The sequence below is a fragment of the Coregonus lavaretus genome (genome assembly GCF_964263955.1).
Source record: "Coregonus lavaretus genome assembly, chromosome: 10".
Lineage (NCBI taxonomy): Eukaryota > Metazoa > Chordata > Actinopteri > Salmoniformes > Salmonidae > Coregonus > Coregonus lavaretus.
The window spans coordinates 27331047-27465188 of record NC_139997.1 but is presented as its reverse complement, the minus strand read 5'-3'; the positions used below and the strand labels follow the sequence as shown (position 1 = coordinate 27465188).

Sequence of the window (134142 nt, the reverse complement as noted above, 5' to 3'; positions counted from 1 at the left end):
TTTATTAGGCTACAGATGAAATAAATTATGATGGCTTTCACAGGGTAGTGAAAGTGCACGGCGTTGGTGATGAGCTTGATGATCCTTTCCAATAAATATCGAGGGTCTATCTGGTGACATGATCGATACTTGACTGCTGTTTGACAAAGAAAAATATTTTCGCTATTATAATAATCACATGTAGACAAGCCTAACTGCACATCCTAACCGCACTGTATCTGCGAGCTGTGGTTGGTTTGAGCTCACTTGCCAAAACCGGAGTAGGCACATTTAGCTATTTAACAGTTTTTGTAGTTGAAAATACGATGGAAACACTTAACTTTTGGTGTTTTATTCGGCACATTTTAAATTTGAGCGAAAAATAAATGTTCGTGTGCACTACCTCATCACGCACTGATTTTTATCTGCAACAAGTCCATTAGGTGGAAACGCCATATGCGCATTTTCCCAATAGCTATTTGCATTTTAAATCTGTCACCAATTGGATGGAAACCTAGCTAGTAATGACCTTATGTTGGCTGCCGGTGAATGCTCTATCTAGTTGTTTTGGATCGCAGTGCTGCATTTGACCCTTGATCATAACAACCTTGTTGACCGGCTGGAAAGGTGGGTGGGAATCTGGCGTTGTCCTCAACTGGTTCAGGTCCTATCTTTGTGGCAGATGTTTCTCCGTGAGCATGGGTGGTTCAGTATCATTCCCAGCACCAATAGCACCTACAGTGGACGCATCATAAAACCCGCTAATGGTTCCAATTAATTTTTTCGTCTGGAATTTTAGAACTACTTCATATGCAGTGCATTCGGAAAGTATTCAGACCCCTTCCCTTTTACAGCCTTATTCTAAAATGGATTAAATAAATAAAAATTCTCATCAATCTACACACAATACCCCATAATGACAAAGCAAAAGCAGGTTTTAGAAATACCTTAGTTAGCAAAGGATCTGAAAACGTATGAGACTCGAAATTGAGCTCCGGTGCATCCTGTTTCCATTGATCATCCTTGAGCTGTTTCTACAACTTGATTGGAGTCCACCTGTGGTAAATTCAATTGATTGGACATCATTTGGAAAGGCACACACCTGTCTATATAAGGTCTCACAGTTGACAGTGCATGTCAGAGCAAAAAACAAGCCATGAGGTTGAAGGAATTGTCCGTAGAGCTCCGAGACAGGATTGAGGCACAGATCTGGGGAAGGGTACCAAAACATTTCTGCAGCATTGAAGGTCCCCAAGAGCACAGTGGCCTCCATCATTCTTAAATGGAACAAGTTTTGAACCACCAAGACTCTTCCTAGAGCTGGCTGCCCGGCCAAACTGAGCAATCAGGGGAGAAGGGCCTTGATCAGGGAGGTGACCAAAAACCCGATGGTCACTATTCCTCTGAGGAGATGGGAGAACCTTGCAGAAGGACAACCATCTCTGCAGCACTCCACCAATCAGGCCTTTATGGTGGAGTGGCCAGACGGAAGCCACTCCTCACTAAAAGACACCTAAAGGACTCTCAGACCATGAGAAACCAGATTCTCTGGTCTGATGAAACCAAGATTGAACTCTTTGGCCTGAATGCCAAGCGTCACGTCTGGAGGAAACCTGGCACCATCCCTACGGTGAAGCATGGTGGTGGCAGCATCATGCTGTGGAGATGTTTTTCAGCAGCAGGGAGAATAGTCAGGATCGAGGGAAAGATGAACAAAGCAAAGTACAGAGAGATCCTTGATGAAAACCTGCTCAGGACCTCAGACTGGGGCGAAGGTTCACCTTCCAACAGGACAACGACCCTAAGCACACAGCCAAGACAACGCAGGAGTGGCTTCGGGACAAGTCTCTGAATGTCCTTGGGTGGCCCACCCAGAGCCCGGACTTGAACCCGATCAAACATCTCTGGAGAGACCTGAAAATAGCTGTGCTGTGACACTCCCCATCCAACCTGACAGAGCTTGAGAGGATCTGCAGAGAAGAATGGGAGAAACTTCCCAAATACAGGTGTGCCAAGCTTGTAGCATCATACCCAAGAAGACTCGAGGCTGTAATCGCTACCAAAGGTGTTTCAACAAAGTACTGAGTAAAGGGTGTGAACACTTATGTAAATGTTATATTTCAGTTTCTTATTTTTAATACATTTGCAAAAAATTCTAAAAACCTGTTTTTGCTTTGTCGTTATGGGGTATTGTGTGTAGATTGATGGGGAAAAAAAACTATTTAATCTATTTTAGAATAAGGCTGTAACTTAACAAAATGTGGGAAAAGTGAAGGTCTGAATACTTTCCGAATGTACTGTAGGTTAATGAGGCAATACAAATGTCATGTGACTAAAATGGCCCACTGTTTTCGTCATTTTGACAATAACTAGACTAAAATGTGACTACGCGTTAATTATATTTTAGTCAAAATTACTAAGACTACACTAAACAAATAAAAATAGTGCCAAAATTAACACTGCACTATCGGTAGCCACCGTCAGTTATACCCTACATACATTTACAACTGTCACTTTAGTGTTAGTTTCCTTACATTTTGCATCATTCCATTCCATTGTTAGTTGACCTTTCTTTCCTCCATGTTCCTGAGGATCGCTAGCAATAGTGGATCATTAGGCTAACGTATTACAAGTGCAATAATATGGGACATGTAACCTATATGAAACGCAGACCATACATAGCAGTTTAAGTCTTGAGCCTGGCGCACGGTTACCTGACGACTGGACAGTTGTCATCACAGTTCATGATTAGTGAGGATTATTAGTGTAGATTTATAGGACTAGTGTTCAAGCCATATTGTACGCTTTTCTCTCCTCCAATATTGAACCAATGAATATGGCAACTTTCAGGATGAATCAAACCACTGTATTTTTGATTCACCAATATATTTCATGCGTAAAGGCTCTCCAAACCTGTTTTTTTAAATTATTCATATATACTTTCCTAACCCTAAATAATGTACTACAACAGAGTATTTTTAAATCTACCAATTGGTGCTGAAAGGGAGACTAACATGGGTGTATTTACAATACATGGCTTTCTTTAATTGATCCCTTATATTCTGAACCCTTTTCTCAAAATATTGTAGTGAGTCTGTCGAGAAAATATAAATGAAAGGTACACCAAATTTAAAGGGATGGCTTTAGATAAATATACTGAAAACCCTATTGAATGAAAACTCCACTAGAAAATCTCTTGGCCAGCAAGTGGGAGGCTTTTCAGTGTTTGAATTAAATGTATTAAGTGTGCGCAAGGGAACCACACCTGCATAAGGTAAGTCTGAATACCAACTACTGAGAATTGCATAGGAAAGACATGCATACAAAAGGCGTGAAGTCTGAATCGGGCCCTACGGTGTACCTCGGGTCAATTCTGGGCCCCATCCTTTTTTCCCTGTATATTCTTCCCCTTGGTGACATCTGCAATCATAACATTCAGTTTCACTGCTATGCGGATGACATGAAGCTCTATTTACCAATCAGACAGTGACCAAGCTAGTATAGCTACCCTTCACAAGTGTCTTGCTGACATAAAATGTTGGATGTCTGACAATTTTCTCCACCTCAATGATAAAACATCTGAGGTTGTATTTGACCCCCACCTGGCTAGAACTCAGATGATAGATAACCTTGGTCATTTGTCCACAAATGTAAAGCCTACAGGCAGAAACCTTGCTGTCTTCTTTGACCCTGACCTAAACCTTGAGCTGCATGTAAAAAAAAGGTTGTCCAGTCCTGTTTTTATAATCTAAGAAATATAGCTAAAGTCAAGTCTTATCTCAGTCACTGATCTGGAGAAACATATACATGCTTTTATTTCCTCATGCCTGGATTACTGTAACTCTTTCTATACCTACCTGTCTCAGTCAGAAATTACTTGATTCACAGTTCAAAACGCTGCAGCTCTTTCCAGTTAGCTACCTTTTTTGAGTTTGGATCCCGCGATGCGGTTGGCATCAGTTTCTGGGACTGCTGCTATTGGTCCAGGGATCCTGCCGACCAAGGGCTCTGATGAGCTGCTTGGCATAGCAGCTAGCCTAGCTGCCTATCAAGCTAGCGGGGTTTCCTTGAGGGCTTGAACGCAGCCCGCGACGCAGTTAGTCCTTGTGGCTGGGACCACGGGTTGTCCCGGGCTTGTGACTGTCTAGGTCACTGCTGTTTGTTGCTGTTTCCATCTTCCCTGTGACCTGCCCTGTCTGGAACTGTGAGGAGTAACAGCGTAACCTACATTGCTAGCTACCATGACAAAGACCAAAGAACGGTGGGAGTACAGTTGAGGACAGTGGTGTCTCTCTATCACAGGTGAAGGATCTTTTAAACGAACAAAAATAGTTCTACAACCAACATGAAAATAGCTTCAAGTGTTGTGTCCAAATACTGGTAGAGTCAACTAATAAAATAATGGACGGCCTGACCAGAAAGGTCCAGGACCTGAAGAACAGCTTGCAGTTCTCCCAGGGTCAGCTCGATGAGTTTAAATAGGAAAACGGCAAGATGACAACATTCTGTATGTCATTGAGGACATTTAGTCCTGTATGTGAATCCATGATAACAATGATGGATAAATCAGATTATCTCGAGGGACAACATTGTTGTGGATGGAAATGCAGAATCTCCACGAGACCTGGACGGAGTCTGAGGAAAAAGTGAGGGAAATGTTTTCTGAGAAACTGAAGATGGACCACAGGAAGATTGAGGTGGAGCGCGCCCACAGGACTGTAAAACCCACCACTGGCCCAGGTGACAGGCCCAGGCTGATAGTAGTCAAGTTCCTGAGGTTCAAGGACAAGGTAGCTGTTCTGGAAAGAGCCAAGAACTTGAGAGGAACGTATATCTTCCTCAACGTGGACTATCCTGAAGCTGTGCACCAGAAGAGGAAAGAACTTATCCCAGCCATGAAAGCTGCCATTGCTTACATCCCCTATAACAGACTCATTGTCCACCCTCCCTCCCAAAAGCATGGAAGGGATCAGAGCGACAAGCCTATGGGTTTGTAGTTTCAACCCTGCAGCACACACACACTTACACACACCAACTGATTTAATGGACTGCTGAATGTTTTTAGTTTTTTTCTCTTGCTTTGTTTGTTCTTTTCCATATGTCTATCTCTGAGAAGCTACCCAGGAAAAGGCTGAAAATAGCCCATATACAGTGGGGAGAACAAGTATTTGATACACTGCCGATTTTGCAGGTTTTCCTACTTACAAAGCATGTAGAGGTCTGTAATTTTTATCATAGGTACACTTAAACTGTGAGAGACTGTCCCAGAAAATCACATTGTATGATTTTTAAGTAATTCATTTGCATTTTATTGCATGACATAAGTATTTGATACATCAGAAAAGCAGAACTTAATATTTGGTACAGAAACCTTTGTTTGCAATTACAGAGATCATACGTTTCCTGTAGGTCTTGACCAGGTTTGCACACACTGCAGCAGGGATTTTGGCCCACTCCTCCATACAGACCTTCTCCAGATCCTTCAGGTTTCGGGGCTGTCGCTGGGCAATACGGACTTTCAGCTCCCTCCAAAGATTTTCTATTGGGTTCAGGTCTGGAGACTGGCTAGGCCACTCCAGGACCTTGAGATGCTTCTTACGGAGCCACTCCTTAGTTGCCCTGGCTGTGTGTTTCGGGTCGTTGTCATGCTGGAAGACCCAGCCACGACCCATCTTCAATGCTCTTACTGAGGGAAGGAGGTTGTTGGCCAAGATCTCGCGATACATGGCCCCATCCATCCTCCCCTCAATACGGTGCAGTCGTCCTGTCCCCTTTGCAGAAAAGCATCCCCAAAGAATGATGTTTCCACCTCCATGCTTCACGGTTGGGATGGTGTTCTTGGGGTTGTACTCATCCTTCTTCTTCCTCCAAACACGGCGAGTGGAGTTTAGACCAAAAAGCTCATCAGACCACATGACCTTCTCCCATTCCTCCTCTGGATCATCCAGATGGTCATTGGCAAACTTCAGACGGGCCTGGACATGCGCTGGCTTGAGCAGGGGGACCTTGCGTGCGCTGCAGGATTTTAATCCATGATGGCGTAGTGTGTTACTAATGGTTTTCTTTGAGACTGTGGTCCCAGCTCTCTTCAGGTCATTGACCAGGTCCTGCTGTGTAGTTCTGGGCTGATCCCTCACCTTCCTCATGATCATTGATGCCCCACGAGGTGAGATCTTGCATGGAGCCCCAGACCGAGGGTGATTGACCGTCATCTTGAACTTCTTCCATTTTCTAATAATTGCATCAACAGTTGTTGCCTTCTCACCAAGCTGCTTGCCTATTGTCCTGTAGCCCATCCCAGCCTTGTGCAGGTCTACAATTTTATCCCTGATGTCCTTACACAGCTCTCTGGTCTTGGCCATTGTGGAGAGGTTGGAGTCTGTTTGATTGAGTGTGTGGACAGGTGTCTTTTATACAGGTAACAAGTTCAAACAGGTGCAGTTAATACAGGTAATGAGTGGAGAACAGGAGGGCTTCTTAAAGAAAAACTAACAGGTCTGTGAGAGCTGGAATTCTTACTGGTTGGTAGGTGATCAAATACTTATGTCATGCAATAAAATGCAAATTTTTACTTAAAAATCATACAATGTGAAATTCTGGATTTTTGTTTTAGATTCCGTCTCTCACAGTTGAAGTGCCCCTATGATAAAATTACAGACCTCTACATGCTTTGTAAGTAGGAAAACCTGCAAAATCGGCAGTGTATCAAATACTTGTTCTCCCCACTGTATGTAGCCTTGGAAATAAGGTTCATGAAATCAATAACTTGCTAATATCATAACGAACATTCATATGTTAGCCATTTCTGAGACTAGCTTAGATCATTCCTTTGATGATACAGCAGTAGCAATACAAGGATATAACCAGGGGTGCACATAACTTTTTCAGTGAGTTACTCAGGTGAGTACCAGCAGATGGTGTTTGGTACTCACCATATATGTAGCGTGGTCTTAATAAGTGCAGTCTTCTTCACTGTCCTCCTCAGTGCCGCCACCACTGTCCTCCTCAGTGCTGCCATCACTGTCCTCCTCAGTGCTGCCACCACTGTCCTCCTCAGTGCCACCACCACTGTCCTCCTCAGTGCTGCCATCACTGTCCTCCTCAGTGCTGCCACCACTGTCCTCCTCAGTGCCACCACCACTGTCCTCTGCTTCAGCTTCCTGCATGGTAGATGATGAAGATGCTGCAGATGCACCTCCCTGTCCTTGGTTGAGCCTCCGATTAGCTGTCTCCATCCACAGGTCAACAGCAGGCTTTGGGTCAAATGTCTCTGTGGTCTGCCTTGACAGGTGAATGTGCATCAGTGCTGAGAGACGAGCATGTGACAGACAAGATCTGTACTTGGTTTTTATAATGTTGATATGTGAGAATCCCCTCTCACAAGCTGCACTGCTTAAAGGCAGTGTAAGAGACAGCTTAACCACCTTGTTGATGTTGGAATAAGCATCTGGGTTACTTGTACTTACTATTTGGACCAAGTCATACACAGAAGAGGCTCCCAGGCGTTTTCCTGCCTGCTTTAAGCGCATCCATTCTGTCACAGTGTCACAGTCATCCAAGCCTGTGTCCTGGAAAAGTCTCACAAGTCCGTCTGTTATGGCCTGTGCGGTTCGGTCAGCACCCAATTCAATCAGTCCAATAAAGTCCGAAGTAAACTCTCCGTTGCTGGACACAGACAGACTGTAAACGATTTCCTGCTCAGTTTTTGTGATGTCCTCAGATCCATCAAAAAGCAGCCCCCAAAATTCAGCAGACTGCAACTTGGCTCGTAACTCCCTGCTGATGGTGTGAGCGATGCTCTGCATGATCCGTGTGCCCTCTTCACGTGAATGATATGCACCTCCGACATTTACTTCTAGCCGCTTCAGTAAAGGAACATCCTCAGAATAGGAAGACATGGGACGTGCGTGTTTAGCTTTATGGAAGGCGAGGAGAAAAATATTAAACAGAGCTTGCCGCTGTTCTTCATTCAGCTTGTCTCGCCATCTGGCAAGTGGGCGACTGGACATTTATTATCGGCTAGCTTGTTTAGCAATGGCTTGCGCTACATTCGTGTGCTCCTTGCTCTTTTCATGTTTGTCAAATAAAGGATGGTTGAAATTCTTTGAGCCTTTATAAAATGCACCTGTTTTGTCTGCTAGATGTGGATTTGAGTGGCAAATCTTGCACCACATTTCAGTGCGCTCATCGTTAGCTTCAAGCCACTGCACATCTTGGAGCCACTTTTCCGAAAAAAGTATTTTCTTCGGCTCTGGCTCCAGTTGGCGTTTCTTTGTAGGTGGCGAAACGCCAAAGAAGCTGCTTAATGTCTGTTGCTTTTTGGACATCCCTGACAGTAGTTGACAAGCAACATGTCATGTGTAAGGTTAGATGAGAAGATCGGTCAAGTACGCAAAGGCGCGTAGTAACACAAGTGGCATTACGCATTCCTGATTTTTGTCGCGCTTGCGTACCTGCGTACCAGTTATGTGCACCCCTGGATATAACATCTATAGAAGAGACAGAAATGCTTATGGGGGAGGTGTTGCTATGTATATTCAGAGCCGTATCTCTGTGATGCTTAGAGAAGATCTCATGTAAAGTGTTATTGAAGTGCTGTGGTTGCAGGTTCAACTGCCTCATCTAAAGCCTATTCTTTGGGGTGTTGCTATAGGCCACCAAGTGCTAACAGTCAGTCTCTAAATAATATGTGTGAAATACTTGATAGTCTACAGTGCCTTGCAAAAGTATTCATCCCCCTTGGCGTTTTTCCTATTTTGTTGCATTACAACCTGTAATTTTAAATGGATTGTTATGTGGATTTCATGTAATGGACATACACAAAATAGTCCAAATTGGTGAAGTGAAATTAAAAAAATAACTTGTTTCAAAAAATTCTAAAAAATGAATAACGGAAAAGTGGTGCGTGCATATGTATTCACCCCTTTTGCTACGAAGCCCCTAAATAAGATCTGGTGCAACCAATTACCTTCAGAAGTCACATAATTAGTTAAATAAAGTCCACCTGTGTGCAATCTAAATGTCACATGATCTGTCACATGATCTCAGTATATATACACCTGTTCTGAAAGGCCCCAGAGTCTGCAACACCACTAAGCAAGGGGCACCATGAAGACCAAGGAGGTCAGGGACAAAGTTGTGGAGAAGTACAGATCACGGTTGGGTTATAAAAAAATATCAGTAACTTTGAACATCCCACGGAGCACCATTAAATCCATTATTAAAAAATGGAAAGAATATGCCAAGAGAGGCCCGCCCACCAAAACTCACGGACCAGGCAAGGAGGGCATTAATCAGAGAGGCAACAAAGAGACCAAAGATAACCCTGAAGGAGCTGCAAAGCTCCACAGCGAAGATTGGAGTTTCTGTCCATAGGACCGCTTTAAGCCATACACTCCACAGAGTTGGGCTTTACGGAAGAGTGGCCAGAAAAAAGCCATTGCTTAAAGAAAAAAATAAGCAAACATGTTTGGTGTTTGCCAAAAGGCATGTGGGAGACTTCCCAAACATATGGAAGAAGGTACAATGGTCAGATGAGACTAAAATTTAGCTTTTTGGCCATCAAGGAAAACGCTATGTCTGGCGCAAACCCAACACCTCTCATCACCCCGAGAACACCATCATGCTGTGGGGATGTTTTCATCGGCAGGGACTGGGAAACTGGTCAGAATTGATGGAATGATGGATGGCGCTGAATACAGGGAAATTCTTGAGGGAAACTTGTTTTTCTTCCAGAGATTTGAGACTGGGACGGAGGTTCACCTTCCAGCAGGACAATGACCATAAGCATACTGCTAAAGCAATACTTGAGTGGTTTAAGGGGAAACATTTAAATGTCTTGGAATGGCCTAGTCAAAGCCTAGACCTCAATCCAATTGAGAATCTGTGGTATGACTTAAAGATTGCTGTACACCAGTGGAATCCATCCAACTTGAAGGAGCTGGAGCAGTTTCGCCTTGAAGAATGGGCAAAAATCCCAGTGGCTAGATGTGCCAAGCTTATAGAGACATAACCCAAGAGACTTTCAGCTGTAATTTTGCTGCAAAATGTGGCTCTACAAAGTATTGACTTTGGGCGGGTGAATAGGTATGCACGCTGAAGTTTTCTGTTTTTTTGTCTTATTTCTTGTTTGTTTCACAATAACAAATATTTTGCATCTTCAAAGTGGTAGGCATGTTGTGTAAATCAAATGATACAAACCCCCCAAAAATCCATTTTAATTCCAGGTTGTAAGGCAACAAAATAGGAAAAATGCCAAGGGTGTGAATACTTTCGCAAGCCACTGTATATATTTTGTGTGTATGTATTGATATGTAGGCTATGTGTGCCGTTTTTAAATGTATGTAGTTCTGTCCTTGAGCTGTTCTTGTATATTAATGTACTGTATTTTGTCATGTTTTGTGTGGACCCCAGGAAGAGTAGCTGCTGCTTTCGCAACAGCTAATGGGCATCCTAATAAAATACCAATACCAAATACCATACCTTTTAATGTGTATTTCAATGTATGATTTTAATTAGCCATCTTGTCTTTGTTTCTTTGTTAGTACTTTTATTTTATTATTCTATGATGTGAAGCACTTTGTTACTTGTATTGAAAAGAGCTATACAAATAAACGTGTCTGGTCTGGTCTGGAAGGGGGTGGGGGCTCAGTCTGCCAGGTTGGCGCGGCAAGAGCTCAGCAGAGATTACTTGGGTAAGTGAACGTTGGCACTGGCCATGTCCTGCTTGCATCCGGTCCCCACCAACACTCCCCTCTTTCAGAGGGCCACCATGCCAGGAAGCAGGGCTTCATTTAGGAGGGTTGGAGAGGAGGACATGTTGCATATTAGTCTGCAGCCCAGAAAGCCCCATAGGAATTGGCATGATTCAAGTATATCTATTCACATTACCAACTGAGATGTAACATGTGAAGACACTACTTTAAGCTTTATGATTCATTTAATATGTAATGCCATTAAGTTCCATCACTAATGCTCCACCTCCACACACTTTTTCTTGGTTAAAAGCTCACATTAGTTTTAATTTGATCTCCAGTCCTCATTAATAAGTTGTTTCGAACTGCTGATGGATTTTAACAGCTTTCTAGGCAGATTAAACCAGTGTATAGTTTGGTTAGTGTGAAGTCTTTTCTTCAATCTTTGTCACAGTTAAGGCCACATCATTTACAGGTCATAATGTACACTGTAAGGTCTCTTACCATCATGTTACAACAGTTTTTATCTGCTAAGGTTATGTTCAGGAAGCGCCTCTCAGCTCTTCCTCTCAAAATTTATTTATTGTAATCCCTCTCTCCCTTCCCCCTGAATTTCATCACCCATTGCTTTCACCCAACTAGAACGACGGATTGAATAAATCCAGATTAAGTGTTGAAGCTGATTAGTCTTTTTATAGCGACAGGAGTCTGTCGAGGACTGCCAAACCGAGCAGCTCTGACTGTCAGTGTTTTGTGTCACGCCAGACTCCATTGAAGTGGTCCCTATTACAGCCTTCGATTAATGACCCTCTCGCAACACTGTACATCTTCCACCCTTATTTGAAAGCACTCTCCTAAATGAGAAAATGGGGCTATTCGGTCTTTGATGCCCTAAATGTCCTTTAATTGATCACTAATGTGACTCATCGATTAAAGCCCTGCCTTTTCCTGTGGGGTTGCCTCTTGATTACATTTGGAACACAATTCTCTGTGAACCCTAGTAGATATTAACGCACACTCATCTGTTATGTCAGACGCTAAACCGCATAGTAATTAAGTAGTGTGTGAGTGTCCTCAAGCTGATGAACAACATTACTCATTACTTGAGTGTGCCTTAAACCTTTACATACATACCTGCACAATGGTCTAAATTTGAATCTTTCAGAATTCCGTTTTTGCATGACATGACGTGGCCTGCAGCAAAAAAAATACTGCCTTCATACAATCATGAGCAAAAGCTCAGCTGTGGTGTTGCTACATCATGTAAAAATATAGACTAACATGCTGACTAGACCGGAGACGTTGGGTGCGCGAGCATTGCAAAATAAATGTACACATACATGTTATTCAATAATTTCATCCAAACTGCTTGCGCGTGTCAACGGGCGTCTGCGTAGCCAGGGTCTAAAACTTGTTTCTATTTCAGACGCTTGACACGCTGCAAGTCCTGCCTCGCCCATCTACTCACCAGTTTTCACAAGCATACTAACACACATGGGTGATTGAAAGATGAACGAGGAGAGGTTATTCAAAGAAAACTAAAAACTAACTAGGTTTAGCCTTTTATCTGTGGATTGATTGTCATTGTAGAGAACACACGATTTTGTATGACTCAAAATGGGTCAAAATTCTACAAAGATCCAGCCAAAAAAGGACCATATGCATTTCAGGCAAAATAACAACCTAATGTTTATCCCCAGGACATATTAGCTTGCAACAGCAAGCTAGTTAAATGTCCATGAATGTTTCATGTGTGTTTCGACCTGTCCTCAAATTCATATAGTTGGTTCACAGTTGGTTTTGGTATTTTAACCTGCGTGTCATGAACGCGTCTGGTGGGGATAGACAAAATCAACAGCGGCACCGCTTTGGTCAAGGTGTAAGCAGGTACTGCACAGCATTTCCGTCTGTAAATAGTGTACCATACCATATGTGCTATGTGGAGCACAAACTTTTTACTTACTAAGTCTGAAAAGATGTTTCCGAAATTCAGTTGGGATTTGTGAAGTGTTCTTGACGTAGAATGCTTTAAAAAAGAAAAAGATATACATTAATAAGTAATGATGATTAATGTTTTATGATACCAGAGAACAGAGAAATGGACATCTGACTGCACACCATTAATTCCACCTGGAGGGTGAAATAAAAACATAGCAATGTTTCCGTTTCTCTGCTTGAATGTTAACAAGGGAATGCCCTCTTCCTTTTCTAGTATATTAGATCAAAACGCTGTAGCTTGCCATCTGTATTCTCTATCTTAAGAATGCTTGATGCACTTTACAGGGTGTTGGCATTGCCTTAAAGGAAAACTCCACCCAAAAACTGTATTTTGGTATTTGTTGCATGTCAGCAATCACAAGCATTTCGCTACACCCGCAATAACATCTGCTAAATGTGTGTATGTGACCAATTAAATTGGATTTCATCAAGTTTTCAAGATATGCAACTTTCCATCATATGGGCCATATTTCTGTATTTTGAAAGTTACATATCTTGAAAACTTGATTGCTGACATGCAAAACATTGTGGGACTATATCAGTAATAGACTAATGAAACAAATACCAAAATATAGTTTTTGGGTGGAGTTTTCCTTTAACTGTGAATACTGGCCATCATGTACATACAGTTGAAGTCGGAAGTTTACATACACTTAGGTTGGAGTCATTAAAACTCGTTTTTCAACCACTCCACACATTTCTTGTTAACAAACTATAGTTTTGGCAAGTCGGTTAGGACATCTACTTTGTGCATGACACAAGTAATTTTTACAACAATTGTTTACAGACAGATTATTTCACTTATAATTCGCTGTATCACAATTCCAGTGGGTCAGAAGTTTACTAAGTTGACTGTGCCTTTAAACAGCTTGGAAAATTCCAGAAAATGATGTCATGGCTTTAGAAGCTTCTGATAGGCTAATTTACATCATTTGAGTCAATTGGAGGTGTACCTGTGGATGTATTTCAAGGCCTACCTTCAAACTCAGTGCCTCTTTGCTTGACATCATGGGAAAATCAAAAGAAATCAGCCAAGACCTCAGAAAAAAAATTGTAGACCTCCACAAGTCTGGTTCATCATTGGGAGCAATTTCCAAACACCTGAAGGTACCACGTTCATCTGTACAAACAATAGTACGCAAGTATAAACACCATGGGACCATGCAGCCGTCATACCGCTCAGGAAGGAGATGCGTTCTGTCTCCTAGAGATGAACGTACTTTGGTGCGAAAAGTGCAAATCAATCCCAGAACAACAGCAAAGGACCTTGTGAAGATGCTGGAGGAAACCGGTACAAAAGTATCTATATCCACAGTAAAACGAGTCCTATATCGACATAACCTGAAAGGCCGCTCAGCAAGGAAGAAGCCACTACTCCAAAACCGCCATAAAAAATCCAGACTACGGTTTGCAACTGCACATGGGGACAAAGATCGTACTTTTTGGAGAAATGTCCTCTGGTCTGATGATACAAAAATAGAACTGTTTGGCCATAATGGCCATCATTATGTTTGGAGGAAAAAGGGGTATGCTTGCAAGCCGAAGAACACCATCCCAACCGTGAAGCACGGGGGTGGCAGCATCATGCTGTGGGGGTGCTTTGCTGCAGGAGGGACTGGTACACTTCACAAAATAGATGGCATCACGAGGAAGGAAAATTATATGGATATATTGAAGCAACATCTCAAGACATCAGTCAGGAAGTTAAAGCTTGGTCGCAAATGAATCTTCCAAATGGACCCTGACCTCAATCCTATAGAACATTTGTGGACAGAACTGAAAAAGTGTGTGCGAGCAAGGAGGCCTACAAACCTGACTCAGTTTCACCAGCTCTGTCAGGAGGAATGGGCCAAAATTCACCCAACTTATTGTGGGAAGCTTGTGGAAGGCTACCCGAAACGTTTGACCCAAGTTAAACAATTTAAAGGCAATGCTACCAAATACAAATTGAGTGTATGTAAACTTCTGACCCACTGGGAATGTGATGAAATAAATCAAAGCTGAAATAAATAATTCTCTCTACTATTATTCTGACATTTCACATTCTTAAAATAAAGTGGTGATCCTAACTGACCTAAGACAGGGAATTGTTACTAGGATTAAATGTCAGGAATTGTGAAAAACTGAGTTTAAATGTATTTGGCTAAGGTGTATGTAAACTTACGACTTCAACTTTACATGCGCATATGTGCATATCACCACAGGACAGTTGGAGGGCTTGATTAAAAAGCATCTTGGGTAGTTAATTAAATATGGCTGTTCTATTGCCAGGGCTTGACAGGTGGAGGCTGAAGCCACACTAATTCAGTCCTCTGGATCTCTAGGTGGAGCCGGTGGAGCCACAGCACACACCTGAGGGCAGCTGCCACATGGGCCTACACACACGCCAATAGTGAGAGTAACACCCCCAAAACTGTTTGGGAACATTCAGTACGCCTAATTAAAATCCATCCGGTTGTAGAAGAGGTCAAATAAAACCCTTTAGGCAAAATACTTGGTCTAATCTTTATACATGATAATAGTCACCGTTAAGATACACATTTGTATACTACGAGAACAACACAGAAGATAGAGATACTGAAACTTTTTACTGGTTTACCTGACCTGCATGTTGGGGAAGAGCTGGTCATGGGTTTGTCTTCAGGGAAGTCTGGAGGACAGAGTTTGAACCACCCTGTCACAGGAGGCTGGCCAAGCATAGAGACACTTTGTAGTTTTTCTCTTTGAGACTAATTCAATATGGCCGTCAAACGTGGTAGTGTTTTATATACACTGACAACTGTCCAAGGGGTACATCATAGATTGTGTCCCATACTACCATCGAGCAGAAGTAAAGTTGTGTGTGCCCATCAATGTGAATGTGAGCACTGGTAAGAGTTTAGGAGGGTGGCTGTTGTTAGTTTGATCTGGCTCTAGCTCACTCTGCCTTGCTCTGTGAAGACAAACCCTCTGAACAAAAGCCTTTCCACGCGCGACTCATAAAGATTCATTATTGCTTACAGGAACAAAGCATTTTGTGTACATGGACACACAGTGCAGAGTCATGGAGAGCAATGGAGTGGCATAGGAAAAAGAAGGGGAGAGAGGGGAACAGACCTGAACTACCTGGTCTGTTTCTATCGGCTGGGGAAGGGTCATAATGGCATGGGGAGGTAAAAGGGAGGGGTCATACTGGCATGGGGAGGTAAAAGGGAAGGGTCATACTGGCATGGGGGGGGGGGGGTAAAAGAGAAGGGTCATACTGGCATGGGGGTTAAAAGGGAAGGGTCATACTGGCATGGGGGTTAAAAGGGAAGGGTCATATAGGCATGGGGGTTAAAAGGGAAGGGTCATATAGGCATGGGGGTTAAAAGGGAAGGGTCATATAGGCATGGGGGTTAAAAGGGAAGGGTCATATAGGCATGGGGGGGTAAAAGGGAAGGGTCATACTGGCATGATGGGGTAAAAAGGAAGGGTCATACTGGCATGATGGGGTAAAAAGGAAGGGTCATACCGCAGAAGTGGGTGAGAGAGAGAGGAACTATGGGATATGTGAGCAAGCAAGTTTAGCTGGGGAATTATAGCATACACTTTTCTGTTTATGGCTTGAAAGTTCAGCGTCTTATAAACAACTGCAGCTATAGAGGACTGCGAGGTGGGGGACCATTTTGACATTTCAGTGGATGGTCCTTGTTGAGCTTTTGAAATGTGGCCCACCATTTGAATTCCCATGTTCCCTTGTCACTCAAGCACTGCTAAAGTACACCTCTACTTCCAAAGGTGTCACATGAAAAGTACATTACAATCCTGGGGGCTGTGAGGCTTGATATCAACACATAATATTGTGCTGCCATCCTGCTGACCTTACAGTGGTGATTTTAAATAGTAGACTTATAAGACAGACCACATGAATACCCTCAACACGTATACACACACCCACACACGTACGCCTGCACACATTCATATGTGAATTTACGATAAATTCCAATAAGCAATTGGTGCCCCGTGCGAGGAACATTTAGGATTGGAAAGATGTGCGCTTTTTTTGCTCTCAAAAAGAAGCAGAAAGCTTTAAAAAAGCAGGTGATGTGGGTGGGGGTGGGGCTGGGGATGACGTTGGGGAGACTCTGGGCATTTGATAACTACCCTTATATATTCGACTTTATGGTTGTCTTTCATAATTGGTCAGAAAATGGCAATTGGTGTGGTCCGCTGTTCCAAGAGTCAAAATGCAGGTGTTGCTTACGCAAAGGGAAAGATACAGAAGCATGGACATATTTTTGCCCAAGAGTCGGTGTGCTGATCCACATCCTGCTCTCTCAGAGTGGAACACCAGGATAGAATGCTCAGATTCGCGAGGATACGGTGGATAGCTGCTAAAGTATACATGTACATTATTTCCTATCCCACGATCAACAAACACCTCCAGAATAGTGTGTCCTCCAGGTGTACTGCATCCAGAAATGGTTGTCTTACATCCACAGTCCAAAACCCCACTACTGTCTCAGTCCTACTGGCCCGTCTATGAAGGTCCCGGGAGGGCTCCATGTACATTCTACAACTGGAATACATCTACTCTCTGGGGCTGCTTCATGATGACTGTCCAAATGGCCTTCTGTAAATGACCACCATGTTCTTCAGTGGGGAGGCCACCAGGCGACCAACTGCTAGATGTTTCAGGGTAGCAGTAAGCAATGACAGTGACTGGGAACTGACTGACTGACTGGCTGGGGGTATTTCTCTGTGTGACTGTGGGCTAGTGAGGGGATTTGGCCACTCATACCATGTGTCCTTGTCTCCTGCTCCTGGGAACTCAGTGGGATTGGGGAGGGCAGGAGGGGGTGTGTTTAAATTTTTGTATTTATGGAAATGGCACAATGTGTTAGTAAGAGTTAAAAATGTCAGGAATGGCACAAACAATTCCTGTTTTCTTAAAGGTGAAAAGATGGTGAGTTTTTCCAACTGAACTGTCGTTCATATATATTAAACAATGGTTGTCTGGGCCAGAAGAACGGAGGCACATTTTACAGAATCTAGTCATTGCTATATAGCATCTTCTATGGAGTTTCAATAGAAAAAACATTCACATTTGAAAGGATGGTGAGATTAAGATTAATTTATTATATTTGTCAAACAAGAGATGAAGTATTTGACATTCATCATTCTTATGCTCTATTGTTGTTAGTGAAATTACAAAGCAGCATAGTTGTTGGTTAAGTAGCCCCTGTAAGCGATATGAAGCACATGGGTCCATATTGTAATGGGAAGCCTAGAAGGGTCTCTGTTGACTGAGGCTTGAAATTCCCATAACATGTTCTGCTGAGTTGTCTGAACTATCTTGGCCCAGTAAGTCTGACAACGCCTGCTAGGGCACTTATTCACACCCAGCCTGTTGGGAAGGACTTCTTGTCAATGAGAACACATCTCGTGTTTAGTTGTATGTAAACGTTAACTCAATTTGACAGGCATGGCAAGGACTGACTAATGTCTGCTCTTAGATGATGTCATCCCCAAAATTATAAATAGAATATCATTTCTTATTAATATCCCTCCTAGATGCCATTATCCTCTATTGTACCCCCATTTGGAACACATATCAGTCCATATATGTTGGATTTATTCAGGTAAGTGACCACTAATCTTATAATCCTGTATTAAGTACTCCCATCTATGTAGATGGAGTGGGCGGATAATGTGTTTTCCATTATGAATCGGAAAGTACAGTACAGTGTGTGTTTGCAATACGGGCCAGGAGCAGGAAATGTTATTGCCTCCTGAATGGGGCTGTGTGGCTATGGGGTGGGGTAGGTAGATTGCCTCCTGAATGGGGCTGTGAGGGTATAGGGAGGGGTAGGTGCAGATGGAGAGGGGGTGTGGGCGGGGGCGGTAAGGGTGTGGTGCCAGTGTCCTGGATGAGGAATTTATGATGGCTGGATGAATGAATTAATGACTGTAGTCAGATAGAGGAAGGGTCAGGAGAGCGAGGAGCTAGTGGAGATTAGGTCACATCATCAGACTCTGCTGTCGTGGGGCAGGTGGGGCAGGGCTACCCCGGGCCTCCTCTCGGGGCAGCGCTGGGGGTAGGGCACACTACGGGTGGAGTGCAGCAGGCCGGGGAGCTCCCTGGGGGCTCGGCCCCAACGCCAGGACACCCTCCCCCACCTGGGGCTCACGCACTCCATCCTCCGGGTGCGCCTCCCCGCGTGCCCAAACAGGGCGGCCGCCAGGGGCCATTGTCCGTCTGAGCTGGGCTCCTGGCAGGCGGGGACACAGGGTTTAGGCTGGGGCTTGTGCCTGGAGCCCTGGAGCCCCTCTTCTAGGTAGGGCAACCAGGCCGCCCCATGGCCCTCGGCAGGCATGAGGTTCTGGGTGAGGGCTAAGGAGGCGGGAGGGTGTGAGCAGGCAGGGGGGAGCCTGATCCGACCATCCTCTCCCAGCATGGGCCCCAGCAGGCCTAGGCTGGTTCTGTCTGTCAACGAGTCCGTGCGGTCTTCATAGCCCAGGTCAGCTGGAGCTGAGCACTGCTGCAGGAAACAGTGACCCTTCCCCCCAACATCTGTGGTGCCCCCGTCCTGGCAGCCCATCTCTCCTTGACCTTCCTCCTCCACCTCCGCCACTTCTTTGTCCTTTCCCTCCTCCCCCTCTTTGTCCTCCTCTCCCGGCGGGGGCGCGCGGAGGTCTCTGAGGAAGACCACAATGACTGAGATGTTGTCGCTGGAGCCGGCGTCACGGGCCGAGGCCACCAGCTTGTGGGCCACCATGGTGCTGTCGCCGCTGTTCTCTGTCAGGTGGTCGCTGACCACACGCACTGCCTCGTCGGGACTGACTGTGTCATAGAAGCCGTCGCAGGCCAGGATCAGGTAGTCCTCCGTGCCGTCCAATGGGACGATGTGTTGGTCGGCATCGCCAGAGATGTAGGGCTTGTGCTCATTGTCGCCTGTCAATCACCAAGACAAAGAGAGATAAGAAACGAGGGAAACAAATCATATATTCTATATATTGTAAAATGTTTCTCATTGAAGCACTTTTTATAAAAACATTTAAACCCCCAAAGAGCTGACAACAATATCATGTGATATTCAGTGCTGCTTTATCTGTCAAGTCCACCAGGCTATGCATCTCTGTTTTGAAATCATGGTGGAGAAAAACAAAGAATAAATGTTAATTTAACAAATAATAGTAAATAATATACAGTGGGGAAAAAAAGTATTTAGTCAGCCACCAATTGTGCAAGTTCTCCCACTTAAAAAGATGAGAGAGGCCTGTAATTTTCATCATAGGTACACGTCAACTATGACAGACAAAATGAGAAAAAAAATCCAGAAAATCACATTGTAGGATTTTTAATGAATTTATTTGCAAATTATGGTGGAAAATAAGTATTTGGTCAATAACAAAAGTTTCTCAATACTTTGTTATATACCCTTTGTTGGCAATGACACAGGTCAAACGTTTTCTGTAAGTCTTCACAAGGTTTTCACACACTGTTGCTGGTATTTTGGCCCATTCCTCCATGCAGATCTCCTCTAGAGCAGTGATGTTTTGGGGCTGTCGCTGGGCAACACAGACTTTCAACTCCCTCCAAAGATTTTCTATGGGGTTGAGATCTGGAGACTGGCTAGGCCACTCCAGGACCTTGAAATGCTTCTTACGAAGCCACTCCTTCATTGCCCGGGCGGTGTGTTTGGGATCATTGTCATGCTGAAAGACCCAGCCACATTTCATATTCAATGCCCTTGCTGATGGAAGGAGGTTTTCACTCAAAATCTCACGATACATGGCCCCATTCATTCTTTCCTTTACACGGATCAGTCGTCCTGGTCCCTTTGCAAAAAAACAGCCCCAAAGCATGATGTTTCCACCCCCATGCTTCACAGTAGGTATGGTGATCTTTGGATGCAACTCAGCATTCTTTGTCCTCCAAACACGACGAGTTGAGTTTTTACCATCTGACCATATGACATTCTCCCAATCCTCTTCTGGATCATCCAAATGCACTCTAGCAAACTTCAGACGGGCCTGGACATGTACTGGCTTAAGCAGGGGGACACGTCTGGCACTGCAGGATTTGAGTCCCTGGCGGCGTAATGTGTTACTGATGGTAGGCTTTGTTACTTTGGTCCCAGCTCTCTGCAGGTCATTCACTAGGTCCCCCCGTGTGGTTCTGGGATTTTTGCTCACCGTTCTTGTGATCATTTTGACCACATGGGGTGAGATCTTGCGTGGAGCCCCAGATCGAGGGAGATTATCAGTGGTCTTGTATGTCTTCCATTTCCTAATAATTGCTCCCACAGTTGATTTCTTCAAACCAAGCTGCTTACCTATTGCAGATTCAGTCTTCCCAGCCTGGTGCAGGTCTACAATTTTGTTTCTGGTGTCCTTTGACAGCTCTTTGGTCTTGGCCATAGTGGAGTTTGGAGTGTGACTGTTTGAGGTTGTGGACATGTGTCTTTTATACTGATAACAAGTTCAAACAGGTGCCATTAATACAGGTAACGAGTGGAGGACAGAGGAGCCTCTTAAAGAAGAAGTTACAGGTCTGTGAGAGCCAGAAATCTTGCTTGTTTGTAGTTGACCAAATACTTATTTTCCACCATAATTTGCAAATAAATTCATTAAAAATCCTACAATGTGATTATCTGGAGAAAAAAAATCTCAATTTGTCTGTCATAGTTGACGTGTACCTATGATGAAAATTACAGTCCTCTCTCATCTTTTTAAGTGGGAGAACTTGCACAATTGGTGGCTGACTAAATACTTTTTTTCCCCACTGTATCTGCTGCTTGCCGCCTTGTCACCTAGACTTGTTGTTCAGCACTTTGGCCCCGATTCCGACCAGAGTTAAGAGCGCGTAAATGTTATTCCCTTTTTATGCACTTTTCTCTCTTTGCATATTCATGCTATTCACCTGCTATTCGTTCGGGATGGAGATCTAAGAAATGAAGGTGTGGCGGAGGTGTGTCTACAGATAGTGTGTCTGACCTTGACTTAATTCCTTCATAATTCCACTTTCTTTTTTCTGATAGAAATAACAGCATTCTCCATGCACTGTAATTTCTAACTTGATAAGAGCTATTGATAAGAGCTAGGTAAACAAGTAATCCTTTTGGATAAGGGGATTGTATTACCTTATAATCGCTGGAAACAAGTGTGAAACCAGTCATATGGCAGCAAACTGAAGCATATCAACATTCCCACAGTAAAGTTTATGAAATACTGTGCCATTATGTAGAATTGTAATTGTACAGCCTTTTAACTTGCAGGGATGGGTACTCTCGACAGTCTTAATTATAGGCTACACGAACTTTCTCTGTTTCCTATTTCTATCATAAATATTAGCCACTATCAGTATCGACCGTCAGTAGGCCTAATAACAACACATATTCAACTGGCAATTTACTGTTAGTTCCCCTCAGTTGGTATAGCCTACATTATCATTCCATTTCATTACATTGTTTAGTTTACCTTCATTTGCTTCCTCTGTAAACGCCGTCACGGCCGTGTGGTTGTTGCTGAGTATCATTAGTAACAGTTGATTGAGTAATTTTAAACACCAGTTGGTGTTGAAACTGAGACGAATATGCATATATTTAGATGGCTTTCTTTCATTGATCCTTATTTTCTGAACCCGTTCTCTTGATGTATTCTAGTCTGTCGACAAAATAAAAGGTACACCGTATTTAAAGGGATGGCTTAAGATAAATGTACTGTAAACCCTATTGAATGGAAACTCCACAAGAAAATCTGTTGGCCAGCATGTGGGAGGGTTTTCAGCTGATTAATTACATTTATTCAGCGCGCGCAAGGGAACCACACCTGCAAAGCCTGTTACGCACCTTCATAAGGTAAGTTTGAATACCAACTACTGAGAAGTGCATAGGAAAGGCGTGTGTAAGAATGGCGTAATTTCGGGAACCTGTGACTAATGTATTTATTTTTATGTATGAATATCAGTATTGCAATATCTGTCATTTCTCCTCTCCTTCATGCAGCAGGAATTAAACCGTTCTAATGTAGCAGCCATTTGCTGTCGAGGAAGCGGTTGTTTTGATATCAGATTATTGGAGTTTTTGGATTTGGGAACAGCAGGTCACAGTAGGGCTTCCTCACTAGCCACCACTAAAATAACCATCAGGAAATAAGACTAGAAGCTAGTCTCAAGTTGCCTTGTGTATCAGGGTAAGGTGTCAATTAGAATTGAGGTCAGTTATTTTCATTTGGAATAAAATAAAATAAAATAAAATAACTTCCTAAATAGACTTCAATTCGAATTGACCCCAACCCTATTGTGTATGTAAATAGGTACAGTTGGATTCTAAGGCAGTCTTTACAGTGGATTCCAATGTAGAGGCCATTTGTTTTCAAGAGAACAACAGTATTATTGTGATGTATTATTGGAGCTGTGAGATTATTCCATCTAATCCCATTAGGATTTTAAATACCTGCTGGGAAATCAGACTGGTCACCTAACCTAAAGTTACGTACACCTGTGTATGCATAAAGGTACAGGCAACCCCCACTTCTGGGTTCTATTTGTCTCCCGCTCAGCACTGTGTCAGCTGACCCTTGGCTGTGGCCTTTAAGACTATGTCATGACCTCTGTGCTCTGGCACTCAATCGCCAAGATAGTTTAGATTGATTATGGGCCTCCTGCTGAGTGGTGAGTTGCACACATACGCACTCTCTGCTTGACACACACACACACTCTCTGCACGACACACACACTCTCTGCATGACACACTCCGACCTCTTGCTGACCTCTCAATAGTGTCAACACTCCTCTCATTCAGTCGGTGACCAAGGCAACACACACACACACACACACACACAGCCAGGTCACAACAGCCATATCAACTCCAACCAGAGGAGGTCCAGGGAGGATTCAGCAGCAGGCATGGTACAGCAGCTACTGTACAGTCTGTAAATTGTACTCTATATGCTAATTGTATAAATACAAGGCATAGAGTGATTGTTTGTGTACCTATGGCTCTGGATACGGACAGGCTGCCATTAACCCTCCACGTGCCGAACCAGATGACACAGCCTCCCAGAGCCTCAATACGCAGCTTCTCATCCTGCAGAGAGAGAGATAAATATGGTATTATGTATAATGGCATGTGGTTGTACAGTGAGGGAAAAAAGTATTTGATCCCCTGCTGATTTTGTACGTTTGCCCACTGACAAAGAAATGATCAGTCTATAATTTTAATGGTAGGTTTATTTGAACAGTGAGAGACAGAATAACAAACAAAAAATCCAGAAAAACGCATGTCAAAAATGTTATAAATTGATTTTTTTGTTGTTATTCCGTCTCTCACTGTTCAAATAAACATACCATTAAAATTATAGACTGATCATGTCTTTGTCAGTGGGCAAACTTATAAAATCAGCAGGGGATCAAATACTTTTTTCCCTCACTGTATATGAGACAGATTTCTCTGCTCAAGTGATGTTAACCCCTGTGTGTGAAGTGAACAGTGATTAAAGGAGTGTGTTTTGTATGTGTGTGTGTGCGTGTGTGCGTGTGACCTCTCTGTCAGGCTTGTGAGGCTTCATCAGTTCCACAGCCTGGCCCTTCTTGACCAGCATGACCTGAGAGTCCCCCAGCCAGGCCACATACAGGGTCCGCCCCCTCAGGAAGGTCACCACCCCCGTGGTGCCACAGCGCAGGTTCTGTAACACACAGACACAGACAGACAGACAGACAGACAGACAGACAGACGGACAGACGGACGGACGGACGGACGGAAGCACACACACACATTTAGACATAGAAACGTATATGAATGTCCGGTAACATGTCTATTGGGTCATTCCATTTGATTTCAATCAGTTTTTGACCGCACCCCATTTGATTTGAACGAAAATGTCCATACTATACCAATTTGAGCCCTTACCTCCATCTTAGCTTTACGGATGAAGCGTTCGTCGGTGACTCTGAAGGCGCGACACAGGGCCTCCCCCGGATCTTGGCTAAAGCACTCCTGGTGCACCATGTTGACATGAAGGTGGTTGGCGGCGTAGATGGCGGCGTCCACGCCCCCGTGGCCATCGAACACAGCGAAGAAGGCCTGCTCCTCCTGGTCCTGAAAACACACACACAGGTCAAAGGTCAAAACAGTATGACAAGAGGGTGAGCCTGCAATGTCTTAGAGCTTCAATACTTTCAGGAAGCACTCTTATTTCTTCACTTCATTGGAGTCATCACCTGTTCTAACATGATAGTAATTAATGTATAGACTCTCATCAAGAGTATGAAGCAATGCAAAGCATTCATCTGTCCAATGTCAATAATCTTATTTTTTAAAATTTTTTAATTTACCTTTATTTAACCAGGTAAGATAGTTGAGAACAAGTTCCATAAACATCTTTACAACAAGCTTCCATAAACAAACTTAACTCATCATAGTAATGTTTTCTAAATTACAATATCTTCTACAGCATAGTTAGTTGCATGTCACTCTTGTGACGTTGTGTGTTTTCCATGAATGGAATGCGTAGTAGTGCCTCGTCACAAATATGCAAATCCAAATATAACCTGTTTGCGTCTCCATCTATTTGCTTTAATTAACTGGGGTTTAATGCCAATTAGCAGGCTTACCCGCCACTAGCATGCTTAGCTAATAAAATTGGATAAACATTTGATTCAACTGAATAATTATCTCAGGATCCTTGAGCTTGTGGCTCTGCCTGTCTGTCCCTGGGACGTCTCATTGGCCAGTTGTCTCAGAGGGGACGTAAGGGGAGGGGCCATAATCGTTGGGGATGACTGGCAAAATAATAAGGATATTGACTCTGTGTGGCTCAGATAACATGCCATTATCAGGCTGGTGTGTGTGTGTGTGTGTGTGTCTGTCAAATAAAATCAAATTTGATTGGTCGCGTACACATATTTTGCAGTTATCGCAGGTGCAGCGAATTGCTTATATTTCTTGCTCCAGTTCTATCTGTCTGTCTGTGTGTGTGAGTTGTTCAGCTTCATTTAAATAATTTCCCTCGTGCCCGAGGGAGCCCGTTAGAGTGCTGTAGCCAATAATGCTATTAGAAGCATTTCATTCAACATCAGCTACCTACTGTGCTATCATTTACTGTTCTCATTGGGGTTGTAATGGGAATAACTCGGCTAGGGGAGTTTTATTGATCTCCCCCCAATAGTGAAGTGAGTCGGTAGCTTCCCAGCCGGGTTAGCCCACTCAGTGGGGGATCTCTTAATTAGTTGATATACATAGAAGAATTAAGTCTCTTTTTAGCCAGAGGGCAGCGATTTTGAAGAGTGCCTCTACAGGGTTGGGGTCAATTCCATTTCAATTCAGGCAATTCAGGATGTAAACTGAAATTCCAACTCCAATTTCCCTCAATGCTTCTCACTCTAAAAGAGCTCTCTGGAAACCCCAAGACACAAGACAGATGGCATCCTAATGACCACAAAATCAGTACCTTGTTCTTGGCCACACTCAAAAGATACCCTCCTATCAAAGACTCCAGGATGTCTGTCATTGTTTGAATTCTTCTCAGAATTTGGAATTGGAATTTCAGTTTACTTCCTAAATTGACTGAATTGAAATGTGCTATATCACGTGGTGATACTGTGTATTATTGTTCTTGCATCAAGTGGTAGGCCAAATGTTGCTAAGAAACATTCAAACAATGACAGACATCCTGGAGTCTTTGATAGGAGGGTATCTTTTGAGTGTGGCCAAGAACAAGGTACTGATTTTGTGGTCATTAGGATGCCATCTGTCTTGTGTCTTGGGGTTTCCAGAGAGCTCTTTTAGAGTAAGCACTTTTAAGGCCACTATAGGGTTGGGCGGTATCCAGATTTCATTACTTCATACCGTTTCTGTACCATACCGGGGTATACGGTATTACCGGAAGTGAACACCCCCCCGCAGCCCACGAGAGGCGGGGGGCTTCCCAACCCACATTTTTTATATCTATATATATTTTTTGTAACGGTATTGAAAATCATACTGTCGGTATGTCTAAATACCCCGGTATCCGGTATATCACCCAAGCCTAGGCTACTAGGGAGAAGCCATAGGGCAGGGCTACAGTAGTACTCAAGCCCTCCTTTCCCACCCTCTCCTCTTATGCTTTTACCAGAAACGCCAATCAATGGTAATTGAATTTAAAGAGTCAAGTCCATATCCCCTTAATGGTTATGGTTAGAACTGGAGGGTAATCTGATACTAGATCTGTGGTTGAAGGCTGCTCTCTTCATCAACCTAGCGACATGCTGGAGTCATCCGTACCTGTATGTTGAACTGATCCTAGACCTGCGGTTAAGGATTACTCTGTTCATGCTTACCTGTATGTTGAAGAGAGTGTTGAAGTCGGGGATGACGATATGTTTGTCCTCCATCTTGCGCCTCATATTTTTGATGGCGTGGATGGAGGTCTCGTAGTAGGGCTGAGGCCGGCGGCGGTAAGGGAAGTCTTTCAGCCACAGGCAGCATGTTTCACACAGCTTGTTGAAGATGAGCCGGGCAAAGGCCACCGACTCAATCTCTAAAAGAGGACACACGCACAAACACACGCACAAACACACGTACATACACACATACACACACAAATGGCATGTGATCAGACCACAGGCTCACACATATACATTATACACGCATGTATGCGTGCATAAGTGCATCATTTATAGCCTCCAGATGTACAGTGGGGAGAACAAGTATTTGAAACACTGCCGATTTTGCAGGTTTTCCTACTTACAAAGCATGTAGAGGTCTGTAATTTTTATCAAAGGTACACTTCAACTGTGAGAGACGGAATCTAAAACGAAAATCCAGAAAATCACATTGTATGATTTTTAAGTAATTAATTTGCATTTTATTGCATGACATAAGTATTTGATCGCCTACCAACCAGTAAGAATTCCGGCTCTCACAGACCTGTTAGTTTTTCTTTAAGAAGCCCTCCTGTTCTCCACTCATTACCTGTATTAACTGCACCTGTTTGAACTCGTTACCTGTATAAAAGACACCTGTCCACACACTCCATCAAACAGACTCCAACCTCTCCACAATGGCCAAGACCAGAGAGCTGTGTAAGGACATCAGGGATAAAATTGTAGACCTGCACAAGGCTGGGATGGGCTACAGGACAATAGGCAAGCAGCTTGGTGAGAAGGCAACAACTGTTGGCGCAATTATTAGAAAATGGAAGAAGTTCAAGATGACGGTCAATCACCCTCGGTCTGGGGCTCCATGCAAGATCTCACCTCTTGGGGCATCAATGATCATGAGGAAGGTGAGGGATCAGCCCAGAACTACACAGCAGGACCTGGTCAATGACCTGAAGAGAGCTGGGACCACAGTCTCAAAGAAAACCATTAGTAACACACTACGCCGTCATGGATTAAAATCCTGCAGCGCACGCAAGGCCCCCCTGCTCAAGCCAACGCATGTCTAGGCCCGTCTGAAGTTTGCCAATGACCATCTGGATGATCCAGAGGAGGAATGGGAGAAGGTCATGTGGTCTGATGAGAAAAAATAGACCTTTTTGGTCTAAACTCCACTCGCCGTGTTTGGAGGAAGAAGAAGGATGAGTACAACCCCAAGAACACCATCCCAACCGTGAAGCATGGAGGTGGAAACATCATTCTTTGGGGATGCTTTTCTGCAAAGGGGACATGACGACTGCACCGTATTGAGGGGAGGATGGATGGGGCCATGTATCGCGAGATCTTGGCCAACAACCTCCTTCCCTCAATAAGAGCATTGAAGATGGGTCGTGGCTGGGTCTTCCAGCATGACAACGACCCGAAACACACAGCCAGGGCAACTAAGGAGTGGCTTCGTAAGAAGCATCTCAAGGTCCTGGAGTGGCCTAGCCAGTCTCCAGACCTGAACCCAATAAAACATATTTGGAGGGAGCTGAAAGTCCGTATTGCCCAGCGACAGCCCCGAAACCTGAAGGATCTGGAGAAGGTCTGTATGGAGGAGTGGGCCAAAATCCCTGCTGCAGTGTGTGCAAACCTGGTCAAGACCTACAGGAAACGTATGATCTCTGTAATTGCAAACAAAGGTTTCTGTACCAAATATTAAGTTCTGCTTTTCTGATGTATCAAATACTTATGTCATGCAATAAAATGCAAATTAATTGCTTAATAATCATACAATGTGATTTTCTGGGATTTTTGTTTTAGATTCCGTCTCTCACAGTTGAAGTGTACCTATGATAAAAATTACAGACCTCTACATGCTTTGTAAGTAGGAAAACCTGCAAAATCGGCAGTGTATCAAATACTTGTTCTCCCCACTGTATATTCACATTTGCTCACATTAAAATAATGTGCAAAATAATATACATGCATGTAGACTCACATGAAACCATACACACGTAATCAGAGAAAGGCACACCAATGTGCTCCTGTGCCCAAATGCGCGCGCTGCCTTTAAACTTCTATCGTGCTGTAGCGCAGCTCTTCAGGACTACGGATTGAATCAAGCCCTTAGCCTTTTACTTCTCTGTCACAGTGAGTCGAGCAACAGAGAGGGACTCAGGAGACAATGTTAAAGTGTTTGTTTTTATTTTGTTGAACCTGAAATATAGATAAACATCTCTAAGTACTCTGTTTCCTAGTTACCTTGGTTGTTGTGAGGGAGGATTAACTGGGTGACTGACATTCGTAAGAAAACTTGTGGTTTTACTGTTTGTTGCAAAGGGCTCACTTATTGTTAATTTGTAACTTACAGAATAGTAGCGGTTATAATTTGCCTTAAGAAGCTCTGATGCTTCCTATAGAGTCCTATATTTTACTATAGATACCTATAATCCTATAAATACTGTGAGATTTCAAGATGTAGGTCGTTTTTCTACTTACCTAGAGTCAGATGAAATCATGGATACTATTTCTATGTATCTACATGCAGTTTGGAGATAATTTAAATTAGTATATCGTTAGCCTAGCACAATTGCTGGTAGTCTCCAAGTACAGTTGCCAGCTCCTCCCAAAAGCAGGGAAATAGACCTTCTAACTACTCCAAAGCTTGGTGGTTAGCACTTGGTATTATGTATTGTTTACAAGTCCATATGAAACTATAATATTTAAAATAAAATAATGTTTTAAATGCATTTTTACTTTACTATTTTCTCTGAAGTACGCATTTCATTCATCCGCCGTGGGCACACGGACCCGCCGTGGGCACCGCTGTGCGTGACCTCTCAAGTCAACACAGTGGCCAGATGCGACAGCGGGACAGAATGAGGAAGTTGATAGAATCTTGTTTCTTATTATGTATAGCTTTGTAAGACATATTATAAATGACCAACCACCCAGCTTTGGAGTAGTCTATTTCCCTGCTTTTGAGAGGAGCTGCAGACTTCCAGCAATTAAGCTAACTATATGCTAACTTCAATTATCTCCAAACTGCACGCAGAGACATAAAAATGGTATCCATGAGTTCATTTGACTCTGGGTAAGTAGAAAAACAACCAAAATCTAAAAATCTTGCAGTATCCCTTTAAGACTCCATAGCCCTTGTAATGAATATCTGGACAAGGTCATTTTGAATTAATTCTCTGCTCCACCTAGTGGAACTAAGGACTTGGTCTTTCCACTCCCCACTCCTCCTCACTCTCCTTTCTTCCCCTCCTCTCCTCTCCGTTCCTCTCCTCTCCTCTCCGTTCCTCTCCTCCTCCTCCTCCTCCTCCTCCTCTCCCTAGCTCCCCAGGCTCTGTAGTTAAATTTAACCTCCCATTCCATCTCAGAGCCCTGTCAATGAGCTGTGTGTGTGGGTGTGTGGGTGTGTTTGTGTGTCTCCTCTGCCTTGGGCCTCGACGGCCAGGCTGTCTGCTATCCTCTGTTCTTACCCACCCTTACCGCCCACCTGACATTCACCAACCCACCCTCCGTCCCAAGACAGCAACCCCGTCACACAAATCACCAGAGCCAAAATTATCTTTCCCCTGCGTTCTCTTTATGCCTCTCTCTCTCTCTCTCTCTGATAAGAACACAGAGATCTTAAAGATGGAGTGTCGCAGGGTTATTCACTGCTGTTCCCTTCTCTTCTAAAAGACCTCTGCTCTCACTCGCTCGCTCCACAGAGTGCTTTGTTTTACATTTACATTACATTTACGTCATTTAGCAGACGCTCTTATCCAGAGCGACTTACAAATAGGTGCATTCACCTTATAGCCAGTGGGATAACCACTTTACAATGTTTGTTTTGTGTGTTTTTTTTGGGGGGGTGGGGTAAGGGGGGGTAGAAGGATTACTAACAAAGTAAAGGGAATTCTAAGTGACAGCGGTTGACATCAATCTGTGGTATAAAAAAAGTGAACCAGGAAGTGCAACTGTTTTAATGCTAAGAAATTGTAGCAGCTGTGCCACAAACACAATGTGTTTGTGTTAAAGTTGGTGATTTTCTAATTTGTCCACGGTGTTGAATGAAACAACACCTGAAATGATAAAGGCTTTAAGCCAATATATTGAATAAAAAGTAACTCTGTCCTTACAGTAGCCTAGCTAGGTCAGTACATGACCTGATTTGCATGTCATGCGCAGGCTGACAGGGGACTCACGGGGGAAAGGTTCTACTCCATCCTCAACGGTCTTCTGGATGTGGTAGATGGAGAGGTCACTCTGCAGAACACTGTCTGCTGTAGCCCGCGCCAGGGCAGCCGCCAGGGAGAAGGGGCAGTTACTGTAGGAGAGAGAGAAAAAAGAGAATGAGAGGGGTTATAACATCCATTCAACACCAGGGAGGAAGTGAGATGAAAGCCTAGGAGGAATAGAGGGAAGGAGGTATAGGATGATTATAGCAACCAGATATAACAGTCATATAGTATAGAGATTGAGAGAGACTGATGGAGAGAGAGAGTGTGCTAGGTTGTGGCTGTAACATCCCCATCAACCTTACTTGAGTTATCATACTCCAATGAGACCAGCCTATAGACCTACAGTCCTCAATGACCAGCTCTCACTTCAACCATTAGGCCTACCATCAATTAATTTCACTGAAGTAATTCCCTCCATTGAGCAGCTTTAACCAATCCCAGAGCAGAAGTCTGTCTGTCTGTCCTTTGGCATGAGACAGGCCTGTTAATTCTCCACGTTCCAATCGCTCCTGGTTTGGCCACCAAGGCTTTTCTATCAGTCATGACTCAGTCCAGCGGAGGAGAAAAGCTGTTGTGATGAAACAAATGTTTGTTATTTTAGAAATGTTTCTCCCCAATTTCGTGATTCCGATCTTGTCTCATCGTTGCAACTCCCCAACGGTCTCGGGAGAGGCGAAGGTCGAGTCATGCGTCCTCCAAAACATGACCCGCCAAACCGCGCCTCAGCACCGGCTCGCTTAACCCGGAAGCCAGCTGCACCAATGTGTCGGAGGAAACACTGTTCAACTGACAAGAAAAGTCAGCCTGCAGGCGATTGGAACGTGGAGAATTAACAGGCCTGTCTCATGCCAAAGGACAGACAGACAGCCTGCAGGCGCCCGGCCCGCCACAAGGAGTCGCTAGAGCGCGATGAGCCAAGTAAAGCCCCCCCGGCCAAACCCTCCCCTAACCCGGACGATGCTGGGCCAATTGTGCGCCGCCCTATGGGACTCCCGGTCACGTCCGGTAATGACACAGCCTGGGATCGAACCACAGGCTGTAGTGATGCCGCAACACTGCAATGCAGTGCCTTAGACTGCTGCGCCACTCGGGAGGCCCCGAAATGCTTGTTTTTTAACAGATTGTTTTCTCCACTGTGGGATGAGTGACACAACCAACCTTTGGGATCCAATGTGGGAGTTTCCTAACACTGGTGGGGGATCCTGAGCATTGTTCTGCCACCACTCCATTTCGGGTCTTTTAGTTGTGTATTCACGTATGATGCCCCGCCCACTTGACCTACTTCCTGATCGAACGCAGTTGATTTCCATTTTAGGTTAACAGCGCCGGATAGCTAGCTAGCTAGTTAGCATCTAGTAAAAGATGGCGCCGCTAGATGGCAGTGCGCTATTCAATTGGCATGCAAGTTCTGAGGAACGCTGCCGGAAGTAAGAAAACAATCACAAGAAAATGTCCACGCTCTTGTTGTCAGGCGTAAGGCGCAGGTAAGGTGAATAATAATGGCAATAGTAATGGCATCTTTTTGTAGGCACTAACTCTGCCATGGTTTGTTGGAAAAAGTATATGGGGAAATTTTGTTTTTGTACGGTTTTTGGATAAACGCCAAAAATAATGTCTGTGGTAAACACAGGCTTAGGAGATCTTTTCGTTTGGTTCTATGAGATAATCTTCATCAGCTAACGTAACTTTTTGTGAATTTTTTAGCATTTATATATTCAGAAAAAGCACATAAAGGCTTCATAATTTATAAGGGTCCAAATCAAATCAAATTGTATTTGCCACATGCTTTGTAAACAACAGTGAAATGTTTACTTACGGGCCCTTCCCAACAATGCAAAAATAATAAATACACAATGAGTAACGATAACTTGGCTATATACACGTGGTACCAGTACTGAGTCGATGTGCAGGGGTACGAGGTAATTGAGGTAGATATGTACATTTAGGTAGGGATAAAGTGATTAGGCAACAGGATATATAATAAACGGTAGCAGCAGTGTATGTGATGAATCAAAAGAGTGCAAAAAGGGTCAATGCAGATAGTCCGGGTAGCTATTGGTTAACTATTCAACTAACTATTTAGCAGTCTTGGTGCATCGGTACCGCTTGCTGTGCGGTAGCAGAGAGAACAGTCTATGACTTGGGAGGCTGAAGTCTTTGACCACTTTTAGGGCCTTCCTCTGACACCGCCTGGTATAGAGGTCCTGGATGGCAGGGAGCTCGGCCCCAGTGATGTACTGGGCCATACGCACTAACCTCTGTTGCGCCTTGCGGTCGGATGCCAAGCAGTAATGCCATACCAAGCGGTGATGCAGCCAGTCAAGATGCTCTCAATGGTGCAGCTGTAGAACTTTTAGAGGATCTGAGGGCAATGCCAAATCTTTTCAGCCTCCTGAGGGGGAAGAGGCGTTGTCGTGCCTTCTTCATTACTTTGTTGGTGTGTGTGGACCATGATAATTGTTTAGTGATGTGGACACAGAGGAACTTGAAGCTCTCAATCCGCTCCACTACTGCCCTGTCGATGTGGATGGGGCGTGCTCGGCCCTTTGTTTCCTTTAGTCCACGGTCAACTCGTTTGTCTTGCTGTCGTTGAGGGAGAGGTTGTTGCCCTGGCACCACAATGCCAGGTCACTGACCTCCTCCCTATAGGCAGTCTCATCGTCATCAGTGATCAGGCCAACTACCGTCGTGTTGTCAGCAAACTAAATGATGGTGTTGGAGTCGTGTGCAGCCACGAAGTCGTGGGTGAACAGGGATTACAGGAGGGGACTAAGCATGCACCCCTGAGGGGCCCCTGTGTTGAGGGTCAGCGTGGCGGACGTGTTGTTGCCTACCCTCACCACCTGGGGGCGGCCCGTCAGGAAGTCCAGGATCTAGTTGCAGCAGGAGGTGTTCAGTTCCAGGGTCTTAAGCTTAGTGATGAGCTTGGAGGGCACTATGGTGTTGAACGCTGCGCTATAGTCAAAGACCAGCATTCTAACATAGGTGTTCCACTTGTCCAGGTGGGAGAGGGCAGTGTGGAGTGCAATAGAGATTGCGTCATCTGTGGATCTGTTGGGGCGGTATGCGAATTACAGTGGGTCCATAGTGTGTGATGATGGTGTTGATGTGAGCCATGACCAGCCTTTCAAAGCATTGCATGGCTACAGATGTGAGTGCTACGAGGCAATAGTCATTTAGACAGGTTACCTTGGCGTTCTTGGGCACACAGACTATGGTGGTCTGCTTGAAACATGTAGGTATTACAGACTGGGTCAGGGAGAAGTTGAAAATGTCAGTGAAGACACTTGCCAGCTGGTCAGCGCATGCTTTGAGTACGCGTCCTGGTAATCCGTCTCCTTGGTGAATGTTCACACAGTCGTCCGGAACAGCTGGTGCTCTCATGCATGGTTCAGTGTTGCTTGCCTCGAAGCGAGCATATAAGGAATTTAGCTCATCTGGAAGGCTCACGTCACTGGGCAGCTCGCACCTGGGTTTCTCTTTATAATCTGTGATAGTTTGCAAGACCTGCCACATCCGACAAGCTTCTGAGCCGGTGTAGTAGGATTTGATCTTAGTCCTGTATTGATGTTTTGACTGTGTGATAGCTCGTCGGAGGTCATAGCGGGATTTCTTATAAGCGTCCGGATTAGTGTCCCGCTCCTTGAAAGTGGCCTCTCTATCCTTTAGCTCAGTGTGAATTTAATTTCGCCTGTAATCCATGGCTCCTTGTTGGGATATGTACGTAGGGGAAAATACAGTTCCATACAGTAGCCCTTTCTTGGTGAGCTAACAAGGATGAAGCACCTGGATTGATTCAAAGGCAATGTCAAACTGTTTCAGTGAAATCTTATATTGCAATCAAAATATTAATGAGGCCCTTGAACTAGCCCCAACGTGATTTCTATACTGCAGGAGTCACATTGGGGCTAGTCCCCATAGCAACTTGGCTCAGAGACATAGTGGAAAAAATCAAATTTTGAAGTGTCGTTATACTATCAGTGCTAAAAGTACAATGCTTTTTAAAGACAGTATATAACCATGCAGTCCTGAAATCCTTACTGGACTGATGAGAAAACAGCAAAAGACAAAGAAACTACTTGAAATACGTGAAATAACACATCCATTTAGAAGCTCCTTATGCAAACTAGACTGAGAGATACAGTTGAAGTCGGAAGTTTACATACACCTTAGCCAAATACATTTAAACTCAGTTTTCACAATTCCTTACATTTAATCCTAGTAAACATTCCCTGTCTTAGGTCAGTTAGGATCACCACTTTATTATAAGAACGTGAAATGTCAGAATAATAGTAGAGAGTGATTTATTTAAGCTTTTATTTATTTCATCACATTCCCAGTGGGTCAGAAGTTTACATACACTCAATTAGTATTTGGTAGCATTGCCTTTAAATTGTTTAACTTGGGTCAAACGTTTCGGGTAGCCTTCCACAAGCTTCCCACAATAAGTTGGGTGAATTGTGGCCCATTCCACCTGACAGAGCTGGTGTAACTGAGTCAGGTTTGTAGGCCTCCTTGCTCGCACACGCTTTTTCAGTTCTGCCCACAAATGTTCTATAAGATTGAGGTCAGGGCTTTGTGATGGCCACTCCAATACCTTGACTTTGTTCTCCTTAAGCCATTTTGCCACAACTTTGGAAGTATGCTTGGGGTCATTGTCCATTTGGAAGACCCATTTGCGACCAAGCTTTAACTTCCTGACTGATGTCTTGAGATGTTGGTTCAATATATCCACAAAATGTTCCTTCCTTATGATGCCATCTATTTTGTGAAGTGCACCGGTCCCTCCTGCAGCAAAGCACCCCCACAGCATGATGCTGCCACCCCCGTGCTTCACGGTTGGGGTGGTGTTCTTCGGCTTGCAAGCGTACCCCCTTTTCCTCCAAACATAACGATGGTCATTATGGCCAAACAGTTCTATTTTTGTTTCATCAGACCAGAGGACATTTCTCCAAAAAGTACGATATTTGTCCCCATGTGCAGTTGCAAACCGTAGTCTGGCTTTTTTATGGCGGTTTTGGAGCAGTGGCTTCTTCCTTGCTGAGCGGCCTTTCAGGTTATGTCGATATAGGACTCGTTTTACTGTGGATATAGATACTTTTGTACCTGTTTCCTCCAGCATCTTCACAAGGTCCTTTGCTGTTGTTCTGGGATTGATTTGCACTTTTCGCACCAAAGTACGTTCATCTCTAGGAGACAGAACGCGTCTCCTTCCTGAGCGGTATGACGGCTGCACGGTCCCATGGTGTTTATACTTGCATACTTGTCACGATCGTTGGTTAGAGAGGACCAAGGCGCAGCGTGTTGAGCGAACATACTTTAATAGTAAAGTGCAAACACGAATACAAAACAATAAACGATACGTAACGTCCTCAGACAATGACTGACAAGGAACAAAAACCCACAAACACAAGGTGAACACAGACAGTTTAAATATGGCTCCCAATCAGAGATAACGAGCCGACAGCTGACACTCGTTACCTCCGATTGGGAGTCATTTGACCAAACAAGGAAAACACAACCAATGACAACCCAACCAAACAAAACCCAACCAAAACGAACACACCCTGGCTCAAAATACAAAGTCCCGGAGCCAGAGCGTGACAGTACCCCCCCCCCTAAAGGCGCGGACTGCGACCGCGCCTCAAAACCCCAAATAGGGGAGGGCTGGGTGGGTGTTGCTCCTCGGAGGCGGCTCCGGCTCCGGGCTTGACCACCACCCTACTTCAATCCCCCCGTAATGGCCCCGATCCGATCTGACCCAGCTGGCTGGATCAGGACTGACGACGCGCACCCCTGGCTTAGCGCGTGAGGCAGGAACGGACCGGACCTGGCTGACGATACGCACCCTAGGCTTGGTGCGTGGAGCCGGAACGGACCTCACCAGGCTGACGACTCGCATCCCTGGCTTGGTGCGAGTAGCAGGAATGGGCTGGACCAGGCTGACGACTCGCACCCTTGGCTTGGTGCGAGTAGCAGGAACAGGCTGGACCAGGCTGACGACTCGCACCCTTGGCTCGGCGCGTGAGGCAGGAACGGACCGGACCTGGCTGACGATACGCACCCTTGGCTTGGTGCGTGGAGCCGGAACGGACCTCACCAGGCTGACGACTCGCATCCTTGGCTTGGTGCGAGTAGCAGGAATGGGCTGGATCAGGCTGACGACTCGCACCCTTGGCTTGGTGCGAGTAGCAGGAACGAGCTGGACCAGGCCGACGACGCACCCCGTAGGCTTCGTGCGTGGAGCAGGAACAGGCCGGGCTGGGCTGGCGACGCACACCGCAGGCTTAGTGCGAGGAGCAGGAACAGGCCAGGCAGGGCTGTCGACGCACACCGTAGACTTGGTGCGTGGAGCAGGAACCGGCCGGGCAGGGCTGTCGACGCACACCGTAGACTTAATGCGAGAAGCTTGGATGGGCCGAACTGGGCTGGCGACGCGCACCACAGACTCGGTGCGGAGCGCAGGAACGGGCCGGGCTGGGCTGTCGACGCACACCGTAGGTTTGGTGCGGGGAGCAGGAATAGACCGGACCGTACTGGGGACACACACCACTGGCTCTACACCGGGATCTGGAACGGGCCGGACCGGACTGGCAACACACGCCAGTACCTCTCGCCGTGCCTCTACGCCTTCCATCCCCTCTTCTACCAGTGGCCCCCGTAACCTGGCGGCCTCCTCTGCAACCCCGCTGGACCGCTCCATAGCGGCCTCCTGCTGCCCCGACGTCGTGAGCCCCCCCCTAAAAAATTTCTGGGGGTCTCTCCTCCCCGTGGACCAGGCCTCCAACATTCTCGCCCACCTCTCGCTCCTCTGTCTCCAACCCTCTTCACTCAGCTCCTCAATGGGCTTGACCCAGTCGAAGCTGCCACGGAGATCTATTAGCGATGGCTCCTGGACACGCTGCTTGGTCTGGTCTTGGTGGGTTTTTCTGTCACGATCGTTGGTTAGAGAGGACCAAGGCGCAGCGTGTTGAGCGAACATACTTTAATAGTAAAGTGCAAACACGAATACAAAACAATAAACGATACGTAACGTCCTCAGACAATGACTGACAAGGAACAAAAACCCACAAACACAAGGTGAACACAGACAGTTTAAATATGGCTCCCAATCAGAGATAACGAGCCGACAGCTGACACTCGTTACCTCCGATTGGGAGTCATTTGACCAAACAAGGAAAACACAACCAATGACAACCCAACCAAACAAAACACAACCAAAACGAACACACCCTGGCTCAAAATACAAAGTCCCGGAGCCAGAGCGTGACAATACTATTGTTTGTACAGATGAACGTGGTACCTTCAGGTGTTTGGAAATTGCTCCCAATGATGAACCAGACTTGTGGAGGTCTACAATTTTTTTTCTGAGGTCTTGGCTGATTTCTTTTGATTTTCCCATGATGTCAAGCAAAGAGGCACTGAGTTTGAAGGTAGGCCTTGAAATACATCCACAGGTACACCTCCAATTGACTCAAATTATGTCAAATAGCCTATCAGAAGCTTCTAAAGCCATGACATCATTTTCTGGAATTTTCCAAGCTGTTTAAAGGCACAGTCAACTTAGTGTATGTAAACTTCTGTCCCACTGGAATTGTGATACAGTGAATTATAAGTGAAATAATCTGCCTGTAAACAATTGTTGGAAACATTACTTGTGTCATGCACAAAGTAGATGTCCTAACCGACTTGCCAAAACTATAGTTTGTGGAGTGGTTGAAAAATGAGTTTTAATGACTCCAACCTAAGTGTATGTAAACTTCAGACTTCAACTGTATGTCCTCTTTATCTTGTTACAATAGTCCAACACAAATAAGAAAAGATAAGCGACAAATCAGATGAGAAGAGTCTGACAAATACTCTCCCTCTCCAGAGATATGCCAGTATAGATCTGTTGGTCTAAACTCAATCCATGTCCCTGTCGGAGGGAAAATTCATTGAGTGATTCTGAGTCTGTCAGTAGCTACTATTGAGCTATCAGACCTCCCCATGGAACTGTGGTTATGGTGACCAGACATTTTTTCATTTGTCCTTCAAAACCATGCAATGGTTAGAGGGAAATCGTGAGTGTACCGTTCAAATTTCTACATCTGGGTACTCTCTAGCTTATGTACTGTACATCAATGTGCTCCCTTCAAAGATACCTAGGCCTAGATTTAATATATAACGAGATTGACATTTAAAGGTCATTTTCGGATTGTGACAACATATGCAGCATTTACTGTGAATGTGGTCTCCGCGAACATTGCCTTTAAAACGTGCATAGCGTTTAACATTGCCTTTAAAATGCGATCGGATTGAATCTGGCCCCTAGCCCTGATTCCTACTTACCCTAAGCTGAAACATTCCAGTTAATTGATGCCAATACATTGCCTTTAGAACGTGCATAGAGTTTAACATTGCCTTTAAAACGTGATCGGATTGAATATGACCCCTAGCCCTGATTCCTACTCACCCTAAGCTCAAACATTCCAGTGCACTGATGCCAATACTTGCCTCGCCTGCAAATAGAACTGCTCAGCACTGACAAGGTGTAGTGGAACTATGTGTTCAGGTGCACCCTGGGAGCCTGAGGCATGACCTTGGCCCAGGTGCTGCCTTCATCTGGGCAGATTATACACCATTGTGGCACTGAGCTCCTGTACCCATGGTAACATGAGGCACCCAGTGTGTTGACAGCTGATGACGGGGTCGACATGACAACTGCACTGCCTGGCGGTGACAGCAGGTACAGGGGTTCATCGGGCAGGCGGCATGCCTCTGACGGCTACAGGTATTGTGTGTGTGTGCGTGTGTGCATATACAGCAGGGGGTATATTAGTGTTTTATTTTTCATTCATTTAAATTACAGAGTATTTTGTGTAGATTGTTGATGAAAGGCAATTAAATCCAATTCAATCCATTTTAATCCCACAATTTTAAGAAATCCAAGGGGGGTGAATTCTTATGATACTTATGAGGTAACCAAGGTAACACGGCCTAGTTACTCTATAAGAAGACTACTCAAATGAACATGAGTAGATAAATTATTTCAGATAACATGCTAATTTGCTCTATGTGCAAATTTGCTCTTGCTCTAACCACGTTCACCATTCCATATTATTGCGGGTAACTAGCGATACCAGTCTAGTTACAATACCTGTTTAACGTATTTGGTCAATTATAACAATCATGATCAGGGAAGTTGATGATACAAGTTATCTTATCTTTCGGCAGAGAATACAAAGTTAAACATTTTGCAGCATCCTCTGAAATGTAGGTAATGTTGAAAGTGCAGCTACATTAAATACATTTGATAGCAAGGTCACAGGTTATCTTTAACTGCATAATAATCTAAGTTAGATAGAGAAGTTAAAAATGAGTTAAAGTTGATCTTAAACCTATAATTAGATTACTACAGCCAATTAAATTAACTCAGGCACAGATTGTTTGACTGAATTCTGGTTGTATTCTAAATAAAGATTGTGTACTAGACTCTCATGGTCTGAGTGAAGTAGCCTAGCTTGGCAGAAAGCAGATGGCACAGCCTATTAAGAAGAGTTTACTCTGTACAACCCTACTATCAGTGCTTATGTAACTCCTGTGTTACTAGAGAGCAGTAAGTAGGATATTCTCTGGGGTTTAAAGTTGGTGGTGTGTACATGTAGAGAGCTGCACAAGAGACACAGAGAGCTTTTCTGACACCCACACACGCTTACGAGTTGGAGATTAACATAGGGCCTACTCTACCACTGGTGGTTTTTCAAAAGAGTCACGATTTCAATGCATGTTGAGTGCTGAGATGAGTCCATTTAAAACACAGTACAAAATCTATTTTGACTGAACACATTTTCGATTCCTCTCTGGTGGCAGGTAGCCTAGCAGTTAAGAGCTTTGGGCAAATAACCGAAAGGTCGCTGGTTCAAATCCCAGAACGGACTAGGTGAAAAATCTGTTGATGTGCCCTTGGACAAGGCACTTAACCCTAATTGCCCCTGTAAGTCACTCTAGATAAAAGTGTCTGCTAAAATGTAAATGTATCATTTAATTCAGCAACTATCTAACTCTTAAACCACCCTCTTCCCAGTTGGACTCACTTGCTCATAAAAAATACTATTCTATCTGAATGTTATGCCCCTATTAACCGACTCCATTTCAATAGTTCATAGGTTGTTAATGAAGGTACACAATACACAATAAGTAAAAGTGCTCTCTGCAGTTCTCCGTTCATGCTCAACTTTTGATCTGACTAAAATGCAATCAAAGAGCAGACTGAAATGTACCTGGATCATTGGTTCTCTACTAATTGATAACTTCTTTATTGAATCAGTAGAGAGGAGGGGATGTGGAGAGGACAGGGAGTGAGTGGGTAGATGGCCTGAGGGTGTGTGGTGGGAGGTGTGTGCGTGGGTGGGTATGAGTGTACAGTATTGCATGTGCATGTGTGTGAGAGAGAGAGATGCTAACAGCCTCATTGGTCTCCAGCTGCCATGCCAATGGCTGGGCTGCACTCTGCGCTGTTCCTCCTCCTCCACATTTCCATTCATAGAAATTCTCTGTCTTCCTCTCTCTTTTTCTCACTCTCCTCTTTTCACGCTCACTAGCTCACATACTCCGTCACTGCTTGCCCAAGATGGGTGGGTGCCGAGGTGGGGAGCCCTCATTGGCTGAGGAACTCCGGCACACCCGTCGGTAGCCAATAAGGTCCCCCCTCTACTTGTGCGACACAGTGAAGTCAGATCAGTGTGAGGAATGGGGATTAGGAGGAGAAACAGGCTTTTTTCACACGGCTATCTTTGTGAATTCTATTTTACAAACCTAACAACGCACATTGCTTTTATAGTGACGACAACAGATACTCACAATGCGTTCGAGCTTCACAGCTTGCAGTATTTTTCATCTATTGGCTGACTCCTTTACTGCGTTATTTCTATATATACAGTATATTCCATATACACTGAGTGTACAAAACATTTCCATGAAATATACTGACCAGGTGAAAGCTATGATCCATTATTGATGTCACTTGTTAAATCTACTTCAATCAGTGTAGATGAAAGGGAGGAGATAGGTTAAAAAATGATTTTTAAGCCTTGAGAAAATGTAGACATTTTATTTAACCTTTATTTTATCAGGGAGTCATACTGAGACCAATGTCTCTTTTACAGATGAGCCCTGAATGACATAAATTACAGAAAATACACACACACGTGGATAGTGTATTTTTTCTTCCCCTCCATCTGCCAGCTAGCCTATAGCGAGCAGCTTTACACCCTTTCGTTATCATCATGGGTGATGTTAGCATTTGCATGTCTATATTGACATGCATAGCGTAACGGTGAGGCTGGGAGAGACAGAGCATAGCGTAGAGGGCTTTACTGCAGCTTACTGCAGCTGCTGTCTGTGGAAGTGAGAGATCTGGGTCGGGGAGCCTCGCTTTGACGTCATACTGAGAGAGAGGAGGCAAATCCCGGTTTCACTACTGCATAGTGGGAGGAAGAGACAGAACGAGAGAGACAGGAAGCAGGAGAGACAGTGGGAGAAAGATAGAGCGAGAGAGACCCAGCATACCCTCTGATTGATAAACAAGTAGTTCTCTCTACAGCGTATTTCTCAAACTAATGGAGAAGACTGCTGGCAGCTCCATTGTTTAGTGTTCTAGTCTCCCAGAGACGTCTCTCATTGGAAAATGAACATCACATAACTAGGATCCCAGTGAATCCTGTAGCAGGTTACTATCTCTTCATTGTCAAGGTTAATGCTATGAGGATCTCTTGAAGTCATAGGCATACCTGTATGTCAGACAGTTGAGTGTGTATTGAAGAGAGGGCAGTTGTGTGATTGGGTATGTGTCAGTTGCATTGGTGCTGATTTTGAGGCATTGAGTCTCAGTACAGAGTGATCCCAGCAACAGTGTCACAGGCAACTGTGTGTGAGAAGGCAGTGCCTGAGCTCAGACCCATCCCTGCAACATTGCGTCACACCCATCTCTCAGGGGGCTCCTGTTCCTACATTAACTTTCAACTGTCCTTGGCAGAGGCTTGCCAAGATCTCTACACACTCACACGCTGCAGCCTGAAAGTTTGTCCTTACATAGTGTTCTCTCTATGACCTACCTGTATAGAGAGCTTTATCCAAACCTTGACTCATCTTATGACAATACAAATTCCCATACATACAGCACTGTGAGTGTGTGTGCGCGCACCCACACACACACACACAGGCTCTCCTCCTCTCTCCCTGTATCTGTGTGTTGTAGGGAATACAGGATGCAGGATAAGGATGCCTCTAAATCCATCCACTCTGTCCATCACTCTGCCTCTCCCGCCCACAGTAATTAGAAAGGCCAGAGCTAAATATACTGGGCTATCTTGACTTAGGGCTGTCCTCCTCCCCTCTTGCTAGCAAGAACTGTAACTGACACAGTCATGTCCACTGGACGTCACTGATGTGCGGCTGTGATGCTGTTCACAGTGCAGACCACAGCTAACGTCACAACGCCCACCTCTCCTTCACATACACACTCTCTCCATCTCTCACTCTCTCTCTTTATCCCTCTCTTGCGTCAGTGTGTTCTCTCTCTCTTTCTTGCTAACCTGAGTTTTTCTCTTTGATCTATTTTACTCATGAATTCCCCTCCGAGTCACATGGGGTTTGGGGGGCTCTGTGTTCCCTTAGCTGAGCAGGTTATCTACAGCAGGGGTGTGTGTGATTTTCTTTTAGAAACAGCTATGACTCGGCTGGGGACAAGGTGGGTGGGAGAAGATCGATCAGACTTCTCGTATTTCTTGACTTATTGTATTGGGGTAACATATGACAAGTGAACAACTTTGGGCCATAACACTTTCTGTCAACATCACATAAAACCACTACATGTAGACATGGTTAGATTTGGTTCGTTTTATGGACTGTATGTGTGTTGTGGTTTTGTCAGTCTAATTATGCCATTGAGCTCCAAGCACAGCGCCATTAAGTAATTCATGAATCCATCCATGTGGAAGGAGCTGGCAAGCACAATGAGTAGACATTGTTATGGATGCCTCGTATCAAGGAGGTGCCCCTAGGGGTTTTGTTAAAGTTGGCGGAACGAAAGCACCTCCATCGTCGTCGCATGACGGTGGCCTGAGCCTCAAAGAGGACATTCCTGTGGAGAAGCAAACTGCCATGATCCACATTAATCGGACTGTGCTACAATTCCTCCTAAAAAATAATAATAATAATAATGTCCGACTATTAATCAGTGACAGTAGCTTTGTTTGAACGGATCCGGTTGTGAAGTGAGCGTCTTCTTGGCTACTTTACAGTCTAGCATGATCCTGTAACATGGCTGGGGGACTCTATCAAGGCTCTGGCAACTGGCTATGTGTTGAAAGTAAATGAAAAGGAGACTGAGCTATGCTTTGACTCAGGCACAACCAAAATGGAAGTAATTGTGTTCCTGGCACTTGGAATAGACAGCTCTAATAGTCTGGCTGAGGATGGACTCTCAGTCTCTCAATGATGGTGGTCCCCTAAAACTAGTGGGGTGAATGATTTCAGCATCACTCCCTGCCACTCCCTAAATGTCTTTACTGTTGATGGCTTCATAGATTTACATGAGCTCTTCTTCAAAGCGATAGACATTGTAATAATTCACTGAATGTAAGGATTTCATTCCCATTAGTGAATAATATTTCAACTGTAGCATTCATCAATAGGGGGGAGTGGGGCAAGTTGTTTCTAGGAAACTATACACAAAATGTATCATTTGACCAAATATTTAGGAAGAGGTCATCATTTTATGGAGTCTGTGAAGGAAGAAACCACATAGAAAAAGTGGTAAGCAAATTAGGTCAAAAAAACTGATTTTCATCAGTGAAATGAATTTATTGTGTTAGAGGTTTTATGATGTATCTAAATCAAATTATATCATTTTAAGAAGTTGGGGTCTCTATAAGCTTCAATATGAGGTCCTAACCTAGCATGAAAGTGCATCCTTGTAGTTGTGTGGGCTAATATAGTCTAAATATTTGCCTTGGGGGCTCAACTTGTCATTGTATTAGCCAATGACAAGTTGAACAAATTGAAGTGTTTTCTTCCCAGGTGTAATACAAGGCATTTTCACTGGGATATGAGGTGACAACAGGGCCTGGCCTATATGAAAAGTGTAAAAAAAAAAGTACAAAGATTTGTTAGGTGTTAAGCCTGTGTTAAAATATGGTTAAAATGTGATTATGTTTAATTGTGTTTGGGAAATAAAGATAGAAATTGTTTTAAAAAGGAAGTGATAATATTTCATTCAGTACAGAAATGTGAAGACACCTTAATTTACCCTGTCCTGCCCATACCCAGGCTAAGTGCCAAGAGATCACTTTTTTGGACAAGCTATGTTTTCAAAACTGTAATGATTAGATTAATTCTGATTATTTCCAGGGATACACAACATCCTGAAACATATGTAGATATCTTTGTTAGAAAGAATACTACATTTCTCTTGACGGAGTGATGGAGAATGTAAAAAACGCTCAACTTACCCCACTCTCCCCTACAACATAGCCAAACCAAAGCCAGACCAAAGAGAAAGTGCTGATCACTTTGCGGGGATTCGTTTGTGCATCTTGTCTAACACAGTCTTTGGTAATAAAACAAGGACAAGTAAGCTCATTGCCTGACATTGTGGCTTGGGAAAGAAATGTGACCTGCTTGTTAGTGATATGGGCTGGCTTAACTCCATGTGCTATCTTATATACAGTATTTTGGTCCTGTGACCACCCATGTGGATACACATATTAAAGGGTAGCAGCTGTGACGGTAGTGACGGCATCATCTGCAAATGCTTCCGAATACAGGAGGTTCACTCTTATATCATATCGAAATGCAGCAACTCTTGAAGGCAAATGGCTATTTTTCCTCGTAATGGCAAGCCATTCTCTCTTTCTCTACAGCCGTCCCTTTAACCCCCCTCCTCTTTCTTTCTTAACAAAAGGTCAGAACACTGGAAATACATCACCACCCATAAGATGAGCATTGATATTCTAATCTAGGGAGTTGATGTTTGTCCCTGGAATGCAGTGAAACAGCATACAGTGTGAATTAGATTGATCATGGAAAAGGAAGATATCTCGGAGCAAAAAAATAAAATAATGTTTGGCCTATTCTTCAACATCTTTATGAACATCTTGTCAATATATGTCCTGGAAATGTCATCATTTTTAAGGGCCACTTGAATAGTAGGAATCAGATGGAGTCCATTGATGAAAGCTTAAAGCCAAGGTCATCTTGTTCATTAAGCAGTACATCGTATGATAGAGCTATCACAGGCCCAGAGCTAGCTTTGCTGAAAGCTCGGGAGTAGATCACGAGGGGCCGTAATACTGAATGTAATACTCTGTTCAGATACCACAGCAATTATCTTTGCTCAAGATACTCATGGATTAGAAATGGAAATGTTCCTTCATCAAGGGTTACAGATGTAGGATCTTAATTTGATCGCCCTCTTACAGGAGAACTTTCCTGCAATTCAGGAAATGTTAAACTTGTAGTGTATTTGAGGTTTAAAAAGCCTTCTGAAGTTTGTAATTTCCACTTTGAAATGTCAGACTTTATTTCCCCTTACGAAAAATGTCCATTAATTATAATCCACATAATAATTCAAATTTCCTGTTGCTGCAGGATTATTTTCCTGCTGTGGCAAACTGGCTCAAATTAAGATCCTAGAACTGTATAGGACAGGTCACATAGCTATTATCTTTGGAACAATACATTGATACCCTGTGGCAGTAAGACCATCAAGAAGGTTAAACATTGCCTACTACGGGTGAAAGGTTGAGTTGAGTATTAGCCAGGCTTATGGTTGCAAACCACGATAGGGTGCTTATTCCTACACTGCACTTCAGAAGATCAGCCAACAAAGAACCATGAGCCGTACAAGAGCACACTGGTTTTGCATTGGTGTTGTGGTGGGGATGCATGTTTGGTTCAAGTGTGACAAAACAATGGCAACTAATGGGACAAATTTCTTGTCTCACTCGCCTCTAAATTATTTGCTTGGGCCCACAGCGAATTTGTTACCAAACTCTGATTCCAATTAGTAAAAGCAGCATTTAGGCTGAAATGAAAGTGATGCTAGGAAGAGGACACACCAACATGTCATTATAGACAAACAAAGATGTAATGTTAGCTTTGGAGCCAAGTGTGAATACTGTAAAACTTCAATTAAACGCAGTCTCAAATAGCCGCCTGTACCTTTTAATAGATGGGCAACGGCACACTTTTCAGCAAATAAACGCCTGTTTCAAATAAAAGCTGGGTCTAAATTAATTGTTTACGAGGTTACCATGAATAATGTACGAGGTTTAACGTTTGATTTGTTACATCAAAAAATAATGGCAATCATCCGTTTTTATTGGCAGTAAGAAACTGCTAGGCATTGGCTGCTAAGAGCTGTGAACTGCTAACTAATTGGCAAGCACGAAAGCGGTCAACAACATCGGGAGTACAGAACCCTAGAAATCGTCTGATCGCCATCTAGTGGCGAAACAAAGAACTGCCGAAAATGCAGTCAGAGGAGAATATTTATTCTGTCAAGGAATTATTATAATTTTTTTTAAATACAGGCACACTATGACAAAAGAAACGTGACACAGTGTGTAAATGATAACACATTAGTGCAGGAAATGAAGAAATTGATTAAAACGCTGGAAGTGAATGCTGGAATTAAACAATTAACTATGCAAATGAGCAAAAGCTGTGTGCATCAAATAGAAGCCTGACTCTAATAAGCGCCTGTTGTGTTTAGTGATTTAAGTAAATAAACGCCCGGATTAATTAAATACTTCACATTATATGTGTTGAGTCGTTTTTCTAGAGTAGTGAAGGGGTAAACAAGGTGAGACGTGTCAGCTCTGAGATTAACCGAGCAGTGAGACTGGCTCTATTTATGAGAGGGTGACTTAGCTGGGCCAAAGATGACAGTTATTTGGGCTGTTGCGACATTGAAGGACGAGGAGCTCTGCATCCCGGTATTTCGGCACTTAAGGAAAGAGGCTGGTCGAAAATCCCTATGCATCACAATCATAGCTGCATTTTATACAGCAGTGACACACCATATAGGGTGGGCCTGATTTTGACATACTCTAAACAGAGATTGCAGTATGGAGAACAGATTAACTGGGGTTGAATGTATTTATTCTATATTGACTATACCTCAAAGCAAGTTCACTCAACTTTACTTGTTTATAATGTCAGTCATGATTCATGAACATGATATGAATCTAAATAATATTAATTATATACCATAATGTTGACAAAACCATTCCCGTACCATGTAGTCTGTTCTCATTTATTCATCTCAAATCTCTCTTCACACACAGTTGGTCTAAGATAGTGCCCTAATTGGATATTTGCATCTTCATTTAAGTAGAATAGGAATTATCTGTGATCTACTTTGGTTTGGGTGAAGCAGTTACATAATCTTGAGATCTTGAGAGACATTCCAAGTTCGCTACCTTTTTTTTTGTGGATATTTATCCTGCAGCTATAGAAGCCTGAAATAGCTGCCTCTATTAATTTCCAGTCAAACTCACACAAAGACTAAAACAAATGTTTACATACTGTCATATGAAAGAGAGAAAGCAATATTTGTAAGGTCACACAAGCTCTGGGCTAGTACTAGTGACACTGGAAGACAAGCATTTCGCTACACCCGCAATAACATCTGCTAAATATGTGCATGTGACCAATAAAATGTGATACATTTGAGTTGATTTAGTGACGCTGTATGCCGGGGTCAGGGAAGCTGATAGTTTCAGTCCACCTTTCATTGTATAGTCAAATAGGATGCCCGGCTTTCTGGAAGACAAACTGCACTGGGAAGAAATGCCCTAATTATTTTGTTTAAAACTGCATAGTGACAGGGTCAGAGTTCATTTGTTTGTTTTCCAACTGCATCCACTGTTAATTGTTTCAGTCCTTCATCAATTACTTTCATCAACTGCTATATTTGGCCACAATATTGCAGGGAGCTTTGACAGGCTGTACTGATAAAATTGAGAGAAATTGCTTCAATACTATGAGGTGTTTTAGAGAGGAATACAATTACCAAGTACTCTTCTGCAGTACTTGGTACATGAGTCATACATTGAACCAAGGTTTGCTTTATTGTTATGCCCAAGCACTTGTTCTTTCTGAAGAACTAGCCATCACAGGTAAAATATAAGGTTGTCATGGTAACTAGAATGCCTGAAGCCAACAGTTAGTCATCTTTGTCATTTTTATCTGCCAAGTTCTTTCAAATTATTCTCTAATTTTAGGATATTTTCAGAGTAAACAAGAGGTCAGAATTTTCTACAGATCACATTAATTCAATCAGTCGATCTGCTCTTTCATGTGAAGCCCACATTGGAAAACTCCATCACTGCTGATCTGACACACACAATTCCCCATTTTACCTGGATGGGCGGATAATCTCGTCAGTCGATGGCGTGTAGTGGTGAGGAATGGAGGCTGATGATGAAAGACAGCTAGGGAATGTACTCAGAATGAAACTGAAGATCCTTGAGGCCTTTGGCAAGATTGATGTTCTTTATCTTTGACTCCAGGCATGACAGCCATTTTACCTCCATATATAATAACAATGTCTGAAGAGCTGCAGGTTATAAGCCTAATAAGAGTGTGCCCTGTGCTGTCGGATGTTAACAGGAGCTTGAATCTGAGAAACCAGCTGGAACCGCACAACACAAACACGCAACAATCAAATCTATTCAGAGCCATTTTGGGTCATTTTGAGCCCTAATGGACATTGCCCAGCAACAACAGCATCTGAAAGCAGGGAGGTTTTTCCTCTCACCTGCATAAGCCATTGTTCAGTGGCTCTTCATTGGGTTGTTTGTATTGTTACTGTTAGTGTGGGTTAGACTCATTTCCCTCCGCTCTATTCACCACTAAAAGCCTCTCCAGAGAGTGTTTGCACAGCGGGGAACACTGAGCCAAGTGGCTCTGGAAAATCCCATGTGAAGCAGCTCTGAGCATTGAGAGCACTGCCACAAATGGAGGACTACTAGAATGGAATGGAATGATACCAAACTATCAGTCTATTTCTATGATATTATTCTGTCTATCAAAGAACTCTCTGGAGAGGCAATATCTACACATAGTTAAGGAGTGAATCATATTTCTAGTGCTACAGATATTACCATGCAAAGACTGATCCATTAACATGGACAATTGACATGGTAGTTGTGTGCGTGTGGAAATGTATTAGAAAATGTGAATATGGTTCACTAAAACATAATGACAGAGGTGACTCTTTAGATAGCGCTCAGGTGCTGAGTAGCCTGCTGGGTTTCTAGGAAACAAATCAGCCACACAATGGGGCAATATCTTCCTCTGTGTCGCGGCCTGGGATTACAGGTTTAATCTCTGGGATTATGGTGCGTACTGTTTTCCACCACTGCATCGCCCGCTTTCCATTCCAATGGCAAATTCTGACTTTTGCTGGCCTGGGAAGTAATCAGCTTCTGAAACAGTGTCATGCCCCTGCCTGCCTCCTCAGAGACAGAAGTTACGTAACGGAAGTGTCTAGCGCAAACACTGGGAAGTGACTGAGTCATGACTGCACCGTAAGCGTTGAACATGATAGAGACACAGAGTCAATGTAGGTTGTATCTTGGTTGTAGATCTGGTATGCATTTATTTTTTTACTTCTGTGTAATCCACAATTTTCCTTAGCACTCCCACTAGCACTACCATAGACATTAACCTAATAAATTGACCTAAATTTCATTTTTTCAACAAAGAAAATGTCCCCCAAAAATATAGGAATCATACCTGCGTTATTATCGTATACCTGCCCAACCCTAGTATGTGTGTATTGAGTAGTTTGAGAAAAGGCATTTTGAAGGTTGAGTCTGATAGCCTTTTTTTCATAATGACACAATTGTTGGATGAAAAGCATAATAAATCTACTGTTCATGAGCTATGTCACATTGATGTAGATTGTAGAGCATAATAGTACGTACTTTTCTCCCACTGACAGTCTGCCTTATCAGACATTAGGCATTGTGGAATTTCTCAAAGGGTTAAATTGTCAACCAGCTGTCACGGGCCAAAGGCATCATGCACACTCATAAACACTCCGCCACACAAACATGCACAAACAACTAGGGCTGGGAATTGCCACGGACCTCACGATACGATATTTTCACGATACTTAGGTGGCAATACGATATATATTGCGATTCTCACAATTATTTTTGTTTTTTTGTAAGATTGTATTTTATCTTTTATAAACAATACTAAACATACCCATACAAACGACAACATCATACAAACATCAACTACATCACACCTGCCCAGACCCACTAGCACACACCCCCATCTCCAGCGCCCGCATCACTTTCTGCCACATGGCCTGAAACTGCACAATTTTGTTTCTCTCCGTAGCCCACACCCTTTCAATATTTAAATAATAAATCATTCGATTTTTCCATTGTGTTAATGATGGCGGAGTGATTGATTTCCACGTTTTTAGTATACATTTTTTTCAAGATTGATGAAAAGAGAACCCATCGAGTATCTCACTACACCCCCATATGCCATGTCTTGAAATATGCAGACTGACTGATTAAAAGTAAGTTTACATTGTAATACTTCTGTCAGCCAACTTTCTAGCTCCGCCCACAACTTTGGGACTTTATAGCATTCCCAGAAAGCATGGATTATTGAGTCATTATTCGTTTTACACTTAAGACATGACTGCCGTTGTGCTGTAGAATTTGTGAATAATATACATTAGCTTATAATGGACTAAGCGTACATTTTCGTTAACTGTAATATCGTTAGTTATGCTCCAACTTTCCCTCCATCTTGTGCCAACATCAGTTCTTTTTAAGTCTTGGTTCCAATACTAAATATTTTTTTCTAAGAGATTGTCAGTTGGATATGCTCTCTGCAAGGTTTTGTATACAGTATCTTCCCTATCATATGAACATCCTTTTCTGACTCAAATAAGATTCCCTCAAGGTTGCTCTGATGTCCAAAAGATTTCAAATAGACATTTCGTGATATGTAACTTTTAAGTTGCATGTATTTGAAACTATCTACATTGGTCAGTCCAAAATTACTTTTTAATTCTGTCATGGAAATAAATGTATTTTCCTGTTACGAAGTCATTTACGGTTTCTATGGCTTCAGTTTTCCATGTGGACCAATTTATCTGTGAATTCTGAAAAGCTATCTAAGGATTGTTCCATAGGGTTGTGTTTTTAGGGAGAGATATTGGTTCTTGTAGAATACGTTTCATTTTCTTCCGTATTGTTATAGTGTTCTTAACTATGAAGTTGTTAATGTAACAACAGACACGTAAAAAGATTCTGGGCATGAGCATAAACATCTTCAATATGTACCCGTTGTTCCTCTTTAGTGCATTTAACTATATGTCACAAATAAAAGCCTTGGGTAGCGAGTTGATACAATTCCAAGTCTGGAAGGTTAAAACCACCTCAGACTTAGGAAGATTTCCTTTTTATTCTATGAATTTTATTTGCCCACATAAAGTCTGTTATACTTTTTTAAAGAATGTCTTCAGTGGGGTAATTGGTATTACTGAAAATAAATACAAAAACTTTGGGAGCCACGCCATTCTAAAGAGGTTTATTCTACCTTTAAGATTCATGGGAAGATTTAATTAGATCTGCTTTCATATTGTTGAGTAATGGGATAAAGTTATCTTTATATATTTGTTGTTTGTTGTCACTTATTGTCACGCCCTGGCTCTGGGGACTCTTTAATGTTGAGCCAGGGTGTTAGTTTCTATGTTTAGTTTTCTAGGTTTCTGTTCTAGATCGTTGTTTTCTATGTTGGCCAGGGTGGTTCCCAATCAGAGGCAGCTGATTCTCGTTGTCTCTGATTGGGAACCATACTGGGATCTTGATCTGTATAGGTTTGTGGTGTTTAACCTTTAGACTTCACGTATCGTTTTGTTGTTACTGTTAAAGTACTCATTAAAAGATGTACGCCTATCACGCTGCGCCTTGGTCCGGTTCTTACAACGATCGTGACACTTATTAAGCATCTTAAGTATTTAAAACATTTTGTGGTCCACTTAAAGCATTGCTGTAGATCGTGAGTTATTTTCTTATTTTTCCTATTGCCATTATTTTGTTTTTTTCCACATACATTTTATATTCTGAGATTTTTTGGTATTCTGAAAATATTTTTAGCAAAGGGAGCATTGAGTTTTCAATATTGGTCACAACTCTCTCAATTCTATATGTATTGCAATTCAATACTGTGATTTTATTCATTCTTGATACACACAGGAAACTGTTAAGCGTGAAAAACCCAGCAGTGTTGCAGTACTTGACACAAACCAGTGCACCTGGCACCTACTACCTACCATACCCTGTTATAATAAATAATAATAATATAAATAATATGCCATTTAGCAGACGCTTTTATCCAAAGCGACTTACAGTCATGCGTGCATACATTTTTGTGTATGGGTGGTCCCGGGGATCGAACCCACTACCTTGGCGTTACAAGCGCCGTGCTCTACCAGCTGAGCTACAGAGGACCACTTAAATCTTTGTCTAGCCCATTCACCCTTTGCATTGCACATATACACAATCCATGTCTCAATTGTCTCAAGGCTTAAAAATCCTTCTTTAACCTGTCTCCTCCCCTTCACCTACACGGAATGAAGTGGATTTAACAATAAGGGATCTTAGCTTTCAACTGGATTCACCTGTTAAGTCTATGTCATGGAAAGAGCAGGTGTTCATAATGTTTTGTACACTCTGTGTATAGTAACTAAGGCTGAAATACAAATTAACCATCACCCACCATGCAGGCACACAAAAACACACCCATGGCTGTCCCTTTAACTGTCAGGGAGGATGTGCACTGACATGATTTCATTCCACTAGCTTCAGTCCCCTGACTGGTTCAGTTGCCTCTAATTCCTTCCTTCATCAGTTATTGTGTTCTCTGGAGCACCCACTTGTGTTTTCTTAATTACACTACAGAGACTGTCATTAGGCAGCAGGCTAGTTTAATTGTTGTTCACTGGAACGTCGTCAGGAGGACCATTGACTCAGAGCTAGGAAACACTCGTCATCCCAAGACCCTGCTGCTGGTTCACCTCTTTCACTTCTGACCACTTCATAATCAGCCGTATCACAGATTGTCTATTGTATTGACAAGATATTAAAGTGACCGCTCTAACAATGGAAATACATGTCCTCAAAGATGGAAGGCAGGCAGAAGGAGGCGAGATCAGATGTGACCATTCTAGCCAATGAGAGGGCAGATACGCTCCTACCCGGTGACGTGGAGAGGATCTGTGTCTGCACCATGCGTTCTCACTACTGGTGTCCCCCAGGGCTCAGTTCTAGGCCCTCTCTCTTCTCTCTATACATCAAGTCACTCGGCTCTATCATATCCTCACATGGCCTCTCCTATCATTGCTATACTTTTCTCTTTCCCTATTTCTGACACCCAGGTGGAGACACGCATCTCTGTGTGCCTGGCAGATATCTCAGCTTGGATGTCGGCCCCCCACCTCAAGCTCAACCTCTACAAGACAGATCTGGTCTTCCTCCCGGGGAAGGCATGCCCACTCCAAGACCTCTTCAACTCCACGATGTCCCCATCCCAGAGTGCAAAGAACCTTGGCGTGACCCTGGACACACTCTGCCGTTCTCTGCAAACAGCAAAGCAGTAACTCATTCCTGCAGGTTCATGCTCTACAACAGTGGTTACCAACCGGTCGATTGCGATTGACTTGTCGATTTCAAGGCATTCCTAGTCGATCACTCAAGGCATTCCTAGTCGATCACCAAACATTTCTGTAGAAAAGCCAATGATAGAGGCTTGCGCTCCTTTTCTTTTTTTCGTGTTGCGTTGTTGGCGGTAGTTGTACTTGATTCAGAAGCCCTGCGCACCGGATAGGCAAAGTGTTCCCATTTTGAACCATTTCATTTGTCTGAAAAGACAAACCCTGCCTACCCGGCGGACCGGGAGATCTGTGGCTAAATTGAGTTGCACTGGCCAATCGGATAGCTCAAATCACCGTGCCTACAGCTTCCATGACCCGGCCACAGCAAAGTTTGATAGCGTACGTGAGATTTCATAACTTTTAAAACCATGACCAGAGAGAGACTGTCAAAGAATACAACAAATAACTGCTGTTTTTATGAGTGAGTTCATGTTTAAGTTTTTATTCAGCACTGTCAACACAGTTTTTATTCAACACTATTACAAAACATAAAACGTGCTTCTTCCTACATACACTCGTGCTGCAGCTGCAATGAATGAGTAGCCAAGTGTATCGATATGCCTGTGTTTTTATTATTAGCAGCTGGTCGTGTCTATTTTAATATCGAGAAATATTTCACTTCCTCTGGTCACAGGAACAACATGAATTTGTACATGATGCAGAGGCGGTGCGACTCCATCAGGTGAAAAGTGGTGCCCCCTCTCTCTGGTCAGTCTCACCCAAGGAAAGGAAGGAAAGAGCAGCAACCATGAGAGGTGGATCCTCTGCTGCTCTCTTTTTCCCTCCGCTGAGACTAATGCCGTGTTCAAACAACTGAGAACTCGGAAATCTCAGACTTCCGACTTCAGTGCTTTCAAGACAACTGGGAACTTTGAGAAAAAAAAGAGATCCGACTGGGAAAAAATATTTTTGAACGGTCATCCAACTCGGAATTCCATTACGGAAACTCTGGCATCTTTCTAGAGCTTTGACTTTCCGACCTGAAGATCATTGATGTCATGATTTGACATCGTTTTTTTCTGAGTTCCCAGTTGTCTTGAAAGCACCATAACAGATGCAGGTACCATCAGTCCAGTAAAAATAAAAAAGCACATTATTTGCAAATTATTTAAATTTATGCTCAGCTTTGCCTCGCAAGTGCTACACCAACTGATCTATTTTGTTATCAAAGCTCGAGCTTTGAATATAATATGGTCTGAGAAGAACAATATTGACAGACCAAGCATGTATGCCAATATGCTGTGATAATGTATTAGGCCTACTGCACAAACAAAACTGTTTATATTAGGTTAATGTTACATTTCTAAAGTAATGTTAAAAAAAAATCTGAGCAGTAGATCTCGGCTTGCTTTTTAACTGCGAAAAAGGTTGTTGACCACTGCTCTACAACATCCGTAGAGTACGACCCTACCTCACACAGGAAGCGGTACAGGCACTAGTCATCTCCCGTCTGGACTACTGCAACTCGCTGTTGGCTGGGCTCCCCGCTTGTGCCATCAAACCCCTGCAACTTATCCAGAATGCTGTAGCCCGCCTGGTGTTCAACCGTTCCAAGTTCTCCAAAGTCACCCCGCTCCTCCGCACACTCCACAGGCTTCCAGTTGAAGCTCACATCCACTACAAGACCATGGTACTTGCCTACGGAGCAGCAAGAGGAACTGCCCCTCCCTACCTTCAGGATATGCTCAAACCCTACACCCCAACCTGAGCACTCCATTTCGTGGCCCTCCCACCCCTACTGGAGGGCAACTCCCGCTCAGCCCAGTCCAAGCTCTTCTCTATCCTGGCACCCCAATGGTGGAACCAGCTTCCCCCTGAAGCTAGAACAGCAGAGTCCCTGCCCATCTTCTGAAAACATCTGAAACCCTAACTCTTCAATATGTACAGAGCATTCGGAAAGTATTCAGACCCCTTGACTTTTTCCACATTTGTTATGTTATTACAGCCTTATTTTAACATTGATTAAATACAACATGTTCCTCATCAATCTACACACAATACCCCATAATGACAAAGAAAAAACTGTTTTTTAGAAATTGTTGCAAATGTATTAAAATAATAAAACAGAAATACCTTATTTACATAAGTATTCAGACCCTTTGCTATGACACTCAAAATTGAGCTCAGGTGCATCCGGTTTCCATTGATCATCCTTGAGATGTTTCTACAACTTGATTGGAGTCCACCTGTGGTAAATACAATTGATTGGACATTATTTGGAAAGGCACACACCTGTCTATATAAGGTCCCACAGTTGACAGCGCATGTCAGAGCAAAAACCAAGCCATGAGGTCAAAGGAATTGTCTGTAGAGCTCAGAGACAGGATTGTGTCGAGGTACAGATCTGGGGAAGGGTACCAAAACATTTCTGCAGCATTGAAGGTCACAAGAACACAGTGGCCTCCATCATTCTTAAATGGAGTTTAAGTTTAGAACCACCAAACTGAGCAATCGGGGGAGAAGAGCCTTGGTCAGTGAGGTGACAGCGCTCCAAAGTTCCTCTGTGGAGATGGGACAACCTTCCAGAAGGACAACCATCTCTGCAGGACTCCACCAATCAGGCCTTTATGGTAGAGTGGCCAGCCGGAAGCCACTCCTCAGTAAAAGGCACATGACAGCCCACTTGGGGTTTGCCAAAAGGCACCTAAAGGACTCTCAGACCATGAGAAACAAGATTCTCTGGTCTGATGAAACCAAGATTGAACTCTTTGGCCTGAATGCCAAGTGTCATGTCTGGAGGAAACCTGGCACCATCCCTACGGTGAAGCATGGTGGTGGCAGCATCATGCTGTGGGGATGTTTTTCAGTGGCAGGGACTGGAAGACTAGTCAGGAACGAGGGAAAGATGAACGGAGCAAAGTACAGAGAGATCCTTGATGAAAACCTGCTCCAGAGTGCTCAGGCGAAGGTTCACCTTCCAACAGGACAACAACCCTATGCACACAGCCAAGACAACGCAGGAGTAGCTCCGGGACAAGTCTCTGAATGTCCTTGAGTGGCCCAGCCAGAGGCCGGACTTGAACCCGATCGAACATCACTGGAGAGACCTGAAAATAGCTGTGCAGCGACGCTCCCCATCCAACCTGACATAGCTTGAGAGGATCTGCAGAGAAGAATGGGAGAAACTCCCCAAATACAGGTGTGCCAAGCTTGTAGCATCATACCCAAGAATACTCGAGGCTGTAATCGCTGCCAAAGGTGCTTCAACAAAGTACTGAATAATGGGTCTGAATACTTATGCAAATGTTATATTTCAGTTTTTTTTTTTTTTATAAACTAGCAAACACTGTTTTTGCTTTGTCATTATGGGGTATTGGGTGTAGATTGATGACGGGGAAAAAAACAATTTAATCAATTTTAGAATAAGGCTGTAACCTAACAAAATGTGGAAAAAGTCAAGGGGTCTGAATACTTTCCGAAGGCACTGAGTTTGCCTTGGTGGATGCTATCGTTCAGTGTGCTAGCCGTTCACGATGCTGTGTCTACTGTACTCTAAATTGTATTGTCAACGGCTATATCAGTTTGCTAATACAGGACTAGTTGAAAACAAAAATCAGGGGGTGCTGCAGCACTTACTTACTTCCTGTGGCTATGGGGGCGTGGATCAGAAAACCAGTCAGTATCTGGTGTGACCACCATTTGCCTCATGCAGTGCGACACATCTCCTTCGCATAGAGTTGATCAGGCTGTTGATTGTGGCATGTGGAATGTTCTCCCACTCCTCTTCAATGGCTGTGCAATGTTGCTGGATATTGGTGGGAACTGGAACACGCTGTCGTACGTGTCGATCCAGAGCATCCCAAACATGCTCAATGGGTGACATGTCTGGTGAGTATGTAGGCCGTTGAAGAATTGGGAAATGTTTTTGCTTCCAGGAATTGTGTACAGATCCTTGCGACATGGAGCCTTGCATTATCATGCTGAAACATGAGGTGATAGTGGCGGATGAATGGCACGACAATGGGCCTCAGGATCTCGTCACGGTATCGTTGTGCATTCAAATTGCCATCGATAAAATGCAATTGTGTTCATTGTCCGTAGCTTATGCCTGCCCATACTATAACCCCACTGACATCAGCAAACGGCTGGCCCACATGACCCCATACACGTTGTCTGCCATCTGCCCGGTACAGTTGAAACTGGGATTAATCCGTGAAGAGCACATTTCTCCAGCGTGCCAGCTGCCATCGAAGGTGAGCATTTGCCCACTGAAGTCGGTTACGACGCCTAACTGCAGTCAGTTCAAGACTCTGGTGAGGATAACGAACACGCGGATGAGCTTCCCGGAGTTGGTTTCTGACAGTTTGTGCAGAAAAGCAAGCTCCTAAGCAACTTTGCATTATTTCATTTTTTTGTGTGTTATTTCTTACATTACAGCCTTACATTTGTGTTATTACATACAGCCTGAAACAACTTTTGGATATCAGTACGGCGGTAACTCACCAGCATTCCGACCAGAAATGTGACTCGTTTCAGGAAACTACTTCACAGGAGAGGCATTTTAACATAAACGTTTTTTAAAAATCAAAATGCGTTTTTTTGGCAGTTATGCCTTCTGAAATCCCGGGCTGTTTCGCAGCCGGCTGCGACCGGGAGACATATGAGGCGGCGTACAATTTGCCCAACGTTGTCCGGGTTAGGGGAGGGTTTGGCCGGATGGGATGTCCTTGTCCCATCGCGCTCTAGCGACTCCTGTGGCGGGCAGGGCGCATGCACGCTGACACAGTCGCTAGTTGTATGGTGTTTCCTCTGACACATTGGTGGGGCTGGCTTCCGCGTTAAGCGAGCAGTGTGTCAAGAAGCAGTGCGGCTTGGCAGGGTCGTGTTTTGGAGGACACATGGCTCTCGGCCTTCGCCTCTCCCGAGTCCGTACGAGAGTTGCAGCGATGGGACAAGACTGTAACTACCAATTGGATATCACGAAATTCTGGAGAAAAGGGAGGTAAAAAGTAAAAAAATATATATATATATATAAAAACAATATTACGAGCCTAGTTGGTTTAGCCACAGAAAAAGACAGGAACCTTCCAGCTTGCCATGATTGGCAGAGATAATGGATGGGCTGGACATCCCGAGAGACGAGATCGGATTGGTCTGCCATGTAGCACGTTTTTGTCTATAACATGAGCTGGTCATTATGTGTAGGTAATCCTTTCTAACGTGACTTTTTTGAAAGATATCACTTAGTAGAACTGCATAAGTGTTGTTCTCCACTTTCTGGAGGACCAAGTTTTGAAATCAGTGGAATGCCCGGTGGAATTAGAGTATGATAGCTAAGGAGATGGAGAAAATTCTGGCATTTGATTGCAAATATGCAGAGGGAGTTGAAAATTGAACACACAGAAGGCTGTTGTATAAAACACCTGTCTCTGGATTACATCTTCAAGCTAAGGGCAACTATGGCATCTGTGACAGAGAGGGAGAAGCGTCCTCCATGTATATTGGGTAAAATAGTCTAGCAAGCTACATTTTCAGATATTATACGTTTCTAAGTTTGTCAGAAAGTCGTTTCCATTTCAAGTTAAAGCGTACTGTTAGCTAGCTAGCTAACGTTAGCTGGCTGGCTCGCTAGCTAACGTTACGTGTATGATCTGTGTAATAATATTATTTGTATCTCAGATCCATTTGCATTGCTAGTTATAGCCTAATGTTAGCTAGCTAGCTAACATTGAACCTGGTTGGTTAGCTACCTGCAGATTCATGCAGGGTAGTAACTTTATGAGTTGGGATTATGGTTCATTGTTTAGCTAGCTAGCTAGCTACATGTCTAAACAAAAGACTCTACTATGAAAGTAAACATTTTACTACACCTTCTGTATCCTGTGCATGTGACAAATCAACTTTGATTTTATTTGATATATTATGTGTTTACCAGAGATGGTAATGTGAAGAACATGACCTGCACCAAAGTCAAATTAGGATATAACGTTAGGCCAACGAGACAGTGTCCAAGTTCTAAAATCCTCCGGTAGAATGCCCTGCTTTTATTTCGTCACACTCACAACCGTAAGCTATTTTCTGTAATTGGTTCGCCATTAACTTGTAAATAAAGATATTTTTGTGAGTTTAATTTCCTGTAATAATGAAGACAAATGAGCTAAAGTGAAGACTTTGTCAGCTATATGATATGGTCATTATTTGAACTGGCTAGCCAGGTAACTTAACATTAGCTAGCTAGCTAACAAGCTAGAAACAAAACATTGTTTATAAAGTTGCTTTTAGTTGCCTGGTTTGCTAGATTGACATATATTAAATTCATTTTTAAACAGGTGGATTTATTGGTGTTAAAATACACTAGTTGTGATATTTTGGACCACCAGGCTGCTGATGTCATGCAGCCTGTAGTTTTTGTGTTTATACTTTTTCATAACGACAACGACAAATTTGATGTCGGACGACAATAGAATGTTCATGATGTCACTGCAACAACTGTCGATAGACGTAGTATAAACCAGCCTTTGGTCTTGAAATCTTTGGTTGTTTAGTACATGGCCTCACATGTGAATCCTTAAAGAGATGGGTGGGGCTAAGGCTTAAGAGGGTGTGAACGATGCTGAATGGGTGTAGACAAATAAGAGCTCTCCAGTAGGTTTACCAAAACATTCAAGGGCCATTTTCTAAAAAGTGAGGTTACAAGTTTATCAACTTTCAAAGCAGAATTACTTTCCCATTGTTCCTCAACTGTAGTATATGATATATCATTTTCTAGCTCTGAGTCTCTACTTATCTACTTATCCAATGTAACAAACAGAATTTCAAATTTTGCTACATAAGACCGAATCGAGCCGGTCGGTCACAAACACGCCTTTCCCGAATTGGATCCTTTGTTCGTACCCCCCATGGAATTGAACATCGCAGAGCCTTCTCCAAGATACCGCCGGCGGAGAAGAGGTATTCGGAGTGGAACTCTAGTCCAAGTCAGGAGACATGCACACCATCCACCACTTCCGAGTATATTACTCGCTAATGTTCAGTCCCTGAACAATAAAGTAGACGAGCTCAGGGCGAGGATCTCCTTCAAGAGAGACATCAGGGACTGTAACATACTCTGTTTCACGGAATCATGGCTCTCTCCAGATATACTGTCCCCTTCCATACAGCCAGCTGGGTTCTCAGTACATCGCGCAGACAGGAATAAAGAACTCTCCGGGAAGAAGAAAGGCGGTGGTGTATGTTTCATGATTAACTACTCATGGTGTGATTGTGATAACGTACAGGAACTCAAGTCCTTTTGTTCACCCGACCTAGAATACCTCAATCAAATGCCGTCCGTATTACCTCCCAAGAGAATTCTCTTCGGTTATAGTCACAGCCGTGTATATTCCCCCTCAAGCCGATACCACGACGGCCCTCAAGGAACTAAACTGGACTTTGTGCAAACTGGAAACCCCATATCCTGAGGCCGCATTTATTGTAGCTGGTGAATTTAACAAAGCAAATTTGAGGAAAACGCTACCAAAGTTCTATCAACACATTGCCTGTAGTACTCGTCCTTCAAAAACTCTCTACCATTGTTACTCTCCCTTCCGGGATGGCTACAAGGCCCTCCCCGCCCTCCCTTCGGCAAATCAGATCATGACTCCATTCTGCTCCTCCCTTCCTATAGGCAGAAACTCAAACAAGAAGTACCCGTGCTAAGGTTTATTCAACGCTGGTCTGACCAATTGGAATCCATGCTTCAAGATTGTTTTGATCACGCGGACTGGGATATGTTCCGGGTTGCCTCTGAGCATAACATTGACGTATACATGGACACGTGACTGAGTTCATCAGGAAGTGTATAGGGGATGTTGTTCCCATTGTGACTATTCAATCCTACCCAAACCAAAAACCGTGGATAGATGACAGCATTCGCACAACACCTAAAGCGCGAACCACCGCATTTAACCACGGCAAGGTGACTGGGAATATGGTTGAATAGAAACAGTGCAGTTACTCCCTCCGTAAGGCAATCAAACAAGCAAAATGTCAGTACAGAGACAAAGTGGAGTTGCAATTCAACAGCTCAGACACGAGATGTATGTGGCAGGGTCTACAGACAATCACGGATTACAAAGGGAAAACCAGTCACGTTGCGGACACCGACGTCTTACTCCCGGACAAGCTAAACACCTTCTGATGCCACTGATGCGGCCCACTCTCCGTGGCCGACGTGAGTAAGACATTTAAGCGTGTTAACCCTCGCTAGGCCGCCGGCCCAGATGGCATCCATAGCCGCGTCCTCAGAGCATGCACAGACCAGCTGCCTGGAGTGTTTACGGACATATTCAATCTCACCCTATCCCAGTCTGCTGTCCCCACTTGCTTCAAAATGTCCACCATTGTTCCTGTCCCAAAGAAAGAAAAGGTAACTGAACTAAATGACTATCGCCCTGTAGCACTCACTTCTGTCATCATGAAGTGCTTTGAGAGGCTAGTTAAGGATCATATCACCTCCACCTTACCTGACACCCTAGACCCACCAATTTGCATACTGCCCCAATAGATCCACAGACGATGCACTCGCACACTCCCCTATCCCATCTGGACAAGAGGAATACCTATGTAAGAATGCTGTTAATTGACTATAGCTCAGCCTTCAACACCATAGTTCCCTACAAGCTCATCATAAAGCTCGGGGCCCTGGGTCTGTACCCCGCCCTGTGCAACTGGGTTCTGGACTTCCTGAAGGGCCGCCCCCAGGTGGTGAAGGTAGGCAACAACACCTCCACTACGCTGATCCTCAACACATGGGCCCTGCAAGGGTGCTTGCTCAGCCCCCTCCTGTACTCCCTGTTTACCCATGACTGCGTGGCCACACACACCTCCAACTCAATCATCAAGTTTGCAGACGACACAACATTAGTAGGCCTGATTACCAACAATGATGAGACAGCCTACAGGGAGGAGGTGAGGGCCCTGGCGGCGTGGTGCCAGGAAAATAACCTCTCCCTCAACATCAACAAAACGAAGGAGCTGATCGTGGACTTCAGGAGACAGCAGAGGGAACACGCCCCTATCCACATCGACGGGACCGCAGTGGAGAAGGTGAAAAGCTTCAAGTTCCTCGGTGTACACATCACTGACAATCTGAAATGTATTTATTTATTATTTTTCCTTTATTTAACTAGGCAAGTCAGTTAAGAACAAATTCTTATTTACAATGACGGCCTACACCGGCCAAACCCGGACGACACTGTGCCAATTGTGCGCCGCCCTATGGGACTCCCAATCACGGCCGGTTGTGATACAGCCTGGAATCGAACCAGGAGGTCTGTAGTGACACCTCAAGCACTAAGATGCAGTGCCTTAGACCACTGCGCCACTCGGGAGCCCACACAAACAATGTGGTGAAGAAGGCGCAACAGCAACACAATTGAGAGCATTCTGTCGGGCTGTATCATCGCCTGGTACGGCAACTGCACCACCGCAACCGCAGGGCTCTCCAGAGGGTGGTGCGGTCTGTCCAATGCATCACCGGGGGCACACCGCCTGCCCTCCAGGATACCTACAGCACCCGATGTCACAGGAAGGCCAAAAGGACCATCAAGGACATCAATCACACGAGCCACGGCCTGTTCACCCCGCTATCATCCAGAAGGCGAGGTCAGTACGGGTGCATCAAAGCTGGGACAGAGAGACTGAAAAACAGCTTCTATCTCAAGGACATCAGATTGTTAAATAGCCATCACTAGCCGGCTACCACCCGGTTACTCAACCCTGCACCTTAGAGGCTGCTGCCCTATGTACATAGACATTGAATCACTGGTCACTTTAATAATGGAACACTAGTCACTTTAATAATGTTTACATACTGTTTTACTCATTTCATATGTATATACTGTATTCTACTGTATCTTAATCAATGCCAATCCGACATTGCCCATCCTAATATTTATATATTTCTTAATTCCATTCTTTTACTTTTAGATTTGTGTGTATTGTTGTGAATTGTTAAGATACTACTGCACTGTTGGAGCTAGGAACACAAGCCCTTCGCTACACCCGCAATAACATCTGCTAAATATGTGTATGTGACCAATAAAATGTGATTTGATTTGAGGTCGGTTGGACGTACTGCCAAATTCTCTAAAACGACGTTGGAGGTGGCTTATGGAAGAGAAATTAACATAAAATTCTCAGGCAAAAGCTCTGGTGGACATTCCTGCAGTCAGCATGCCAATTGCACGCTCCCTCAAAACTTGAGACATCTGTTGCATTGTGTTGTATGACAAAACTGCTAATTTTAGAATGGCCTTTTATTGTCCCCAGCACAAGGTGCACCTGTGTAATGATCATGCTGTTTAATCATCGTCTTGATATGCCACACCTGTCAGGTGGATGGATTATCTTGGCAAAGGAGAAATGCTCACTAACATGGATGTAAACAAATGTGTGCGCAAAATGAGAGAAATAAGCTTTTGTGCGTATGGAAAATTTCTAGGATCTTTTATTTCAACTCATGAAACATGAGACCAACACTTTACATGTTGCGTTCATATTTCTGTTCAGTGAATATTGTAGCTTTAGACCTCACACAAGAGTGCATAGTTTCCCCTATCAATGATCCAGCAAAACTCATTCCCATACCAGGCAAGATTGGGAACTTAAATGTACTTCGCTTGGAGGCATTTGAGCGACCTCTGTGTAGCTCTACACAGAGCTTCAAGTTAGTATTATGTAATCCACCAGCTGGCAGATCAGTTGTTTCATAATAGCCTAAGGGGTAGCTAGAACGTGTCCGAGGCCTGCCTAATCGCAAGGACTCTTGAATAGCTCCTTTACTCCTGGGTCCTGACCCCACACTAGTGATGTGGGGAAATCGATACGGTTACATATGGGGATTTTATTGTTGATGATATATCGTATCGTATAGTTTTGACAATTTATCAATATTACTTTTGTGCTAGTTGGCTTTACCTGCACCAAAACTCCAGTATTTTTCCTTCATAGCTTGTTCTCCATCTTCTTTTTAAATAGGCAGTAAAACAAATTCAGCACTTTTATTTCCATGACTGATCAAAACTTCATGACTCGCTCTCTTGTGCCTCTGCAGCAGACATATAGTGAGCAATATGTTTGGGACATTGAATCGCAATAAAATCTCAGCATCAAATCGCAATGCATATAGAATCGTGAGAATCGCAATACATACCGCATCGTCACCAAAGTATTGTGATAATATCTTATCAGCCCTACCCCACACTATCACTTGACATAATCCTATCAGAGCATAAGAAAAGGATCCAATGGTGCTGGTAGGCCTATAGTTACCAGGGGGATATAGAAAGACAGGGTGGATGGTGGACAGAGACGAGGCTAGGGTGTTAGTTAGCCCCTAAAACAGTAGGCACTGTTGGCCCTGCTGAGGAGAAAGCCAGCGAAGGCCACACTGAATCACTGCCAATACCTGGGGGACATGTCTCCCGTTATTCACCGGTGACTCATGGCTTCTGTGGATGAGAAGCTCACTTGACTAAAGCGAAGCAGCTAATCGCTGGGCTTTGGAGCGGCTCAGCCTGTCAGCACACTGCCTATTGTGACTCAGCCCTCACACAGCAAGCTTGCTACCTCTCTTTCGCTCTCTCTCTGGGTGCTGACAATGTGAAGGCCACTGCAGAGGTGGGGTAATAATGTGGGCTCATGTTCAGCGTGTGCAGCCCAGCAAAAGACCGGAGGGGTCCTCACAGGTCTGTCTGTGTGCCACATAGCAACTTGCCACATACCTGTGTTACCCTAGCCATGCAATTTTCAGAGGTTGTCCAAGCCAACATGGATTATTTCACACGTTAGTTTGGGCATGCCTGTTTGTAGTTTCCTTTTTGTATACATTTCTTTTCGGCACCATCTGAACACACAAAGATCCGCTTGGACGACCAAGAGCTTCTCCTCCCGATGCTGCGCTTCCCCTTTAATTTCCCATTAAATAGCTGGCATCAGCTGCGCAAAGGGGATGACGTGGCGTGAGAGACAAAGTTCAAACCTTCTGTTCCGAAGCTCCTTTACTCCGTTTTGTTTTTGTTCTATTTAAAAGTGTGCATTGTAGCTGTGTCGCAAGATCAACAAGGATCGGATCCACTCATTTCTATTGTTGGACTGCACATCTCCAGTGGTCTCCGCTGTTCTCCATGGCCTTTCTCCGCCAGAGATCTGTTGGCGGATTGGATTGACTGACTAACCGACTGACTAACAACTTTTCTAAGCGGTTTTTCATTTATTTTGGGTTGGTTTATGTGTTCAATTGTTGGGGAAGAGTAATGTGAGTCCTGATAATCTTTATTTGTTGTGTGGAACGGGAGATTGGAGTGATCTGGTTTTACGCCTCACATTATGAACAAACATTGAGTGACTGAGGTCACTTGGATTCACTTGAATCATTTACAGGGCCGGACTATTTTTATGTCCGAGGTACGGGACTTTTCCTGAGTAACTTATATTATTATTTTGTGACTATTCTTTGTGTGAGAATTTATTTTGTATAATACAAAAAATGCAAAAGAACCATTGTTTTGAAGTTATTTCTAATGTTTTTAAGGGTTTATGACTTTTTCATGAGTCCTTTGTATTGGTCTAGACTATGACTGACAGATGAGACCGACTCATAAACTTAATGGAGAAATCAAACATTTCTCTGGTAGGCGTGACCTACCTGGCACCCCTAAGAAACAATAACCTCAAGTCAAAACCGTTACAATGTGCATCCAACACGGTCCTCAAATGATGATTTCTCACATAGATGCACATCTTAAATCAGGTTACAGACCAGTTAACTAGGCCTAAGACCCCTCGACTTAGCGACTGCAATATTAGCAGGCTAGTTGTTGGTTTCATAACATTATCACTAAATCGCCTTTGTTCACAAATTAAATAAATCCTGCAGATCCAATGAACTGGATCTAAGAACAAACAAGGCAATTATAATGAGAGCCCCAAGGAAAAACACACTTCCTGATAACCATGCAGCAAGGAGAACTAAATGAGGGGTCTTAACTTTTCGTCATGGGGGCGAGGGAGCGCTGTGAGTTAATAGCACAGCATCTCTGTTAAATATGTAGGCCTAGGTGGAAGCTGTCTCAATAATGCAGACTGACTTTCTCCATCCCGTTTTGTGGTGGCATAGCCAGGATACCAAACAAGGCCTCAGCCATGTCTGTCTGCCCCACAGAAAAGGATAGAGGGTAAAGCTGCTTAGAGACTGGATAAGAGACCACTGCCATCTAACACAATGGGCCAGACTAGGTCATGTGCACATTCAACATATCTTTCTGCGGATTGTCTTTCTGCTGCATCGCTCATTTTGTTGTCAAGTCATAAGGTCGGTTGAAATTGGTGTTTTGTTAAATGTGTTTCTACAGAAACGACACAATACATATTGTTGAAGCAGTAATGCACTGTAGTTAATTGGGCACTTAAGCCCATCTAAAATGGATGAGCTAATAACCCGTCTTGACAGACTTATAATGCATGACTGCTTATGCTGTGTACAAAACAACTGGGAACTGGGAACTCGGAAATCTCCGACTTCCGATTTCAGTGCGTTCAAAACAACTGGGAACTTGGAAAAAATGAGCGATGCAGCAGAAAGACAATCCGCAGAAATATATTTTGAATGTGCACATTACCTAGTCTGACGTGTGAAAAAAAAAAACGAGCTCCGACTGGAAAAAAACGATTTGAACGGTCATCCAACTCGGAATTCCAACTCGGGAACTCTGGCCTCTTTCTAGAGCTCTGACTTTTTGACCTGAAGATCACTGACGCCATGATTTGACCTCATATTTTTCGAGTTCCCAGTTGTTTTGATTGCGGCATTAAGACACGGGTGATATTCAATGTTTGTATTTCTTAAAGAAACTTGCTTACTTGATCTCACCTCAGGTATGGCTTGTTTTTATGCATTTCTGTTAAGAGCAATAATGTGTTATTTCTCTCATGATTGGATTCGTACATGCACTGGCATATTAACTGCTGGAGGCAGTCTCCCTCTTTTTGCATTCTATTCAATGGCAATCATTTGCATTCTGCCAGGGTAGACGGAGCACTAGGTGGGCAAGTAGGGATTCAAGTTTGTCAGTCGGAGCAACTGCTTTGCATTTGCTTCTTCTGCTGCAAACATATGACTCAACATTTGACTATGGGCTGCTCATAAACAAAGCGGCTGGATATACGGGCCAAGAGCAGACAGGAAAAACTGCACATGTATTTATAATATTGTTTCAGGGAGAGAGACAAGAGGAGAAAGAGGACATACAGTTCAGGAAGTTTTGAAGTTGATTTTCCTTCCACAATTGGGGCACCTGCAGAGCTGACATTTTACAAAAGAAAATAACCTGGACTCAACACTTAAATTAATATTTAAAAGATTGCTAGGATTTTAGCACAACAAATAAGGAAAATACCTACTGTGATATAACTACTGTTTCAAAGGTGATGGAATCATTACATTCCCCTTCTACAGGAGTAGCTTTTGGACAAACAGCATGTGTCTGATTTATGGGACCATATGAACAAAAAAATCCCATTAATAAATCTACCATCATTGCCCACAGAATCACATCGTTCATCCCACATGCTGGCTGTCCAACCAGCCCTTTGCTTTTAGGCCTCTCAGGGGACATGAGACACTCAAGCATCTATGAGGAAGCCACTAGTGAGTCTAATGGAGGTTGAAGGGGGAGAACTGGAAGCTCCAAGCCAGACGCTGGCAGAGAGGCGCTAAAAAAAGAATGTTTTCAAAACCCAGGAGAGGCTAGGGAAAGTAGGCATGGCCGTGAAGGTACAGCTCCCAGGAAGCGTTTGCTGCTTATGAATGTAGGGCAGCCATCTCCCGCCTCCACACAGTCCTCTTTTCACTGCCTGAGGAGCGGTGGTAGAGAACAGCCGGCGAGGAAGAGAACTCGCAGACAAGAGCAGGTCATGTGCATCGCTCAAGTTTGGTCCACTTTGTATGCCCTTGACTGGACCATTTTACAGAGGGAGGCTTGTGCTTCCCAGACCCAGTCCTACCTACTGAGACACAGCAACCTCTGATAGAAACACAATGTCAAGTGTTTGGAAACTGTTGTGTACAACTCAAATCAATTCAAATCTACTTGTATTTGTCACATGCACCGAATACACCTTACAGTGAAATGCTTACTTACAAGCCCTTAACCAACAATGCAGTTTTAAAATAACATTAGCAAGGCTATATACAGGGGGTACCGGTACCCGAGTCAATGTGCGGGGGCACCGGTTAGTCGAGGTAATTGAGGTAATATGTACATGTAGGTAGAGTTATTAAAGTGACTATGCATAGATAATAAACAGAGAGTAGCAGCAGCGTAAAAGGGGGAGGGGGAGGGGGCAATGCAAATAGTCTGGGTAGCCATTTGATTAGATGTTCAGGAGTCTTATGGCTTGGGGGCAGAAGCTGTTTAGAAGCCTCTTGGACCTAGACTTGGTGCTCCGGTACGGCTTGCCGTGCGGTAGCAGAGAGAACAGTCTATGACTAGGGTGGCTGGAGTCTTTCACAATTTTTAGGGCCTTCCTCTGACACCGCCTGGTATAGAGGTCCTGGATGGCAGGAAGCTTGGCCCCATTGATTTACTGGGCCATACGCACTACCCTCTGTAGTGCCTTACGATCGGAGGCCGAGCAGTTGCCATACCAGGCAGTGATGCAACCAGTCAGGATGCTCTCGATGGTGCAGCTGTAGAACATTTTGAGGATTTGAGGACCCATGCCAAATCTTTTCAGTCTCCTTAGGGGGAATAGGTTTTGTCGTGCCTTCATCACGACTGTCTTGGTGTGCTTGGACCATGTTAGTTTATTGGTGATGTGGACACCAAGGAACTTGAAGCTCTCAACCTGCTCCACTACAGCCCCGTCAATAAGAATGGGAGTGTGCTCGGTCCTCTTCTTTTTCCTGTAGTCCACAATCATCTCCTTTGTCTTGATCACGTTGAGGGAGAGGTTGTTGTCCTGGCACCACACGGCCAGGTCTCTGACCTCCTCCCTATAGGCTCGTCGTTGTCGGTGATCAGGCCTACCACTGTTGTGTCATCGGCAAACGTAATGATGGTGTTGGAGTCGTGCCAGGCCATGCTGTCATGAGTGAACAGGGAGTACAGGAGGGGACTGAGCACGCACCCCTGAGGGGCCCCCGTGTTGAGGATCAGCGTGACGGATGTGTTGTTACCTACCCTTACCCCCTGGGGGCGGTCCATCAGGAAGTCCAGGATCCAGTTGCAGGGGGAGGTGTTTAGTCCCAGGGTCCTTAGCTTAGTGATGAGCTTTGAGGTCACTATGGTGTCGAACGCTGAGATGTAGTGAATTAATAGCATTCTCACATAGGTGTTCCTCTTGTCCAGGTGTGTAAGGGCAGTGTGGAGCGCAATAGAGATTGCATCATCTGTGGATCTGTTGGGGTGGTATGCAAATTGGAGTGGGTCTAGGGTTTCTGGGATAATGGCTTTGATGTGAGCCATGACCAGCCTTTCAAAGCACTTCATGGCTACAGACGTGAGTGCTATGGGTCGGTAGTCATTTAGGCAGGTTACCTTAGTGTTCTTTGGCACAGGGACTATGGTGGTCTGCCTGAAACATGTTGGTATTACAGACTCAGACAGGGAGAGGTTGAAAATGTCAGTGAAGATGCCAGTTGGTCAGCGCATGCTCGGAGTACACGTCCTGATAATACGTCTGGCCCTGCGGCCTTGTGAATGTTGACCTGTTTAAAGGTCTTACTCACATCGGCTATGGAGAGCGTAATCACACAGTCATCCGGAACAACTGATGCTCTCATGCATGTTACTTGCCTCGAAACGAGCATAGAAGTAATTTTGCTCGTCTGGTAGGCTCGTGTCATCGGGAAGCTCACGGCTGTGCTTCCCTTTGTAGTCTGTAATAGTTTGCAAGCCCTGTCACATCCGACGAGCATCGGAGCCGGACTAGTACGATTCGAGCTTAGTCCTGTATTGACGCCTTGCCTGTTTGATGGTTCGTTAGAGGGCATAGCGGGATTTCTTATAAGCTTCCAGGTTAGAGTCCCGCTCCTTGAAAGAGACAGCTCTACCCTTTCAGTGCGGATGTTGCCTTTAATCCATGGCTTCTGGTTGGGATATGTATGGACAGTCACTGTGGGGATGACGTCATCGATGCACTTATTGATGAAGCCAGTGACTGATGTGGTGTACTTCTCAATGCTATCGGAAGAATCCCGGAACATATTCCAGTCTGTGCTAGCAAAACAGTCCTGTAGCTTAGCATCTGCTTCATCTGACCACTTAATTATTGACAGAGTAACTTGTGCTTCCTGCTTTAGTTTTTGCTTGTAAGCAGGAATCAGGAGGATAGAATTATGGTCAGATTTGCCAAATGGAGGGAGAGGGAGAGCTTTGTACGCATATCTGTGTGTGGAGTAAAGGTGGTCTAGAGTTTTTTTCCCTCTGGTTGCACATTTAACATGCTGGTAGAAATGACGTAAAACGGATTTAAGTGCATTAAAGTCCCCGGCCACAAGGAGCGCCGCCTCTGGATGAGAAACCACATGTCACTGGGCAGCTCGCGGCTGTGCTTCCATTTGTAGTCTGTAATAGTTTGCAAGCCCTGCCACATCCGACGAGCATCGGAGCCGGTGTAGTATGATTCGATCTTAGTCCTGTATTGACGCTTTGCCTGTTTGATGGTTGTTTGGAGGGCGTAGCGGAATTTCTTATAAACTTCCGGGCGTTTAACACATTTGGTGTTAAATGTGCCCACAATTACCAAATAAGCCTTAAGGCAGTGGCACCAAACAAGTGTTGAATTCTTCAATCAAGACAGTGCAAAAGCAAGGCTTGGCTGAGAATCAACGGTTGTGATTTCCCACTGGGCAAAAACTAGTTCAATCAACGTTGTTTCCACATCATTTTAACCCCCAAAATCTATGTGATAACATTGAACCAACATGGAAACTGATTGGATTTGCAAAAAGTCATCAACGTAAGGCCATTTAGTATTTTTTCCTCCAACTTTTAACCTAAATCCAAATTACATTGATTTTTTTATTGAATTCGCATTGAATTCACGTTAGTTGACAACTCAACCAAATGTAAATAAAAACTAGACGTTGAACTGACGTCTGTGCCCAGTGGGTTATTTACAAGCGTGTTTAGAAAGGACAGATTGGTAACGTCAAATGTTGGGCTTAACGGAGATTAACTGTGCTTACTGCCTTTGGCATTCCTCTTTATAAGACTGACATTTGGAATAGCCAGGATAAACAGAGATTGAGACCAAACTGAGACCAAACTGGACTGAAATGTAATCTTCAAACAAATGTAATGACCCAGACTGCCAACGCGTTATTAACTCATAACTAACTCAACAACAGTGAGCCCAAGTAAAGATATATACATCAGCACAGGTAGAGAAGAGTCAGATGTTTTAGTGAAATATGCATGGTCTTTAGACTCAGTATACCCATGTATGAACATGAATGCTATTCCCTAAAGGGCAGAAGCTCCTTGGGGTTTTTACCAGAGCTATGAGATCATGGTAAACCAGAGCTGGAGGCCACCGGTGGAGGGCCCTGCCTGCTGCCATGTGAAGGCACTGTGCTGTGCTCCTGCCGCTGAGGGGTTAAGTGGCCAGTGAGGACAGGGCACTGGCTGGGTGACTACCTCATGAAGCTGGTTGAGAGAATGCCAAGAGTGTGCAAAGCTGTCATCAAGGCAAATGGTGGCTATTTGAATCTCAAATATAAAATATATTTTGATTTGTTTAACACTTTTTTGGTTACTACATGATTCCATATGTGTTATTTCATAGTTTTGATGTCTTCATTATTATTCTACAATGTAGAAAATAGTACAAATAAAGAAAAACCCTTGAATGAGTAGGTGTTCTAAAACTTTTGTCCGGTAGTGTAGCGGCCTAAATAGCACTAAGATAGGAGAGCTCTGAGGGACAGGAGAACCTCTAAGGGGAGGCAGGTGCCGATGGGACCTGTGCAGCTTCAATTTGCGGTGGCGTGTTCTAGAATTTTTCTGTGCCAACTTCTTTACAGCAGACCAAGTAGTACCGGGTGTGCTGAAATATCCCTGCCACAGCTTCAAATGGGATGTTTGAAGAGGGTGAAAATGTGAGTTGATCGATGTGTGCACAATGAGGCCTCAGAAGTTTCATGTCATTGCTTTGGACATTGAACTGCAAGCAGCCATGGTGGAAGAGCAACAACTGCCACATTGCTCACCATGCTTGAACTCTTCATCACCCCATTGTTTTACCTTCAGGTCTTGTGTAATCTGCAGAACTGATGTTAATGTCAACACATTGGGTGTGAATTTTCATCAAGAATGTACAATTTGGGTTGTGTGCTACTGTGGGAGACCATTTCAATATGATCTTATCTTTGACAACAACATTATGATATAAATTCATTGTTTGGACTTATTAATTATATATACCCATTGATTCTTGAAGAATATTATTTATAAATGCCTCATGAGCTTAGTTCAACTGTCCGACGTCATCAGAACCCAAAATATAAGATGGTTTTACTCCAATGTTTGTAAACAAAGTAAATGTAAACAGACACTATATAGCCTCAAAACATGGTTACAACTATAATGTTGATATCATGGATGGTCAGTCCTTGCATCCATAGCTCTGTCTATGAATATGAGAGTAGCTACATTTCTCCAGCCCCTTTTTACCGAAACAGGACAGGGAGAATGTTTGGTTATTGTTTCTATTGCTGATTGCCGCTTTAAACTTTTACAAATGTGATGAGGGTACATCCATTGTTTTAGATTCTGAAACTAGTTCAATGCAAAAAGAGGTCAGATCATCCTGAAACAGTACATTAGGGACTCAAGTGAATGTTCTGATTAGTCTGCTATGAAATGCCAAAATAATAATCAACTGCAGTAAATTAATTGTTCTTGATATGCACTGCTTATTGAAAGGAGTTTACTTTGTCTGTGAAGATCATGTTTAGTAAAAGCTGGGTAAAGTAAGGCAAGCCCCTTATCTAGGTATCACAAAGGATAGATCACTGGTTCTGCCCTAATATCTGAATGCACTTTCTGTTCTGCTTTTAAATCATATTTGATATTTCAAATGTATGCTGCACTGAGGGCCTGGGAGTGACCTTCGACATTCTAATTGAAGCGCAAAATCTTGAACGTCGGGACCATGTTTGACCTGTGGAAGATGTATAGATGGAAACTGGCGTCAAATACACTCAGAGTAATTGCTGTGTGGCGGGCAGGAGGTGCCAAATCAATCATATTTTCATCCAATTAGCTAGCCAGGCATTGCAGAGAGGGTGACAGACCTCTTTTACACAAATGAAAAGCTTGGGGGGGAGACAACCTTGGAGGACCCTGAGGGCGTCCGTTTGTCTGTAGAGTTGCCAGTTATTATAAAACAGAGTGCATTGCACAACACTTTGAAGCAGAGTGCTTTTTGCGGTCTGCGGCTCTTACGTAAGGCGCATCCAGGTGCTAGGTGTTTTTAGCTTGTTTAAATAGACAAACCTTGTTTATGCCAACCCTGATGCCGATTACGTCATCTCTTTTCTCATCTGCAAACATCAGAGCCTTTAATAGACCTACTGACAGATACAGTCATCACCCAAACTCACCCTTCTCTGTGGAAAATAGGTTACCTACCTATGAATTCAGAACCCTTACCAACTCTCTGTTTAAGCTGCTGTATGTCTATGACAGTTCCCAGTTTTGCTCTGAATGATAGCAGGTTCCTGGGTATGTTCAACAACCATAACAGTCTGTAATTATATTTTCCTGTTTACTAAACTAATTTAAGTGCTCGCTGATGATTACTATAGCAATTACTGTAAGTGAGGGCCAATTGCCAAATAAGTGTCCTTCTAGGGTCATGTTTGAGGCATGCAGCAAACCTGCCGCTCAATTTAGCAGCATGTGCAACTGATGTCTTTAACGCTCCCCTGCTTCTTCAGTAAGCACAAGAGGCCAAAATATACTTGGAAGTGAAAAATAGATGCCAACAAAAGGTCTGACACAGAGTAAATTAAAGACAAGGCAACAAATATAGTGGTATATGCTTAGTCAGAATGATCACCAGATATCAGTCATGCCACTAGAGGTTCTGGGAAGAGGCCCTCAAGACAGAGGGACACTGTTCTCTAGGAGCTACGACACAGCAGGCAAAAACCTCTGACCCCAGACTTGTTCCTCGGGGAACAAGATCATTCATGGCAGTATATAAGCAGAGGACATCTTCATTGATTTGGAAGTAATGACTTGTGAATCCTTGCAGATCCCTTTTCTCTGTCTCTCTGTTGCCCTTGTTTAGCCTAGCTGGGCATTCTAAATTGAGTAGCATCGATTGCAAGTGTGAAAGGCAGTTAGTTGTGCCTTTGGCTACAGTAAAAACAGGCATTGAGGAGACGTGTTCACGCCTACCGCCTGTGTCCTGGGCAAGTCAAGGCAAGGATTCAGCCTGAACTGCTGGGACTTTTTTTTAAGAAGGATATAAAAAAAACTCTTGCTATGGGTCAAGGTATGACATAGCCTAGCATGACCATTAGTGCTTCGTTTCTTTGATTTATCACTCCCATTAAGCAATGCATCTTTAATTGGAAAAGAGTGTAGTGGAGATGAACCCTGGTTGTAAATCTTGGGGACTAATGACCTCACTCTGCTGAGGTAATGTGTCGTGATCTCACCATATTGATTTGTGGTTTGTTGAGATCAAATGTTTTGGTCGCTCTTATCCATCAATTCTCACTGGGCTCAAGTGTCAACAATTCATCTGGTCTTCTATAGTGCCCCAGTCTGTAAGTTATAAGTAAAACTTGAGGGTAATTTAGGGGTCTAAATCAATTAAATGTCTCGATTTGCAAAAATCCCAAATTACAGCCAAATAAGTCTATTGGGAGTTGCAGGTGGTGTAACATTGCCTTAACTGCTAGACACACCCAAATAGCAATGTCAGACTCAAACAAGGAAAGGTTGTCTTTGTCTTTTATCCTGTATCTCGTCTCTAGATTTATGACAAACGAGGGAGGCTGAGAGATGCCCTCTTTCTCTCTGAATCAGAGGTCTGCTCTGTGTCTACTGTAAAACGGATTATGGTGTGTGTGTGTTTCTTGGAAGCAGCAACTGTCAATGTTGCTGAAGAACAATCACACTCTTAATTCAATGCCAAAAAGCTCTTAGCCAAATTTTGGCTTGACACAAAAGACGAACAGGAAAATTTCATCAGGGCTCTCTTGTGCATAAATCAATTATTTGTTTTCATGTAAAGCAACACTCTTTGGTGTGAAAGCTGAAAAATGTGTGGAATTGATCATTTAGAACAGCGCATATCTCATCAATCTTTTGTGTGTCTGTGTCAAAATGAGATGGACAAATTGTAGGCCAGGTTACATTTTGTATCATTAACCCTTAGCAAGTGCAAGATCGCATTAACGTTGTAATTACATTGTAGTTATTAAGATGTGAATGGACAGCAATGCTTGATCCGGTAAAACTGTGCGACACTGTCGTAGTCCATTAGGACTGAGGCACTTTCGGGTGAGGGCACAGATGACCCCTTCTCTTCCTGTTGTGTTATGAATTAGGAGATGTGGGGAGATGAGTGTGTCACATGCAAATGTCTCTCTCCCCTGCTCCTCTGATGTCCAATCCGGTCGCACAGCAGTGCTCATTAACGCAGCCGTCAGCTGCAGCGCTTCCGACACCACACACTGTTCCTCCAGCAGTGTGCGGAAGCAGACTGTGTGTGTGTGTGTGTGTGTGTGTGTGTGTGTGTGTGTGTGTGTGTGTGTGTGTGTGTGTGTGTGTGTGTGTGTGTGTGTGTGTGTGTGTGTGTGTGTGTGTGTGTGTGTGTGTGTGTGTGTGTGTGTGTGTGTGTGTGTGTGTGTGTGTGTGTGTGTGTGTGTGTGTGTGTGTGTGTGTGTGCGTGCGTGTGTGTGTGTGTCTTGGAGGAATCCGGATGTGCGCGTGGTGGTTTACAGCTGTGGGAGACGTGCCTGTTTAATGAGATTTAGGAGAGCTCCCCTCTCTCAATTATCAGCGCTCACAGTGGAGGTACCGGGGGCAGTGGGAAACAAGGGGATGGAGGGAATGGGGGTAGGAGGGAGTGAAGGAGGAAGGAGGCTTAGTCATGGCTCTCCTCCATCCATCCCTCCCTCTATTGTTACCCATCCTCAAGATGGCCTCTACAGCCGTTCCCAACAGAACGAGCTCTGAAAACACTCACAGAGTGAAGTCAGGCAGTAAGCGATGTCTATTTTTAGCCATCACAGCATATGTGTTGAATTATGCATTGCATACTGTATATTGCATTGGCTCCTCCTGTGGTTATTTTTCGTCATAATGACATGGTGGGATTGTGAGCGAGGACAAATGAGCCTGCTGACACGTATGCCTGCATCCATTATGCTCCTCTCTCTCTCATTCCCTAGTCAACAGCCATCATTAAGGGGTGTGAAGAAAGCCTGACACTTTGAAGCTGGACAAACAGAGCAGCTTTTCTACCTGCCTTGTCAGATGATGAAGAGATGAGAAGAAATGGAGGCCACGATTGCATGCCTCAGGTGAAGGCTTCACACATGAGCCGAATGGGATTGCAACGCCGAGCTGCTTTCAGCATTAGAATTGTTATCAGATTATTAATGAGCTGCTCTGAACACACACGTACACACCCACACACACAAAATACTATTTAAAATATCTCAATTACTTTCACATACATTCAAAGTAATTATTCAGATATATTTTATTTGAAAAGTTGAATATTTTAATGTATTTGGAAATATACTTGGAAAGTATTTGACAATACTCAAATACACTGACTCAAATACACTTCCATGCATTTGACCCAGGTATTTGAAAATAGTATTTGAAATAAATATTTGAAAATACTCTCAAATACAATTTGGTAGACTATTTGGACTTTACAAACCATTAAAATACTCAAATAAAAGTATTTGTTTTGGGCTGTGTATTTGTATATTCTCAAATACACAGAAAAAAAGTATTTTAAATACCAGATACTAAAATACACATGTATTTGAACCCATGTCTGACACACACACCACACACACTTCCCAGGAAATGTACTGCTATAGGGGGAGAGAGGTGGCCACTCGCTAGCGATAACTGAGTGAGGTCTGTGTTCTATACACATTGCTTATGACAGTACTGCTTTTATTTTTTTCATACCCTACTATTTTGGGTTCAATTCAAAAGTGAGTTGTCATTAAATGTGACAGCCCTATCTCTGTGTCGTGATTCCCTTATCCTCCAGAAGTATCATTACGCGTCAGCCATGACAGTTTAAGAGGAGGGCTGCGTCTCACCCACACACTGAGCCGGCTGACACTGGGTGGGGCGTACCATGTCACCCCCCCCTCCCCCATGAGTGTGAACCTTGCTGCTTTCTCTGCCTTTCAAATGTGTGCCTCTGATACCTCAGGCAGGGATGGGAACCTTATTCACACTGTCGTCATTGCACACATACACACAAGTCCAGATCTGCACAATCTGCATTCATCTCCACCTTTTACACACACACACACATACCCACACTGTGAGCCTCTCCTACCCATCAATACAGCACCGTTGCAACACACACACACACATATACACAGGGACTTCCATTCAGGAAGAGCGGCAAAGGAGATCTCCACCTCTCTCCCAGGTCTATTATTAGATCTTCAACCCAGAGACAAAATGATCACACGTTCAGCTGAAACACAACGGAAGGACCTGATCCTCGCAGCACTGAGTCTGAGAATGGGTCTCACTTTGTGCCGAATTAAGACATTGCTCTCCTTTAAAAAGACTATAATTAGCGCTGCAGGAATGATCCCATGGAAAACAAATAATCAATCAAACTATGATCGCTTTAGAGAGGGAACCAGGAACCACTGCAAATATCCATAAATGGAAATTGTTCTTGTGTAATAAATGCATAATATGTGAGTGTGTCCTTCTTCTTCTTAGATATACTTAGGCTTATCCATGGGGTCAATTACATTTGATAACTGTCAATACATGAACACTACTGTAGGTATGGATATGTTCTGGTAGTATGGGCCTTGGCAGCATCCAGAGCTGTGTGCAAAGTCACAGACAATAAGCTCTTTGTGCAGAGCAGATCTAGCAGACTGACACTGCTACAACCCTCCTCTCAACGCTGCCATCTCTTCCCAAAGACTGGGAATTGGTGATATTGACACAACAAGTTTAGGTCTTTGAAATGGGGCAGGGGTGAACATCAAAATACTGTTTGTTGTATGCCCTGTAGACTATGTGGGACATGACGAACCCCAACATAACACTTCCAATTCAACATTGGGTTCAGTACTGATTTACTAGCTCTAAGTAGAGTAAACACATATACAGTGCATTCGGAAAGTATTCAGACCCCTTGACTTTTTCCACATTTTGTTACTTTAGAGCCTTATTCTAAAATGGATTGAATTGTTTTCAATCTACACACAATACCTCATAATGACAAAGCAAAACAGGTTTTTATAAATGTTTGCAAATTTAGAAAAAATTTAAATATTACATTTACACAAGTATTCAGACCTTTTACTCAGTACCTTGTTGAAGCACCTTTGGCAGCGATTACAGCCTCGAGTCTTCTTAGGTATGATGCTACAAGCTTGGCACACCTGTATTTGGGGAGTTTCTCTCATTCTTCTCTGCAGATCCTCTCAGGCGCTGTCAGGTTGGATGGGGAGCCTCGCTGCACAGCTTTTTTCAGGTTTCTCCAGAGATGTTCGATCAGGTTCAAGTCCGGGCTCTGGCTGGGCCACAAAAGGACATTCAGAGACTTGTCCCGAAGCCACTCCTGCGTTGTCTTGGCTGTGTGCTTAGGGTCGTTGTCCTGTTGGAAGGTGAACCTTCGCCCCAGTCTGAGGTCCTAAGCTCTCTGGAGCAGGTTTTCATCAAGGATCTCTCTGTACTTTGCTCCGTTCATCTTTCCCTCAAACCTGACTAGTCTCCCAGTCCATGCCGCTGAAAAACATCCCCACAGCATGATGCTGCCACCACCATGCTTCACCGTAGGGATGGTGCCAGGTTTCCTCCAGACGTGGCACTTGGCATTCAGGCCAAAGTGTTCAATCTTGGTTTCATCAGACCAGAGAATCTTGTTTCTCATGGTCTGAGAGTCCTTTAGGTGCCTTTTTGGCAAACTCCAAGCAGGCTGTCATGTGCCTTTTACTGAGGAGTGGCTTCCATCTGGCCACTCTACCATAAAGGCCTGATTGGTGGAGTGCTGCAGAGATGGTTGTCCTTCTGGAAGGTTCTCCCATCTCCACAGAGGAACTCTGGAGCTCTGTAAGAGTGACCATCGGGTTCTTGGTCACCTCCCTGACCAAGGCCCAAGAGTCTTGGTGGTTCCAAACTTCTTCCATTTAAGAATGATGGAGGCCACTGTGTTCTTGGGGACCTTCAATGCTGCAAAAAAATGTTGGTACCCTTCCCCAGATCTGTGCCTCGACACAATCCTGTCTCGGAGCTCTACGAACAATTCCTTCAACCTCATGACTTGGTTTTTGCTCTGACATGCACTGTCAACTGTGGGACCTTATATAGACAGGTGTGTGCCTTTCCAAATCATGTCCAATCAATTTAATTTACCACAGATGGACTCCAATCAAGTTGTAGAAACATCTCAAGAATGATCAATGGAAATCTGATGCACCGGATCTCAATTTCGAGTCTCATAGCAAAGGGTCAGAATACTTATGTAAATAAGGTATTTACGTTTTTTAGTTTTTAATAAATTTGAAAACAATTCTAAAAACCTAATTTCGCTTTTTCATTATGGGGTATTGTGTGTAGATTGATGAGGATTTTTATTTATTTAATCAATTTTTGAATAAGGCTGTTACGTAACAAAATGTGGAGAACGGGAAGGGGTCTGAATACTTTCCAAATGCACTGTAGCAAAAATTGTAAGCTCACATTTTCAAGGTCAAGAATGAATTCTTTCCAAGCACTTACATAACAAAATGTGGAAAACGGGAAGGGGTCTGAATACTTTCCAAATGCACTGTAGCAAATATAGTAAATCGTAAGCTCACATTTTCAAGGTCAAGAATGAATTATTTCCAAGCCCTTAAATGGCTCTATTTTAGACTGGCTGTGTTTGCTTCTTGTAGGGTCGTTTATTGGTGGTGTTGATCTCACAATTACATGTGACCTATCAAATTGCAATCATCCTCGACACGCTTGAGAAATTCACTATTGTCTTCTGGGTGTCTTCAGTGGTTAGATGTACTATTTATGGATGTGAGTGTGACGTAATATATCTCAAAATGCTCAACCCTTCCCACACACATTTAGCTATAAATTGAATTTACTAGGGAGCCTACGCCGACGAGCGCAAGTGCGCTTAGAATGGTTGCAAATACACTGAAATGGGGAACAAAGAGGAAAAATCAGGACATGGTGAACAAAGTGTGCCCGTATTGTTGTCATGCAAATTAGCCTACAACGACTACACTGTATGAATCGGAAAGCATCTCTTATGAGAATAGCCTGCCATGGTTACTATGAGGAATGCAATCGTTCCTTCCTACGAATGAAATGACGTCGTGCGACGCAAAAGAGAGGGGAAATTCACATTAACCGGACATCGGATAAGTGGGATGGAGGAACATGAACGAATGGAAACAGAGAGGAGCCGGCATACAGCTGAAATGTATTTGACGGTTGTCTTCCCTCTGTTACAGAATTTGAGAGTGGCTTCATAGGATAAGCGGCAAAACGGACAGGACAGTAATTCTGTAACAACCAATTCCGAATTGCTCACTGAACGTAGAAGGCTACTTAGCTTATCATTTATATTAACTGTGTTTGCGCAAAAAAAGTCATGCCAATTAGTGTAAGATATCTATAGCCGGCTAAATTAGCTTTCACTTTTGATGACTCCAAATGCCTATTCTATTCTATTCCTATTCTCGTCTGAAATTGTCTTGCAAAGACAAACATAAACCATTAGTTGACGCTGCATACAAAACAATTTATAACATCAAATCGGTAGCGTACTTACTATTTGCACAGGTGCTGAAGACACATATCGAGGCATTCCCCTTCAACTTCGTCCTCCGAGGTGAGGTCCGACAAAGGGCGCATTGGGACAGGGTCGTTCTCCTGGAGTGGTGGTCTCATCTCTCGGAGGAAGAGCTCCAAGAACCTTCGGAAGGTTTTCTCCTCAGTTGCTGAGCCGGCCATCACTTCTCATTCCTGGACAGATAAGAGACCGCACTAGCCGGGCAAGAAGATTACTTCAAATCGCTTGCTGGACAGCTCCCCACTCGCGCCGGATGGGAACGCGCGCGCGTGAACAAGGTTTTCGCTCAATCACAGGAGAGGGTGGGTGGATGATGACAAGAGAGGGGAGGGAATTTTGAGAAAGCGGGAGAAGCATCAGGTTTGTGTCAGGTTCGGGAACGCGCACGCACAATGCCCCCTCACATGCGATACGTGCTTTTTGAACTAAAGGTGGGCAAATTGCCTTCACTGTGGAAGAACTGTAACAACTAATGGCAATATCGTATTTAAAAAAAGAAGACATTCTCCTTGTGCATAGGACATGTTATTATGACTAATCCAAAACTATATTTAAAAAATATAAAAAGCCTATGATAGGTTAACATCGGGGTTGGGTAGGTTACTTTCTAAATGTCATCCGTTACATTTACTAGTTACCTGTCCAAAATAGTCATTAGTAACATTCATTTAATGAGTTTGGTTAATCCAAAAGTTATCTGATTACTGACAAAAAAATCCATCAAACACATTTGGTATGTCATCATAGTGGTCTTACTTGTGGTCAGACTCGCTCAGATGGAACAACCTTAAATTTAGGCCTTTTTTCAATGCTGAATTGAATGTCATTGAGAAAACAGAAAGGTGCCATAATGTATTTTTTCTCAAACATCCTTACTGAATTGTAATGTAATCCAATAAATTATCATCTAGTTTTTCAAACTGTAATCTGATTATAATATTTTTATAATGTTTTTTGTAAATCAGATTACATGTAACCTGTAACTGATTACATGTAGGATGGACATGTAATCAGTTACTCTCCAACCCTGGTGTCACGAGTTCGTCGTCACAAGACAAGTGTTACACTTGTCTTGTCTGTATTGGTCACACCTGTTACCCATTATGTTAATTTGTTTCCCTATTTTACCCTCTGGTTCCCTCATGGTGTTTTGCGTGATTGTTCGTTGTTTTGCTGTCTTTTGGTGAGCCGGTATTTGCTCTTCCCTGCGTGGAGGATTTGCTCTGCTATTTTTGTTCCAGTAAAGAACTTTGTTATTATAGTTCTGTGTCCTGTGCCTGATTCCATCCTACCGTTACACCCAGACCCATGACAGAATCACGCACCATTGTAATGGAGTCAACAGGCACTTCCATTCCTTCAAGCTCAGTGGAGGAACGCATCCAGCAGCACTCGACCATGCTACAAACTTTGGGCACAGCTATGGATCGAGTCCTGAATACTATGGAGCGATGGGAGAGAGGAGGTTTCCCAACATCTCCTCTTCCTCCAATTCCCCCCACATCGCTGTCCACCCATTCTAACACTGGTGCCAGTGGGATTCGGCTCTCGCTCCCGAGGGCATATGATGGAACAGCTGCCGGGTGTCAGGGGTTTCTGCTCCAGGTGGAGCTCTACCTGGCAACCATCCACCCGGCTCCCTCGGGATACGAGAGCGTGTCCGCCCTCATTTCCTGTCTGTCGGGGGAAAGCACTCGAGTGGGCCAACACGGAGTGGGGAGGTATAGATGCAGAGTCTGTGTGCTATGAGGACTTTACCCACCGTTTCCGGTCTGTATTCGATCATCCACCGGAGGGGAGAGTGGCGGGAGAGCGGTTGTTCCACCTCAGACAGGGGAAGAGGAGCGCACAGGACTTCGCATTGGACTTCAGAACCTTGGCAGCCAGCGCAGGATGGAACGAGAGGGCCCTGATAGACCACTACGATGCAGCCTACGGGAGGACGTTAGTTGGGAGCTGGCCTGCAGGGACACCACTCTTAACCTGGACCAGTTGATAGACTTATTAATCCGGCTGGATAACCTGTTGGCCACCCGCGGACGTCCGGATCAGGGTCCGTCCAGTCCATCCCCCAGCACTTCCGAACCTACACCCATGGAGCTTGGAGGTGCTGATGTAAGGGGACTGTTTCCTGCACCAACTGTGGCCGCAGAGGACACACTGCTTGTCAGTGCTGGAAAGGGTCCTCAGGGAGTCGAGACAGCAGGCAGGGCCCTGGTGGACCATCCCAGGTGAGTAAGCACCCAACTCACCCAGAGCTCCCTGTTGGTCACGTGTGTGTGTTAGATTTCCTGAGTTTTCCCCACATTCCCAGCATAAGGCGCTCGTAGATTCCGGCGCAGCTGGGAATTTTATAGACCATCTGTTTGCACGTAGATTAGGGATCCCTATTGTGCCTGTTGATGTGCCCTTCCCCATACATGCCTTAGATAGTCGCCCTTTAGGGTCGGGCCTGATTAGGGAGGTTACAGCTCCACTCCGGATGGAAACGCCGGAGGGTCATGAGGAGAGAATCAGTCTCTTCCTGATCTATTCTCCTGTGTTTCCCATGGTGCTGGGGCTTCCCTGGTTAGCCACTCATGACCACAATATTTCGTGGCAACAGAGGGCTCTCAAGGGATGGTCACGTCAGTGCTCGGGGAGGTGTGTAGGTGTTTCCGTAGGTGCAACTACGGTGGAGAGTCCAAACCAGGTCTCCACGATGCACATTCCCCCCGAATATGCCGATTTGGCTTTTGCCTTTACAGAAGGCGACTCAATTACCACCCCATCGACAGGGGGATTGTGCGATAAATCTCCGGGAGGGCGCTGCACTTCCTCGGAGTCACGTGTATCCTCTGTCACAGGAGGAGACGGCGGCTATGGAAACATATGTCTCCGAATTTCTAGGACAGGGATACATTCGGCACTCCACTTCCCCTGCCTCCTCGAGTTTCTTTTTTGTGAAGAAGAAGGATGGAGGTTTACGCCCGTGCATTGACTATCGAGGTCTCAATCAAATAACTGTGAAGTACAGTTACCCACTACCTCTCATTGCTAGTGTGACGGAGTCATTGCACGGGGCGCGCTTCTTCACCAAATTGGATCTCAGGAGCGCGTACAATCTGGTGCGTATCCGGGAAGGGGATGAGTGGAAGACGGCATTTAGTACCACCTCTGGGCACTATGAGTACCTCGTCATGCCGTACGGGTTGATGAATGCTCCCTCAGTCTTCCAATCCTTTGTCGATGAGATTTTCAGGGACCTGCACGGACAGGGTGTAGTGGCGTATATAGATGATATTCTCATATACTCCGCTACACGAGCCGAGCATGTGTCCCTGGTGCGCAAGGTGCTTGGTCGACTGTTGGAGCATGACCTTTACGTCAAGGCTGAGAAAGGTCTTAGGACACCGCCTGTCCGAGTCAGGGGTGGAGATGGAGAATGACCGCATTGCAGCCGTGTGTAATTGGCCGACTCCAACCACGGTTAAGGAGGTGCACCGATTCTTAGGGTTTGCCAACTACCAGAGGTTTATCCGGGGCTTCGGTCAGGTAGCGGCTCCCATTACCTCCTTGCTGAAGGGGGACCGGTGTGCCTGCGGTGGTCAGTGGAGGCAGATAGGGCTTTTGGTCACCTGAGGGCACTGTTCACTTCGGCTCCTGTGCTGGCTCATCCGGATCCCTCCTTGGCATTCATAGTCGAGGTGGACACGTCCAAGGCTGGGATAGGAGCTGTACTGTCTCAGCGCTCGGGTACGCCCACAAAGCTCCACCCCTGTGCTTTCTTCTCAAAGAAGCTCAGCCCGGCGGAGCAAAACTATGATGTGGGGGACCGGGAGCTGTTAGCTGTTGTGAAGGCTCTAAAGGCGTGGAGACATTGGCTTGAGGGGGAAAAAACACCCTTTTCTCATTTTGACTGACCACTGCAACTTGGAGTACATACGGGCGGCGAGGAGACTGAACCCTCGCCAGGCAAGGTGGGCCATGTTTTTCACGCGTTTTGATTTCACCCTATCCTACAGACCAGGTTCCCAGAATGCTAAGGCAGATGCACTGTCCCGGCTGTATGACACAGAGGAGCGGTCCAGGGAGCCCACTCCCATACTTCCGGCGTCTTGTCTGGTGGTATGGGAGGTTGATGCGGACATTGAGTGGGCGTTACGCACGGAGCCCACTCCCCCCGTGTCCAGTGGGTCGTGTGTACGTTCCGTCTGATGATCGATTGATCTATTGGGCTCACGTCACCCTATTCTGGTCATCCTGGTATCGGTCGGACAGTGCGCTGTCTTAGTGGGAAGTACTGGTGGCCTACCTTAGCTCAGGATGTGAGGGTTTCCTCCTGTTCGGTGTGCGCCCAGTGCAAGGCACCTAGACACCTGCCCAGAGGGAAATTACAACCTCTCCCCGTTCACAACGGCCGTGGTCACACCTATCGGTGGACTTTGTTACGGACCTCCCCCCGTCACAAGGGAATACCACGATCCTAGTCGTTGTGGATCGGTTTTCTAAGTCCTGTCATTCCTTTGCCCGGTCTCCCTACAGCCCTACAGACTGCAGAGGCCCTGTTTACACACGTCTTCCGGCACTACGGGGTACCTAAGGATATAGTGTCTGATCGGGGTCCCCAGTTCACATCAAGGGTCTGGAAGGCGTTCATGGACCATCTGGGGGTCTCGATCAGCCTGACCTCAGGGTTTCACCCCGAGAGTAATGGGCAGGTGGAGAGAGTAAACCAGGATGTGGGTAGGTTTCTGAGGTCATATTGCCAGGACCGGCCGGGGGATTGGTCAGTTTACATCCCCTGGGCAGAGATGGCACAACATTTTCTCTGCCACTCCTCCACTGACCTGTCTCCCTTTCAGTGTGTACTAGGTTATCAGCCGGTCCTGGCACCATGGCATCAGAGCCAGATCGAGGCACCTGTGGTGGATGAATGGTTTCAGCGCTCGGAGGAGACCTGGAACACTGCCCATGTACGCCTGCAAAAGGCTATCAGGCGTCAGAAGGTGAGTGCCGACCGCCACCGCAGTGAGGCTCCGGTGTATACACCGGGGGACCGGGTCTGGCTCTCGACCCGAAACCTGACCCTTTGCCTGCCCTGCCGGAAGCTGGGTCGGCGGTTTGTGGGGCCCTTTAAAGTCCTGAGGAGGTTGAACGAGGTTTGTTATAGGTTACAGCTCCCCCCTGATTACCGTATTAACCCCTCGTTCCATGTGTCTCTCCTCAGGCCGGTGGTAGCTGGTCCGCTCCAGGAGTCTGAGGTGCGGGAGGTTCCTCCGCCCCCATTGGACATCGAGGGGGCACGGGCATACTCAGTCCGTTCCATTCTGGATTCGAGGCGTCGGGTGGGGGGCCTGCAGTATCTCGTGGAGTGGGAGGGGTACGGTCCGAAGGAACGGAGCTGGGTTCCCAGGAGGGACATCCTCGATCCCTCCCTGTTGAGGGAGTTCCATCGTCGTCATCCGACTCGCCCTGCTCCGCGTCCTCCTGGCCGTCCCCGAGGCCGGTGTCGACGCACGGCTGGAGCCGTGCGTCAAGGGGGGGGTACTGTCACGAATTCAGCCGAGGCTGCCCCTCCTCCTTGCTCGGGCAGGCTTCGGCGTTCGTCGTACTAGCTGCCACCGATCGATGTTTTCTGTGTTACACTTGTCTTGTCTGTATTGATCCCACCTGTTACCCATTATGTTCATTTGTTTCCCTATTTTACCCTCTGGTTCCCTCATGGTGTTGTGCGTGATTGTTCGTTGTTTTGATGTCTTTTGGTGAGCTGGTATTTGCTCTTCCCTGCGTGGAGGATTTGCTCTGCTATTTTTGTTCCAGTAAAGAACTTCGTTATTATAGTTCTGTGTCCTGCGCCTGATTCCATCCTACCGCTACACCCAGACGCATGACACCTGGTTAACATATTATACTGAACAAAAATATAAACGCAGCATGCAAAAATTGAGTTATAGTTCATATAAGGAAATCAGTCAATTGAAAGAAATTCATTAGGCCATAATCTATGGATTTCACATGACTGAGCATGGGTGGGCCTGGGAGGGCATAGGCCCACCCACTTGGGAGACAGGCCCACCCACTGGGGAGCAATTTCCCCACAAAAGGGCTTTATTACAGACAGAAATACTCCTCAGTTTCATCAGCTGTCTCGGTGGCTGGTCTCAGACGATCCCACAGGTGAAGAAGCAGGATGTGGAGGTCCTGGGCTGGCATGGTTACACGTGGTCTGCAGTTGTGAGGCCGTTTGGACGTACTGCCAAATTCTCTAAAATGACGTTGGAGGCAGCTTATGGTAGAGAAATTAACATTCAATTATCTGGCAACGGCTCTGGTGGACATTCCTGCAGTCAGTATGCAAATTGCACGCTCCCTCAAAACTTGAGACATCTGTGGCATTGTGTTGTGTGACAAAACTGCACATTTTAGAGTGGCCTTTTATTGTCCCCAGCACAAGGTGCACCTGTGTAATGATCATGCTGTTTAATCAGCTTCTTGATATGCCACACCTGTCAGGTGGATGGATTATCTTGGCAAAAGAGAAACGCTCACTAACAGGGATTTAAACAAATTTGTGCACAAAATTTGAGCGAAATTAGGTTTTTGTGCGTATGGAAAATGTCTGGGATCTTTTATTTCAGCTCATGATACATGGGACCAACACTTTACATGTTGCGTTCATATTTTGTTCAGTATATATGGACAGGGCCTTTATCCATGATAAAACAGCACTCTTAGTGTTCATCAGAAGCTTAGCACCAATGGTGAGATTCCATGGCTTAAATGTGTATATAGGACATCAAGCACCCATGCTAAAAATATCCACTGTAGTGGATTTCACTCAGAATGAGAATTAACCATTTCAATACCTGCAGAGCTGTTCAGTTGAGCTACATGTGCAATAATAAGTGGTTTTAACCCTTTAACAGGCAGCTCAACTAGGCGGTTAAGCTAACTTTGACAACCAATTTTTAAATAAATTAAACATAAATTTTGTTTGGCATATTTATCATCTAAACCAATGCCATTTAGTAAAATTATCATGTGGTTTTCATTATCGGACTCCCATATATTTTTTAATGGAAACATGCATTCAAAGATAGTTGAAAACCAGGAAGTGAACGTGAGCAAAACTGAACCTCATTTACCACAATTTCTTTTACTATACTGAACAAAAATATAAAACACAACATGCAACAATTTCAAAGATTTTACTCAGTTACAGTTCATATAAGGAAATCAGTCAATTGAAATAAATAAATTAGGCCCTAATCTATGGATTTCACATGACTGGGAATACAGATACAGTGGGGAAAAAAATTATTTAGTCAGCCACCAATCGTGCAAGTTCTCCCACTTAAAAAGATGAGAGAGGTCTGTCATTTTCATCATAGGTACACGTCAACTATGACAGACAAAATGAGAAAATAAATTCCAGAAAATCACATTGTACGATTTTTAATGAATTTATTTGCAAATTATGGTGGAAAATAAGTATTTGGTCAATAACAAAAGTTTCTCAATACTTTGTTATATACCCTTTGTTGGCAATGACACAGGTCAAACGTTTTCTGTAAGTCTTCACAAGGTTTTCACACACTGTTGCTGGTATTTTGGCCCATTCCTCCATGCAGATCTCCTCTAGAGCAGTGATGTTTTGGGGCTGTCGCTGGGCAACACAGACTTTCAACTCCCTCCAAAGATTTTCTATGGGGTTGAGATCTGGAGACTGGCTAGGCCACTCCAGGACCTTGAAATGCTTCTTACGAAGCCACTCCTTCGTTGCCCGGGCGGTGTGTTTGGGATCATTGTCATGCTGAAAGACCCAGCCACGTTTCATTTTCAATGCCCTTGCTGATGGAAGGAGGTTTTCACTCAAAATCTCACGATACATGGCCCCATTCATTCTTTCCTTTACACGGATTAGTCGTCCTGGTCCCTTTGCAGAAAAACAGCCCAAAAGCATGATGTTTCCACCCCCATGTTTCACAGTAGGTATGGTGTTCTTTGGATGCAACTCAGCATTCTTTGTCCTCCAAACACGACGAGTTGAGTTTTTACCAAAAAGTTCTATTTTGGTTTCATCTGACCATATGACATTCTCCCAATCCTCTTCTGGATCATCCAAATGCACTCTAGCAAACTTCAGATGGGCCTGGACATGTACTGGCTTAAGCAGGGGGACACGTCTGCACTGCAGGATTTGAGTCCCTGGCGGCGTAGTGTGTTACTGATGGTAGCTTTGTTACTTTGGTCCCAGCTCTCTGCAGGTCATTCACTAGGTCCCCCCGTGTGGTTCTGGGATTTTTGCGCTCACCGTTCTTGTGATCATTTTGACCCCACGGGGTGAGATCTTGCGTAGAGCCCCAGATCGAGGGAGATTATCAGTGGTCTTGTATGTCTTCCATTTCCTAATAATTGCTCCCACAGTTGATTTCTTCAAACCAAGCTGCTTACCTATTGCAGATTCAGTCTTCCCAGCCTGGTGCAGGTCTACAATTTTGTTTCTGGTGTCCTTTGACAGCTCTTTGGTCTTGGCCATAGTGGAGTTTGGAGTGTGACTGTTTGAGGTTGTGGACAGGTGTCTTTTATACTGATAACAAGTTCAAACAGGTGCCACTAATACAGGTAACGAGTGGAGGACAGAGGAGCCTTTTAAAGAAGAAGTTACAGGTCTGTGAGAGACAGAAATCTTGCTTGTTTGTAGGTGACCAAATACTTATTTTCCACCATAATTTGCAAATAAATTCATAAAAAATCCTACAATGTGATTTTCTGGGGAAAAAATGCTCAATTTGTCTGTCATAGTTGACGTGTACCTATGATGAAAATTACAGGCCTCTTTCTAAGTGGGAGAACTTGCACAATTGGTGGCTGACTAAATACTTTTTTTCCCCACTGTATGCGTCTGTTTGTCACAGATACCTTTTTTTTTAAAGGTAGGGGCGTGGATCAGAAAACCAGTCAGTATCTGTTGTGACCACTATTTGCCTCATTCAGCGTGACACATCTCCTTCGCATAGAGCTGATCAGGATGTTGATTTTGGCAACAGCTCTGGTGGATATTCCTGCAGTCAGCATGCCAATTGCACGCGCCCTAAAAAACTTGTGTTGTGTGACAAAACTGCACATTTTAGAGTGGCCTTTTGTCCCCAGCACAAGGTGCACCTGTGTAATGATCATGCTGTTTAATCCGGTTCTTCATATGCCACACCTGTTAGGTGGATGGATTATCTTGGCAAATGATAAATGCTCTAACAGAGATGTAAACAAATTTGTGCACATAATTTGAGAGAAATAAGCTTAATGTGCATATGGAACATTTCAGGGATCTTTTATTTCAGCTCATGAAACATGGGACCAATACTTTACATGTTGCGTTTATATTTCTGTTCAGTGTAATTGTGTATAAAATGGGAAATTACAATGTTGTAAAATGTTGTTGACCTCTAAAACATAATTTAAGAATGATTAAATTACTAATATGTTGTTGTTTTACAAATGTAGGAATACAGTGAGGGAAAAAAGTATTTGATCCCCTGCTGATTTTGTACGTTTGCCCACTGACAAATAAATTATCAGTCTATAATTTGAATGGTAGGTTTATTTGAACAGTGAGAGACAGAATAACAACAAAAAAATCCAGAAAAACGCATGTAAAAAATGATATAAATTGATTTGCATTTTAATGAGGGAAATAAGTATTTGACCCCTCTGCAAAACATGACTTAGTACTTGGTTGCAAAACCCTTGTTGGCAATCACAGAGGTCAGACGTTTCTTGTAGTTGGCCACCAGGTTTGCACACATCTCAGGAGGGATTTTGTCCCACTCCTCTTTGCAGATCTTCTCCAAGTCATTAAGGTTTCGAGGCTGACGTTTGGCAACTCGAATCTTCAGCTCCCTCCACATATTTTCTATGGGATTAAGGTCTGGAGACTGGCTAGGCCACTCCAGGACCTTAATGTGCTTCTTCTTGAGCCACTCCTTTGTTACCTTGGCCGTGTGTTTTGGGTCATTGTCATGCTGGAATACCCATCCACGACCCATTTTCAATGCCCTGGCTGAGGGAAGGAGGTTCTCACCCAAGATTTGACGGTACATGGCCCCGTCCATCGTCCCTTTGATGCGGTGAAGTTGTCCTGTCCCCTTAGCAGAAAAACACCCCCAAAGCATAATGTTTCCACCTCCATGTTTGACGGTGGGGATGGTGTTCTTGGAGTCATAGGCAGCATTCCTCCTCCTCCAAACACGGCGAGTTGAGTTGATGCCAAATAGCTCCATTTTGGTCTCATCTGACCACAACACTTTCACCCAGTTCTCCTCTGAATAATTTAGATGTTCTTTGGCAAACTTCAGACGGCCCTGTATATCTGCTTTCTTGAGCAGGGGGACCTTGCGGGCGCTGCAGGATTTCAGTCCTTCACGGCGTAGTGTGTTACCAATTGTTTTCTTGGTGACTATGGTCCCAGCTGCCTTGAGATCATTGACAAGATCCTCCTGTGTAGTTCTGGGCTGATTCCTCACCGTTCTCATGATCATTGCAACTCCACGAGTTGAGATCTTGCATGGAGCCCCAGGTCGAGGGAGATTGACAGTTCTTTTGTGTTTCTTCCATTTGCGAATAATCGCACCAACTATTGTCACCTTCTCACCAAGCTGCTTGGCGATGGTCTTGTAGCCCATTTCAGCCTTGTGTAGGTCTACAATCTTGTCCCTGACATCCTTGGAGAGCTCTTTGGTCTTGGCCATGGTGGAGAGTTTGGAATCTGATTGATTGATTGCTTCTGTGGACAGGTGTCTTTTATACAGGTAACAAGCTGAGATTAGGAGCACTCCCTTTAAGAGTGTGCTCCTAATCTCAGCTCGTTACCTATATAAAAGACACCTGGGAGCCAGAAATCTTTCTGATTGAGAGGGGGTCAAATACTTATTTCCCTCATTAAAATGCAAATCAATGTATAACATTTTTGACATACGTTTTTCTGGATTTTTTTGTTGTTATTCTGTCTCTCACTGTTTAAATAAACCTACCATTACAATTATAGACTGATCATTTCTTTGTCAGTGGGCAAACGTACAAAATCAGCAGGGGATCAAATACTTTTTTCCCTCACTGTATGCTCTACCAGGCAGTTGAGTTGGCCATTAAAGGAATGCTATTAAGTCAAAGTTAGTGAAAATCGACAATGGAGAAATATTGTTAAAGGATTTTTTGTCTTTTCAAATACCAAAATCCTTTCAAATCCATATAATTATTCACTGTCTGCCTGTTATCTGCACTATGTTTCCCAATTTCATTCAGTACATGTCATTCTACTGATATTCTAAGCATATAAATTGTAAACGCATTAATTTACATGCAATCTGCAATCTGATATTCATATTCTGATGCAAATGTATCATATTTTATTAATATTTGATATCAGTCCTCATTTAACTAGGCCTATCTTCCATTATAAGTAAATGAAGCAGACAATGTAAATTCATGTATATTTTTTTGATGATTTAAAAAGTCTTTGCAAATTCCAATACAAAATTACTCTAATTGTTTGCGATACATTTTGCAATGCATTATCTATCAAAGTTTAAGTCATGCAAAGAAACATTATTTAATTATGACCTATACTGAGGCTGAATACACATATTTTTCAGAAAAATATATTGTTCTTGGTGTGGGTTAAAGACATATCTGGGCACATTAAGCAGAGTGAGGTTCAATGCATCTAGCATTATTTTGTAGGAAGTGCTTGTTCTAATTTTGCACCTACTACCTACTTTGGTTTGTTGTAAATGATCAAATGTAACATTGACCCGAGGAATCAATACCACATAGGTTAAGTTTACTTGGAGAAGGTCATGAGAGGTTTTCATGAAGTAATGGCAAACATCTTAGGCTACTTACTGGGTTCAGAACAGGATTAATTGATTTGCTCTCTAGTCATGTGTGTGTGAGTGTGTGGACAGTGTGAGTGTGTGTGTGCACAATGTGTGCAGGGCCAAGTCCAGGCATAAGCAATCTTGCTTAGGGACCCCAAAAGGCTAGAGCCGGCCCTGAGTGTGTGTGTGTCTTGGAAGCAGCTGCTGTCAATGTTGCTGAAGAACATTCACGCTCTAATTAAATGCCAAAAAGATCTTGGCCGAATTTTGGCTTGACACAAAACACGAACTAGACAATTTCATGTGTGTGTGTGTGTGCACAAGAACAGCATACCATCCAACTGAGAGTTCTGTATTTCACCTTACTTCCAATGTCATCATGGACGCAGTATTTTACATAAAACTGTGAGCTGAACATCGTTCATGCTGAGGATTTGTCCACATGAAATGAGGTCCAAATAAAATAAACGTTTATTGGTCGCGTACACAGATTTGAAGATGTTATCGCAGGTGCAGCAAAATGCTTATGTATCTAGCTCCAACAATGCAGCAATATCTAGCAATACAATAACAATACACACATAATCCAAAAGTTTAAAAAATATCAAGAAATTAAGACATATCAGAACGAGCAATGTCAATGTGAACAAAGGTGTTCATATTTCACCTACCTTCCCACTGCTGCAGAGGCCAGCTCTAAAGTGTAAAATTTCATTACAGAGATGAATCACCAGGCCTCTCTCAAAGCCACTTGACTGGCGCTGGATGAAATATCTGTGGCAGAGCAGGAGAGATGCACTCAGGCATCTCAATATAGTTTGGTTGCAGAGAACTGCCCAAAACTGACAGTCCCAATTACTTAATGGTGTGGGTGCACAGTGCAAGGATTAATTTTGGGTGTCCGAGTTGCTCTAGAGTGTGCCACTGCATTGTGAAAAGGAGGTCTATCAGAAGACCATTAAAGGCCCAGTGCAATCAAACACGTGATTTTCCTGTGTTTTATACAGTACCAGTCAAAAGTTAGAACACACCTACTCATTCCAGGGTTTTTCTTTATTTTTACTATTTTCTACATTGTAGAATAATAGTGAAAACATCAAAACTATGAAATACCACATATGGAATCATGTAATAACCAAAAAAAGTGTTAAACAAATCAAAATATATTTTATATTTGAGATTCTTCAAAGTAGCCACCATTTGCCTTGATGACAGCTTTGCACACTCTTGGCATTCTCTTAACCAGCTTCATGAGGTAGTCATCTGGAATACATTTCAATTGACAGGTGTGCCTTCTTAAAAGTTAATTTGTGGAGTTTCTTTCCTTCTTACGTTTTACATTTTAGTCATTTAGCAGACGCTCTTATCCAGAGCGACTTACAGTTAGTGAGTGCATACATTTTTCTTATTGCGTTTGAGCCAATAAGTTGTGTTGTGACAAGGTAGGGGAGGTATACAGAAGATAGCCCTATTTGGTAAAAGACCAAGTCCATATTATGGCAAGAACAGCTCAAATAAGCAAAGAGTAACGACAGTCCATCATTACTTTAAGACATGAAAGTCAGTCAATCTGGAAAATTTCAAGAACTTTGAACGTTTCTTCAAGTGCAGTCGCAAAAACCATCAAGCGCTATGATGAAGCTGGCTCTCATGAGGACCGCCACATGAAAGGAAGACCCAGAGTTACCTCTGCTGTAGAGGATAAGTTCATTAGGGTTAACTGCACCTCAGATTGCAGTCCAAATAAATGCTTCACAGAGTTCAAGTAACAGACACATCTCAACATCAACTGTTCAGAGAAGACTGTGTGAATCAGGCCTTCATGGTCAAATTGCTGCAAAGAAACCACTACTAAAGGATACCAATAAGAAGAAGAGACTTGCTTGGGCCAAGAAACACGAGCAATGGACATTAGACCAGTGGAAATCTGTCCTTTGGTCTGATGAGTCTAAATTTGAGATTTTTGGTTCTAACTGTCGTGACTTTGTGAGACGCAGAGTAGGTGAACGGATGATCTCTGCATGTGTGGTTCCCACCAATAAGCATGGAGGAGGAGGTGTGATGGTGTGGGAGTGCTTTGCTGGTGACACTGTCTGTGATTTATTTAGAATTCAAGGCACACTTAACCAGCATGGCTACCACAGCATTCTGCAGCAATACGCCATCCCATCTGGTCTGTGCCTAGTGGGACTATTGTTTGTTTTTCAACAGGACAATGACCCATAACACACCTCCAGGCTGTGTAAGGGCTATTTGACCAAGAAGGAGAGTGATGGAGTGCTGCATCAGATGACCTGGCCTCCACAATCACCCGACCTCAACCCATTTGAGATGGTTTGGGATGAGTTGGACCGCAGAGTGAAGGAAAAGCAGCTAACAAGTGCTCAGCATATGTGGGAACTCCTTCAAGACTGTTGGAAAAGCATTCCTCATGAAGCTGGTTGAGAGAATGCCAAGAGTGTGCAAAGCTGTCATCAAGGCAAAGGGTGGCTACTTTGAAGAATCTCAAATGTAAAATATATTTTGACTTGGTTAACACTTTTTTGGTTACAACATGATTCCATGTGTGTTATTTCATAGTTTTGATGTCTTCACTATTATTCTACAAAGTTGAAAATAGTAAAAATAAAGAAAAACCCTGGATTGAGTAGGTGTGTCCAAACTTTTGACTGGTACTGTATATAGTGTAATCCAAAACAAATGTAATCTGTGAAATGCAGTAACTACAGGGCAGCTATTGACAAAGGTAAACAATGTACTTCAACTCAGTACAGTGTTGAGCAAAGTATTTAGCAACACAGTATACTGGGTTTTTGTTCTCCTAAGTATATTACCTTTCAAAACAAAACAATATTTCACATTCAGTTCTGTCAAGTTGGCTGAATGTCCTTTGGGTGGTGGACGATTCTTGATACACACGGGAAACTGTTAAGCGTGAAAAACCCAGCAGCGTTGCAGTAGTTTACACAAACCGGTGCGCCTGGCACTTACTACCAAACACTGTTCAAAGGCCATTCACCCTCTGAATGGCACACGTACACAATCCATATCTCAATAAAAAATCCATCTTTAACCTGTCTCCTCCCCTTCATCTACACTGATTGAAGTGGATTTAACAAGTGACATCAATAAGGGATCATACAGTGGGGAAAAAAAGTATTTAGTCAGCCACCAATTGTGCAAGTTCTCCCACTTAAAAAGATGAGAGAGGCCTGTAATTTTCATCATAGGTACACGTCAAATATGACAGACAAATTGAGAAAAAAATATCCAGAAAATCACATTGTAGGATTTTTAATGAATTTATTTGCAAATTATGGTGGAAAATAAGTATTTGGTCACCTACAAACAAGCAAGATTTCTGGCTCTCACAGACCTGCAACTTCTTCTTTAAGAGGCTCCTCTGTCCTCCACTCGTTACCTGTATTAATGGCACCTGTTTGAATTTGTTATCAGTATAAAAAAGACACCTGTCCACAACCTCAAACAGTCACACTCCAAACTCCACTATGGCCAAGACCAAAGAGCTGTCAAAGGACACCAGAAACTAAATTGTAGACCTGCACCAGGCTGGGAAGACTGAATCTGCAATAGGTAAGCAGCTTGGTTTGAAGAAATCAACTGTGGGAGCAATTATTAGGAAATGGAAAACATACAAGACCACTGATAATCTCCCTCGATCTGGGGCTCCACGCAAGATCTCACCCTGTGGGGTCAAAATGATCACAAGAACGGTGAGCAAAAATCCCAGAACCACACGGGGGGACCTAGTGAATGACCTGCAGAGAGCTGGGACCAAAGTAACAAAGCCTACCATCAGTAACACACTACGCCGCCAGGGACTCAAATCCTGCAGTGCCAGACGTGTCCCCCTGCTTAAGCCAGTACATGTCCAGGCCCGTCTGAAGTTTGCTAGAGTGCATTTGGATGATCCAGAAGAGGATTGGGAGAATGTAATATGGTCAGATGAAACCAAAATAGAACTTTTTGGTAAAAACTCAACTCGTCGTGTTTGGAGGACAAAGAATGCTGAGTTGCATCCAAAGAACACCATACCTACTGTGAAGCATGGGGGTGGAAACATCATGCTTTGGGGCTGTTTTTCTGCAAAGGGACCAGGACGACTGATCCGTATAAAGGAAAGAATTAATGGGGCCATGTATCGTGAGATTTTGAGTGAAAACCTCCTTCCATCAGCAAGGGCATTGAAGATGAAACGTGGCTGGGTCTTTCAGCATGACAATGATCCCAAACACACCGCCCGGGCAACGAAGGAGTGGCTTCGTAAGAAGCATTTCAAGGTCCTGGAGTGGCCTAGCCAGTCTCCAGATCTCAACCCCATAGAAAATCTTTGGAGGGAGTTGAAAGTCCGTGTTGCCCAGCGACAGCCCCAAAACATCACTGCTCTAGAGGAGATCTGCATGGAGGAATGGGCCAAAATACCAGCAACAGTGTGTGAAAACCTTGTGAAGACTTACAGAAAACGTTTGACCTGTGTCATTGCCAACAAAGGGCATATAACAAAGTATTGAGAAACTTTTGTTATTGACCAAATACTTATTTTCCACCATAATTTGCAAATAATTTCATTAAAAATCCTACAATGTGATTTTCTGGATTTTTTTTCCTCAATTTGTCTGTCATAGTTGACGTGTACCTATGATGAAAATTACAGGCCTCTCTCATCTTTTTAAGTGGGAGAACTTGCACAATTGGTGGCTGACTAAATACTTTTTTCCCCCCACTGTAGCTTTCACCTGGATTCACCTGGTCAGTCTCTGTCATGGAAAGAGCAGGTGTTCCTAATGTATTTTACACTCAGTGTATATGTATAGGTGCATAACGTAATATATTAAGATAAAACTCTTGACAGACATGTAAAAATCGGTTTTGAAAGTAATATCTCACATGGACAACCTTAAGCAATGTCAAATATATTATGAAACTTTAATAGCGCTCTATGTGGCTGTTACATAACATTTCACTATAGGTGGGGTCTAAGCTTGGACCGCCACAGACTATTTTCTGTGTGTAATAATAATAACATGCCATTTAGCAGACGCTTTTATCCAAAGCGACTTACAGTCATGTGCGCATACATTTTTACGTATGGGTGGTCCTGGGGATCAAACCCACTACCCTGGCGTTACAAGCGCCATGCTCTACCAATTGAGCTACAGAGGACCACCCATTATGGCCATTTTCAGTCTTGCCACCAAGTAGGTTTAGACAGATTATGAAGGAGCACCTTTCAACTGTCCTCTCGATACAGGATGATAATAGAATTCTAATTGACTCCAAGTAGACCTGGCTTTCTTTCCACATGATTGCAGTACAACAGAATGGGCGTCTTGTAAAAGGGGACTCGGTCACAAAGCCAATAGTTGTTGAAATGAGCAGACAATTTGCCAACCTCACCACAAGTGGCCTTGCTTGGCATTACAAGAATGACCAGCACACGTGGGGCAGAGCTTGTCCATTAGTACAACCTGATTACTACCACACAGCCCCTGATAAATGGCTGCTTTCATAACACATGACACAGCTAACAGGAGGACAGATACCAAAGTAGGGTCTATAGTGTTGGATCATAGGGGTGTGTGGAGATGGATGAGCCTATATTCAAATAGTCAAATTCAATCACACCTGCTGGCATTGCAGTATTTATTATACATAGTCATACATCAACATATTTTCCCCCAGTAATCAAATTACATCACAAAATGGTTTTAGGGGCTGTAAACATTCCAGGAACATTCCGGGTGCTCAATAGTTTGTACACAAAGTTATTGCATAAACATCCAGGTTTGATTGATAGATTGAATTTTGGACAACTCCTTTCCTTCATGACCACTGGTTTGGAAGGACAAGACAGGTAAAAGCAATATGGTGGAAGTGGACTATCCAATCTTTTCCCCTATAACTGATAATGAAAGACAGGCGATGGGGAAAGGAATCTATTTGAGAGTGTTGGGAGGCAGCTAGTGTTGTGTAAGCACAGTGACCTGGTAAGGTACTGTGGCCTCTATTTGGCTGGGCGACTTGTACAGGGATGCCAGTCAAGGAGGAAACAGAGGTGAGGAGATGCAGTCTTTCACAAGGGCAAGACATACGTCAACACCTCATAAAGACAGCCATTCCTCTAAAACAAGACATTAGTCAGCTGCTAGTCTTCCTTTACCCCTTTCTCTCGCTCTGGCCTATTTATTGTTTATTGGACAGAGGCAGGGAGAGAGGTTAGTGAGTGTGTGCTGCCATTCAAACAGAGTGAGGACAAACTACAGTGCACAATGACACACTAACAAAAAGCTGTGCCACCGGCAACCAAGAGACCTTGGGTTTTATAGAGACAGAGAGTGCCTCTCCGCCTGAGCTTTTCTCCACTGACTGATAGGCAGGCAGCAGCAATTGTAGTAAGAAAGGACAGGCGACAATTGTCAGGCGGGGATTGCACTGGCTCTGGACCAAAGCTTGAAATATGAAAGTAATTTTTTTCAGAGCAGGCGGAACTGAACTACACTTATGAAAAACAAACAAATCTGAAGAATAACTTATGACAGTGTCTCCTGTTATTGTACAGTATTTGGGGGGGCTTTTGAGCTGTCAGAGAAAAAGTAGAGCAGCCTCTCTTATGTAAGGCTTGGAAAATGGTTGACAAAGAGAAGAAATCCCTGTGCCTGTAGGGACACATCATTGCGGTAGCATGTAGGCTAGGGCTGGGCGGTATACAGTATTTTACAATATACCGGTATTGATGCACAGACTGGTTTGGGTTTTTACTTTACTTTCTATAATGGTATTTGAATGTTTGGTTTGTTTAATGGGATACGCCGTGTGTAACGTTTATTTTTATAGTTTACTTCGCTACTTGAGTCATCTCTCTCTGCTCTCTCTCTGTCCATGTCGCTTTCCACACAGACCTAGCCCAGTCACTCAAGGAGCGCAATGGTTGTTCCTCGACTACAAGACACTAGCGTTCAGTCTGCATGGTCAATGCAGCACATGCAACAATGTTGATGACAAGGATGCTGTTTTAACTTTGCTTCTTAATATAAATCCCCTAGTGTTCTATAATTACACATTTCGTTTGTGTTTCTTACATCTGCAAACAGCTAGTTTGTCTTTTCTTAGTTGGGCCTAAATCTTGTTAACCGCTAATGCTAATAAATGTACTGAGTCAGAGCAAACGTAATTAGTTATACAGCCTGATAATACCAGTGATGGTGTAGACCTAAATCAGCATGTTATTTGTGCAACAGTATCTTTTAAATCAAAGAGGAAAACGCGAAGCATGATTATGTTAGCTACATGAACTAGCTAAGAGAAAACATTCAATGTAGCCAAAGATAATAGTCCCCTAGGAAACACTTGTCAACACTTTGGTTCCTAGCCTGTCACAATAACTCCTTCCTGGCATTTTCATTCGTTGTCATGTCAAACAATACAGTATTCAAAGTGCCACTATTATATTCTAACTATAGTTATATTCTAACTATAGAATTGGAATAATCATTATATTTCCATGATTCCAAGTGTTTGCTCTAAATCGCAAGTAAAATCGCAATTGCATCATTTGGTTAAAAATAAGGCCTAGGTTGTTTGCCCATATCGTGCAACTCTACGTGGCAGTGTGGAAATGATCTCAAATCAGTGCAGGAAATGCAGAAATTGATGAAAATGCTGAAAATTATTTTGGGTTGAAGTTTAATTTAACAGTATAAAACAATCAGAATGGAGAAAGACCCATTGTGTGACGAGTACTGAGGATACGAAGAGGCAGGAATCAACAATGTAAAGGTTTACTTAACACTGAGCAAGAGAACAACAGCGCGCGAATACACGACATGACACTAACAATCACACACGACGCAACACTGAACAGTCCAGGGGTGATGATGAGGTGCAGGTGCGCTGGCAGTGATTAGGGTGCGTTGGGTTTCCATTCCGGTGTTGCCGAGAGGGTGCGCTCAGACCGGTGGCTCAGTAGACCGGCGAATCAGAGCGCCGGAGGGGAGCAACGGGAGGAGACGTGACACATTGAAATCACTTAGAATGTATGTGTTGCCACCCTTGGGTCACGTACTACTCATAAAGCAAATTTTGAACTTTTATTATTAAAAAACATAAAATACCGTCAAACCATCCATTTTAAATACTGTGATATGATATTTTGGCCATATCGCCCAGCCCTAATGTAGGCTTCCTTCCAGAGACCATCCATGTGAAGGGGTGTTAGTACAGTACAGTACAGGTACCTGTGTGTGCCCTCAGCTCTCACCTGCAGATTGACAAGAGCACAGACACCCACACAGAGCCATGTTAACCACATCTACAATCACAGTGACCTAACCCCATGCATCAACGTTTAACCACACAGTCACTTAGCACAGCCACACAAACAAACATGACACTTAACTAATATTTATGAGCCATTGGCAGACAGAGTAAAGCTAATGGTACAGTATGTTAAATATAAAGGGTTTAAAGTGGGTGAGGTATATGACTGGCTGAATTGCAAAATGTGCATTAAAACTTGGCCCGAACCAGTTCTGTTAAATAACTTTGATGTACAGTTTAAGGAGAGGTACGATTTTTATTGTCATTTGTAGCATCTACAGTCAGTCCATCGCAACAGTCCTTCTCACCAAAGGCAGGAATAAGCTTTGATTGGCCACTCCAAACCTTTGTAGTCACCTGATTGGTAAGAACAACCTAAACATTAAGGAAATGAAAGTTCATCTAAAGGAAACTGGCTTCCGCATAAACATGACAGAGGCAAAAATAAGACACCAGGCAATATTTATTGTGTTAATCATTTCACCCTGAGAGAAAAAGTAAAGGTTAAAAGTCCTCTTCAGTCTCATTGATGCAGTGTTATGTTCTGAGGAAAGAAGAGTTTGGTGATCAATGAAACACATCCCTCCTTAACAACGCATTATTATCGGCACCCTCTTTTTTCCACTTCAATTGTTGTCCCTTACAGCTGTGAGGCTTGGGTCCCAAAAATTATTGAGGTGTTTATAATTTCCTGCCTATGTGTTGATGCTCCATCCATCAGCAATACAACCGGTATGCTGTATTGTCATTTCAGACTAAGAGATGACAGTGGAGATGTAATTTAGACTAGGTTATTATGTGGACTTGGGCACAGAGTAACACAACAACTTAGGTATTGGTAGACATACAGTAGGAATGTACTCAGCAAACATAGAGACAGGTCCTGTGGGCTTACATCAGGATGAGTCATACTCTCCCTCTCTACAGCAGAGCAGCAGAAAGTAACTCCAGCTCTCCACAATCAGAGGATCATTACTGGTATGTCTGTACAGCAATGGTCTTCAACCTTTTCTTGCCCAGGGACCCCCTCCCAGGCAAACCGGCGACCCAGGGGCCCCATCATACGTTAGCCCACCAAAAAATGTCACATGCCTTGTCTTATCATCAGGTGAATGATAATGGCATGGAGAAGTAATGACCATTTTTTAATGAATAGATTTGGTAGACAGCTTATCATTATTTTGACCTCCCCACATATAATTGGAAAAGGAAGTGTAAACTCTAACATCGCTGACCCCCTGCAGTACCTCCACGGACCCCCCCCCCCCCCCCACACGTGGGGCTCAAATTGGAACAGGTTGTCCTGTCCACCGGCTCTGTTGTTTTTGTGTCCTCCAAGGGGTCCCTGAGTGCCGCCAACCAACAAATTACTAGAACAAAGTGAATTTGCTCCAGGGTTCATAAGATAACTATTTTGCTGATTAAAAACTGTGCAGCGCCATCCTGGCATGGAGCGGCCATTCCGTTTAGATCCCAATCTCCCTGGCCGCTTAAATCAGCATTGCACTAATAAGAGCCTTTTTATCTCTTGGGATGAGAGTGCTTAGTCTAGATGCACGGTTGGATTGTGACCAGAGATGGGAGGTTGTAAATAATGAGTATGTCTTGACTTCCTCCGAAGCTGCCTCCTCTCCTTGTTCGGGCAGGCTTCGGCGGTCGTCGTCACCGGCCTTCTAGCCACTGCCGCTCCTCATCTCATCATTCCATTTGTTTTGTCTTGTTTATTACACACACCTGGTTCATATCCCCTCATCAGTACCTGTATAAGTGTTCCCTCTGCCCCCTTGTCTTTGTGTGTGATTGTTTATTGTGGAGAGTAGTGAAGCTCGGTGGAGCTCCTTGTATTTTGTATCGCCAGGATATTTTCCTGTGTGCCTTGTATTTTCCAGTGCACTGGAGTGTTTTGACACGTTCCTGCGTAACTCTGTGGTTGCGGAATAAAGCCTGTTATTCTGTGATTTACCCTCCTGCGCCTGACTCCTTCAACATCACCTCATCACAGAGTAAGGACAGAGAGACAACGCAAGTCTGGCGAGCATGGTTTCAGGAAGGCATTGCTGTCAATCACCACCAGCTGGACCTGGATTGGACCAATACAGGGGCCTAAGTTACTGTCCAAAAGCCACAAGCAAAGTATTTTATTGCTGCTGTCTTTGCTGTTTCGATGTAAAAATTGTTTCTACTATTCTATCTCGCTCCAGCCAATCCAGAAATCTAGCCATAATTTTCTATGAGCATTTAAGTTAAGGAATTCCATTTAGACTCTTTACTTGAATTTGACTGGAATTTAAATGGAACGGAGCCCAAACCAAAATGGAGGTTGTAGAAATAACCCCTTTGGATTTTATTGGTAGGATGTTTTGGGATCAGTGACAGTATTGGTGGGGATTAGTACCTCAGGGTGCTGAGCAAGGAAGTCAGCCAGGAGGTACTTCTCCACCAACAACTCCATGTAGTCATGGTAACGAACGAGGATGAGGTTGGAGAGGATTGTTTCCACAAGAGGATTGTTTCCACAGTGAGCTCCTTCAAGGCCCCCTGCTGCTCTGGAGAAGGAAAAAATTAAGAAAAAGAAATCAGAGACAGTGAAGTAAAACATTTCTCTAATTAAGCTTAAATCTAAGATGGAACCCTTTTTTCTCTACACCATCTGTAGTTTTGTCAATTTTTGTCATGGCTCACACATAGAGTAGCGATTAAAAGGTGTGACGAAACGACCAAGCAGTGATTGAATGCATGCAACAGTACTGTTGATCCCCATATGTGAGCATTTACCAAATACCAGAACAATACTATTTCATCAGTAAACAATTTTCTTCATAGCCTAGTATACATTTATTACCTGTGTATGATAATGTAGTGATAACTACCAATGTAACAAATACGTTCAATATTTGAAATCTTCATGAGCACTAAATAGATGCTTCACAAATCAGTCATAAGTCATCCTATATGATGGATGATATATAAACGTTCAGTCTCATTGTTTTTGTTCTGTCCTGTACTACTTAGTTACGTGCATCCTCTGCTAGCAGCCAATAGTCGTCCACGGCTGCCTGGGTAGGTCCACAGCCTTCTGGACCAAGAAGCTGCCCTCCGTGTCTATGTACAGAGCCTTGCCTCCCAGCCCCCCAAAACACATAGGGATCTGCACATCTACTGCCAACTGGATACTTATGGACACAGAACGAGGGGTTTAGGTGTGAATGTGTCGTGCAGTTATTTTATTATGTTATTATTACATTATTTGGAACAGTTGAGTAAGGTGAATAACTCTTCCACACAGAGGTACCAGAGCTTACCAGAGCTGGGTCTTTCCCACCCCAGGCGCTCCGCAGACCTCAGTGGTCTTCCCCACCGGCAGGCCCTCTCCCAGGGCTGTGTCCAGATAACTCTTCCACACAGAGGTACCAGAGCTTACCAGAGCTGGGTCTTTCCCACCCCAGGCGCTCCGCAGACCTCAGTGGTCTTCCCCACCGGCAGGCCCTCTCCCAGGGCTGTGTCCAGATAACTCTTCCACACAGAGGTACCAGAGCTTACCAGAGCTGGGTCTTTCCCACCCCAGGCGCTCCGCAGACCTCAGTGGTCTTCCCCACCGGTAGGCCCTCTCCCAGGGCTGTGTCCAGATAACTCTTCCACACAGAGGTACCAGAGCTTACCAGAGCTGGGTCTTTCCCACCCCAGGCGCTCCGCAGACCTCAGTGGTCTTCCCCACCGGCAGGCCCTCTCCCAGGGCTGTGTCCAGATAACTCTTCCACACAGAGGTACCAGAGCTTACCAGAGCTGGGTCTTTCCCACCCCAGGCGCTCCGCAGACCTCAGTGGTCTTCCCCACCGGCAGGCCCTCTCCCAGGGCTGTGTCCAGATAACTCTTCCACACAGAGGTACCAGAGCTTACCAGAGCTGGGCCTTTCCCACCCCAGGCGCTCCGCAGACCTCAGTGGTCTTCCCCACCGGCAGGCCCTCTCCCAGGGCTGTGTCCAGATAACTCTTCCACACAGAGGTACCAGAGCTTACCAGAGCTGGGTCTTTCCCACCCCAGGCGCTCCGCAGACCTCAGTGGTCTTCCCCACCGGCAGGCCCTCTCCCAGGGCTGTGTCCAGCGCTGAGCAGAAGGTGAAGATGGTGCCCAGCTACTGCTCTCTCTCCGTCAGCCTGCCTGTTGCTGCTCTCTCCTGGCCAGGCTCACACCTCACAGCACCTCTACTGCCTCCTCCTGGGAGATGCCAGCCTCTACAAATACAAACACAGGGATGGAGCTGAAGAGGATAAGATAGACAAGCTTGAAGGGGAGAGATAGAAATGTTAATGCACTGTAAGACGCATTGGGAAATTAAGTTAGCTGGAACCACATATTGACAAAAACAATATATTTGGGTTATTTAGGTGTAATGCATTTCACCCAGTTGATGTCCTGTAACTGTATTATAACCTACTACTGTAATAATGATACATCAACAACTACAACAACAGTGACTGGTTGGCTACCTTTGCTTAGTTGGAGGTTGCAAGTCAAACAGGTCTGCAGCAGAATGAAACCCAGAATTTAGCAGTTTCACTTTGACAGACGGTGCAAAGGCGTAGCTCGACACAGCCCTCTGCAACCTTCTCTTTCTTACCCGTTTCACGACTTGAATGAGATTGACACAGGCAGACAAATTAAAAAGCTAGCATGCCACTTGCCATTAATGATAATTTGCTTGATACATTGAACCAGTTTCTAACACCTCAGTGAAAAAGCAAAAACAAGGACATTTCTAAGTGACCCAAACATTTGAACAGTAGTGTATGTACAGTAGTGCCTTGTAAAAGTATTCATCCCCCTTGGTGTTTTTCCTATTTTGTTGTATTACAACCTGTAATTTAAATGGATTGTTATTTGGATTTCATGTAATGGACATACACAAAATAGTCCAAATTGGTGAAGTGGAATGAAAAATTAACTTGTTAAAAAAAATTCGAACAAATAAATAACTGAAAAGTGGTGCGTGCATATGTATTCACCCCCCTTGCTATGAAGCCCCTAAATTAGATCTGGTGCAACCAATTACCTTCAGAAATCACATAATTAGTTAAATAAAGTCCACCTGTGTGCAATCTAAGTGTCACATGATCTGTCACATGATCTCAGTATATATAAACCTGTTCTGAAAGGCCCCAGAGTCTGCAACACCACTAAGCAAGGGGCACCACCAAGCAAGCATCACCATGAAGACCAAGGAGCTCTCCAAACAGGTCAGGGACAAAGTTGTGGAGAAGTACAGATCAGGGTTGGGTTATAAAAAAATATCAGAAACTTTGAACATCCCACGGAGCACCATTAAATCCATTATTTAAAAATGGAAAGAATATGGCACCACAACAAACCTGCCAAGAGAGGGCCGCCCACCAAAACTCACGGACCAGGCAAGGAGGGCATTAATCAGAGAGGCAACAAAGAGACCCAAGATAACCCTGAAGGAAATGCAAAGCTCCACAGCGAAGATTGGAGTATCTGTCCATAGGAACACTTTAAGCTGTACACTCCACAGAGCTGGGCTTTACGGAAGAGTGGCCAGAAAAAAGCCATTGCTTAAAGAAAAAAATAAGCAAACACGTTTGGCGTTCGCCAAAAGCCATGTGGGAGACTCCCCAAACATATGGAAGAAGGTACTCTGGTCAGATGAGACTAAAATCGAGCTTTTTGGCCATCAAGGAAAACGCTATGTCTGGCGCAAACCCAACACCTCTCATCACCCCGAGAACACCATCCCCACAGTGAAGCATGATGGTGGCAGCATCATCTGTGGGGATGTTTTTCATCGGCAGGGACTGGGAAACTGGTCAGAATTGAAGGAACGATGGATGGCGCTAAATACAGGGAAATTCTTGAGGGAAACTTGTTTCAGTCTTCCAGAGATTTGAGATTGGGACGGAGGTTCACCTTCCAGCAGGACAATGACCCTAAGCATACTGCTAAAGCAACACTCGAGTGGTTTTGGAATGGCCAAGTCAAAGCCCAGACCTCAATCCAACTGAGAATCTGTGGTATGACTTAAAGATTGCTGTACACCAGCGGAACCCATCCAACTTGAAGGAGCTGGAGCAGTTTTGCCTTGAAGAATGGGCAAAAATCCCAGTGGCTAGATGTGCCAAGCTTATAGAGACTTACCCTAAGAGATCTGCAGCTGTAATTGCTGCAAAAGGTGGCTCTATAAAGTATTGACTTTGGGGGGGTGAATAGTTATGCACACTCAAGTTTTCCGTTTTTTTGGTCTTATTTCTTGTTTGTTTCACACACAAAAAATATTTTGCATCTTCAAAGTGGTAGGCATGTTGTGTAAATCAAATGATACAAACCCCCCAAAATCAATTTTAATTCCAGGTTGTAAGGCAACAAAATAGGAAAAATGCCAAGGGGGGTGAATACTGTACAAGCCACTGTACTTTTTACAAGGTCTTTATATAATGTATTGTCTGGATTCCCCAGAATAAAAAACAGCTGTTTTTAGCTAGCCAGCTAACTGACATTCAGTACATCTTGTTTAACTGCAGCGACCCCCCTGGTGGTATCTTTAGTTGGAGCAGGATGGCTGCTTTGCCTGTACCCTGCCCAGTGCGATTAGGCATTGTGAAGAATGGAAGTTTACCTGCTCAGCTGCACAGGTACACTATGGAAAATAATCTGCACAAGATGGAGAAGCTGCTCAAGAAAGGTAAAACAAAACAATAACACAAGTAATGCATGATGATGAGTAAGCATTCTCCATCCCTACCTACTAGTACCTACCCAGTGAGCTTGGCAGTTATGAATAAATGGTTTCCTAATTAAGTTTATCATTCATCAATTGTTCTGATGCTGTGCTATAAGTGTGGATGTGGACTGTGTCAATCACTTGGGATAGATACCTCTGTTCTGTGCCTCTTGCCTGGGTCTGGCAGGTGTCACTGAGCTGCTACTGCAATATGGAGCGGACCCTAACCAGTAAGACTGACAAGTCATTCACACACTGCACATAAATACTCTCTCATGTCTCCTCTCTTTTAGACATAAAATAAATACTTCAAAGTTGTGTAGTAGAAATTATAATATGCTAATAAGCGTTTTAGTACAGCACGTTTTATGTGTTTTGCATGGCACCATACTCTTAAGTGACCTTTTTCCTGTGTAGTCGCTGTGAAAACAGGAGCACCCTCGTCCACACTGCCGTTTTCTCCTGTAACACCTGGCCTGCTGGACGCAGGGGAGGACCTGAGGCTCCACGACCACAAAGGCAGGAGCCCCCGAGACTGGGCCGAGGCTGGGGCTCAGGAGCACAGCGCCAGGGTTAGTGGTCACAGAGTCAGGGTACATTTATCATGGAGAAATGATCAGATACATGCTGTATGCACTACTAAACTCTCTCTCTCTCTGTCATTCAGATGCTTGAGTTCCTGAAGGACTGTGTGTCCCACATGCACAGCCTGTCTCAGACCCCCCAGCCAAGGGAGCTGCGCCGGACCCTCTCCTCCACCCTGTTGCACTCCCCCGCACTCTACTAGAGCTCCTTATGTCCGGGTGAGCAGCCAGGAGAGAATCCTACATTGATACACCCCTTTTTTAGGGTTTGTTTTCTGAAGTCAACTTTTCCCCATTTCTCCCATGTTGCAGTGGCTCTGACCTGCACCTCAACAGAAAGATGACCAAGTCTTTGACACAGTTCAATATTTTAGCTTCGGAAAGGAACATACCGGTACAAACATGGATTCACGCTGGCTCAAGATCAAACTTTTGCCTAAATCAGTGATGTCGATTTAAGACCAAAAAAGTAGCATCGTGCCCACATGTCATATTAGGATTTGTCCCTATATCATCATCATGAAACTGTCATATATCGGATAGTGTTTGAGTTTATTTGGATAAACGCGTCTGCTAAATTGCATATAGCGTGGTAATGTTTTGGAATGGCAGTATTGTGTATCTGGATGAGAGTCAGTGACTGTGTGTTTTCTTGCTGGGCCCAGTTGTCTATAGATAAGCCGGGGCATGCGTTGGGCCTTCTGGCCTCCCTGCCTGTGATTAGGGAGAGTGAGTTAGGGCAGGTGGACAACAAACCCCTCTCCTTCACCTGTGGCTCCTTTATTACCATGACCAAGAAAGACCACTGGAACCACGTCTTATAATTTATAACTCATATGGGATTGCATCAATTAAGAAGCTACAGTCTTTGATTTTGTCCACTAAGCTGGTTGTTCCATCTGTCAGTTACAGCTGGAAGGGCTGCATGGTCACTTTAAAGGAGCTGCAGTCCCTCTCCGCAGCCAAGAGGCCTACCTGGTAGAGCTTTGCTACCCGACCAAAGCCCAATGGGCCTTGACATACATCGGGTTAGGGCCAGGTAGGGCCTGTTTTTTTTCATAAATAACTAGAGTACAGGCAGGGCTCAGGTATCACTAAATTGATCACTAACATTTTGAAGCTGAGCCATTTGCTTGTGTTCTGCTGCTCAGTACAGTCATATCTGACTAAGATCATAACATGGTGTCAGAAGTGCTTCAACCTCATCAAATATAAGACAGGAGCGATTATTTAACAGAAAATAATCATGTTCCTTGAGTTTTGTCGGAGCAGCCCAAGCGGAGCCGTTGCTATGGAGACTCACAGACTCAGCGCCGCCATGAGCAGAGCGCATGCAGAGCGAGCTGTACGAAGGGAGCGAGTGACAGACCGAGAGGAGCAGCTAATAGATTTACTAACGGAGGAAGTTATTTCTGATTTCGGGTTTTGGGCAGGGCCGGGCCTTAAATTTGGCAAACGCAATCGGGCCTGGGTAGGGTAGTGCCTGAACATCACGGGCATGGGTAGGGCTCAGGCTTAAAATTCATGCCTGTGCAGGGCTTTACTACCGGTATCTGCTGCTCATTGAGCTGGAGTTCTCCAGGTGAGAAGACGACAACAAAATCAGTTTGAACTGTTTTAAACCCCTTAAAGAAAAAACGAATTAACTGTTGCGTTGAGTTTTCTCTAGTGTTCCTCCAAATGATAGTCTTTTACCTAAATCACACCTGTCACTTCAGTGCTATTGATGCTGTCGTCTAGGGATATAGGGCCTAACCCAGTAACTGCAGTGTGACTGTCTGTTTGTAGCCAGCTGTTACATCCCCACCTGCTTCAGCTGATGGTAGTGGGCATCTCCAGTGACCTGCTAAGGGTCTGCCTGTTGTTTGAGAGGATCCACGTAAGCTCCCTGCACAACTTGCTGCACCAGAGGGTAATCCCCACCAGTCACACAGGCGCACATACACACACACACACTTTCAACATTTATCTGTGTTTTGTACTTAAATATTTGGATAAATTAAATGCATGTGTATTTGTGCTCCTCTGCACCAGCGTGCTGAGTTCCCAGTGGTGCGTGCTGAGACCATGCTATTGGTGGTCCTGCAAGTGTGTGAGGCTCTGCTCTACCTGCATGGCCGGGCCCTGGTGCCCGAGAGCGCTCTCCTCATACAGCGTCCTCCTCACACACCCCGGCAAGGCCAAACTCTCCGGCCTCGACTTCATGGTGCCAAGGTAGGGAGAAGGACCAAACAACACACATGCTGCCCAAAACTTGCTCTAGTAGGTATTTTCTCCTATTTTTTCCCTCTACTTTGTTTTTCAGTTGTAGTCCTTGCACCTGCAATTAAATACTAAACATAACATAAACATATACAGTTGCGGTCAAATATATTGGCACCCTTGCATGATTCACTATTTCTTCTAAAATAACTTGAAATTGAAAAAACTGTTGGACTTTGAGGATTATAACAAATACCGCTTTGATATCATACAAGAAAACCACACACCCGTGAGTCCAAATGTGCACTTCACATTTCCATATTTTAAAACTCATGTCATTTACAGTATCAACTTTTATGATCGCTATGTTTGATCCACAGATACAAGGATGACATGCGTAATACCCCGTGTTGTCCTGAACAGAATGAGCCTATGTTTGTCGTATTGTGAAGAAAATTAGCCGTGGAACACGCACTTGAATGCACTCATGACTCCATTCTATGCGCACCAAAATTACAATCTGTTTGTCTGAAGTGCCTTTTGAATGCCTAACACTGTAAGATCTTATTTTATAACTTAGCTAGCCATGGTTGGCAATATAATAAGCCTTCAAATGATGCCCACCTGACCCAGATTGTGATTTATAATGGAACGTTTTTGGAACAGTAATTGTGTGATGGTGGGGACGCAGGGCTGTGTTACAAACAAAAAACTACAAGCATGCTTGCTTCAGTTCCTCAAAGGCACAGCTAGGAGAGCTCAAAAAAGCACTCTTCTTTGAGTCATAAAAGTGCAATGAAATTACTTAAACTGTGCACAGTTTGGAGGTGTGTGGCCACTTGGATACACCAGTTAGACCTCTCACTCAAACACTTGTCATTTTTTTATTATCTTGCACCTACTCCAAAAGTTACATTAATATTCTTATTATGTTAATGAATGTTTCCAGAGTTTTTTCAGATTTCGTTATTGACAAATACTGTGAAAAGTACAGTAAATGTAAAATGCACATAAAATCAGTGGAATGTTTGGATTCAATCTTGTGTCAGGTGAACTGTTGTGTCTTCACCTTTGGTCTGATAATTTACCCATAATCTCCAAAGTGTTCTTTCAATTGCTACCATGGTCATGCATATGCTTTTTATAGTTATTTTGTTAGAAACATTTCAATTTCGCCCATATAGGCCAATTTCCACGAGTGTAAGGAGTTACATAACTTGTGGTCCTCTGTAGCTCAACTGGTAGAGCACGGCGCTTGTAACGCCAAGGTAGTGGGTTCGATCCCCGGGACCACCCATACACAAAAATGTATGCATGCATGACTGTAAGTCGCTTTGGATAAAAGCGTCTGCTAAATGGCATTTTATTATTATTATTATTATTATTATTATAACAGAAGAATATCTTCAATTTTCCTTCTGCAAAACCATATCTAAGACTACAAAATAAGAGCATGCAAAATAATTGCATTAAATCTAAACTGTTTTAAAATGTAATTTCATACATTAAAGGGTACATTTGCTCATCTATAGTCATAATATTGGGTCAAATACATTAATTAGACCTATGACTCTTTATTCATTACAGCTAAATAATTGTATTTATAAAAAATGTATAGTTTATTTCCAAAACAATATAAAAAAGCTTCTATATTGTCCTAGTCTAAACACCATATAAATAGAATGGTCTATCTATAGGCTTGGGCGGTATCCAGATTTTGATGATGGTATTACCGTCATAGCACACAAGAGAGCACTAAAAATGCCACACAAAAAAAGCCCATTGGGTCTCTATTACCAATAGCAAAATCACACAGACGCTGTTAGCTAAATGCTAACGAACAAACAAACTAATTGCAAAGACAGACAGATCCAGCACATAAAGTTATACAAGCACAGCTATTAGCTACCGAATGTCATTGTCGGTGAGTGTGGACATTTACAAGCGAAAGTGAACGAGAGAAATTGTGCAAATGAACAAAGTTGTGATGAAGGAAAAGCAGCATGTGTACACTGAGCAGAGGGGAGCAGGAGGAGAAGAACAGAGGAGGTAAAAAACGCTAGAAGGAAGCACAGGGGGGGAAATGGCAGCTGTACATATAACTCAGATAACAGAGTTCTTTGACTTATAAAACATGGCAACCATTTAGTAGTGAATTGCATACAAGTGTAACTTCCTCACCTCATGTGCGCTACGCAACAGAGACTCGCCAATAGAATGCTATGGACTCACCAGCTCCCGCTTTCTCTTGTTGTGCTCTTTACAACGAACACGTGACTGGCTCAACTGTTCTGGGGAACTACCGTAAGCTTCACAATGTAAAATAATGTGACAGTCGAAATGAAGAACGCAATCTGCTTTATCTCCTAACATATTGAAAAAGTTGACTGAAAGTATTAACTTAAAAAATGCCTACAAATATTCAAATGTATTGAAAAACTTCAAATAAATAGTTTTGAAGGTATTGATGGTATTGAGAAACCATCCTGTGGCTTTTTCCAAATACCCCAGTATACAGTATATAAGGCATACTGCCCAAGCCTAATGGTCTACACAACATACTACGATTCCCAGAGTGCATTTCACCTCCAAGGGTGCAATCAGGCCCCCAAGTGTTCGGTCTGGAGCGTAAAGTCATGAGCTCTGGTGGTTGGCTACTGCGTAGCAAGCTAGTGTTGCCAAAAGCCCTGGTCTGCCCTAGAAAGCCTATGTAAATAACTATCACCAGAATGGCCAAACCCATTTTTTTTGCTGGCCGTTTTGGCCTCTAAAATTAGTTTCGTATGATCATGTTCAATCCCTACAGTGAATTATTTTAAAGTTCGCTACAAATCGAGATATTTAATTAAATTGTGATCCATTCTGACTACTACATTTGTCATCACACAGGACCACGTGCTGACACAGACCAATCACAGGCCGGCAGGCTACAAGGAGGCTTCCGGTTTACTTTCTCAGGCAGGATGAAAACGGCTACATCAACCATGATCCTTTGCTAGTTACGGCCACTTTCCCCATGATCCTTAGTGATTTTTTGGTGCCATTCAGCAATATGGCGGCTTCAAATTCAAATACTTCCGGGTTCATGCGCCATCGGGAGTTTTCCATAGGTATCGTGGATGACATCAGCGCTATCACTATCTACTGGTTATAATGTCTATGGGTGCAATGCTCCGCCCAGGGCTGCTGGCTGGCTGGCTAGCAAGCTCAGACAAAGTAGTCTAAATATATTGCTGTCATAGCTAAGTTATGAGTGCATTTCATATTACTTTTGGGTTGTAATTTACATTTTACATTTTAGTCATTTAGCAGACGCTCTTATCCAGCGCTACTTACAGTTAGTGAGTGCATAAAAAAAATTCATACTGGCCCCCCGTGGGAATTGTTAAGTTGCGTCAATTCAAATCTGGTATTAGGAACAAAAGAGGTCAATACACGTCTTCTAAAATAGACTAGTATTTTAATTAATGCAAACCACTTCAATGGTAAATATGATGTTCGTATATACGGGTCCACTGAAATACCACGCAGTGCACTCAGAACTGAGCCATTGTTCTAAGTTCTTCTTCAAATACTCTGACAGAGATAGTTCCCACTCCCTGCTGGCCAATCAGAGTAGAGACTGAGCGTGGTTTAGACTTACTCAGCCTATCGTTGGCGCACAGGCTGGTCCCAGCCCCTTGGCGCTTCACTGTTGCACACTGTTGCCAGGCATAAGTTGTTATCATCACAACTTGTAGAGTCAGCACCTTTTTGCAGTACACGTCCTTGAGCGCGGTTTAACAAAGAGGCAGTGTGTATGTGTCTGTGAGAAATACAAGTCTGTCTCACCCTACTCCCTAACATTCCTCACATGAATCAGAGCTTGTTATGTTAAACAATTTATATCAGTACAGTACAAACCTATTATGTTTAATCATTAATGCATTCCTTCCAAGCTAGGCATCACATCCAGTTATAAGAAAATAGATCCCCACAATCCCCCTTTTCACACCCACTGGGTGTGAACCCAAAACAAGAAAACCCAAAATAAGAAATTTCAGCGAAATTCAGGAATCCCCCTATTGACACCCTCTAGGGTGTCACTCATTAAAATACAATACAAACAAAAAGAATCACACTTTTATTAATAGGCAATAATGATAATAAAAAGGCCTTCAGTCCTTCCATCTACACCCAACTTGTACTAGGTTGGCTACCAGCCACTCAGGAACTTCAAACCCTCACATAAGGAAAGACAAACATTCACAATGGTTAACTTGATTAATAAAGCATAAAACACAGGATTAATAGAACACAAAACACAAGATTATTAAAACATAAAACACAAACAGGGAAGTACATTTTGACCCCCTTTAGACACCCTCTAGGGTGTCACTCCACCAAGCCTGGTAGGTCATATCCTTCATTCCTTAGGTCGGAGTCCGGGATTGGGCCATATCTCACCATCTGTTGGGAAACCGCCTTCTCCATCGCCTTGCTCACCAACCCTCGGACACAGGGAATAAGACAACATCCACAAAGAACAAGTATACCCATAGAAGCTATAACTTTACCCAGAATAGTTACAACAATAGTTTTCCATTTACCAAAAATGTTATCAAACCAACCGTTTAGGGAGCTATCAATACCAGAGTTCTCAGCCAGTTCGTTCGCCAGCGTGGTGAGTCCCTGAAGCGCTTTGGTCACGGACCTGTCCGGTGCTGTATTGTTGGGGATGAAAGTACAGCACATAGATCCAAACAGAACACAAACTCCGCCCTGCTCAGCCAAAAGCATATCTAAAGCTATTCTATTCTGCCATGCCATTAAGCTAGTTGCAGCTGTCTGCTCAGCCAATCCTTTATTGCATCACGAGTGTGGTTTATAAATCTTTGCTGGTTATAATAAATATAATTTATCCAATCTACGTTTTTATTAATTGTTTACCACCAGAAAAGACTTGATTCAAACCCAGCTGCGATCTGATTCCTAGCTTTGAATTCTTCTGGAACCCCTCGAGGTACTCCTATCCCATCAATATATATCCTTTCATCAAAGGATCCCGGGAGGAGGTCCCACTTTCTACGTGACAACTCACCAGTCTCTGACACGTTTGCATATGTAGGTGAGTTCACAATCTGTTATCACCACACAACCATCAGATGTAAGCACGGGCCTGGTTTTGGTTCCTAAAATCCTCTGGCTGCAACAAAGAGGAGAGATTAGTCATGGTCTCTTTAGTTGTGACATTCTCTGTGTGGGAGCAGGAGCTAAGATGCCCTACCCTGTATCCTATCTTATTAGTCCTAGAAAAACAATAATAAGAATCCCCTGAGACTTCAAACGGAGGCAACCTAGGTCGGGGTGACTTTGTTATCGGGGCATACAGATAGTGCAAGTTACTGCAAGACTCCTTCACCACATTCCCAGGTGGCTTGAACAATTTAATCATGGAGGATAAACCTGACGTAGAGTTAAAGCCTGTCAAGGGGAACGGAGTAGTTGTTAACCTTGGTTTGGCTGTCCCACAGGCATAACAGTCCTCTTTAGACATAGTTCTTGCTGTATACTGAATCCATTCCAACCACAGATTAGGATCTCTATACCCCGTCTCCACCTGTACTACTTCCTTCAGGTCTATAGTTTGCACTATCTTCACCACAGCCCCGGTCTCACTACCTCCCTCAGAGAGGTTTACTCTATAGGGTGCCCCAGTTGAAGAGGATATCTCACTTGTCAGGTCTGTAACCTGTTTTAGCGTAATTCAGACTTTCAGACAGTACCTACCCTTATATGGGTCGCACTGCCATTTCTGGTAATTCCCTACTTTCACAATACTACACCTGTCCTTAAACTGTGTATGGAGATTGACATATCCCCCCCCCCCCGCTCGGTATGAGCAACTATATAGTCCCAGGATGTACATGGTGACATACATATATATCTACCATCCTACGATACTACCAGCCAGTAGTCCCCAACTCCCCAACTGGTCCGCAAAGACCTCAAAAGGTGATGTCCTTCCCTACAGTCCCTAGTACTTCCCCTTTCCCTACGTCTAGCTGTCTCCTATGCCTTCGTAGACTGTGCTCAGGTATTATTTTATCAACTTGTGTTAGGTTAACTACTACTTCTGGTGGATGAGGAGGGTTTGAGTGTGTTAGGAATATGGCCCCCACAATCAGACAGCTACCTACCGTCAGGAGACCTGTGAATCCCCACCCTCGCCCTGAGAACATGTCAGACGCCAGAGGCCAACCCATTGCTTTACCTTCTATCGAACTCACACAGGGATGATCAGACAGGGTAAGGGAATCTTCGTTAAGGAGCCAACCCCCGAGCCCTAGTGGTGATCGGTTCTTTCTCCTAACTCTGTGTTTGTTCGTCAGGTGTAGCTTCCATCCTTGCCGTGTGTGACATGCACCCAGGTGGATCTCTCAGCTATTCTAATGGCAAAGGCAGTGACCAATAGGACTTGGTAGGGCCCTTCCCAACAGGCCTGCTTCCAGTTTTTCTTCTTTAGGGACTGGATGCTCACCAGTCACCTGGTTAGATAGAGTGGGTCACCTTCTCCTTTAGTTCACCTGTGGGGCACAAAACCTCTGACATACGGGTCTGGTTAATAAACTATCTTTACACATGTTCAGCTCTCAATTTCTATTTCTGATTTTTTTTTTTACTGTATCTAAAAAATTGTTTGTTTTTTAAAAAGTATTTTGTCCTCTCCTTCGTATATATTTATTATTTAATCCTACCATCTCCTACCATCCCCCTTTTGACACATGATTTGCCCATGTGTCAATATTACCACCTACCTAAACAATCACTTAGGTAATATTGGTAATTTATCATCCAATTGCCATCCCTTATTTTTAAAAAAAATGTTAGACTGTCCCTTGCTTCTTTATTGCTCCTCCCTTCCTGATCTCATTACTAAATAAATTATCTAGGTTATAGCTGTTTCGCATTAGATTGTGCCTTCCTCTGATTACTGCGGCTCATTGCATTAATTTAGTTTCAAATACCAAGATTAGTACAATTGACTAGCAACAGGTATCCCTCATTCAGGGAAAGCTCTCTCTCTCTTCTGTTATTTTATGGTTCAAATCATATATATTATTACCAAATTATAATCTTCTTCACACTTTACACAGTATTATAAATTACCCTCAACTTAGTAAAATAAACTATCTTAAAGTCCTCCTCTCATGCCTTTAGAATTTACTAGTGTGAATGATTAATTAACACCAGAAGGTTAAAACAGAGTTCAGAGGCAATTGAAATTATTAAACGAACTGTTCCATCCCATAGTATATCAAACATTACCATTATTCTAAATATTTCATAAATGTTACTTATCCCAAGTGTTCATTAAGTCCTCATGACATTCATTCTCATAAGAAATCATATATACCCAAACTCAGCCAAAACCGAAAAACTCCATAAAATTCACTGTGCGTGCTCCTCCAAGACCTATCAACCTTGACCTGCTGAAAACCCCCCAAAATTGAAACAACAAGGCTTTATAAACATCATACTAGGTGTGTTGTTTTTTGTTTGAAAACCCCAATTTGAAAAACAACAACCACAAATAGCCAGGCCTCACTTGATTTGGTAGCTCACTTTTATGACCTAAATACTGCCTAACTTCACTACTGCTCCCCCTAGCCCTGGGCAACATTCCAATGAGATAAGCTAATTCTCTTTCTCCTGGTTATAATTTTTGTTAACCTTCAATTACCATCAGTAATCTAAAGATGGTAGTACACACAAAACATGATACAGATATCCCCAGTCCTAACCCATCAATAATTGTTTGTATCAATCTAATTCCTCATAACTAATCCATAAAACCACTCAAAATTCCTCGAGTATACAATGATTATTTAATTGATTACCCTAAATCTGCTACATGTGATCTCATCTCAAATGCTCCATTATCAATTATTTGATCAACCCCCTAGGAAAATCTGTCTCCTCTTCTATTGTTCCTGTCCCCCCTGTAAATGTAATTTCATTTTTTTTGCCAATACAATCACGGTTACATCAAATGTTCCCTCTTTTGTTACAGTTACTAACTTTCTGGTCCTTTTTCTCATTTGTTAGCGATATTACCAATATCTTCACTATTTTCTGGGAACCTTCTCTTCATGATTGCTACTGGTGATCCTGCCATCTCTACTTCTGGTGTGGTCTAATGTCTATATTAGGGTGTAAGGTAAATTATTCCTGTTGTGTTTTTCAGCTAAACATTTTATATCCCTCAGTTAATGGTATTTTCTCCCAAATATATCTTCATACTCTTCTTCTTTCCCTAAATGAGATTTAATCCCTTGCCTTTCCTCTACTATCCTTCTATCATTACTGGATCAATGATAATAACTGTAATAACTATCAATAATAATTGCAATAACTATTACACATTATATTGTGCCCTTTTTCTGATAATGTTATAATTGTAGCCTATTGTCACGCCCTGGCTCTGGGGACTCTTATATGTTGAGCCAGGGTGTGTAGGTTTCTATGTTATAGTTTTCTATGTTGTGTTCTAGATCGTTTAGTTTCTATGTTGGCCAGGGTGGTTCCCAATCAGAGACAGCTGTAGCTTGTTGTCTCTGATTGGGGCCCATACTTAGGCAGCCTGTTGGCACATGTTTATTGTGGGATCTTGTTCCAGAAGGTTTGTGTTCAACCCAGGACTTCACGTATCGTTTGTTTTGTTGTTTTTGTTCGTGTGTCAGTACTAAATAAAGTATGTACGCATATCACGCTGCGCCTTGGTCCGCTTCATCATCTAACGACGATCGTGACAGAAGATCCCACCTCGACTGGATCAAGCAGCGTGACGAGGAGAGAGGATGGACCTGGGAGGAGATGAGTGAGAGTCTGGCAAGAGGGATGGAGGCCATGAGCACGGGGAGAGACAAGCCCAAAATATTTTTTTGGGGGGGCTCACGCCGTGGACGACGAGGCAGCAGGAGGCCGCGATAGAGCGGTTCAGCCGGTTAGCAGAGGAGGCCGCTAGGTTACGGGGGCCACTGGTCACGAGGGAGAAGGAGAGTGTGGAGGCACGGCGAGAGGAACTGAGTAGGCAGCAGAGGGAGCGGAGGTTTATGAGGAAACCCAGTCCCGCTCCTCGCACCAAGCAAGTGGTGTGTGTCACCAGTCCGGTTCGGCCCGTTCCTGATTCCCGCACAAGGCCAGTGGTGTGTGTTCCCTGTACGGTCAGGCCCGTTCCTGCTCCCCGCACTAAGCCTGTGGTGTGCGTCGCCAGCCCGGTCCGGCCTGTCCCTGCTCCCCGCACCAAGCCAGTGGTGCGCGTCGTCAGCCCGGTCCGGCCCGTTCCTGCTCCCTGCACCAAGCCAGTGGTGCGCGTCGCCAGCCCAGTCCGGCCTGTTCCTGCTCGCCGCACCAAGCCAATGTTGCGCGTCGTCAGCCCGGTCCGGCCCGTTCCTGCTCCCCGCACCAAGCCAGTGGTGCGCATCGTCAGCCCGGTCCGGCCCGTTCCTGCTCCCCGCACCAAGCCAGTGGTGCGCGTCGTCAGCCCGGTCCGGTCCGTTCCTGCTCCCCGCACCAAGCCAGTGGTGCGCGTCGTCAGCCCGGTCCGGTCCGTTCCTGCTCCCCGCACCAAGCCAGTGGTGCGCGTCGTCAGCCCGGTCCGGCCCGTTCCTGCTCCCCGCACCAAGCCAGTGGTGCGCGTCGCCAGCCCGGTCCGGCCTGTGCCTGCTCCCCGCACCAAGCCAATGGTGCGCGTCGTCAGCCCGGTCCGGTCCGTGCCTGCTCCCCGCACCAAGCCAGTGGTGCGCGTCGCCAGCCCCGTCCGGCCCGTTCCTGCTCCCCGCACCAAGCCAGTAGTGCGCGTCGTCAGTCTGGCACGGTCCGTGCCTGTTCCACCGGTGCCTGGTCCGGCACCGGTCAGCTGCTCCACACCGGAGCCAGAGCAAGCCGCTCCACCGGTGTCCAGTCCAGCTCCGGCCAGTGGGGCCAGACCAGACCAGGGGCGCTACGGGGGGGTAGAGATAGAGTGGTGGTCACGCCCGGAGTCGGATCCGCCTCCGAGGCGGAATGCCCACCCGGCCCCTCCCCTGTTGGGTTTGGTTGGCGCGGTCGCAGTCCGCGCCTTTGGGGGGGGGGGGGGGGGGGGGTACTGTCACGCCCTGGCTCTGGGGACTCTTATATGTTGAGCCAGGGTGTGTAGGTTTCTATGTTATAGTTTTCTATGTTGTGTTCTAGATCGTTTAGTTTCTATGTTGGCCAGGGTGGTTCCCAATCAGAGACAGCTGTAGCTTGTTGTCTCTGATTGGGGACCATACTTAGGCAGCCTGTTGGCACATGTTTATTGTGGGATCTTGTTCCGGAAGGTTTGTGTTCAACCCAGGACTTCACGTATCGTTTGTTTTGTTGTTTTTGTTCGTGTGTCAGTACTAAATAAAGTATGTACGCATATCACGCTGCGCCTTGGTCCGCTTCATCATCTAACGACGATCGTGACACCTATTGCATCACTTTAGTTTAAAATATAAGTTTGTTTATTTAACAAATCTAGAACCCACCACAGGCTGGCGCTATTCCCCCAGCACAACAGCCAAATCCACTTGCATCCCCTGGTCCCCGTAACGAAAATAAATTATCATTCTAGAATTTACCAACTATTTGTATACACCACTGGTGTTAAGCAACCTATCGAATAAAGTAATAACAATTAGAATTTATCAAAGCACTGCCTTCCAGTCAAGCATTCAGACCTCCACTTGAAATCCCACAGCTCAACCCAACTCGCTTGACTGTCTCTATTTTTTTTCTCTCCCGCTAACCAGAGCCATAAATTATTCTCCTTTGTCCTCAACTCAATTTTCACAGCTCTATCGCCATTTCAGTTCGCTATTCAATTTCTTTAACTGTTCTCTCTGATTAGGCCCTAATTAATAAAACAAATACTTGCTATCGTTGATAAGCATAGATTTTATGATATTCCTATCATTTGAACTATCTCTCACCCCTCCCCTTGCTCCTTCCTACACAACGGGGAAGGCGCGGGACCTTTTAACATATTTTCACAGACCTTTCTAGAATACTTCTACTTAAGCTATCTAATTCAACCTTTCACATTTCTCAATCCACATAGTAATCTAGGTCTATAGCCCCAATGCGAAAGCTTTACCCACTGTCCCTACCTGTGTTCGAACCAGGGACCCTCTACATACATCGCCAGTCACTCCACACATTCCGCGATGCTTTCAAAGTAAATACTTCCAGTTCATAGAGCAAGTGACGTCACCAAATGAAAACTGCACTAGCTTTCACCTCATTCAGCAACACAAAGTAATGTTCTCTCTCCCTTCACCCATTCCCTATTGAATAAGTGAGTCTTTCTATTTAACCCCAAAACACGCTACAAATCGTCCATTCAACATCACCAAACCAAACACTCCGTAGCATCCGGTCACCACCTACACCAGCCGTTGAATTCACTCATACACACAGACTTCACCTCATGCCACCGAAATGCCCAACAAAACATAATAGTTCAATGGAGCCCCCTATTGGCTCTCCACTGTGTATACATTACTTCCATACCCACATTAGTTATGGTCCGATTACCCATTAAACCTTATCACATGATCAAACAACGGCACAACCTTAAACTCATATGGGGTGGCAGGCAGCTTAGTGACCAATAGCGCCGCGCCAACAACCGAGAACTGCCGATGTGCCCCTGAGCAAGGCACTCAACCCCAATCGCTCCCATAAGTCGCTCTGGACCAGAGCGTCTGCCAAATGACTGTAAATGTAAATATTCTCTACTTTCTCACCCATGACGTACGTCTACGTTCGGGTGAGCAAGTTCATATCGTCAGAAATCCACAGGCACCTCTCAAACAATCGCCCCGTGGTGTTCCCAGCCAACTCCCAATCGACACAAATCACCCCCTAGTCCTTCCTGACTCTCCAAAAGCCACACTCTCGCTGTCTCCAGCCCCTCCCCTCGTGGCTCTCCCTTCTGTGTCCAGTCGGAACAGGCTTTGTCTGCTTTTCGTTTTAGCGTTTCCAATATTCTGCCGTTATTTAAAGTACGTTAGTCTATTTATTTAAATCAAATTATTCCCACCTAATTAGTTAAAGTCGGTGCATATTTATATTTCAACGATAAACCAAATTATTTCAGTCTAATTATTTAACCAGTATTTTGCAGGGTCAAACATCAAACGTTAAATCAAATTTTAAACCAAATTGCCTCAACATAATTGTTTAAAACCAGTATTATGCTATGTCAAACATCAAACGTTACAGTTCAGTTATATCAGTTCAAACGTTTCAGTTTAGTCATACTAGTTATTCAGTATTTTACCTTTATGTTCCCAATTGTTATTAACGGGTTATACGGTTTAAGCAACCACAAACCCAACAGTTATTCACAAATTATACAGTTTGGACAGTCACAGATGTCTTTAATTCCTAATTAGTTTTCTATCAAGGTATACAGGTTTATTAATTTTAATAACCCGCCTTCACTCTTTTATTACACTGGGATCATTCCCTCCCTCACTCATACGACACCCTATACTTTAAAGTGCCCCTCTGATCCTAGCCGTATCTAGCCCTCTGATACGTGTCAGTAGTGCAACACTATCTAAAATGTAAGTGTCCCTATGATCCTAGCCGTATCTAGACTTCTGATACGTGTCAATAGTGCAACACTTTTAACCAATAATTCCCTACGCCTCCAGTTCTCACCACTGGTGATCCTAGCCTGGAGTCGACTAAAATGTAAGTGCCCCTATGATCCTAGCCGTATCTAGCCTTCTGATACATGTCAATAGCACAACACTTTTAAGCCAATAATCCCTGTACCCCCAGTTCCCACCCCTGGTGGTCCTAGCCTGGGGATTTCAGTATTTTTCCCCGATCCTAGCCGTACCTAGCCCTCTGGTACGTGCCGGTGAAACAATACTCTATGGTACCAAGGTTTAACATCACATTCACCACAGGTTTACATGTCACAATATGGTGCTTATCTACTCATAATAGTTTCATAATTTAGTTCACTTACATCAAACAGGTGTTTCACAAAATTAATTTGGATAAAGCCAATGTGCAGAACTTGAGTTATATAACAATAGGTGTCTGCTTACCTGTTTTTAGTAGTCCGGACTCTTTGTGAAACACACCGTTCAATGACAGAGATGTCCAATGGGCCGGACAATACCCAGCGAAGTCCCTTCTACCAGATCACAGTCGGGGTCACCAATTGTTAAGTTGCGTCAATTCAAATCTGGTATTAGGAACAAAAGAGGTCAATACACGTCTTCTAAAATAGACTAGTATTTTAATTAATGCAAACCACTTCAATGGTAAATATGATGTTCGTATATACGGGTCCACGGAAATACCACGCAGGGCACTCAGAGAACTGATCCATTGTTCTAAGTTCTTCTTCAAATACTCTGACAGAGATAGTTCCCGCTCCCTGCTGGCCAATCAGAGTAGAGACTGAGCGTGGTTTAGACTTACTCAGCCTATCGTTGGCGCACAGGCTGGTCCCAGCCCCTTGGCGCTGCACTGTTGCACACTGTTGCCAGGCATAAGTTGTTATCATCACAACTTGTAGAGTCAGCACCTTTTTGCAGTACACGTCCTTGAACGCGGTTTAACAAAGAGGCAGTGTGTATGTGTCTGTGAGAAATACAAGTCTGTCTCACCCTACGCCCTAACATTCCTCACATGAATCACAGCTTGTTATGTTAAACAATTTATATCAGTACAGTACAAACCTATTATGTTTAATCATTAATGCATTCCTTCCAAGCTAGGCATCACATCCAGTTATAAAAAAATAGATCCCCACAGAATCGAACCCACAACCCTGGCGTTGCAAATGCCATGCTCTACCAACTGAGCACATTAATGCTCACATTAATGTAATGCTAAATATATGTTCATGTCATTGTCACTCAAAAATAATTTGAATTTAGTTGCTAGTAGAATAACGTTACAATGCAAATGTGTAAAATAGTTTTTTATTATATTGTTTTGTAACTAAACCTCCCTTGCACTACACTGCTTTGTTACACATTTTGCTTAGTTGTTTCAGTGGGCTGGCCATCATAATTTGCTCTGTAAGCAAAGTATTCCCATAGTTTGCTTCTGGAGCCAGTTTTGTCAACAAGCTGCGGGAATGGAGGTACAGTATGATGTTTTCAATAGAAGAAGAAGCCATGCTGTCGGCATACCCTCTCGCTATCCTCTCGCTTCTCAAAAGTGTATTGCGCTATGTCAGCTGACTCACCATTGCATGCGCAAGCGCAAGTATCCTGGCCAGCTTACTACTGCCCCCTTGAGAAGGGTCAGACAAATTACTAGACAGACTCGATCCTCTTAATCAGTATACGGCGTGAGACACATTTGATAGAAGTACCGAAAGTAACAAAGAATCTAGTACCGAACCGTTTTTCATGCTCTAGTATCGAAAAAGTTTCGGTATACCGTGCAACACTAATTCTACCAGTTTTGAAACGAGAAAACAGAACATTCTGCTCCAAGTGCTAGGGTGCCAATATATTTGACCACAATTGTATAAGAGTAGCGAGAAAAGTTAAATATTATTCAATTTGGTATTTGTCTGTGTGTCCTGTTCCTCTGCCAATGAGGGTTTCGCCCCAAACTCCCGGCCCACCTGCCCCTGCCCCAGGCCTGTACAACTGGGCCGCCCCTGAGGTTATCAGACGTTGACCCTGTGTGAAACTTACTCCTCAGTCTGAAGTGTCGCTACTTGTGCCAGCGAATAGCTAGCTTTTCGCGTGGCGCAGACTGGTAAGACGCTTCAGGATGGCGGTCACGTGTGCTAGCAAGGCAGAGGTCCCAAGTTTGCACCTGTATGGGCCGAATTGGGGGGAAACGGTACTCGCTAAGTACTCGCTGTATGTGCCCTCATCCAGGATCTCTACACAGGTAGCTACTCCAATGTCTGTTGTCTGCACCATGACACTGCCTCTTTCAGTGCTAGATGCGCTCTTGTGACTCTCATAAAGGGGTGTCTGTAGCATGGTACATCTTCCACTCCGGGGTAATGTGATGGGCTGTCAATGAGGGAGTTATTTTATGATGGGTTGAACCAAGCAATGGCCTGTCACTTCAATGGGCAAAAGCGGGGAGGGAGGAGGGCCCTTTTCAAATCAAACAGTAATCTGCGATGCTGGGTAATGTTGTCAACAAGGCAGCATGGTGCATCTTCCAGAAACATACATCTCTTTTCCATAAAATAAATGTGTGCATTTTCATTGAGAAGGCAGATAATGCGTTTTTATCAAAAGCAATCACGTTTGCATGGGAAAACACAGAATCCTACTAATTACTACTACACCTGCTTAATTACTTCACTTTTGTTTTAAGCCGACTTCGCCATCAGACAGAGCGGGGCACCTCGCTCATGCCTGGGAGGCAGCCCGGTTCCAAATCGAATGCAATCAACTTTCAGCCTGTGCGAAACACACCTACACGGGCGCCCATGCAAGATTAATCAAACCCCCTCACTGTTAAGTTAGCGCAACACAGGGTGCATTGGCCAATTCATTGAAAACTTCGGCTTGCTTATATAGATAGAGTGGGTACTACCTGTTTGCTGAAATGGGTGCAAGAGGGAAGTTAGTAATTGCTAGAGCACTTTCACAAGGCGCTGAAACCCCATACTCTCAAACACAGAGAATGGGCGCATATCCGCGGTTATAAACCAAACACTACAAAATATAAACAGCCTACAAACGCGCTTGTAATTTCTTTGGCCCGGTCAGAATCAGCTGCCAAGGGCTGCTTGAATACAGGGCGGAGACGATGTTGTGTTGTTGTTTCTTTGCGTTTCGGTCTTGCTCCCGTATCAGGGGTGATTCTTGTTAAGAGCATAGCGACTGTTAACGTTTTATCAACAACGCTCTGTCTATCGCCGTTCTAATCTACTGGGAAGCCAAAATCTTCCCAAACTGTATATTTAAACGATGATGGAGGATCTATACTAAAACAAGTTAAATATCTTACCTGTGATGAAATGTTTTCCACACACATAGCTACGTGTAGCCTACATGGACACGGGGTCCCCACATTTCCCATTCTCCCACCCCGAATAGCCTGAAGCCACAGGGCTCTTCTCGCAGGCTCTATTTCCGTACGAGGGAGCATTGCGAACCGTTGGTCGGGATTTTTGACATGGTTACATGTACAGTCGTGGTCAAATGTTTTGAGAATGACACAAGTATTGGTCTTCACAAAGTTCGCTGCTTCAGTGTTATGAGATATTTTTGTCAGATGTTACTATGGTATACTGAAGTATAATTACAAGCATTCCATAAGTGTCAAAGGCTTTTATTGACAATTACATTAAGTTTATGCAAAGAGTCAATATTTGCAGTGTTGACCCTTTTTCAAGACCTCTGCAATCCGCCCTGGCATGCTGTCAATTAACTTCTGGGCCATATCCTGACTGATGGCAGCCCATTCTTGCATAATCAATGCTTGGAGTTTGTCAGAATTTGTGTTTTTTTGTCCACCCGCCTCTTGAGGATCGACCACAAGTTCTCAATGGGATTAAGGTCTGGGGAGTTTCCTGGCCATGGACCCAAAATGTCGATGTTTTGTACCCCGAGGCACTTAGTTATCACTTTTGCCTTATGGCAAGGTGCTCCATCATGCTGGAAAAGGCATTGGTTGTCACCAAACTATTCTTGGATGGTTGGGAGAAGTTGCTCTCGGAGGATGTGTTGGTACCATTCTTTATTCATGGCTGTGTTCTTAGGCAAAATTGTGAGTGAGCCCACTCCCTTGGCTGAGAAGCAACCCTACACATGAATGGTCTCAGGATGCTTTACTTTTGGCATGACACAGTACTGATGGTAGCGCTCACCTTGTCTTCTCCGGACAAGCTTTTTTCCGGATGCCCCAAACAATCGGAAAGGGGATTCATCAGAGAAAATGAATTTACCCCAGTCCTCAGCAGTCCAATCCCTGTACCTTTTGCAGAATATCAGTCTGTCCCTGATGTTCTTCCTGGAGAGAAGTGGCTTCCTCGCTGCCCTTCTTGACACCAGGCCATCCTCCAAAAGTCTTCGCCTCACTGTGTGTGCAGATGCACTCACACCTGCCTGCTGCCATTCCTGAGCAAGCTCTGCACTGGTGGTGCCCCGATCCCGCAGCTGAATCAACTTTAGGAGACGGTCCTGGCGCTTGCTGGACTTTCTTGGGCGCCCTGACGCCTTCTTCACAACAATTGAAACTCTCTCCTTGAAGTTCTTGATAATCCGATAAATGGTTGATTTAGGTGCAATCTTACTAGCAGCAATATCCTTGCCTGTGAAGCGCTTTTTGTGCAAATCAATGATGACGGCACGTGTTTCCTTGCAGGTAACCATGGTTAACAGAGGAAGAACAATGATTTCAAGCGCCACCATCCTTTTAAAGCTTCCAGTCTGTTATTCTAACTCAATCAGCATGACAGAGTGATCTCCAGCCTTGTCCTCGTCAACACTCTCACCTGTGTTAACGAGAGAATCACTGACATGATGGCAGCTGGTCCTTTTGTGGCAGGGCTGAAATTCAGTGGAAATGTTTTTTGGGGATTAAGTTAATTTTCATGGCAATTCATTGCATGGACTTTGCAATTAATTGCAATTCATCTGATCACTCTTCATGACATTCTGGAGTATATGCAAATTGCCATCATCAAAACTGAGGCAGCAGACTTTGTGAAAATTTGTATTTGTGTCATTCTCAAATCTTTTGACCACGACTTTTCGGCATGTTTTGTTATTTCTGTATAACGACGAAGTTGGCACTTTTACAATGGGGGTGAATGGGAAAGAATGTTTGTTTTCCCCAATTTGTGGGTGAGGGGAATTCCTTTTTACGACGTGAATATCGACTTGGTGTATAGGGAAATAATGCTTGCTCTAGAATGCCCTTCAAGCAAATCGGAAATGAGTATTCAACAATGCCATGGTACAATTAGGTGATAATACCCTCGATGCCGGTGTTTGGAGGATATATTGGCACGGGTTTGTCGAGGGCCGGCATCCTGCCAATATATCCTCCAAACACCAGCTTCGAGGGGATTATCACTTTTATACAAGGGGTTACCAACATATTCAAATAATGATTGACATATTTAAAATAAAAACGTTATTTTGATGAATTTATTCATACTATTTTATCCTTCCACAAGATATAGTCCCGACACAAATCTAGGGTTGCTACCCAAGCCAGCTGGTCGTTCATTCTATTGGTTCGGTTGCCAGAGACGCGACCCAGTCATTCAGTCTTTTTGCTCTGTATCTATGGACGCGACCCAGTCGTTCATTCTAAATGTTCCATTGCCATACTGGCTGGCAACATTCTTATCTCTTGCTTGCAAGTTAGCCAACTACGGCTAATTTACAGTCACGTCAAAAAGTGCAGCCAAAATAACAACAAAGTACCTGCATTTGCATTTGTTTAAGCTGTTTTCTAATGACATTTATTTGGATACATCCATAACAATGAGCTAATGAGGCACGATTTCACCTGGCATAGAAAATGTGCTCATTCCTCAGGACACACTGTTGTTCAGAGGAGCTAGCCAACGACACAGCTAACACAATCGCTTCAAACGGAAGCTGGAAAGACTGTAAACTAGCTGCAATTCGTTTTGTTTGACCTTTTTTCAATTTACATTTCTTTGTATATATACATAAAAAGAATGCCAGCTGATTCATGATTTTGACTGGCTGAGAAACGCTGCCTGCCTGTCTGTCTGTCTGTCTTGTGCCCACTCCTGACACCTTCATTACTATGGGACAGCTGGAGATCGAATTTGAATATTGAAACAATGTTGCAAATGTCGGAGAGACAGACAGCAAGGTTTATACAAATCTCCACTGTTGAAAACTAAATGTTAGTCTAAAAGAAATGTGAGATAATGTCTAGATGCTTTTTATAGTGGAGATCAAATTTATAAATTACCTGGCTGGGCTGATGAGACAGTGGATTGCGCACTCAGATGGAACAGAGTAAATAGGCATTTTAACATCATAGATTTAGCCGGTGGTAACTAGTGGAATAGACACCAGTTGGAATGCGGTTTTAACCAATCAGCATTCAGGATTAGAACCACCCTTTGTATAAACTGCGCTAGGCAGTAGCATGCGCCTCATTGCATTAGTGGAAACCAAGACTGTACTCCGGGCAGGCCTGGTTGTAGTTAGATATGTTTGAGTCGCGTCAGGGATAATTTTAGCATTTTAGCTAACCTTAACCCTAATCATTTTCCTAACCTTAACCTAATTATCCTAACCTGTCACGTTAATTCTCCTAACCTGCTACAAAAAGTCACTTCTGCTAGTCAAAACCGGCAGACCTGCCTTGAGAACAGTCTTACTTTCCACCAATGTGATACATTAGTGGGTGTAATAACAAGCCATAAAATAACGCAATGTATGTCACAACAGGTGTAAATATATGGGTCATGACAGTGTTATGACTATATTGTGACAGGTTATGACAAGTTATGTCAGCTGTTATGACATATTATGGGTGTCAAGCAAAGTGTTACAGAGAACTCACTATACTGTACATATTATACATATATTATACCAAAGTTCACAAAGTTACAGTTCACATAACACCTCGTCCTCCCATAGGTGAGGTGTCAGAGTTGTTGGCCAGGATGACCCGGGGGTGGCTGTGGGCCCCCCTGGCAACAGTGACAGTGAGGAGGAGGAAGAGGAGGACAGATCGGGACAGGGGCCAGCGGTGGGACCCCCCAGATCCAGACAGGACCCCCTGGGGCACAGTGACAATGGCTACAGGTCCTCTCCAACCTCCTCCTCTGTCCCTGCCTCACAGCCCCATCCAGAGACAGCCAGGTCTAGTAGTTCTTAGTTAACATAATAGTTATATGGTATAACATAACATAGGAGTAGTTAGTTAGTTAGTAAGTGAGCTAGTTAGTTAAATAGTTAGGCATGTAGTTAGTGTACTCTAGTTGTTGGTTTCGTCTAACTGGTTGGTTTACTCCTATCAGAGCCCTGTCAGCTCAGAGGAAGACCTGGATGTGACAGTGGAGGTGTGCAGGGCTACTGCCAGCAGGACCGCAGCAGAGGAGCAGACGCTGGAGACCAAACACAGGAGTAAGATGGCTGTGTGTGTGATTTGACACTCAATTAACAAAGATTTGGAGCAGTATTTCAATTCATAAACCATCATATTCACTGCTGGGTCATTCAGGCAGTACTAAATGAGGACAGATTTACTGATGAAGTGTTCATTTCCCCAGAGTGTCAGCCTGTACAGTAGGAGTCAGAGGAGATTGATATAAACCCCACTGTCAGTCAGGACACCCCCTTTCCACTGACCAGGTAGGAGCAGCACCGACACACTGACGCTGAGGTTCCATGGTAAAATCAACTGTACAATATTATGTGTGTTGTGAATAGAAGTTTTAGTGCAGATGAATGCTTAAACTTAGTAAATCCCCCAATGTTGAGACTGGGAATGTTGTTTAGGAGCTCTGGGAAGGGTGTGGCTGTCAGAGAGTAGATTGAGGTGTTCTGCAGTGTGATGTAATCATCAAGCACCAACAACTCATCCTTTGGGAGTACGTCCACCAACAATATCATTTCCAGTGTGCCACAGAGTATTTCAGGCACAGATCTACTCTCTGAGACACAGACCTACACACTCTGTAGATTTTCTTAGACATCTCAATGTACAATGTGTCATGGTCTTCATCAATTCATGTGTGTATGTGTGTGTGTTTATACAGCGGTGTACCTGACATGGCTGATGTCTCCAGCATCACATGCTGGCCCGCCTGCACCAGGAGTGGGTTGCCAGGAGAGACTGCACCCCAGCCCTCTGAACAGACAACCTCCGCCCTGCAACAGCACCCCACTCCGCCCAGGTACCAACCAACGCCACCTAGCTACCAGAGCTTTACTGGAGCTTCAGTTGTATAAACCCCCCAGTTGCACCGTGAAATGAAGCTTAGGAGTAGTCACTTGGTACCAGTCAGCTTACACTGTGCATGTTTAACATCAGGAGCGCTACTTTTAAACCTCTATGTTTACAAGTTGAATTGCAGCAAGGTGTCACGTCACTGGTATACTTGTTTTGGTTTGGTGTAGCGACTGCGCCCAACTACAGAGCCATGGGGGTCACTGGGGAGCCCATCCCCCCTCTTCCCAGCCTGCTGGACACCTCCCCTTGGGGCAGCACCCGCTTCCTGCCTCCCCACACCGAGAGCTTCGTCACAGCCAGCCTGGGAGCCAGCAGCATGGTCAGAATAGAGTCAGCACTCTCCCAGTCAGAACCATGTTTCAATACATTCTTCAAACCTGTCCAAATATATAGTACGCCAATGGCCATCAACCCTGGTCCTGGAGAGGCACAGGATGTAAAGTTTAACTCAATAGTTTCTTACCTTTTATCAACGTAACTGAAATGTTGT

At 44.0% G+C, this 134142-nt stretch overlaps 1 protein-coding gene and 1 pseudogene across 2 annotated transcripts; both read right to left on the bottom strand.

Annotated features, from left to right (window-relative positions):
* Nucleotides 1–17758: 17758 nt before the first annotated feature.
* Nucleotides 17759–83198, bottom strand: LOC311136672 (protein phosphatase 1E-like). Its single transcript, XM_084170888.1, has 7 exons — nt 82960–83198; nt 31182–31303; nt 26959–27158; nt 24548–24736; nt 24180–24323; nt 23632–23725; nt 17759–19587 (listed from the first exon to the last, which is right to left on the bottom strand). The coding sequence occupies exons 1-7, from the start codon at nt 83139–83141 to the stop codon at nt 18662–18664; spliced, it is 1857 nt and encodes a 618-aa protein (XP_084027014.1). The 5' UTR covers nt 83142–83198; the 3' UTR covers nt 17759–18661.
* A 21973-nt stretch (nt 83199–105171) lies between these two features.
* LOC311136282 (DNA repair protein RAD51 homolog 3-like) lies at nt 105172–107860 on the bottom strand (annotated as a pseudogene). The gene is made up of 6 exons: nt 107854–107860; nt 107663–107804; nt 107192–107407; nt 106192–106348; nt 105571–105721; nt 105172–105255 (listed from the first exon to the last, which is right to left on the bottom strand). The product of its transcript is annotated as a DNA repair protein RAD51 homolog 3-like (transcript).
* Between the last annotated feature and the right edge of the window lie 26282 nt (nt 107861–134142).

Bases quoted from the DNA above. Each gene is read 5' to 3' on its own strand.
- LOC311136672 (XM_084170888.1), bottom strand. From the start codon at position 83,141: ATGGCCGGCTCAGCAACTGAGGAGAAAACCTTCCGAAGGTTCTTGGAG. The intron at 27,159-31,181 runs GTGAGTCCCCTG...GTCCTCTTTTAG, and splicing joins TGGAGTAGAACCTTTCCCCC to AGATTGAGTCGGTGGCCTTT. The intron at 24,324-24,547 runs GTAAGGGCTCAA...TGTGTGTTACAG, and splicing joins TCCGTAAAGCTAAGATGGAG to AACCTGCGCTGTGGCACCAC.